General features: G+C 41.3%; 4 protein-coding genes across 4 annotated transcripts; 2 read left to right on the forward strand and 2 right to left on the reverse strand.

The window, feature by feature from the left end:
- Positions 1–69,560: 69,560 nt before the first annotated feature.
- tmem230a (transmembrane protein 230a) lies at positions 69,561–75,961 on the reverse strand. The gene is made up of 4 exons (XM_070924725.1): positions 75,885–75,961; positions 73,098–73,212; positions 72,717–72,839; positions 69,561–70,468 (listed from the first exon to the last, which is right to left on the reverse strand). The coding sequence occupies exons 2-4, from the start codon at positions 73,197–73,199 to the stop codon at positions 70,328–70,330; spliced, it is 366 nt and encodes a 121-aa protein (XP_070780826.1). The 5' UTR covers positions 73,200–73,212; positions 75,885–75,961; the 3' UTR covers positions 69,561–70,327.
- Positions 75,962–84,035: 8,074 nt separating this feature from the next.
- LOC139301667 (uncharacterized) lies at positions 84,036–84,870 on the forward strand. Its single transcript, XM_070925109.1, has 3 exons — positions 84,036–84,266; positions 84,423–84,620; positions 84,664–84,870. Exons 1-3 carry the CDS (start codon positions 84,036–84,038, stop codon positions 84,868–84,870), a joined length of 636 nt encoding a protein of 211 aa, XP_070781210.1.
- A 6,625-nt stretch (positions 84,871–91,495) lies between these two features.
- On the forward strand, positions 91,496–98,291 carry adra1ab (adrenoceptor alpha 1Ab). Its single transcript, XM_070924690.1, has 2 exons — positions 91,496–92,411; positions 97,816–98,291. The coding sequence occupies exons 1-2, from the start codon at positions 91,496–91,498 to the stop codon at positions 98,289–98,291; spliced, it is 1,392 nt and encodes a 463-aa protein (XP_070780791.1).
- Positions 98,292–109,374: 11,083 nt separating this feature from the next.
- Positions 109,375–121,666, reverse strand: dpysl2b (dihydropyrimidinase like 2b). Its single transcript, XM_070925230.1, has 13 exons — positions 121,632–121,666; positions 120,680–120,864; positions 119,213–119,377; positions 118,666–118,727; positions 117,196–117,276; positions 116,865–116,933; positions 115,733–115,853; positions 115,156–115,312; positions 114,884–115,025; positions 114,211–114,381; positions 111,613–111,792; positions 111,224–111,389; positions 109,375–109,466 (listed from the first exon to the last, which is right to left on the reverse strand). Exons 1-13 carry the CDS (start codon positions 121,649–121,651, stop codon positions 109,375–109,377), a joined length of 1,611 nt encoding a protein of 536 aa, XP_070781331.1. The 5' UTR covers positions 121,652–121,666.
- Between the last annotated feature and the right edge of the window lie 230 nt (positions 121,667–121,896).

Genomic DNA, 121,896 nt, shown 5'->3' on the forward strand with positions numbered 1-121,896 from the left:
CTCAAATGTGATGATTTGCTGCATTTGCTTCTAATTATTACAATAATTAAAATGTATTTTCTAATAATTTTCTATTTGTTGGACAAAACAAGCATTGTGAAGGCGTCATTTTCTTAAATTTCACAAACCAAACAATCAATCAAAAAGATTAATCGAGAGAATAATCAGGATATTAATCCATAAGGAAAATAATTACAATACTATGATCTAACAGTCACGAGGGGCCATTTTTCTATGTTGAGTATTTTTACTTGTAATACTCAAGAAGTGCATTTTTCTGATTATACTTAAATAGTTAAATAACCTTTTCAATGCAGGACTTTTACTTGTAATAGAGTATTTTTACAGTGCAATTTTAGTACTTTTACTTAAGTTCAGGATACTCCATTGATATCAGCTCTCAGTTCACCGTGATGATCGCAGTACAGAAGACGTCTAGATGTCCAGGCTAAAAACTGTTCAACAGTTTTAATGGCTATATTTCAATGTGGAAGATATACCAACTACATTTTGAAATATAACCCTTAAATGATGCTGAAAGGGCATTTATACATACCCTAGAAGACTTTTCGAGCAAACTTAGCTCAGTTTTATCCCCAATGTCTTGACATCGTTTCATTATTCAATATCAAGACAATATCAAGCCGTTCTCATCATCTACATTTCATTTGAAACTAACTTTGAAAATGAGATGCAAAATCTTTTACATGTGACGGCCTAAACTGCTTCAGCATGACTTACACATGTCAATAATGAGTCAGTACTACAGTATCTGCAGTACTGCGTAACAGATCATTTACAATTTTATGCAATGAACTGAAAATATTCTTGTTAGGACAAATTCATCATTTTAAAACTGCTATATTATAGACCTTTGTATCCTAAACAATCAGTGTATCTGATGGTATTGGATATGGTTTTGTATTCAAACTGCTTCTGACCCAGAAAGTCTGGAATTACCAGAAAAACTAGTAATCTCTTTTCAGCTTTCACCTGGTGAGTAAACTGTGATCCTCGCTGTGTTGCATCAGTTCAATGAAAGAACCACACTCGAGTACGAAACCTTATCAGAACTGTCTTAGGATGATGTGATCCTCTGTTGAGCTCTGGAAATCCTTTTATCGCTTGCCCCTCCACAGATGGGTCAGTGCTGCTGGAACCGGGAGGAATTCAGTGATTTGAAGGACAGCAAAGCTTCCCAGCTGCTTTCTAATACAGTAAATGAATTAAAGTCTTACTTGCTGACATTCAGTAGGTGCATCCTTGAGCAATTCAGAATTCATTTGCATTACAAACAGATATGTCACACACATACTGTGCAGCTTGAGGGCACGGAAACATCATACAGTGACAGACTGCCCTCACCAGAAAAATTACAGCTGGTTTTTATCCTTAGACCTGCTACAATAGATTTGTTGGCCACTTGGAGGCAGCAGAGAATACAAATTTGACATTACCTTTTCAGTGGATTGGTCCAACTTCTTAGCAACCTGTTACCTATTTACACATCCAGCAGTTTCGGAGAAATGTTAGCATTCGTCCGGCGTCATGTTTCTGGCCACCTGATGAATGTAAGTCCAATATTTACTCTCCTTTTAAGCTCTGTTTTAGTCTCCACCAACTCCTGACGGAAACATCTCGCTCTTCACAGTGGCGTGGCGTGACTTTTCCACTAGGTGGGGCTACTAAATCTTGGCATGCTATCCGCCATACTGTCACGTAAAAAAAAACCTATGCTGAGTTTTGGTGTCATTTACTGGCGCGCTGCTTCTGTCTCTCTGTTGACTGTGTCGGAGTTTCACACACACACACACACACACACACACACACACACACACACACACACACACAGACAGACAATTTACAACCACGAAAAGCAAGCAGGCTGGCAGTTGGTGGTGAGCAGTTAGCCTCCTTTTTTCACTGAAATGTAGCAAAACCTTAAAAATAGACATGGTAGATAAAGAAAACATTTTTGTATCAGTCATATAGGTTGTTTTGGAGGGTATACTGGAAAGACTGATGCTCCTAATTCCTTACCACATACTGAGGTATATAGCATGTAATAAAGACAACAATATCGGTATGAATACTAAATTTTGAATAATCTTTGAGTGTGCTGTTGATGGACATTCGTGTCCCTCAATGCAGAGGACAAAGGACATTTAGGAGGCACTCACATCGGCAAAGAAAAACCTTCAAACAAACTGCAGATAGTGGTGAAACAGTGTCAGGAAGATCTGGGAAAAAAAAAAAAAATCAAGTTGTTTAATCTTTGTAAAACCATTTTGCTTTCTCTGTCTTAAGTTGAATTGGCAGGGGCGTTCCAAGGTCGCGGTTTGATTGACGTCCATTGGCACACGTCTTAGTCCGTGTCCTGTTAGTTAAAACAGAAAAGAACATTGAATTTCTTTTATACTAACTGCAAAACACGGCTATGTGGTATTGAATTGGGACACAGTTTAGCTGCGTTTACGGAGAACAGGCTGTACATCAACATGCATATAATACAACCATTAGGTATGAATTACAGTTCTGTCTGAGGCGTACCCATTCTTAGCCAGAGCCCTTATTAACAAATGGGGGTTAAGTGTCTCGCTCCAGGACACTTTAACAAGATACATAGGCAGATTGATTGTTGTGTGGATCAAACCTGTGACTTGCCAGGAAACAACTCCTCACCACCAATTGTCATGGCTACAAGGCAGATTGATTCTTAAGATAACACTCTTATAACCGCTTGTTTCCAACATAATTAACATTATTGACCCCTGCAGTCGAGCTAATTTGCATTCATGCACTGATTTGTTTTGATGAACACTTTTTCCCAAAGCAGTCTGCTGTGTGGACGATGTGTATATGCTGCATTCTTCACCGCTTACAGATGCGATGCAAGCAGAAAAGTATAGCTACCAGAACATGCTGGATGTCAGCTGTCAGAAATCAGCTTGAAAACATCAAAGTTTGCCTTTCTGCAGTAGATGGACGCACAGCGCAGCACTGTCAAGTCAATATATACAGTACATCTAGTGTGAAAGAAAGTAACACCAGGGACCGAGCCTGGAGAGCAAGATAATCACTTTCCTCAAAAGGAGACAAAATATCATTTACTCTTTTTTTTTTGTTGTTGTTGTGAGCTTCCATCTCCAGGGTATATACAGTATTAGATAGATATACAGTACCAAGGAGGAAGAAAGCATCAGAAACACTAGTTATATAACACATGATTGCACTATCACAGCGGATTGTATTAGAAACTCACTGTGGAAGATTTTGAGTTAAATTTGTTTTATAGTATCAATTCAATCTAATGCAAAGAATCTGTTTATACTAGTTTGGTATTGAATAATCTAAAAATATAATTTCACAACTAAACAGTATACAAAATCCATTTTCATTATATGAAGCAGCAACAAAAAGGACTCGTCGCCTAGTTTTGTAGGACTCCCTCTAAAAGCATTTTCAAATTAAGACAAACCTGGATGTTTTATGGGTAATGCAAAGGCAAATATACCTACTGTTATCTTCCGCTGAAAGCTCTTCTCGCTAAGATTTCCTTGGACTGCGATGTGCTTGGTCTGCATTTTTCTTGATTTAGGCCCAGCTTATCTTAAGCTTATAGAGATGTCAGCAAAACCCCCTTTTAATAGCGCAAGGCTCTTAATTCATTACCAAATGTAAACCTTGCTGCAGAGGAGAGCAGGATGGGCTGGGGGTAAATTAGAGGGTGTATTCTACTCAACTAATTACTCTGTAAATTCAAGCCCCCCTTGGGAAGAGGGAAAAAAATCAAAACACTCAGACGTTTCTGTTCGCATTTATTAAATCTATCTACCCAAAGGGTGTAATTTCCTTTATTTTAAATGCCATTTAATAAATCTTTTTTTTTTTTTTTCAGAACTGAAAGGCACATCTTTTATTTTTGCTAAGTGTCTCTGGTTGACAAGAACTACAAAAGAAAATAAGTTCTAATAATTATCAGCTTGCAGTACCATTGCCAAAACCTTAAACCACGCTGTCATAATCCAACTAAGACAGAAAAGTGTTCAATGTGGTTCGCAAAGACGTGCAGCTTTGTGCATATGCATCCAACCAAACTTCAGCTATCAAAAGACGGTGCCTGCTGACAGGTTTATTACTTAACAATGCTGCTGCGGTCACAAAGGGGAAATATTCAGCTACCTGCCTGCGATAACTGTGATGATTAAACCCTTTGATGCAGAGCTGTCGCCCTGTCAGGCTAAAGGCTGATGTAGGCGAGGACAGAAATCCTGGCTAACTGGTCATTTAACAGCAGACATCAGAGAGCGGGGGATAAGCCAGACCAAGTGCTGCTCCTGTCTGCTTCTCCCATCCACCCTCTTATCTTGTCTGAAGGCATGGATTTCAAGGTCAGCAGGTGACCCCTCAACTGTCGCACTTATACAATCATCTAACAAGGTCACATTTTGTTCTCAGTGTCACAGCTTGTGTAATAGAAGGCTTTTCGGTGGCCCTTAAAGACCTAATGAAATGGAGGCTTTGACTTCCCAAAAAACAGCCAATCTTATGTGGAGTACTCCGCTGAAAATCTTTACTTTTAGTATCAAACACTCACCCCTTGTGGGCTTAAAAATGTCTGTCTCTGAAAAGCTTGTGTCTTGCCTCTTTGCAGAGGATGGCAGCTACAGTCGGCTTGGATTCACAGTCATCCCAATGGATCCCAATGGCATAACCAAAGTCAAAACATATCCGAATGTCAATGCAAATACCTCAAAACCCTCCTGCAGTGTAATCCACTCCTCCACTGTTGGACAGCATGTTCAGCATGTTCCCAAAAAATCCACCGAAATTGTTTTTTTGCTAAAAACTTTGGGAATATTCCTTGGTGATCTCATCCTGCACCAGAAGCCTTTTAGAAGTTTTTCTTCTAAAAAAACAAGTATAATATTATAATAATTCAATTGTGGTGAAAACTGGGATTTGGTAGTGAATGTTGAAAACCGTGACATTTTAGTGTTTTCTAGATATTTGTTGGGACTCAGGATACCCAGCGTGAAACCGGGACAATCCCGGACGACCTGGGACGCCTGGTCACCATAAACATTATGTCAAAGTTTTAACTTGTCCAATACTTATATATATAATACTTGTATATGACAAAGCACTTTGTGTTTGCCGCTAATTAGCAAACCACAAGAACTACTCCCTTGTTGCCAGTCTTCTGTTTTCCTGAAATTCCCACGACAGCTGACGCGCTAAACTGAGATGGTGAACATGGCAGACATCAACATGTTTGTATTCATGTAATTGTGAAAAGTTCATTTTAAGAAGCACAAGGGAACTCTTAATTATTACTGCTATTTCTACAGTGCCATTTGTAGAAAGGAAAGGGTAAATATGAAAGCATGAACGCATGTCTCATCTGTAGGTTAGGCCTTGAACAGGGACCCTACTGCAGTGTATTTTTGGTCTGCTTGTCGTGGGCGGGATGAGGGGTTTGTGTTCACTGTATTGTGCCCTTAAATTTTTATTGCATCCTGGGAAGGTAGAACAACAGAGTATTGCTGTACACTCTATATTGTAATACAGGGCTGTCAAAACAGAAGTAACCACATGCCACATAAATAAGAGTACTAAACAACATGATCATGTTGCAAAATGTATGTATAACATTAAGCGTTTATATATATATATATATATATATATATTTAAATATATATATATATAAACGCTTAATGTTATACATATATATATATATATATTATAAATATATATATATATATATATACATATAGAGTGCTCATATCTTCAGTTTGTGCTGATGTGATGCATGGTCATCGAAGCAGTGAGTGGATTAGAGTATTTGCATTGATGATCCACATGAAACAACACCCAGAGAGAGTTTAGTAATCCAATATGCTGCGGAACTAAAAGGAACCTACGTACGATTAGCATGCACAGCCATTAGTGTAGATCGGGTTGCTCCTCCTTGAATAACAAAGACCTCATGCTTTGCCATGACAGCCCAAGGAATCCATTTAATTGCCTTCCTTGTAGCAATATTTCTCGAGGCATGCAGGAAGTGATAACAAAGAAGAATATTCCGTACATTGCTGACAAAATACCGTTTACATCCCATTTGGTGGCACAGGAGATGTGAAATGAATCTGTGAATCTTTATTTTTTTTTTTAAGAAACAAGAAGGCCCTGTATCAGTTTAAAGTGGCTTTTGTTTTTTGCCTTCACAAGTGTACAGTAGTATGGTTTCTTCTGCACATGACTGTGATAATGTGTGAGTCTCTCACAGACTGAAATCCAACCCTTGAGGACATCTTAATGGCATTTAAATGTTACAGCATGTAGACATACAAATCTTATTTTCTTAAAACAAGTGTCAAGTATCAAAAACTGCCAAGTACTGCTAGCATCACTCATCTGGTTCAGACATAACTTTAAATTTACATCAACTTCAAACTTTGTGTTTTATGCCTGCAAACGTTTGCATGCAAACTTTTCATGTTGACTTCTATTGGAAACAAGTAATTCAATATTCTCACTGCACTGGTGCATTTTTCCACTTACAAAAAAATAAGATGTTTGAGTCAGTTAAAGAAGGAAAGGATTTGATAAGATGGTGATTGTTGCAGTGAAGGTTCAAAAGCAATTTGACGCAGGGAAACCATGGAGGAGCAGAGCTGAGGTGGAGCCACACAGAGAGAACAGGAGGAAACTGTGAGCGCAGCAGAGTGAAAATGGAGGGTTTTTTTGTTGAAGTGCGTCAGTATGACAGCACGTGTTCATATTCAGTGTTTGCCCTGATGCTGCCAATTTTTGGCTTTCTTAATTCTGCTCCTTGCAACTGTTGCACTGGCATGAAACCAAACAGGGATTTGAGTCCTCGTGGCTTTGTCTCTGTATTGTACAGTGTGTGTTCTGTCCTCATGCAGTCGGTACAACTGTACAGATTTCAGAGTCGTAGAGTGCAAAGTTGACAACTTAAAACAAGCAAGACACCATGACTGATGTTGACTTTTAATTACAAGCTGCTTGTGAAGTGTAAATAGATCACGTACAGGAGGAGTAATAAGAGCCTCCATTTGATGCAGTTTTATCACTGATAACACCTTGCATGGTGAGTCATACTGCATGCAGAGCATGTAGCTGCTGTAGAGAAGGGGAAAAGAGAGGCAGAAGAGGGGAGGGGGAGTCAGGAAGGAAGAATAAAGCATTATCTCACTGATGGGAGCCGAGATGCCTTGTCTGGAGTAAATTACCAGTTGCTGTGGGGGGAAGTGGCCTGTGTAGACGGGGCTTGTGATGTGAAATCACTCCAGCGGTTTGTGGCCTGCAGGGAGCCGTGTGGGGACAGAAACAGGGCAGTGAGCGATGAGTGGCAAACAAACAGTTCACTGAGTGACACGCAGCGTATGTGGCATGGACAACCCAGGTTGGAGGTTAAAACAGCAAGAGCAGTGAACTCTCCAGGGTGGCAGGAGAATGAGCGAGGGAGAATGTGTATGTGTCAGACGTGTGTGTGTGTGTGTGTGTGTGTGTGTGTGTGTGTGTGTGTGTGTGTGTGTGTGTGTGTGTGTGTGTGTGTGTGTGTGTGTGTGTGTGTGTGTGTGTGTGTGTGTGTGTACTCCAGAGAGACAGGAAAAGACAGGTGGAGGCAGACAAAGTAGAACATTTTCTATGAAGACCACATCTATAGTGCGTTATGGGGGAATTCATAGTGACTTATAATGCATTCATAATGCTTTCTGATGCACTATATCAACAGTCAAACATTACAGATGTGACTTATAATGAATTATAAGTTCAAGTGTTACAGATGCTCTTTAGTAGATATAAACTAGAAGTTGACTGATCAGGCTTATAATACATTATGACAACCTATACTCACCCATAGTGTGCTATAACAGTGCACGTGGTATTATAAGTTATCATGGTGTGCATCAATAATGCATGCTTCATTATAACATTTCATTGTTGGTGGTAAGTAAAGTATTCATTTTCATGCATTTAAATGAATCTTCATCATTAGTCATTATTATGTAAATTATGCCAAAATGCAGAGAATTACAAGTAAAATGTGTCTGTGCTGTAGGAGTGGAACCTTAAGGTATGAAACCTACGTAATATATATTCAAAGTAATAAAGAGCTTTATTTTCACTATGGGATGAAAGCAATGACTTAGGATGTTAAACAAGCCATCAACAACTGTATGCAGCCACTGTAATAGTTACGCCCATTACAACCCCCCTTCACTCACAAACACACACAGAAGTTTGACTTTAAAAAAATGTATGAAACCACCCTACACCCTAACATTAACAAACAATTAGCAACACCCATGTGACAACATGGTTTTAGAGTTGGGGGGCAATGAGAAGCAGAAAGCCATCTTCTTTCATTTCACTGATCTGTTGCTTGACCTCTGGGGTCATGGCAGCACAGTATCGGTCAATGACGGATGCCAGTTTTTCCCTGCATTCATTCCAGGGCCGCAGGCTTTCAAAGGTTTCAGGTGCAGCAATGTTCAGCTGACCTGCAGATAGTATTTCTATCAGCGCCGAACACCCAGCTTAAAAGGGAGATGCCACCCATTTCAGGAATTCACATTTTATTCCTGTACCCCAGGATGAGAGAATTAACCTTGGAATTTCTAATGTGATATGTTGTATAATACAACTGGGGCTGTTAAGTTCTCACACCCATGTGAGGAATAGTCTTAGAGGCAGGCAATGTCCAGTAACAGGGAAAAGGTCGGGCAGGCAGAAACAGATACAGATCTCAGGTAAACTGTTTAGCAGAACAGAAACATAACTTTAAAATCTGGTAAGGAACAAAGGAAATAGATGATGAATGGTCAGTGGCTGACGAGGGAAAGTGGAGTTGGGTGAGAGAGTGGGCGGGAAAACTCAGGTGAGGGGGATGATGCGATTGCAGGGGAGATGGGAGTGGCGGGATCTGGAATGAGCAGGGAAGACTCTGAGGGCATCCGATGGATGGAGGGAGAATGGCAATGAATGAGTCTGAAGAAGAGGGAATGCAGCTGGAGGAAGGCACTGAGAACCTGAGCCAGAAGTGAAATCTCTCTTGTGTGAGAAGAGAACACACACCCAGTTGATGGGTCACAGCTGTGGCATTGGAGCAAATTTGAGTAGGGTGGGGAGGTTGTAATGGGCGTAACTATTACAGTGGCATCATACAGTTGTCGATGGTCATTGCAAGTCATTGCTTTCATCCCATACTGAAAACTTTTTCTTACTTTCCATCCATCCATCCATTTTCTTCCGCTTATCCGGGGCCAGATCTCGGTGGCAGCAGGCTAAGCAAGGTAGTCCAGTCTCTCCCCACCAACTCTCCCGAGGCGTTCCCAGGCCAGATGAGACACGTAATCTCTCCAGCATGTTCTGGGTTTACCCCGGGTCTCCTACCAGTTGGACATGCCCGGAAAACCTCCAAAGGAAGCGCCCAGGATCCTGATCACATGCCCGAACCACCTCAACTGGCTCTACACCAAGCTCCCTATGAGCATTTCAGCCTCTTGTATCCGCGACCTCATTCTTTCGGTCACTACCCAAAGCTCATCATTATAGGTCAGGGTTGGAATGTAGATCGAGTGGTAAATGGAAAGCTTTGCCCTCCGGCTCAGCTCCTTCTTCACCACGACAGTTCGGTACAACGCCCGCATTACTACCCCTGGTTTATAACTAGTCAAGAGCATCCATAAGACATTTGAACTTGTAATTCAGTATAAGTCACACCTATAATGTTTTATGGATGTTGATATAGTGCATCAGAAAGCATAATGTGTGTTTATTAGTGTAGTCCCCCATAACACACTATAGATGTGGCCTCATTGAGTTATTCTCTTATTCTAAATTACATGTGGTACTTTTTTGATTAGGTGATATAAATAATGTCTATTTTGTTAGACTACTCTGAGTTAACACAAGTTGCAAATAATTATAATTATACATAATTACACATAATCACACACAAAAAAATGATATATTGAAAAGAAACTGTATGGTGTACTTACTGTGTGTGTTCAAAACACCACTGAACTATATTGTCAACCAGAAACTTGCATCGTCTGTCATTCTTCTACAGTAAAAGAAACGAGCTGTGATTAGGCACAGTGGTGCTTTGAGCTAAAAGCTACTGTCAACATGTTAAAATGTTCACAATGACATACGTCGATGTTTAGCTGATGTTCACCATCTTTGTTTATTGCAGATGAGGCTGGGAACGTCAGTTAGAAGTAGTATTGGACAAATGACACTTTTGACCTGATGATGGTGCTAGATGAAAAGTGAAGATATCACCAAAGTCATCTTCTGGGAACCATGAATGTCATGGCAGCCCATTAAATAGTTGTTGAAATATTGCAGTCTGGACCAAAGTTTTGGACCAACCAACTCCTTAGATGCTGCCAGCGTGCCTAAAAATACATACATTTTAAATATTATGCTGGACAACTAATTTTAGGCTGAAAACTACTCTTGATGCCCCTTTAAAAACTATGCCACTAAATCTACGAGCTAAATGGAGCAGTTTGTGAGGCTTTTTGTGATGTTGCTACAAATAAGTTAAAAGCCAAGTGAAATGATCTTGTTCCCCAGCTCAGCCAGCAATTCTGTCTGAAGGTTCCCTAAGGTGAGTAGATAAACGCTGACATTAAATGTGCATTTTGTGTGCACCTTTTAATAGAATGCCTGCCAAACTGCACTCTTTATGGCTCTTTTGTCATTCTGCTCTAAAACACTGAAGAGTGAAGAGCTCAGAGACAGACAACTGGAGTGACCGAAATTGACTCCTGGTCTGAACAATTAGGTAGTCAAGCATTAATTAGGGGTCAAAGATTCATGTTTGCGTTTAAGGGAGTTCACTTTAAAGAGTTCAATCCCCTCCCCCGCCCCCCGGCCCCATGTAATTGTGCAGCCTGTCATTCACATGTCCACTTTGATGCTGGAAAACCTACTGTTTCAAATGACATGTCTAAATGTAACCAATTAGTGGATTCACTTCACCTCATGTGCCATTTCAGGAAAGTTGAAACTTCTTATTTGCAACGAAGTTAAAAGGTGTAAAACTGTAAAACAAATGTTACACAAATTCACTTTTTTCACTTTTTTTTTTTAAGCTATGCAAACCAAAACCCTTACCAGGAGGCTCCTCAAGGCACAGGCTCCCTTGCAGCAGGGGCTCTAAAGCTTTTTCAGGCTTTGCACCAAAATTGAACTTTAGGGTGTAAGAAGAAAATATTAATGGGGCACTTTTGCACATTGCTCTTCCATTAGGTTTTGGGGACTCACAAGAAAAACAACTATGGAAGCAGCAGAAGCCAAGACAACTGACTGACTAGTCCCTTGTACGGGTCAAGCTCCAAAAACACTGAATCCTATTCAGAATTCTGAATTCCCATAATGCAACACTATAGTATTATATATCTGGTAAATGTCTGCATAAAAACGCTGGATTTCTGTTAAACATATGAAGTCTGAAGCCTAATTCGAGATTTTTTTTTCAGACTTTGGAAAACTCCCTCCAAAGCCACAGAAGATGTAATACAACTGTTTTCACAGGCTGACCTTTATTAAAAAAGGAATGTTCCTTTAAAAAAAGCAAGTCATGCGCTTTATAAAGGTGCTGTAGTATTTCTTTCAAAGCCATTATACCAAATAGAATCACGTTGTACAGCCTTTTATTTTTATCTGGTCACTGAATGTACAGCAGTTGTGAAGTGCCAAACTGACTCTGAGCTACTTCTTTTTTCAGACAAGCATAAGAGAAAGAAAAAGAAAAAAAGGCTTCTACAGCAGCTAAGCCCAGAGCTATGTCAGGGCTCTTGTCTCACAAATGATCTTGCTGCTATTGCTGGCTTGAAGGATCACTAAAACCCCCATCTGTGTAAGAATAAGGACATCAGGACAGGCTGCGGCTTGAAATGGATACCTCACTGAAGTCCCCCCCCCCCCCAAGTCTAGAAAGTAGTGTTCAAACTTCTCTTGTGCTCTAACAATGTGCTCGGTTATGTCTGCCCTGTGTCTCACAACGGGGTGGGTGAATCTTGTGGTAAACAGATAGTGAAGAAAAAACATCTCATGAGTCAAGTCAGGCCCGTCGACACCGTGCAGTGAGTGTCATCCTCAAGCTACTAAAACCATGATTTCTTGCCCTGTGAAGGCCTGCGTTTAGTTCACTGAGGTTTTCCAAGATGTGTATGAAGTAAATTAGTCTGGCCAGCCACAGCTTGTCACAGAGAAGGTCATATAAATTCCTATCGTAGCTCTCTGGGAGGGCCCTCACATCCTCCCTCAGTCCTGACAGTGTGTCCATGACCTTCCGCCGAATGACCACTTTAGCACACAGTAGAACAACAGGTGCTCATGCTCTGCCTCCCATCTTCCTGCATCATTCTCAGAAAAGCTGAAAAAAAAGACTCGTGGGGTTTCACTTTTGATTAGATTCTCTACCTCTGTAACAGAACCCACTTGTCTTTGGTTACCTTGCAGTTCATGTGCTGCAAATAGTGAATTTTCCCGGACAGTCCTTCCCAAAAAAAACAAAACAAGCAGCCTGCATGGAGGTATGCTAAATAAATGTTCATTATTTCAAATCCTGCTTTATTTGACAAAAATTACATCAAAGCACCACAACGCCTCTTATAAAGGTACTAAATGGCATTTATCTCAAAGGATTCAAAAACTTCTGCTTCTGGATCTAAATAACACCACTGATATTGTTGAACTACTCTATAGCTTCCAAAAATGCAAAGGGATATCTGGTACAGTCCTCAGCTTGTCCAAGTCATATCTAGAGGCAGGGGCCCTATTGTTGTTATCAGTGATAATGAGTCTGAGTAAATCATCATTATATATGGAGTCCCACAGGGTTCGATTCTTGGGCCCTTGGTATTTATTCTTTATGGCATGGGTAAGGAAAATACTAGTTTGGTTAGTCAATCAGAAGATCATATAACAGGACACCTCAGAGATAGTTCTGGTCAACAGTATAAAAACACCACACTGAGCCAGTGGAAAATGTATATTAAACTGCAACTAATGGTTAGCAATGGTACTTCTGCTTCATGCTACATTAAATTTATTTTGCTCCCTTTGGCCAAATCTTGCAAAACAATAAGCTAAACCATCTAATAATCTAAACCTTGACTCGCAGAGTCAGCTCTTTCCATGACATCAGCGTTACATACCAAAATCTTTTTTGTTTCTTTTTCAAGCCAAAACGTAAGTCCACATTGTATACCATTAGCAATTTAAGCTGCCAGTCCCTTTACAACATTTTGGTGTACTCATTGTGCTCTTATTATAGCCATGCTAGCTAGCTAACCTCTTTCTTTTCATTTGTGATGATGACAAATGACCAGAAACTCAGAGCGGGTAGCCCCATTTGTGACCATTGCACTCCATATGTTATTGTTCCTCACCTAATGATGTACAGAATGCTGTACGTTGGGGCGAAGCAACAGATAACAACGTTGGCCTCAACCTGCACAGTTGTACATTCAAAACTATATGATTTTTTCCTGATAATGCAACATAGTAATCCTTGTGCAGTGTTCGGTAACCATCAGCATTTGTATCTACTAGCTAGTTAATGACTGGGCTCCTCTATTCTTCAAATATTGCACCCACTGGAGAACTGCAGAATTTTTTTGGGGAAAATGGCAATTTTGACAAAATAAGCAAACAAAGATAAAAGATAGAATTTGATTTCTTTGGAAAAATATTTAACTTTAAGTTGGACTTTAAAAACAGACAAGACAAGAATAGTTCTGTTTGGCAGTGTAAAGTTATTCTAGCCTTCATTTCAGGGCTGTAAATACTTACATACTAGTGGCTTTTAGCTGGTCCTTGGATGCGAAGAGGTGGAGAGGGTCGCTTCACAGCTAGTGTTGACAGGAGGAATAATTACAGCATCCAATAACTCTTTCAATGTACATATGGCTCGTGCATATTGTATTATATTATATCTTTTACTAAGATGCTTAAACTTAATTATTCACTCCTTATGTGATCTATTACCGTCATGCAGTAGTAACCTTAATGTATATAGTGAGAATGTTTTCTGTTTGAAGTGTTAAGTCTTTTTCTCATCTTTTATGAAAACAAGTTTTTATCATTATGAAATGCCAACTTGGTTTAGCATCATTATAACATGGCACGTTATGAGAAACTTTAATATGTTATCATAAGGTTACCCCTCATATTACTCCTTATCTTCATCACAACTGACCACAAAAAGCCACCATGGCTGTGTAAGCTGCTGAAAGGCTGCTGAAGTGCCAGTTAACAGTGTGTCATACCTCATGCTGAAAGGCTTGCTGCTCGCTACTTTGTGCGCTGCCTGACACATCTTGGTCCTGGAGATGCTAAGGCGACGTTATGTGGCGGCGAGCGCAATTGACTTCATGACACTACGTGCCAATTAATGTAAATTTAGCAGCCTCGTTATCGTGGCTTACTCATCCACTGCCGACGCGCTGTGCTGCCTTGAACGAATTGTCTCACTTTGTACTCACGCTGTGGGTGTTCTGCAACAAGGTGTCTTTTTAGTTTCTTACATAATGAAACTCTTGTGGCCTAAAATATCTTCACAAATCACATATTGTTGTTTTTCATGACTCGCTTGTGTTTACGAGACGATGAAAAGAAATTCCTCTTCATGTTTTGGTTTTGTCCCTGAATGTTCTTGCGAGTGATGGCCTGTTGGACTCGGGTGTCCTGTGATTGGTGTTATTTAGCCCATCCCCTTTCCCTATTGAATTTTTATAGCCTTTTATTCAACTACATAAAGATGCTTGATGACTGACCGAAGACAATTTCTAGCCTAGTGCTGGTTTCCTGGTTTCCTGGTTTCCTGTTATCTGCTGTTCATAACTATCTAATGATTCTGAAGACGTTTCACAGAGCTTGAGAGATTACAAAGTCATACTGGGATGAAGATGATGATGATGATGATGATGATGATGATGAAGTCTCTATGATGTAATTGAGGATGGTTGCAGATTGTTGAAGGATGAGTGCTTGGTGTTTCAGCAAGGCAACAAGTCTCAACATTGGGCTCAACATTTTACAGCATAAGGCATTATTGCTATAATCTTTTGTGCTAGGGAAGTGTCTAATAACAGCATGTATGCGCTCGCAGACTCAGCTTTCTCTCCATCACGTCATAATTGTGACCGTGATTGCTCAAGGACATTCTTGAAAATAGCCTTGAAGAAGTCTTGTGCTCAATTTCATTAGTGGTTCCTGGTTTAATCCTGCAGCACTACACTATATGAATTATCTGCCAGTGGTGCCAAATGGCTTTTGTCCCTGTTTCAGCCAGCAGAGCCATGCCAGCTATAGTGCAGATGAGGACAACCACGGAAAACTTTGACTGGTGGAGATTTTACAAACTGTTACGAGTCGCAGCAATCTCCATTCAGATTTTCCTCTTTGATGGTGCATTTTATTCCAGAAGAGAGATGATGTAATCTCATTTTAAGATTTAACGGCATACATTAGAAACTGGTCTTTTGCATCTGCCGGACGTCCTCAGCTGTAATGTAATAATGACTGGCGTCTGTTGTCTTTCCTGTCTGACAGATGTTATGGACAAGTGCAAAGTGATGCACCATCTGAAAGACAGACAAAAACGTCAGAGGTGATGGACTAACACGAAGGTCAATAAAGTATTTCTGATTCTGATTCTGATTTTGATCCTGAAGACAGAATGGACAAACTCAGGCGACCGGAGGGACGAGCAGCTAGAAACGACGAAACACATCAGTGAATGCAAAAGACAGCAGATGTCAGTCCTCAATAGACAGCACGTCAAACAGATGTGAGCATCAGTGAAAGGTAACGCAGTGCAGTCATTAACAGCCAGTGAGAAAAGATAATAATAATAATACGCTTTATTTATATATATATTTATATAGCACAAGTTCATAAAGTGCTTCACAGACATAAAAACAGAAAATACACAATGTCAAACACTAAGACGAAGCAAAGGAACGTGTGAATGCAGATGAAAATGAACAATAACATATTGCATAAAGTAAGCAAGCATACAACAACACTATGCTGGCAAGAATTAAACTCAGAAGACCTCAGCACACCAGACTGATTGCATTCACTTTTTATCTAATTTGTTGTTTGGCCAACACAGTCGACACCACTAACCCATCAATTTGACTAATGGAATAATCTATTTACTTGAAACAGTGAACATTCATTGTGTAAAATAGCCTATTGACGGCCGTATTTGGAGGTGAAAACGGACAATTTACATTGTGATCACTGCAGTCTTTACTTCAGGCCTCAGGCTATGCATCAGAAACGTCTCATGGAAATCATAGAAAATGTTAGCTTATAATGTTTTCTCTTCCCCAGACTAGCAATTATAAAGTATGAGGCAACAAACAAGCTGTGCCTTTGTGCGCTGCTGCAGGACATTTTGCTTGTTGTTAGTGTCTTGTACGACAGCTCACGCTGACAGCGCGGCACTCCTATTTTTCTGTCACATTTGCCATCGTTTAGCTTACATCTGGCATTCTTATCTTTGAAGTGTTTTGTCTGTGGGAAGTATAGGTGTGCTGTTGTGCGAAGCCGCTAGCAACCAACAAATGCCATTTCATTACACACAGTGTGGGAATCACAGGCAAAGTCGAGCGACGTGTCAAGGACAATCGCTTCACTCATGGGCCTTGTGCACTGTCGGAGGCGTTTTGAGGGGGATCTGGAAGCGAAATCAACAGGTGTAACATGGAGATTGTGTGGACATGTGATGTTGCGCAGCTGCTCTGAGTGAAATGAACAGCTGCAGGCAGCATCCATCTCATCTGATTGAGGGCAAACTGTCACGGGAGTGACAGGTCACAAGGCATCACAGTAACACTTTAAACTGGGAACAGATTTGAGGATTATTGAAACCTGTGAATACTAAACACCACCCTACACGACAACCTATTTCTACTGTACAGATTTTCTTTTTTATAGGCTTGACAGTCATAGAGGAGCACATATTGACCACTACTCAAGTATTCACCAAAGCGTTGTTAATTTATACTGAAACAACAAAGAAATTGAGTAATGTTTTTGGGGTTTGTTTGTTTTTTAATCCACTAATTGTGACGGTCTCATAGTGCAAAGAGGTTAAAGGGAGGAGGTTGGTGTTGCTAGTTTAACAGCAGAGGGTGGGATGTGAAAATAAGCCATTGTTTGCTAACAAGTTCACCATATAAACTTGAAAGGTGATATATCAGTGTTGTAACTTGTTTCTGCTGCCCCCAAGTGGCCAAAAAATCAGTTATTGCAGATTTGACCATGTTCATCTTAGTTTAGCATATTTGCTCATTGTCACTAACTAAGTACGAGTGTCATTGGTTTAGCAGGTATTTGTTTATATGTACAGGACATATTTGAATTTTGATGATGGCGCTACATGAAAAGTTACGTAATCACCAACATTTTTACAATTCTTCCTGAGGGGGACATGAACGTCTGTACCAAATCTCATGACGATCCATCGTCAAACAATAGCTGTTGAGACATTTCACTCAAAACCAAAAGTGTTTGTCGTTGTCTAGTCGTTGTTGAGATGTGTCTGGCGAACATGGCTAAAAATATGAATCATGCTTTAGCTGCCAGTAGTGGCTATTTTAGTAAACAAATGGAACAAATGAAGTACAATGACAATGGTAACTTTTTCAGATACCTTCACTATAAATGCTCCTTATTATACTGATAAACAAATATAATCTAAGTGGCAACATGTACATGTATTTGCTAATGCAAATCTTAGCGTCAGGGTTGGATAGAGAACTGTGGCAGTACAAAGTGCAGTTATGCGAGTTAGTGGTCAGTGAACTTGTGCTGAGCTGTGGCACGTATAAGTATAATAAGTATTATAAATGATCCTGTCAACACCTGTGATGATGCCGGCCTTAATTCCAGTTGTAAAAATCAATCAAATAATATTTGAAATAATCAGAATGACAGCGGCAAGATCAGAAGGCAAACTGTCATATATTACCAGCCAGTCCCCCCTTGCTGTTCTCTTGCGTTATTGTCAGACAGCTATAATTAAACAGACACATTTGCCATGTTTACCGCCATAATTACAGAAAATTCCCACTCAGTCCCACTGGTAGTGTAGGTATTTATGAGCAATTCAGTTTGTTCTTTGTTTGCTTTTGATTTTTTTTTATTAATGGCTATGGAGGGTGGTCCACGTTATAAGGAACTTATCATTTCAAATTCACGACGCGAAAATTATAGGCTAAATAATCTTTTCATATTGGCCCTTTTCAATTCTTGAACAACAAAGAGGTTTTGTCAGGCACCACAGAAAGCGCAGCACTGCCTGGAGAGGCTCATATGCATCACTGCAATGAAGACAAAAGTCAGTAATCATGGTAAAAGTAGCAATGATGGCTATATTTCACTAATCCACTAAGCTGTTTTAGTTTGAGGAGCCACAGAGTTACCATATAACATTGACGCTAAGTGTTAATATAACAGGTTACAGGTTTGTGTGTGTTTATTAGCTTTAACAGGCTCTGTAGATGTGCGCGTATATTTTTAATATGCCGGTTAAAGATATATGTATAGGCAATGTAGATATACATATATATGTGTGTATATGTATATATATATATGTATGTATGTATATATATATACCAGATAGTGCCCATATAGACAATATGAACATATTAATATATACAACAGACGATGTTGATGGTGATGTACAAAACATAAAAGGACACATGTGAGAAGAAAACAAATAAATAAATAAATAAAAATACCAAACAAACAAAACCCCCAAAACACAACAACAAACAAACAACAAACTTGTTTTTTTCCCCCTTGTTTTCCCTTTTCTCCTTCCATGCTTACATTTACCTTTATTCTTGTACTGTGGCATTTGCTCACCAGCAGCAGAATGGATCTGAGAATTGTTGAGTATTTTTTATTGAACTGTTAAAGTTGGTGTTTTTTGTAGAGCTATTTTTGTTCCATTGATATCTGCCTTGTTAGGAGATCCAACCATTGTGAGATTGTGAGATGTTGTTTTTTTTTTTCCTGCTTTTCCAGTTTAGTGGTATATATATATATATATATATATAACTATCTTAGCGATAGTTAAGGCCACAAGTAGGGGTATTATGATTTGTGTTGAGTACGTCCAGGTCACCCAGTATGCATAGAGAAGGGGATAATGGGATGCTACAGCCAGGGAATACGGATAGTGTGGTTATTTTTTTCCCCAGAAATGTTGTATTGGAGCCAGAGTACGTGGAGGTAATCGTCAGTTGAGTTGAGCGTACAATGAGTGCATATGTCTGATTCTGAAAATCCCATTATGTGCATCTTGTGCTGTGTGATGTGTGTTCTGTGACTGATCTTGTATTGTATTAGCCTTATGTTGGTATTCCTAGACATGCTGAAGAAGTTATTACAGATTTTATTCCAAAGGTCTTGTTTGATTATAAAGCAGCTCCAGGTGTTATATAAAGTATAAAGTAGTATAAAGTATCGAAACATTCAGTCCACGGAGAAATGCACACAGCCCATATTCAGAAACGAGTCGGCAGGACTTCCGTAAGGTTCTGATGTCACAACTATGGAGTCACCACACTCAGCCACGCCCCCTGCATGTCATCTGCTCCAGACACAGCACCACCCACCAAGTACAGGGACGCTCATCCACCCACCCAGTCTGTCTAAATTATTCTATCGATCTGCTCAGGACTACTCTTCAAGTTTTTGGAAGTTGTTCAGTTTGTCTAAAACAGCTTGTTTCAGACAGACGGTGAACTGAGGGGCTGCATGGAGGGCCAGTACAAGATAAATAAGGACTTTTTTGAATTGTGAATCATGCAAAGCTACTCTAGTGGAGTCCCAGAATAAAAATATAGAGCTGAAATGAGCATAATATGGGACCTTTAAAAGCATCTATTTCCTTGTGAGGCTTCTTTGGGAATAGTTTGCAAACAGAAAGGGGAGCCTGCGAACTGAAGGCTGCTCACTCTCACAGTGTAAATGTATTTGTTATGTAGTTAGAAAATAAACTTCGGTGATTCATTTCTATGCTGGTGAGCACCCACATTCTCCCAAAATAGACCCCATTTTTCAAAGGATTCAGATCAACAAAGTTCCATTGATTTTGGATGCATATGTGTATGCAAAACACTCAAAATGAGCAAAGGAATAATTCCACATTACTTTCTCTGGTCGATGTTAGTGAGCACCTTCTATTCCAGTGTCTTGTAAAAGAATGCAATGTAATGAAGAGGAAAAGTCTGAGGCTGGGCAAGATAAAAAGGGTTCAGGTTTATTTATTAATACAAAAGTACATACAGTGCTGCCCTGTTAGGGTTTAATCTATGATTTATGTAGGAAAAATAGATCAGCTTGGAGAGGCAGTGAAAGACCGAGGACCAAAGAGATTTACAAATATATCATGCAAATAAGCTTATTTTCACTGTACATGAATTCTTAAAATGTTGATTTGAGTCGTATTTATTCAACAACTGACTCAAAGTTATCGTTTTACATGACACACAAACCATAAAAAAATCAATCAAAAATGTACATATAAATCTTAAAATGTGACATAAAAAATAAAAGAAAAACTTGAAAACTGTACTCTCTGTTTGGATGAGGAATTATAAAGAACTAAAGTAGCTCCTAATTAGAAAAACCTTTGAAACAGTTTTTGGACATGTGGATGAGCTCTTCTGTGTCTTTTTATGTTGTCATTGTTGTAAACATTATTGCAACCGTGGCTCATTAACCATAAATACAGAAGTGAGAACAGAGCAACATAATTCACTTACAAAAACAGTACACACAAATATATGCTTGATTCTAACAATATAAATCTGTATTTACCCATGTTATTAATAATATGTGAGTAAGTGCATATATTTTCCTTCTTGTAAAATATTAGTCCCCCTTTCCAAGTATGATCCAAGCCCAAAGCTGAACAGTTATTTCAGCTAATGAAAAGAGAGTCAAAAACCTCCAAAATGGCTTCACGAAGTCAACAGGCGCCGTGAGAAATGGCGCTCACTTATCTTTTTTTGCACGAGCGGATTCTCATGGACACACTAAAACCGCACGTTATAATAAGGTCATCAATTCTGGATGAACACGTTCTGTAATCAATGAGAGAATAAGAAACACTTACTGCAAGGTTACTGCCCTTGGGGATGGCAAGAACACAGATGTTTTTCAAAAAGTAAGTCTCTTGGGCAAATGCCTAATTAAAGTGAAACAGAGGTTAAGAAAGATTCTGCTGTGCTATAAAACCAATACAACAGAAGAAAAGTCATTCTTTCCCCCTACGCTATTATTCCACACTCTGCTGGGAGGCATTCAGTGAGGTAATTAACTCTGCTGACATGTTGTGAATTCTCGCCTCTCCAACTGAACGCTGGATGTGCAGATAGACTGATTGAAAAACTCCCATTTAGGTTTCAATCTTTAAATGATCCACGTCCGACCATATTTCTACAGTATTATTGCTGATAATCGCACTAATTTTACACTTGGCAGGAGATAATGGCCGCGGCTTATCCTGAGCAACAAGCACTAATTGCCGTACTCGTTCTCTCTGTCACGCAAAATAAAATACCTGATGTGGTCCACTTGAAGATGGGAAAACACAAAAATAATTATGTCTGCAAGGTTAAATGAAACATGAATGCCTTTATCACAGTGGAACAGGATATGAAAATGTCAACGTACTGCAACTAGAAACTGATCATGGGTTTCCCACGATGTTTTTGTTAGAGATCCTAAATGTCTCGTGAGTTGACTTAGTCGGTTAATCCATCAACTACTTTTTCAATAAAAAGTTAAATCTAGAAAATAAAGGTCCCTTACAATATATTACATTGTTTTTATTCAACTAACAGTCAGTTAAGATGATATAGAACTGAAATAAATCAGCAAAGCCTAACCAGAGTATGTTTGACTTTTCTGCTTGTTAAATAACGTTCTGACACTTAAATCATGTCATGCTGATCATTACAGCACTATTTGACGTGAGTGATGATTAAACGATTAAAAGTTGTAAACTCATCTAACATGTCACACCAAAGTTTCCACTGAAGAGAAAGGTGCAGATTGTCTACTTTTAATTGAGTGCCTGCTTTGGCCTCCAGGTGGAACGACTGAAGAACACTTTCAGTTTCTGTCAGTAATCGTCCTTTGAGGTGGGCATGAGTGAACGACTTAAGATAATGGAAAACATTTACATTCTAAGAGAGTTTGACTCAAGATTTTCACGAAATCAACATTCTGTCATTGTCTCTCTAATGAATTGGTTTTCATTGCGAGTGGCAGAGTCCGCCATTCGAGTTGCCTTCACAAGCATGAAGGTATGATCATACCTCCTCTACAAAAAGCTGCTTTTAACCTGTCATTGTGTCACTTCTTGTATAGAAGGCTAAGAAAAGGAATCACCGTATGGAATAAACGTCTTCAATGAAAAATCCCATCGCAAACAACCGGAGCTAGATGCAGCTATGAAAAAGCCTGAAGCCCAGTGAATACACTGCTGATAAATTCACACCATGCACAGGTGCTGAAAAACCCCCAAAAATATTATGTTGTCAGTGTGAACTGCTGTTTTGTCATTTGAAGGCTACGAGTTTTTCGCCTTTTGAAATAAGCTGTTGAAGTACCCAAGCCCGTTCTGCACTTGAACACACTCATTGCTGCTTTCTTTGTTTGCTGTCAGCATTGTGAAAACTCGACTCCACAGCCACTGACAAAAAACGCACGTTTGTCTGACCCCATAATCACTGACTTCAAAGTGATATATAAAAGTCTAAATAAATGGAACTGCAGAGGATTAAAAAAGATGACTGTGACATTACCCCCCTATCATTCTCGGGGGGGGGATCGGTCGTCTGGTGCTGCAGCACTAATACCATTAGTTTAATTGGGAGCCAGTTCAGATGTAAGACAAGTATTTTATCAGTCAATGAAGTCGGCTGCCCACTCAGTGTCAAAAGTTCAGGATCAAGCTGTATATCTGTACGCCATCGCAGATTGCTTCTCTGGTTTACGTTGTGTAAATGGAGAGTGAGGAGAGAGTTGCTGTTGTTGGTCAGTCAGTCAGTCAGCGCCGCTCAGCGTAGCATAAACGTAATCAGGGCTAACCACCCGTGAGTGGCTACTGTCAGGCTCTCTGTTTCTCTGCTGGAAAGACAAGAATCTAATCTCTGTGATTATGTCAACCCCCCAAAAACCCATTTATTGTGGAGTTCCTATTTTCTAAATCAGTTTCTTGCTGGGAGCAATGGGGTCTTGCATGAACACACTATTTTCTGCCAAAGTTGCAAAAGTTTTGGTTATTTCACTTGAGAGATTTCTGTTTTACCTTTTTTTTTTTTTTTTTTCACTCTGTGCTCTTCTCACTGGTTTGAAATGTGATGACACTTTGTGGGTTGTTTGGTCACTGACAGTCAAATCTAATCAAACCACACCCACACAGTCTGGATGTGTTACTTAGAGTGAAGCTCTTAATGAATAATAATAACTTCTGATTTTTACTTAAAAACCTTTTCTTCTTTTTTAGTCATGAATATTTAATTTAAGTTAAGTTATTGAGAAATATTTAATATTTGGATCTGTGAATTTATCAGTGTTTTAAATTCTCAAAAATGTGTGAAAATCAGATTAAAGAAAAATTAATAATACAAAAATACATGTGATATTTGGATTATTAAAAAACCATTTGCAGCTCAAATCTTCTGATCTTTAACAATTGTTTTTTTTAATCATTTGGTAGGGCTCAGGCTCATAATCAGCATCTTATTAGCATATTAGCTTAGTTCTCTCCATTTTTATCTGGACTTTGTATAAAATGAAGCATTTTTTTCCGAGCTGTCAGTGTTGCAAGGAACCTACTTTACTTCAGCTAACACCCTCTTCCTGCAGCAGAGTAGACAACTTTGTCTGCTACACTTAAAATAAAACTGGGTGTTTTCACAGTGAAAATTGTTAGATGGTACGATGAGCCTTTAAAGCCACCATGTATAGAATCTGAACGCGCCCCCCTAGTGGTAGGGTGGTAGTGGTACTTGCAATCTGAGTGTTTTGAAAAGCGCTATAATCCTGTAATCTAATTGAATTAAATACAGAGAATCCAGACTGGGAAAGTTTTACAGTGCGTTGACATTCACTCACATAATGACTTGAGTTCCTCACTAATTATGGCGGGTTTAGAGCCACTGGGAGCGACATATGGTTTCGCTTTTCAATTTGTATATGACATTTCATTTCATAGGACCTTGATTGGTTCCTAGCTTCAACAGCCACTTCCTGGCATTTGTAAATAATTCCTTCACTGCTTAATGGACATAATAAAAGAGCGCTCGCTTTAAAGCTAATCCCCCTAAGTACACACAATAACTGAAAAAGGTAGCAGTATAACAATCACGTTTATGAGCCCTCGCTGTTGTCCACCAGTCTCTTTGTGAACAGGTGTCCTCGGTGATGTTTTGTTCTGTTGTGCTGTTGATTGAATCCTCCAGAGCACTCAACACATAACATTTTTTCTTTGGCGCTGAATGTCAAAACAATGTGCTGAATTATTTCTTTAAAAGTATTATATCCAGTATACGGGCAAATATTGAGCCATACTTTTCCTCATTTGATGTATTGGAAGCACAATATTTAGATTCAATTTCAAAAACGTAGGCAAAAATAGTAGTGCTGACTACAAATCCCCAGAGCAGCACATGGGGTTTGATCATTTATGGACTTGAGGTACAATATGTGTACACCAGAAAATGAAAATGTTCTACAGAAGTGAAACATTGATTTGCGGTAAATGCAGCCTCTATGAGTGAATTTCAATTATAGGATGGATACCCCACAATGCTCTGGTACACTGTGGAGTTCTGAGTTAATTATTTGGTTGACTAATGTGAAGGCCTTGAGCTAGAGAAGCAAGCAAAACCCAATTTTCCCTTTTCCCTCCGCTGTTCATGAAGAAAAGAGAGCATGAAACATGAGTATGTTACTCTCAGCAGGGCCAGGGCCAGTGGTGCCTGGGAAGTTGCACGTTTGATCCCCCAGAACTAACAGGAGCATTCTTAATCTACGTTGGGATGTAGGGAGTGGCGAAATCAATGGTTTACGTGTGTCACAATACAGGATATATGCCACATATAAAATAATCTAATGGATGTTGGATGCCATGGCCTGTGTTCCACTGTTGTGCCTTAAAACAGACAAGCCTCTTTACACATGTGAGTGCCCAGTCACACCAGAAAGAAGTTCATTTGTGCTCTCGTGCTGGAGGCAGTGGTGGGACGCAACCAAGTACATTTATTCAAGTACACATACTAACTGTAAGTACAATTTCACGATACTTTATACTTGCTCCACTGCATTTTAGAGGGCAGTGTTGTACGTTTTACTTCACTACATCTATCTGATAGCTATGGTTACTAGTTACTTTGCAGATTCCCATGATTGAGATTAAGCCACCCAGCAGTATATAAAGTAGTTAAAATCAGCTTCACTTTTACCAGGTGACACATTAAAATTATAAGTTATTAAGTATTAATGCAGCAACTATAATTCAACTATTTATATGTATTCTGAAATGGGAAATTCTGCATAATGAGTTTTGGTATTTTAAGTACATTTTGCTTCTAATACTTGTGTACTTCTACTTTAGTAACATTTTGAATCCAGGACTGTTGACGGCTGATTTCTACATAGTTGTATAGGTGCATGTGCTTTTACTTGAGTAAAAGAACTTTGTTTTTTTGTTCTAAAATGATTGACCTTGACTATTTAGGTTTCGTTTTCTCTCAAAAGACAAGAGTGAGTTTATTCCAGTGTGTGGATCCTCTCTATTCATGACACTCCACAGGCTACATGAAAGGCTTTTGAAATTAGGGGCAGATTTAGGTTAATATTATGAGATGATAGCAACATGAAAAATAATTATAGCTAATGGTAAAGCTACTGTCTTTTTAAATTAAATTTTTCAAAAATCTTGTATAAATGCAAATAGTTACATAATGGCGTCACACAAGTTAGCGCATTGGTGCCATCTAGCAACATCCGGCGACAGTTCGAGCAAACTACTTTCCAATGAAGACACCATTGTATTTGACACCACGTCGGATACATCGGCTCAGGAACACTTTTTACATGTTGGGAACTTGTAATTACAATAACTCCCATATACTGTAACAAGAATACGGCCTTAAGCATCAGCACAATGTTACTTCCCCTCTGCGAGTGAATCCACTGAACATATGGTTTCCACTGAAATTAATTCATTTGGGTCTGAAACCTTGCTGTTATAAACACTGATGTGACTGAGCACTCAAATAATAACTAATTTTGTTCATTTTTAATTGCAATTTTCTTGGACTACAGCATTTAATGTTTTGTGTTCAGTGCCTGCTGTTGACGTGCCCTTAAACAAGGCATTTAACCTGGTGCCACTCATCAGCACCACTGTTGGCTCAATGTGAATAGCGGTGCGAGTGTATCGCAGGTGTTGCTGGGAGAAAAAAAAGCAGTCATCGTTCAGTGAACTGACCCTGGGTAAATTAAAGTCAACATAAAAACTAAAAGCTAATTTGCCTTAATGTCCATAAAAAGCAAACAAGGACAAACCCTACAAGTTGACTCGACCCCTTTTATGAATTCGAATTACCAAACATAATTAGGGGTCTTGCTTCGCTGAACAACAAGACGGCCTGAAGAAGAAACTAAAGCTTTCATCCAGACTGAGCAGATTTTTGGATTCCAAATATTCACAGTATTTTAAGGGCAAAAGAATGGAGATAATGATCTCTGTTGGGAAATTACACTTTTAGAAACAGTGTTAAACTAAAGCAAAACAGTAACAGTGCAGCAGAATAACCTTTTATACTCATATATATATACTCTATTTATCTTCCTTATTTATTGGCATTTCATAAACACCTCTTTCATTAGACTCAAAGGTGATTGATGATATCTAAAAACTTAATCATCCCCAGCCTAAACCAGTCACTTGATGATGACTGAGATCGTTTTGTCCCTTGTGTGGCCACTGAGTCATCCCTGGATGATGAATGCATACCAAACTACACACGGCGAATGTGGTGAATCCATCAGCGCAATGAAACTGCTTTGATATCAGCAGATTGGCAGACTGTCTCAAAGGAAAATGTCAATGTGAGTGTGGCGGTGAAGGGTCACAAAGCGAAACAAACTTTTGAAGCTCTGCACACGGGTAAGGGTGATTTTGAGTCTCCATTACTTTTACTGAGAGCTATATTGTTGAAAACCATTATTTTTCAAGAGAAGTTTGACAAAGAGGCCGAGCAGAATACCCCGATACAAGCCATTCAGTACTCTGGCCTTTTTTTTGGTTTGAAAAGGGGAACTGACTGGATCAGACAAAAAAAGCTCTCTGTCTGCCACATGCACTGTTCGTCGCCTTGTGATGCGAGTCAATAAGTGAAAAGGACACACTAGGTGAGATGAGCCGAAGGCTGGCGCTGTCAGAACAGCACGGTGTCTGGATCAGGCTCAGCAGAGCAGCTGCTCCGATGCCCCGGGAGCAAATAGAGCTGAGTGCAATTTTTCAGTGCCTTAGTGGAGCACTGCATGCTGGGAAGGCTACAGCACCGAGCAGGCTTCAGTAGATTCAATGAAGGAAGCAGGCCTGTGGGGGTAGAAAGAAACTTGTGAACTTATCCATGAGTTATGTTATGTTATTTCATTAAATGTCTGCACTCTGTTGGTTTCGTCCCCTCCCACAGATATGAAACACTCATAGGTTAAGGATTGGACATTAAATATTGGCTCCTGAGTAAATGCAGGTTAGCTTGTGAGTTAATTCAGACGAGCCAAAGAGTGAAAACTGACCTTTCTCTTAATTCTTTCCTGAAAATACAGTAACAAATGTCACCTGGATCAGATTAGTGTTCCAGTAATGGCCTGCTAAATGTTGCTCTCTACCTCATATGCAGCACTGTCACAGCAAGCCACTGAATTTAAATCTGCAGGTCTATAAAAAGTTCAATTATGTAAAAGAAATTCTTGACAAGGTACGCATGCCTGCTGGTTTGAATGCATTTGAGCCAGCAGGGAACATATGTATATATGCACAATATGCATACTTATCAGCATACAAATCAGTCATCAAAAAGTGTACGTTTAATTCCAAATATGCATCAATTAGCCTGTTTTCACAGCAGCAACTTCTTAATAATTAATAACATGTTCCTCAACCATAACTGCTGGTGTAAGAAAAGTCTCTCTCTGATGTATCGAAAGGTATCAGGGCAGAGATTGCAGTGCTTAATGTCCCTCATTGCTCCAACAAAAACCTTGCAGCTGCTACAAAGACTGTGGAGCTTCAATCGCACGGTAAGAAAGCCACTAAAATCATTCTGACGAGAAATGGACATTTCTTTTAATATTTAGTGACGTTAAAAGAAAAGAAAAAAGTTATGAGCAGCAATTTATCTATTTATTTGTTCCATCAAGGTTACATTCTAAACCATAAAACTCTCAGGTCATCACTAATTTGGAAACAGGCGCTCTGGATTTTCTAACTTTTCCACCTCTGCATCTATTCAAACATCAGTCACACAGAGTGACATTTCTTACACAACTAAAGGGCAGATCTACTTGTTCCACCAGCCTATTAGAAGTAAATCCTTTTTATATAGTCTTATTTCTCATGGTGGGCCCAAAGCAGGCATGAGCGAAGGCAGTGCGAGTAACTAATAGGCTAAAAAACAGCTCCCCTCCTCCCCCACCACATCAGAGTAACAGCTATTGCTCTTCCAATTTCTCCATCTTTAGAGAGACGTTACCCTCTCTCATGTCCTTCCCACAGGTGAAATGGTGAGGCTACTTTGTCTACTGAACTGAAGGTACCATGAGGATGAACAGTGATTAACTTCAGTCGTCGAGCGTCATCATCATTTTATTTTTTCTTCGGCATTGTACTGTATTGATTCCCGAGTCTAAACGGACACATGCTATCTAGTTTTTCACCAGTGATTGTACAAAAAAAAAAAAACGTGAGCTGCATATTATTAAATTGTAAGAAAAAGAAAAGTCCTCACCATCGTGGTCTCCAGGCTGCGAGCAGAAATCAGCAGCATCCCACTCGTAATTCTCATCAACTGAGGCCTTTCTCCTGGAGAGGTCACAAAACACAGTTTAGTTTCTAACACCCCACCAAGACATTTGACTTTATTAAATGTTTGTTCACACAACCCTGATGAAATGTTTACATACAGGACCAAGGCACTGAAGAAATCTCTAGATTTGTCAGTTATTTTATTATGCAATGTGTCAATGTTTGTTCAGCTTTTAAAACACATGAATTGCTTTTTATACTGTTTTGACATTGCTCATACTGTATTTCAAATCGTAGCATGATGGACAAGCAGAATTTGACCACCGTCATTATAGTATATACAAAAATATAGTACTAAAACATCATTTCCCTGGTTCATTATGTCCTAATACCTCTGGCTTGGTGCCATGTGGTGACTGTGCTTGTCCTCTGTGCTCCCCTGGCTCTCCTCTCCAGTCTCAGGTGAGCTGGTGAGGGTTGGGGAAACAGGGTGACACAGGGACAGGCGTCCATTAGCGGGCTCCATGCTGCCTCGGCCGCTGCTGGCATAGCTGCTGTAGCTGCTCCCGGACTCTGGCACTCCGTCGTAGCCTGCTGCCTCCACTTCAAGGGCCTCTTGACCATTGTTGCTGGGCGGTAAGTGTCTAGAAGCTTCCCTCATGGCCTCCAAGGACGCCTCTGCATCTTTCGTGGCCTCCTGGTAGGCGACTGGCCATTTGGCAGCGTTGGGACAGACTGGCTCGTAGTTGCAAGGCACGTTAGGATTTGGTGCAGGCCTCTCTGGACTGCTCCTTGGAGATATAGGGTCCACAGCAGGGGGTGAACGGGAGGCAGCTTGGGTAGCAGAAGGAGATTTGGACAGCTGCCTGGTAGGAGAGCCCTGGGGCTCCCAGAACAGAGAGTCTGGACAACAGGAAGACGCAACAGAGCAGTTCTCTTGGCTGAGAGAGTCTATCCACGCATCAGGGGTCAGGAAGTTGGCCTCTTTCCGCCTCCTTGAGTCAAGGCTCTGACTCCGCTGCTTAGAGTCCCAGATTTTAGAGCCTCGGGTCACGGCCCTCCAGAGTTCAGGTTCTGGAGGTTGCGGAGAAGCCGGGACCCTGATAACGTCGTCCACAGAAACAGGGCTGCGGCAGTTAAAGCTGGCACTCCTACTCGTGTCTTCATACCGGCCCCTGCGAGTCAGCGAGTGCCCTCGTTGCACATGAGAGGCGATTCTGTGGTGCAGCATGGGCTTTGTAGGCCGCATTACACATACCTCCAACTCTGGCTCATCCACACTCATCTCAACGCACACAACTTCATCAGTGGGCTCGGGGAACGCTACCTCCGCTTCTGAAGAGTCTGGCACTGCACAGAGAGCCGAATTAGATCTTTCAGTATATTTATTGCTATGGAAAGACAACGTTGAAAGGCTGCCATGACTAAGATTGTTCTGTCTCCGTGCCTCAGAGCATGAATCATTCGTTTGCATTTCTAAGAGTGTGGATTGTGGTGAATTATCATAGCCCTCTGGTGCTGCCTCTACCCTTTCATGTCTCTGGCGCTTTGAGGAGAGCTGTGGGAGAGTTAATCTGTCTTTGGGAAAAGTGCCTGCCTCCTCCGATTGGAGGGCGGCCTGTTTGGTGAAGGATGGGGCAGGATGATGGTTGCCGGATTGAAATGGCTGAAATGAGGTCTGGGCCGGGATCAGAGTGGGAGGAGAGACAAGAGGACGGGATTCCCAGAACACAGAACACGAAGAGAAAGGGCTCGGTGACAGACCAAAGCTGTCCTTGCTGCCCTGGGGGTATCTGTGCGGCAAGGTGCTGCCCTTATATTCCCACAAAAGCTCATGAACACCAGCCTCGCTCCCCTCCCAGTCTGAATGCTCCCTCCTCATTTCTCTCACTGAACTTCTTTCCAGCGTGTACTTCTGGAGCTCCCTCTCCAGCTCCTCCCTCTCCTGAGCCAGTTTCAGGCAGTGGCTCAGGTTTCCCCTCTCCCGCTCGTGCTCCATTTGGAGAACCAGAGTGCTGGCGGTCATGGATGGCTGACTTAGGCCGGACCGGATGTGTGGGAGCACTGGAAATGTGGGAGTTAGCCCTCTGTTGTGATGAGGCACGGTAGCCAAACTGCTGTTTGAGCACATGCTGCTGAGGTCAGGAAAGCCATCGCAGCTTGCCTTCTGATCCAAAATATAAGGGCCACGATGGGGCAGGCGCTGGGCCGTGCCACAAATGTGGTTTGTGGAATTAGCCTCTGCTGGTTTGCAAGGTGGGAGATCAACAGAGAGCACAAACGGTGGCTCTTTTCTGTCTTCCCTCTCTGAGTGCAGTGACACAGACCTTCGGACTCTAGAGGGTTGATCATACCTTACGCTCTTCTTGCTGTGAACGCTCAGCGTGTCATTGTCATACGGTGTGAAGCGCCCATCTGGACCTCTAGAGATCAACTCAATTTGAGGGGAAATTGGAGAAGAAGTTGTCCTCGTGAGGCGGCCTCTGCTGTACTTGGACAATGGTAGCTTCCGCTGATGATGATTCTCTGTGCTAAAGGAGGAACAGTCTGTCTGCGAGGAGGAGGAGGAGGAGGAGGTGGTGGTGGTGGTGGTGGTAGAGAGGGTGGTGGGATAGAGGACGCTGGCTGGAAGTAGGCTTTTCTTCAACACACTGTCTGGACTGCCGGTGCCTGAAGTCTTTCTGTGAGAGAAAGAGAAAAGAGGGGGAGGGAGGGGTGAAAGAAGAAAATTGTAAGAAAAAAACGGAGGTGTAAGAGGGAGAGAAATAGAGGCCGAGAATATAAGATGAGTGAGAGTGAAAGAGGGGGCGGCAGAGATGTAGACAGGGAGAGACCAAAACAACAGCAGCAGCAGCAGCAGCAATAGATGAGGATGAGCAAGAAAAAGAAGATATGTAACAGAAAATAACCCAAGTGCTGGTATTTTCAGTATATTTGTAACGGAAGCAGGGGGAGAGACCAATGGGAGGCATTATAATGAAATGATAAAGGGGTACTTACATTGATGGGGAGCATTTATAGATGGCAGGAGGGGGCTCTGAAAGGGAGGGAGAGGGGCAAGATGGTATCTGACTCATTAGGATACAACCACACTGACCAAGACGTAAAAACATAATCAACCCTAATAAGAGCCCATTAAAGGGCCCGAGGCACCCAGGCTTGTCCAAAAAGTTAATTACACTTACATTTATCAGCCACTAATGAGAAATTACCCTAATTAGCAAGTAATGTAAATGACATCAATAACTTTTACAACTGAATGGATGAGCGAGGGACAAGAGGAGCGCCAGATCCATGCAGTGGGGGTATGATTTATATAATGGATTGAAAGTGCCTTCAATATTTTATTGAATAAATGATGATATTCATGATGCAGTTCATCAAAGTGAGTGTCTGCTGAGTCTCTAGAGTGAGGGGCGTTTTTTACCGTCCTCCTTTCTGCGGCGCTGGTCCCTCTTGTGGCTGATGACACAGGCGGCCCCCAACAGCAAAGCCAGTGCCAAGCACATGAAGCCGACCCCACCCAGCACGCTGGCCAGTAATGGTTCTGGGACGAACTCCAGGAGCCGGGATGTGGCGGGGTATATCTCCATCCCTGTGACATTATTTCATGAGTAATTTGTGATAAAAACAAATAAAAGCAAGCTAAGTGTGACTTTAGAGTCAGAAAGAAACAGAAAACTAATTTAATTAAAGAACCAGAAAAGAACTGTTGCTTGCTGTAGAAGCGACACACACTTGAGAACAATAAACAAGTTAAACAATGCAAATATAATTATTCCCCTTTTTCCTTATACATTTTTACATATATTTCTATTTTTCTATTTACAAATAGATAGATATATCTATTTTTTTTATAAATAACAAAAGTTTTCACGTGTTAAAAACAAATACATTTTGAAAATACATATTTCAAAATAAAATTTTAGGTAATTTTCTCATTTCTAAAAAATTAAGTATCCATTTTGTATTTATTAAAACATATTTTAGACATTTATATTTCAATTTGTAATTATAATTTGTAAAATTAGAAATTGATAAAAGCGTACAAGGTTTTTATTTATAAATTATTACAAATAGCGTTTTTCTTTTGAAAGAGGAAAAAAAGCTTTGTTCATCGCTCAATACATGTATATTTCATGCCACTTGCAACAGTCTCTTGAATAATACCAGATTGCTATTTGTATGTTTGGCAGGACCAGTTTTAAGTGGATCAAATGTCCAATCCACGTTCCTGCTGATCATTATCAGCAAATCATAAACTTGATTGTTTTGCATTATTGGCTCAGTCACACATCAAATTGCGATTATCAGCAGTGCTATATATACGATCTATTGTGACTGTTCTTGGGGTGATACCGGTGGGGGTTAACAAATCCCTCTGTGTACCATTTCTGATGGAATATTCATGTCACATTCACATAAGAATCACAAAAAGACCAGTGCAAATTCTATAACTAACTCTTTTGAGAAGTTATTAGTGGAGCTATTTCTATCACTCAGGCTTCTAATGGACAGCATTCCCAGAGGCACTGCTCTAATTCTGGTCCGATGCTGGGAACAGAGGGACAGGGGAGGAAATAAAAAGAACAGAATTAGGAAAGCAGATCGAGAGAGGAGGACGCATTGAAACAGAGAGTGGGGAGGGAATGCGAAGGGGGCAAGGTTGCTCTCGAACACCTACCCATGGTGGAGACATTGACTGATGGACTGGGCTCGCTCAGCAACTCCCCACGACGAGATAGCAGCCGTAGCTCGTACACACAGTCCTGAGACCAGCATCCGCACACACACACACACACACACACACACACAGCGGGGAAGGACAGAGGATGAAACCACACTTTGTCAACACGGGACTGTGCCTGCAATGCTAATGAAGTTCATTTGAATTTGTGTAGGCCCATACAGGAGAGAAAAAGAAGGATGAAACGGGCAGGAATAAGAAAAAGGCAGCGCTGCACAGGTTGAAAGACAGACAGAGAAGTGATGGCTGCCATGTAGCGCGCATAATTGAGAGTGTACAAACAGTGAAATCACAGAGGTATAGCCTAGATACAAAAATCTCCAAGGCATTCAACAAGCAGCATGGTCTGATTAGTCTCAGAGGGAGCAGTGCGACCGGTTCGGTACCTTGTGCAGACCCGGCACAACTATCTCGCTGCTGTTGGCGCCGATGCCCTCGTCCAAGTTAAACCACTCCCCAAGCTCGGCACGGGACTGGAGAACAAAGCCTGTGATGGGAGGGTGCTGAGCTTCAGGAAGGGACCACTGCAGAACAACACCTACTGAGCTCTGATTAGCAGACAGCGACGCGGGGGGCTTCAGTTTACTTCTCCTCGGCGGAGGATCTGAAGCAGAGGAGCAAAAAGAGAAAAAGACCTTCTTCAGTCGATCAGCCAGATATGTTCTGGCGGAAAAATGTAATTACAGCGGAGGAAATTACTACTGCCTAACAACACCACGCACATGTTCAAGCTTGATGGTGTGAGCAGGGTTGAGTTCAAATCAGTTGCAATATACAGTTTACCATCCAGTTTGTTAGGTTTGATCAAACCTCAGGCAAACATAGCGGGAGGTCATTTTCTATATTTCAAGTCTAATAGTAATATTAATGTCGTGATTATACTATATATCATATATCAGCACTGCTCCCAGTAGACCACGCACCGGAATGGACAGTCCACTCTCATGCAATATGTCTGATTGTATAACGAATATCCACATCTCGCTCCTTTACCTTTCTTTCTTTCGTTGTGAAAATTGGTACATTCGTAAATTATAGTTGTTTTTTTTTTATAAGTCTTTATTGTTTTTATTTATTATATCTTGATTTTTCTTACTTATGTCTCTTGCTATTGCACTATCCTGTATGCTGCTGTAACAATGCAAATTTCCCCGCAGAGGCATTAATAAAGGGTTCTCTTATCTTATACCATGATATTTTTGTCCACAATAATCACAGCATATCCCTACTGCCACAGTGAAATAACAGGTGAAGCAGCCCACTTACTTTGTGTGACCAAATACTGAACTTTTAAGCTGATAAGCTTGGAATATTGATGATTATTCATAAAAGCTTAATTGGGAGATTCCCGACGACCTATCAGGTAGATTGAGACGTCACTCTGTTCCCAACACAAACCTTTGGGGAAAAGAATCCAAATGTTTTGGGGGGTTTTTTTTTGCCTCTTTGCCTCAGCAGTGGGTTGCATCTTCAAAGATATTTTCTCAGGTGTCTCGGGGGGGGGGTCTACTCTCTGCTGGGAAGGATAAAATGTTTCCGGGGGCAAAAATCAACATTTAACTCACAACATTTCCACAGACTTTCTGCCATCCACTGCCCTGGCCCGCCATGGGCGAGGGCAGACGACTAAACATACCTAAATGCACTGAGCATCCAGCTAAGAGGAGAGGAGCAGCGGCGCATTGTGTGGAAACATTGGATTTGAATGTTGAGTTCGCCCCGGGTGCTTGATAACATTTGATCATTCCCGGGAAGACTGTCGACATCTGTAAGATCACGAGAATACCTTTGAAGATGCAAGCCGCTGCTGGATAACAGGTGAAAGTGTCTACAGCCACGCTAGCTGCTCTGTGAGGCTGTGTTTAGGCACAGAGGTGCTTTGAGGTAAATGCCAACAGCCTTGTATAATGTATGTATATAAATAAGAGAATATGTTGTTTTTATCTTTATTCTGTTCTGGTTTTGGATGTTTGGGTGCGTCTTCTCTGTGTGTAGCGTGATGGGGGCTACAACTTTTATTTCATTGGGCAGCCATGTGTTGTAGAATGACACATTTACCTTGACCTTGGTCTTTAGCAGGTCTAATGTTCCCATTTCACCATCTTAGTATTGCATGTTAGCATGCTAGCCCTTGCTAATTAGCAGTAAATACAAAGTACAGCTGAGGCTGGTGGGAATGTCACAAGCTTTGCAGGTATTTGGTCCTAAACCAAAGTATCAGACAAACTACAATTTAGACCTGATGATGTTTGCTGACCGACAGGCCAACATTAGCATCCCTAGAGCTGCTGGAGTGGCTAAAAACTATGTTTAGGTTTGTGATGTGAAGGCTATGCGGCCAAATGGTGTAATGTACATAGTGTTTAAATCACTGAGGAGGCAGCCTGAACTGCAGTTGTGGAGGTGTTAAAGAGTGGTGTTTCCTTCTCCAACAAATGATCTTTAGCTGAGTACACCAGCTTGTACTCTATCAACCACACAATAGCCAAAGCTTCATTTTTGCCTTTGGGCGAGTTACTCAAGGAAGTTTAATTAGCTGCAGTTATGCAGATATAATCTGCTGCTGCAGCGTCAAAGTGACGGTCAGCACCAGCTAAAAATGAAAAGCCTGCTAGCTGAATGTTTTGTGCGTTGTTCATTGCTAATAAAACAAAACAAAAAAGTGAGGAGGAACACTTGATAAGATATCCACAACGGAGAAGTTGGAAAAGCATCGGGCTTCAAGGAAACTGTGGAATGGTACTGACCTAAGGTCCGGGCGCTGGCAATCTCGCTGAAGGGTCCTGTGCCCATCTTATTGTGAGACAGGATGCTGAACTGGTAGTCGGTGGCAGGAGACAGGCCCGTCACCTGCCACCCAGCACCAGAGGAGGGGGGCACGGGCACGGAGACCCAGCCCTGCTTCCTGTCATTATCAGTCGCTGAGATCTTCTTCACCCTGCAGAGGCGAGAGAGAGACACAGGGAAAAAAAGTGAGAATAAAAGAGCGGCAAGAAATTCTGGGAGTCTGGTTTTATGAAACATGACAGAAAGTAGGTTTCATTAATCATTCATCCTCATCATCAGCTCCGGATTTTGCGGCAGCGACAGCACTGATGTATCCCTGCAATTGCTAGAGCTTGCAACTCCAATTATGGTGATTTTCATTTTCCTACCGGAGCTGAGGTTCTACACGTCTATTTAATACAGAGCAAATGACTTGACCCGAGGCAAAGGAAGGAAAAAAAAGGACAAAACATTCACCTATTCCAAACTGGAGGAACTTGTCGGCCTCAACGTGAGGCCTTTTTTAATAATATCACTCACATATTACATGCCGTGGATAATTGTGAGGTCCTTCTCTTTTAGACACTCCAGTGTAAATTGAATTCAGACGAGATACAGCATGTTATTGAGGTGCATAAAGCAGGCCGTATTTATAAATCAAAATACAAGAGCAGAGATCAATTCTAATCCTAAAGAATGCATGAGATTTGTTTCTCTCTCCGGCAGTAATTAATTTTACGAGCATTTGGTGCTAATATTTGCCCACAGAGCTTTCACAACTGGTGATCATTAAAATAGGTGCTAACACCTATCTGCTATCATTTTCAGCCTCCATGAGAAAACAAAAATTAAGATTGCAGTTGAAATGTCAGTGGGGAAAACATTACATTCACATTACGTCCTGTAAGTTCTCACAGTAGAGAGAGAGAGAGAGAGAGAGAGAGAGAGAGAGAGAGAGAGAGAGAGAGAGAGAGAGAGAGAGAGAGAGAGAGAGAGAGAGAGAGAGAGAGAGAGAGAGAGAGAGAGAGAGAGAGAGAGAGAGAGAGAGAGAGAGAGAGAGAGAGAGAGAGAGAGAGCATTCACTTTGTCTATCCTGCATAATCTGTGGTCATAACATGTCAGGCTGTCAGAGCGAGGCGTACCTCAGACTCGGAGGTTGTTTGTACTGATTGGCTGATGTATTTTTATATTTCTTGATGCGATTGTGTATTTATTTCTATGCTGCTCCTTGCAGCAGCGATGACCCAGTTCCCTCTCAGGGATTAAGATAGCTCATCTGATGTAGCGCTCCCAGGTTACAATGTGATTAAGACGAGCATTAGGAGAAGTTTTCTGTATGTCATCACTCTCAGACATAAAAAAACATGACATAAATATAGTTTTCTTAAAAAAAAAAACTTAAAACTTAATTGAACTAAAATAACCTGCTTTTTAAGACATCATGTCCATACATTATAACTGTAATACAATTACTGTTTTGTGCACTCACGTCTCGGACAGACACATCCTAAACAGTGTGTTTCAGTTTGACAGTCCTTTTATCCTGTCCTTCACTCTCTGTTAAAGCATCCCAGGCATATTTAAAACCCTTAGCTTTCAAGCAAACACAAGGCATTCATCTGTGATTTCTACGCCAATATAAAAGCACTGATTCACAAGAAACAAATGTATTACGCTCTCTCTTTGTCAGTAACCTCCCATTGTAGCTAGCACGGCCACTGCATTATGGAACGATGCTCTGCAGCGGCGCTTTTTATTGTAGCTGCCAAGAAGTGATAACAGATAAATGAATTCCTCATCCCGGAGATCAATAGAGTAATGCCCGCGCTGTCGATGGCTGCCATGGTTACAGCCCAAGAAGAAAGTGGGAGGCTTTACACCCACCAAACTGAAAATGTCTGTGCTGATCCTCCATCAAAGCCTGCCTCCCAGGATATGTTGGCCTGCTTCACCCCTGGAGAGACGGACAGAGAGGTAGCCGCATGGGGACTGGTTCCTGTAATGGAGGGAACGGAGAGGAGTTGATGGAAATCGGCCAGCACTTCAACTACCTGATACCGCAAAAGTTTAGAGGCCATCTCTCGATGCACCGCATTTATCCGTTGGAGGCGGAGTGGAGGCACAGGCATCCGGCCTGTGCTGGGTATAATAAGAGGTTTACGCATGTATAAAGAAAACAATTTGAAAAACAAAATCATTCTTAATGTGGACAGCTCACGTAACAGGAAGACGGACTTTAGTTGTGGCATTCTTTGTGTTTGCACTCACCCAGGACAAAGACTTGTGTGCTGGCTTTCACCGAGGCTACGCGGTTAGTAGCGCTGCACTCCCACGCCCCCTGGTGGTCCTTCGCGAGAGGCTGCAGGAGCAGAGAACCGTTGGGCTCTATGGAGTAAGACGTGCGACGAGCCAAGTCGACCTGCCATGAAAACACAAAGACAAAGAACAAAGCTTGTTGCATTTGTCTAAATATACAGTTTATACGGAAAAATAAAAAACAATCTAATTAGCAACATAATGGACCTCGTCTTGAGCTAAATTTACTCATATTTACTCAGAATTTAACTGAGTAATTACACTTATTATTATCAAGGTAAATCTGACAACATATCGTGATATAGATTTGAGGTCATATTGTTTAGCTCTAATATGCAGTGCAGTCAGAAAGTATTACGACAGTCACGGGTTTTTCTCTCGTTTTTGGGCTCTGTAGTCCGGCAGATTGGATTTGAAATAAAATAATGAATGAGTTTACCTTAACACTAAATTAGAGTCCCAGCGTCTGTGCGTCTGTATTTTGATGCATTTTCTGAATTTGGGAAGTGGGTGTGTCCATTCTAAAGCAGGGGTTTGAAGTGCTGACTTCCAGAGAAACTGCTCACTAAATCTCTACGGAGGAAAAGCACTGATGCACTGATCTCACTGGGTTGAAAGGTTGCACCTCTGAACAAATTCATCATCACATGATGATGTGGGTGGGGTATAATTACTAGAGGAATTTGATCAAAATCCTTCGTATTTGATTGGCTCCTAACAGGTGGGCTTAGCAAATACAGCGCAACATACTGGAGAGGATGAGGTAGAAATAAATAATTAGACCTCAACCACGCTCCTTTGGACATTCAAACTAAGTTTTTGCCAACTGACACACACACCCCTACATGATATTGCCCTGTTAGCTACTACAACCCACTAGCTAATGTTAGCTCATCACCCCAAATCACATTTAATTGGATACATTTATGTATACGTTCCAAAGTGCGGGATAAATATTTTCACATTTTAAAGAAAGAGAAAAGAGAGGGATTTTGGTATAAAAAATACTCATATGGGATTTTTTGACATATATTTGGTATATACCAAGAGATAACTCAACTATTAACAAATAGACACAGGAAATGTATTTCTTAATTCACTGCATCTTTAAGGCTGTTTGTGTGAACATCCATACTGGATGAATACTGTAGAAATGTTATCCCATTTTATACACATTTTACCATAACAACCATAGGACAACAGAGACAAAACATAAGAAAATGCGTAACCATGCAAACACGTCTGGAGTGCACCGTATGATTTAGTATGCAAACATTTCTGTAAGTGTCTTGTCTTGTACATAATGCATGTAAAAGTAAGTTTGTGTTTTACATTAAAGCCACTATGTGCACAATTTGAAGATATCTGACCTTTCCTGCTGTAACATGGCCTAAGTTCAAACATTAAAAAAAGACAGAAATAAAACATTTGCAATGTCATGAATAAAACAGGACTGCTTACTTATTGATTGGCCTGTACTGGGTCATTTACCTTGCTCCAGGTCACTTTAATTGTTGGGTCCTCATTTCCCTGACATGGGATGAGCAGGGTTCTACCAGCTTCCTGTTTGTACTGCTTCTCTGGAGGGACGCTGAATGATGGGGGGTCCTGTGAATTGCCAAAGCAATATAGCTGAATCAAGGAGATTGCAGCAATGCCAACAATGGATTTTAAGACTGGATTACTGCCGCTTTGGACAAGATTATCTTAATAACAAAAGGATTAGCCACACAATTAACTCCCCAATAGTGGAGCCATTGTAGTGAGTCTGAGTTGACTTCCATTAATGCCAGGGGGCTCACACGTCGGAGTGAAAAGGTCAATAGAATGTCGTTTCGGTTAAGTTTTTAATTCGCTGTGGCAGATGCAGTTGCGGCTAATTAAAATACATGTGTGTAGATAGACAGTTGAGCAGAACTAGAAGGACAGATTCAGTGGCAGTGTCTGAGCTTCGTGAGCATGATTGACCAACAATTTAATGTTCATGGTGCAAGGCGTGTAGTCTGCCGTACATTAAGTATTTAAAAGGACTCTCTCTACGCTGAGTGAACCCAGGGGGCCTGGGAGGGCACACTAACCTGTAGAAGTACGTTCGTTGGCCCAGATGACCCCATGCTGCCGTAGCTGTTGTACGGGGTACACGTGTACACGCCGGCTGCATCGTCGTTGACCGTGGCCATGAACAAAGAGCCCTCTGGTGTCAAGGTCCATCCTGGATACTGGGAGAAATGCACAATGCTCACACCACTATGACAGCTGGAAAGAAAAAGGAACCAGCACCATGCAGTCTTGAATGAGACCTAGCAAGCAGTTAGAAGTGTGAGCTTAAAGAGCTAAAAAGGCACGAAATCTGTAACCACTCCAAAGGCTCCTATGAGCTCCCCAACTGTGTTTGAAGGATTTGCAGAAATATTTTATTTTGATATCTGCCTGCCACGGTCCTGTAGTGGTTAAGTACTTAAGTCCCCACTGGGCAGATTAACCCAAACTCTAGGATTGTGTATTATTTATTAATGTTGTCACAGCTGATATCTAAAAAAAACATGTAAAAGATGGAGCGATCTTCTGTTCTTCTAATTCAATGCTTTTAATTAAACTTTACACCCTTTTTTGGATATTCCCCTGATCATTTCATAGATGAATCCAAATACATGGAACCGAAATACTCTGAAGAGCTTTCAAAATCACCTTTTGAAGCATTTGCATTAAAAGCAGTTAAATTTCCAAGTCATTTTTTTCCATTAAGCCACAGCGGAAGGCTCGTGTTGCGCTTTGACTGCACAAAAGGTTCCCACTCAGTTTAATGAAGTCAAAACTGCTATTATCATCCCCAGAATGAGGCTGTTAGAAAGTATTACTGTGGGTATGAGAGCTTGTGACATCCAGGGCAGAACTGGAATAATTGGAAGAATAACAGCCTGACTCCATCGCCTGCGTCCTGCACTACAGGAATCTATCACATTTCCTGCGGTGCGACTCATCCACCGGCGTGTCCATCGCTCAGACCAAAGTGTTGAGGGGGGGGGGTGGGGTCAACTTGGTATGTGAAGGGGGAGGAGGAGGAGAAGGAAGTGGGTGGATCTTTTGCATGCAAATTAAAGAGAATGGTTTTGAAACCTGCCACCCTGGGCTCTTATTTTGAAAGGGGGAAAAAACGTGAAAATATGGTTTTCCGATCTGAAAGAAGGTGAGAAAATGTTGTGGTAAACTACAGTGAGGTCACACCCCCTGCCCTTCAGCTATGGAGGTCCCCACGTCCATCCCTCAGATGCAGTGGACGAGGGAAAAAAAGAAAAAAACGAGAGGGGGGGCAGCAAGGAGTTCCTTGGGGATTGCTTCAAAAGCTTTTAAGATTGAACACATCACTCCTTGACCATTAAGATGTACAGTATGTGATTTAATGACTTTTCAATTGAAAAACTGAAAGGATTTTTCCATCAGTGGACACAGGAAATGTCCCATTAAAATGCCTGGGAAAAAAAAGAAAAAAGAAAGTCACGGCCACCTCAGTGTTTAAACTGTAAGAGTGAGAAAACTGTCGCTCTTCTGTTCGGTAGGCAAGTTGAGTGGGCTGGCAGTTAGAAAAGCTGTTGCATGATGGGCTGCTGATGGCCAACACTTCACACATGCCTGACATTTCTCTGCTAAAAGAAAATGAATGGATTCAGAAATGTTGTTTGTAGTTTCAGGAATCAATGAATAGAGTTGTTTTGCAAAGCAAGGGACAGAAATTTGAAGTATGGGCACGCAGTGAAGGTTGCCACCTGGACATGATTATTTTTATTACCAAGGACAGGTCAAGTGGTTCTCCATCTTTCGTCCAATCCACACGGAGCAGGGGAGGCTGAGCTGCCGCTGGACAGGTGACCACGCCATCCATACCTGCGGGAAGGTACGTTTGCTGGGGCATCTGAAGAGCCTGGGCTGGGTCTGAGCAGTGGAAAGAAGGTACAGTCCTTTACTTTAGAGACACTTTACTGTTTTAATTTTCTGTGAGCCTGTGTTTTTACTACAATTGCTGCTCCATGTATTGACATCTGACTGAATGTGTCTGAAAGGTTTAACAGGTCTACAAACAATGATTTATTCCAGGAGCATTTACAAGCAAACACATCACAAAATGTGCATTTCCTTAACAATCCATGATAATAGACCCACCACAGAGATTCCTGCTGCTGTCACCCCCAAATGGATTAACGTGTCATTTAATACACTGATTGCCAATAAACTATAACTAAATCTCAATTATTATTGTTTTCTGGTGGTGTTAAAGGTTAAACAGATAAACAGGCTTATATTTTGAATTATGATTCATTGACAAACACAAAATGATTGTTTTTCCTATGTGTGTGTGTATATATATATGTCAAAGTTAATTCAATATGTAAGGTCAGTAAACAACATGCATATAGTATTGGCACTATAATCTCTCTTTAAAGTGGGCTCACCAATGATATTTCTTGAAGAAACAGGAAAAATATTGGATTTTCAAGGGAAGCTGTGGTTCAGTTATATACATCAGACGTGGCAACTTTCTCATTACAGTTTGTTACCGTGACTACAGCTGAAACCAATGCATTAGATAAAAGAGTTAAAGACTGCATCTACAACGTCTGGCCACTACGTCCAATATCTTTCTTTAATTTACAAAGTCAAGCTCTAAGGAAAAATGAAAAAGCTCTGAATATCGTTGAAGACGATTCTCTCCCAGCACCTTTGAGGAGATGCCTTCTGGAAAGAGGTAAAGCTATGGCACTTTAACGTACCTGCTGTTATTTGCTTATGGTCCTCTCCGCATTTATCTGTAGCATGTTTGTTGTAATGACAATAACATTAACTCAAGTAAAAGAGCAACTGAACATCAGCTGAAAACCTGGTCTTACATCTGACCTCCAGTTGTTTAACTTTTCACTTTGCTGCGGTGACGTAGAAGTGTACTTAAGGGTGTGTCAGCCCACTGTGACATCACTGATGGGTGTGGTTACAGGTGCAACAGAGCACCTCTTGGACCATACCCAACCAACCGTACAGTGTCATGTGTAATAATCAAGAGTTAACAGTAGTTAACAATAACAAATGAGCATTTATATGAATCTGTTTATATTTTGTTATGTAATTAGATAATACAGTACATTACAAAATATGTTTCAGTGCTAATAAGCCAAGACACATTTTAAAAGTCCCTCTGATTGTAGAGTTAATTGTTGAACCATAATGTGTTGAAACTGTACGCAGACACGTACGCATCACTGTGAGGTTGGCAGAGGCGGTGGGTGGGGTCAGCAGGCCATTGGTCGGCATGCAGGTGTAGTTCCCAGAATCCTCTGGGATGAGACCGGTGATGAGTAGAGTTCCATCTACCATGATCTTCACCCGTGACTTCAGAGACCTTGACAAAAAAAAAAAAAAACACAAAGGAATTCTTCAATACATGAAGAACCAAACAGCCACCTCAGAATAACAGCGAGAGGTAATGCAGCGCTTCCATTCAAACAGGTCTCAGAGCATCAACAGTGTAGGAGGGGTTTTTTTGTTTTTTTTCCTGTGAGTTATTCACCACTGTGTGCAGATGGAGGTTAAGGAAATTTCATTTCATTTCAGTTAGAGTGGGAAGAGGAGTGCCCACTCATTTTACACATTCTTACATTTACAGAGAAGCCAGAGAGGGAACCTGAGGACAATAGCAGGCTGCAGCACCTTACAAATAGGTTACATATGCATGCTGGCGATATGTCACACTCACTGTCACACATTTGTGATAATTACCATACAGGTCAAATGACTCATGTACTGTAACCGACCCAGATATTTCTCATCACTACTCTGTTTTTCTCTCTGTGCAGTGATATCAACGTCAGCCTGTGTTACTGAGTGCTGCCTTTATTTAAGCTTTACTCACCAATATTTTTTATATTAACAATGAATCAAATAACTAATATGAAAGGGGCCGCATGCAGTGACAAACCCACAAAGAACTATCACCAATTCTGCAGCTCTACAGAGCTTTTTAGGCTCTTTTAGCACACTGGTTTGGTTTTATGGCACATTTACTGTATTGTTCAGTTTTTCCAGCAGCAGCAGCAAACAAGGTCCGATAAACTCACTGTACACTACCTGCCCGCCACCACATAGCACACAAAAGGAGGTGACAACAGTGGAGCATTTAGCAGCTAAAGAGCCAAACATGTTTCTCATGACTTGGTGGAGACCAAACGAGAGCTCAAAAGGAGAGTACTCATCCATCAGTTGGACACAAACATAACTCTAAAGGAGCGTCTGCTGGATGTATAAGTAGGCAACTGTGGGCTAACACATTTAGGCCGCTACTGCAATAATGCATACCCTCCAATTCTTCACTCCTCCTGTGATGATCTAGTTTTCAAAATAAATGCTACATGTGCCTCCTTCAAACAAAGACCAAAACCCACCATGGAATTGAGGAGATCTTCAGCCAAACAAAAAACTGAAAAACTAAACTGAAAGTCCGTTTTGACATCCTCAAAGAGCCCCTCACTATTTTTAACGAAGCGACTACAAAAGAGCTTATTTCTCAAAATTAGTAACAGATAATCAGAATAATCCTCGTGTGCTCCACTCAGCTGTTAACAGCATTATATTTCAGCTCTCTGAAACTTTTCTCCTCACCAGAATCAGGTTGAGTATTAACCTGAGTGTAACGATAATGATATGTGTGATGGAGAAATGCTCAGGAGGAGAAGTAATGCAAATTAAGCCCTCCACCTGCTCGACTGACCCTATCCCGGCCAACGTTTTTTAAGAGAGTGTTCAATTGTCTGGTGGATGATGTGCTGGCAATCACGAACCACTTCTCCGCTCATTTGGATGGTCTCCCTGCCACTGAACACTGCTATTGTGAAACCTGCAGAAAAGCACATTCAGTGCCACACAGTTTCAGGCCAGTTTCATGTTGGCTTTTAAAGTAACATGACTGACTCCCCCCTGCTGTTCAACTTCCTTTAACAGCTAGTCGCTAACGTTGTCTGCCGCTTGGTGTTGAGAGTGAACCATACAGTAAACAACCACTAAAACAGGCTTAAAAGCTCCACAGGGCAGCAGGGGTGGTGAGGACTCTCTCTGGGTTTGTGTAACCCCTTTCACATTAGATAGATCAAATAGTCATTTGATTAATTGTTATAAAACATATTGATTCGTGGCGCTTTAATGACCACTCCCTTAATAGCAACAGCAACAAAAGGTACCCTGTGGTGTTTGGGATGTACATGTGGATGCACGTGTTATACACATTCTAGGTGCTGGTTTCACCCTATTCCACTGATTAACAGTTGGTGGCAGTCATGAGCCAACAAGCACAGCGAAGAAGCCGGCTACCTAGCGATCACAAATGTAAACAATGCACGATTTAAAAAAAAAAAAAGCTTTTGTTAGACCTCAAGGATACACACAATGACTTTTGGTAAGAAACACTGACTGCAAACATTATTTTATTTGTTTTATTTATGTTTTTATTCATGATTTGGGGGTGGGGGGTTGCATTAATGTAGTGACCTACCGACTTTTTTCCAGCACCTTTACAACCTTACTATATATATTGATATTATGGTCACAATATAAAATGACATCTACGGTACCATGATGGTGAATGTTATCCATATCGCCCACCCCAACTTGTGCTGCACCCCAAGCTCTATTCTGGCATCCGTGTCATTGAGCCTTCACATGTTACCATGGGGACAACAAATGCTTCCATAGCCATGTATTTGTAGTATTTCATGACAGGTACATAACTGTGCACTTCTATATGATATGGTGTTGAAATTATACCAACTTGAGCACTGAGGTGCAAAACATTGCAGCAAAAATCCAAAAAAAAGAGAAGTTGGGCTCAAACTTAAAATCCCTGGCACAAAATGTCAAGCCCCAAGCTAGTAACCTTGGTGTGTTTTCTTTCTTCTTTTTTTTGATACTGATTTGAATTTCACATCAGCAGTAGCGAAAAATCCACCTTTTATCATCTCAGGAATATTGCCGATGTACAGCTCTCTCTCTCTCTCTCTCTCCTGGGCAGATACTGGAGGAATAAAGCATTCTTTCATCACTGGCAGGCTTGATTACTGCAAAGCTCTTTTTTTTTTTCTGGTCTACCAAAGACACCTCTCAGTTTTAATTTCTCCAACGTGGCCCTTAGATGTGTGCTGGCATGTAAAAACATTCGGTGTAGTCAAAGTTAACTCTAAGTGAAAAGAAAAAGTTATATTATAAATCACTCAATGTTCATTTCTGTTAATACGGTTTTGCTACATACTGTGGCAACCAAAGCAGGAATCACCACAGACTCTGTCTTTGTGAATAACAAAAACATACGGAGTGGTGTGTTTTTCTCCAAGGAGCCATCTTTGGCATTGCTGTAGCATTATTATATATATATATATATATATATACAGTTGCTATTTTAGTGTGAGCTAAAGTTAGTTAGCAAACTCACCGCCGTGAAAAAAACGCATGAAGGGACTTCCAAAATGCAGAATCCGTGGGAAGAGTTTCATAAGCTGACTCTTTCATACCTGACGGGTTCTAAGTGCGTAATAAATGATTGAGTAAAATAAAACATATAAAATTGATGGTTCTTGACTCAAATTACTGTAAATTTCATGAGTGCATTTTGTGTTCTCATGTGGTCCCCCATCCAATGTAGGGCAGGCTCTCCAAATTGACCCTCACTTGCCAAAACCTTGAGAGGTTTTTATTCAGAAAATAGCAACACATGTGACGTGGGACGATGTGGCGTCTCGCCATTCTCTTGCGGTCACAGGGTGGTTTACAGCCTGTCCCAGGATGGTGTTGCTTTTCCTTCCACCTTACTCTCCATTCCTCAACCCCACAGAGGAAACCTTTTCCTCACAGAGGTGGAAAATGTATGTCCACCAGCCACGGGATCAGATGTCCCTCCTGGGAGACAATGAATGCAGGATGTCTGGACATATCTGCAGAGGGTTGCCAGGGATGGATCAGCCATGCATAAAGATTCTTTCCCAGGTGTATTGCAAGAGAGGTGGGATGTGGATGAGAACCTGTGTCCAAATGCACAACACAGGGCACTGTAGCACTGCTGTATTGCATTACTGGAATTACTTAAGTTTCATTACTCTCTGCAAAAAAGGTTAAAAGAGTTTCATAAGCTGCCTTTTTCAAACCTGACAGGTTGTAAGTGCGTAATAAATGATTGAGTAAAATATAACATATAATATTTATGGTTTTAGACTCTACTCTGATCCCTGTTTAGTTTCCTCAAATGAAATCCTGAAATTCCATGAGCGCATTTTGTGTTCTCGTCTGGTCCTCCATCCAATGATGTAGGGCAGGCCCTCCAAATTCACCCTCACTCACCAAAGCCTTGAGAGGTTTTTATTCAGGATATAGCAGCACGAGTGAAAGACCTGAAGCGAAGCAGGAACTGCACCCGTTTTTTGGGGGGGTTTTTTCACTCCACTTAGTCCATGTCATTTTTAAAGACAATTCAACATTTTTCATCAAATAATGCAGTGGACCGGCACATGAGTACATGTCAGACAGGCTTTTAAGAAATGTCCCTTGTAGATTTGTCTGGTTTTCATGTACTGTAGCTCCACGGGCCAGAGCCAAGTACCCGCGAGGAGGCAGATTTTAGTTTCTCTTGATGAAGAAGCAGATTTGAGCATCTATAGACATCAAGAAGAATTTAGCTTCTATTGATCTCACCTGTGGTGCAGTCTGCCAGAGGACTTTAGGGGAAAGTGGTTTTCATTTTCAAACAAAATGTTAAGATCCTTTTTTGACCTTTGTGTTCACATAGTTAATCTGACTGATCTTACTGATTGTCTTTTGTTTATTTCACATTTCCACCACTGTGTTGTATCTCTTTTTGTCTTCTCTTCCCTGAAGAAACGCAAAGTTAGATTTGAATGAGATGTAACAACCATTCCTGTGCTCCTAGAACGTTAAGAATGATAAAATAAAAAAAACCATAAAAAGGCAACATTTTACTCCACCTGCTGCTCACTCGTGCTACATAAAACATCAAAAGGGTAAAAATGAGCCGCTCGGGAACAAAGAGTGTGAAATGATTGCACTCACTCTATGTGATGGACGTTTTCTCCACTTTTCTGCCACACGTAGGTCATGTTGGGGGGATCGGCCACTGCCTGGCACCGGAGAAGTGCATTCTGGGACATGTTGAGAGAGGTGCTTTTGGGAGGGACGAGAATGACAGGCGGACCTAGTGGGAGGGAGGTTACAAAATATATTATATTCACAAAAAAGGACTTCAGTTAATAATTTACAGAATTACAGAAAATAGTTTAAAAATGTCCATCACAATTCCATCACGGCTGGGTGCAGTGTATAATACTGCAGTCTTTCTCATTTGCTTAAGCCCATTTTTCCGAAACACTGTTGCCGTTCCCAAAACATTGGAGCGATCACCACAGCGTTTTATATGGGGAGCGCAGTACATTGTTATTCCTGCAAAATGGTGGTTGCTCACTCAAAACTCAAAACTCGTGTCAAAAGTAGCGCATCACTGCCTTCAAAATGGCATGTCCCTTTATCATTGCTTAAGTCAAGACGGTCACATGTCTGAGCGGCTGCGACGGCCCGGCAGAAGACATTGTAAAATTCAGTTCATGTCATTTCTCATTCAGACAACACAATGATAAAGTCCAATATCTTATACACCCAAATGAATAAACTCAGGTTATACACCAGCTTCAACAATCTGTCACGGTTCATCACTGTCAGTGTTCACCTTTCTTGCTAATGTGGCTCATGACATTTAACCAGCGTGAAGAAAATGGGAAGAAGATCTTGTTGAGAGCTATACCGCTGAAAAATGGGGAAATGATGTCGAAAGACTCACAATCCATTCATACAAACACAAGACACAGATTAGTCCAGCTTAATGTTACACTCTACATATTACTGTCCTTTTAAATTGCATCAACTCCACCCTTCAATGTCTCCTAAGACATCCACGATGCAATATAGAGTTTTGTTGTTGATAAATGTGCTTGAGAGTAATATACACCAAGGAGAAGTCAATGCATCACTGGTATTAAACAACAAGAAACACATACAGTGTTGAGAGAAGTGGGTTTGGAAAAATTGCTCGCGGTTTGTTGAGAATCGTGATTTTCACGTGACGATTGTGCCGAAGCAACTGAGAGAAGCCGTCAGTATCCCAGAGAGCGAGTGCTGTCAAATATACAAATGTAATTTCCCTGGAAACTAATCAAATACAGCTACTGTGATGCTACAATGTCACATTTATCACCCTCCCTCTACCGCGCTGACCTGCAACACGTGGGAGGCCACATGTCTCATGTATAAATAACCACATCTCTGCAGAAGCCATCGCTGATCAGGTCTATAACCCTAAATGCTCGATGGATATATGCATGACTGACAGTTTAGCGGTTACTTAAGGCTTTTAGTCTGACTTCATCCAGATCAGCCATTAGTCTGTACTGTAATCCATCCATGTGGCAACGCTGTGGGGAAAAAAAAACAAAAACAAACGCAGCCAAAAAAGCTCAGATAATGTGAGTTCGACTGAACAGTATTAGGCTCACGAAGAGCATTATTCAAAATGTGACCACTGCAACTGTGAGATTCCAAAATGAAGTGAAACCTCAAGGAGACGTTATGCCAAAACAAAATATTTCCCCAATGCACCACGCTCCAGACGCGTCCCGGTTCTCCGGAGAAAATCTGCAGTAGGAGTAGGAGTAGGAGTAGAGGAAGAAGTCAGAAATAAATTCCACCATGTATTATGCAGTGCTGTGTCGGTGTAATCCAATGATACACAGTAGCATATTTGCATATTCTACATGTATGTGTCCTTAAACTGGACTGTACATTTGTGAATCTGTAGCCTGGAAACTTCAGTGAATGTGTCAAGGGTGTGTTAGAACCTGGAAATATTAAAATATTTGCTCATTTCACTCAGCTACAGCAGCCCGACGAGATCAGAAAATAGTCCCGTCTCTGAAATGCAGCCTTTAAATTGAGCAAAACGCAAAGCTCTATAAGGGTAAAGCAACGCCCAAAAATCCCGGATGATATCCTGTCTCCTATCATGACATCAATATTATAAACACGGGGACAAAATGAGAGTCGAATTCAGTTTGCGTTTCTGTTACCACTCTGTCATATGATGCAAGAGGGAGAAACAGAAATGTAAATTGCTGTGGCTCCCAGCCAGTCAGGCACGCAGACATCACAGAGACTGAAGGAACTGGCAGGCAAACAGACAGACAGACAGACAGACAGACAGACAGACAGACAGACAGACAGACAGGCCGTCAGGCAACAACTGACCTTTGATCTTCACGCTCGTCACGCGAATCACGTCTCCCTCAGAGTTGGAGGCGTGGCATGTGTACTGTCCTGCTGACTGCATGCTCACTGCTCTCAGAGATAAGGCTCCTTCCTGGTAAATACGATATGACAAACAAACAGAGGTGGAAGGATGCAAATAGTACACATAGATACATACATACACAGACAGACAGGAAGATACCATCGACAGAGGGATAGGATGTGGAATGTAACTACTGTTTTTTGTTTTTGGCTTGTGACCTCTTATAAAAAGCAGCGTGTAGATGGGGTTTCTTGTTGTTAGCTGTTACCGTAGCAGTTCCGTTGATTTCAACTCTAAACTTTTCAGAAGGCATCATTTAAACAACTGTTCAATTATTCAATGTTTCACACAAAGAGAAAAGAAGAGTCCAAAAGTGAATACAGATTTGTCTAACAGAACTTGCAGAACAAGTACTGTTACTTTTGGTACTTCAAGTACAGTTTGCTGTTAATACCTTTGGACTTTTTTATTTCAGGACTTTTACTTGTAATGGAGTATTTCCACTGTGTTGTACATGTATTAGTAGCTGTAAAACATAGTAAAATCTATCTAGACAAATAGACACGTAGCTCGCTAGATACATAGATCTATTGGACTGTTGGCAGATAGATAAACAGAGAGAGGCTACTCCACAAAATGTATTTCATGCTTTAATGGTTTTTGATAGGTAGACAGATATAGTACAAACAGAAGATACAGTAGCTAGGTCCATATATTAATTTAAGCACACAATAATGCATACACATATGTGAATACACATACCTGATAATTTATTCTTTGAATCGCACTGTCATCTTTTAGCCAGGTGATGGTTGGAGTAGGGTTTCCATTAGCAACACAGGGAAGGGAGAGGAGACTTCCAACCAGAGCCTCCACCACAGGAGGCGGGGCTTCTGTGAATGTAGGTGGAGCTATGGAACAAAAGATTAAGATGATTTTATATATACATATACATATATATACACCTATATTCTTTGAATAGATTCACCCCATTTAGGTCTTCATCAATTTATATACAGCATGACAGCTGCTCGACCGTGTTTGTTAAACAGCAGCAGCCTGTGTGCAGTTTACTGGAATAAAGGAAAATGATTATTTCACACAAAGTGAAAACGTCAGTGACGCTGCCTTTTAGATCTGCTAACGTGAACGTTTTTCTGCCACTTTAAGCCTCAGATCAGAGAACAGATAGACAGCCTTTTCTTTCAACGGCTGCAAACACTCCAAACACAAACAAACCACTTGCAACTTCAACAGTTTGTGACAGTACTTTCTCGCCACTCATACCCTAATTCTACCTTTGTATAATAAATAGTTAATAAGTAGACCACTGAGCTTTTTTAGCTCTGCATTTCCTGTGAAGGCCACGGACAAGCTGAAATGTTGAGGCAAACAATAGGATGTGAGGAGCGTACCTGCAGGGCACATCAGGGAGGTTACATCCAAGGCCTCAAGTGCACAGTCATGATCTATTATACTTCTCATCTCTAACCTGACACTCACACAGACCAACTCGCTGAAACTGTCTAGCCTCACTTTGATCTGCAGCGTGCACTGATGCTTTGTTCTGTATGTTTGTGCGTGGAGTCATAGCGAAGGTTTTCCCACATACAGATATACTTCAAAGCACAGAAAAATAATGATGCATTTTTCATATTTAGATTTATTATTTAGACCTATCAATAAGTATGATGATAACTTAGTCAGAGATGGTTCGTTCCAAAGCCTGTGTGAAGAAAGTCAAAAGTTATCCAAATTACCTGATCTGTCGGGAAAAGTTTGAAAAAAGAAGCTTTTGAAAAAGTTGTTTTAACGTTTAAGTTTAAAGGTGTGCTATACATACAGCACCTGTCATGGAATGATGTGCTTTAAAGAATGAATTCAAGAAAAGATGTGTGCAAGATTTTTTGTTAAAAGTACACGTTTAATTAAACTGCTTAATAAGGCTAGAAAAAACCACAGAACAGCCACATGTATTGAGAACCCACAGATTACATTATTTGACCGAGTAATGGACAGTTGCTGAAATCATGCAAGTGACGAACCGAAATGTATGATCTACAAAACATGCTTCTAAAGAGCAGAGAGTGGCTCCTCCAGTGACAGCTGGATTTCAAAATAAAAGGACTGACATGTCTGTTGCTGCATTTCTGGATAATAAAGAAAGTGGAAAATTATACACAATAGCTGTAGTATCCTTATCGTTTATCTAAGACTTCAAATTTCAGTTCCAGTTTAAAGCGCCCAATTCACAATAATACAAGTTTATTTAATTGAAAGGTGCGGCCATTTTCTACAAGCCCTTTTTTGTTAACAGAAGAGAAACTTATCTAGAAAATATCTAATCAAAGAATAAGTGAACAAGATTATGAATCTGACCAACTGTTGGTACCAACTGCTTTTTCTCTGCTGTATGTTGTGGAATTTACTCTGAAGAGTAAAAGTTCTCCATTCTGACTTCCTGTGTTTCGACTGACACACCAGGCGAGGGTCATCTTATATAACTGGACCAAATGTTATTTATTGCTCAAATCGGTTTCAATCGCTTTGTTTGTTTACATCTGGATCACAGATTTTGCCTCATAAAGCCACATATAATCTACTTTCAGATATACAGGCATGAAGCCAAAAAATAAATCAAACACACACACACACACTACTCCATAAACCTCACCGGTTACAGAAAGCAGAGTCCAGGTGCCGTTTTGCAGCTCATCCATGGGTTCATCCAGTAAGAGGATTCGACACTCGTACAAGCCCTGGTCATCCAGCTGCAGGCCCTCCAGCCTCAGGGTGGTGATTCGAACAAGAGACACCCGGCCTGCGGACACAGAGTACAGTTAGAAAGGGTGAGAGGGCAGGCGTTAGAGGCATGAGACAGGCTAACTGCACGTGATGCTGATTTCACTTGTCATCTCCCAGGTCTGAGCGGTGTGCAACTGCTGGAGTGTGAAGCTTTGTTGTGCTTGAAAAGAACATTGTCCTCAAACGTTGCCTGAAACACCGCACACGCAAACACAACAACAACAACAGCAGCTAACGCGCGCACACACAAACTTGTGAAATGTGATCTCCTGGTTGCCAGGTGACGGCTCCCTCGAGCCGGAGCCGCAGCTTGCCACATCAACCCCTTAACTTTTCCAGTCTGCAGCCCACATCTTTCTGCGTCCATCTAGTTTTCACACTTTATCAGGCAGACAATTGTCCAGTGACCTAACAGCACGGCCGACGAGAAGCTGTCAATGAAAGCATTAAGTATGATACACAGTTGTCTCTCTGCGCCATCTCAGAAACAACAACATGTTAACTGAAATCGCACAGCAGCGCGGAAGCCAGTGCTATGATGGCAATTATTAACAGAGGCTCTGATTTCTGGTGATTGTGGCAGGAAGGGAGCGTCCCCACAGTCAGAATGAACCAGGAAGTTGGGAGTTAGGTATGTTGGCAGCGATAACACACCTTATTTACTTTTCCAAGCTGCCAAAGGGGACTAAATCCACAGGGGAAAAGAGGGGAGGGAGGGTTAAAGCAGAGCAAAATACACATCAGCATACACTCGGGGGGGATTAGTGCATTTCAAAATCCTACCCTTTGACCCCTGGCAGCTTTTTTCTCTCCCTCATGTTTACTGGCTCAGTGTGATATAGGTCACTATAACACCTTAGAGGAAAGGTTGTGCTGAGGCAGGGATGTCGTGGGACCGTGCCTGGGAGTCGTCAGATAAAAAAAAAAAAAAAGAAGAAGAAGGGAAGGGTGGAGGTGAAGCGGGAGCGTGACCCGACGCCACAGCTACTGCCTTCTGGAAAATGCATGATTGCAAGAGATTTGAATGCGAGGTAAATTGGGTGTGAGGCCGCGTGAGAGGGAGAGCGGAGAGAGAAGAAAGAGCCAGACAAGAGACGTTTAGAGTCAACACACAGTCTACGCTCTCTTGTGTTTGTGCTGGGCCTGTCAGAGTGCGAAAAAACAAAGCCTGTGCATGCATTCAACACAAGCCTTGGTGAGCTTTCGGAGTGCAAACAAATCAAGAGAGCGTAGTTAAATTAAGTAAATGTAACACTGACTTGTTGGTGCAAATAAAACAACATTTCCCTTTTGTTCTGTCAATCCAAAGTCACACATCACCACCAAAGAAAACTGAAGGAAACAGTTATGTATGGGCTGCGGGCAATTCATAATTCTTTGCCGTAAGAACCCCAAATAAAAAAGACTTTTAACAGTATCAGTTTATTTTGAAAATAAAAGAATGGGGAATTGCATTGCAATTATTGATTGTAATATGTATTGCAGAAAATGCTGCAGCACTGCTAACTGTATTACTAACTAGTGTTGTATTTTATTTTATTTACCAATGTATTATTTATTTTCTTAGTTAAAATTAGGAGAAATCTTAATGCTACAACATACAGTGTTACTTTAGACAATAGTGTGCTTCCAACTTTGTGGCATCAGATTGAAGTGGACCCTTTCCTGTTTCAACATGGCCCATAAAAACATGGCTTTCCCTGTTTGGTGTGAAGGAACTTGGCTGTCCTGCACAGAGCCCTGACCCCAGACCCCAACCGCATCCAACACCTTTGGGATGCAGTGGAACACCGACTGTGAGCCAGGCCCGATCACCCAACATCAGTGTTGTGTTGTCAGGTTTCAGAATCTGGTGGGAAGCCTGAAACCAGAGGAGTGGAGGCTGTTACAGCAGCAGGTTAATGCCTGTGGTTTTGGAATGAGGTTGTTAACAGTAACATATGGGTGTAAAAGTTCTGTATAGTGACTTTGTATTTTGTAATAAAACTGCTCTGAGGACCCAAGCAAGAATAGTTGTTATTGAGAGTTTAAGGCGATCCAAATAAATACAAAAAGAACTTCCCTGTGCTTCTCCAACATTCAGTCATTAGGCATCTTCACAGATGTGCTGCCAGAAGCTCTGCTGAAACTGAGACTAAAATAATTCCACAGATCATGACACGGCTAACCAAATAAGAGGGCTGCAACAGGGACTGAAAATGACACTGGCAACAGGTAGAAGCCCCACCCCCACCAACAACACTCCTCCACCTCCTCCTCCTCATGTTCTCTGGCCTATCAGCTCAATTCATGCACACAATCACTCACACACACACACACACACACACACACACACATTTGCCAACTGATGCCCCCCCCCCAAAGGCTTCGCCCTTCAATACACTCTCAGGTGACGGCGAAACACAACACCATTCAGAGCCGTGACGAAATGCAACTCTTTACAAATGAAAGGGTTCAGTGTGAATTGAAATGTCTGCTGGTTTTACGGCAGAACAGATGATTAACTGCGGCCGTCATTTACTCCCTCTTAAGACAGAAAAATAATCTGCATTCAACTGAAATACTAATTGAAAAAAACATGTGTCATTTGAGATCTGAAGTGAGATCGTTCGCAAAATCATTAAAAAACACATCTTAAAACTCGATTGGCCTTTTAATAATTTCAGCAAAACTGTTATGGCAAGTCATTTTGTTTTATACTCTGTACAGATTTGATTGTTATGTTATTGCTGTTATATTTATTCCCCATATTTTGTTTCTCTATTATCGGGTTTCAGTAAAGCACTGAGAACTGTGCAGTGGATCGTGCTCTAAACTACAAAAAAAGAACACAATCACCTTTTCTTGTGAGATGATTACAGGTTTGAGAGGCTTTGTGAAGCTCACCAAGAAGCAGGCCCTTTACTGACAAAAGGGACACTTTAAAAAAAGGCCATGGAGAGTGTTTTTCATTCAGAGTGAAAGATGCACCAGAGATATTGATTTTCTTTCTTCCAAAATGGATATGTAACATTTTGGAAATTAAGGTTTTTAAATGGTAAAAAAAAAAAAAAAAAAAAACCTTTCGGGGAATCATCAGGAAAGTGTCTTGTTTGGTTCGACAGGGGCGCTGTATGAAAAATTATTTAAATTCAATACCATTTTGCGTGACACGGACACTTATGTCCCTGAGAATGTGACATTCACGGGCAGGGCGCCCACATCGTCTCCCAGAGATGTCGTCAGCTCTTGGCTGGCCGTGCTGATGCTTTCAGGGTTTTCAGTCAGAGAAAGGAGCAGATAAGGTTTCCCTCCTCGCTGCTCTATTAAGCTCTGCCGTGTGATCGTTTGAAATTTGAATTGAAAGCTTCCTCGCTACCTGCGGCAGAACTACTCGCCACTGTAACGATACAAGGAGTAATCCCAGGGCAAACTCCCATGTTTGCCCATGTGGGAAAGGAAGCATATTAGCCACGTTAGCTGTGTGTAATGTGTTACGCCTGCACACAGCCTGCTCCTGCTGATTGTGATGGGATTTACATGGGAAGAGCTTGCGAACAGTGTATTTATACAGCTGTATTTTCACAGAGTCAGCAGCTGTATAGGTGCTGAGGGACTTTCTGGCACTAATCCTTTGATCTTTCCTGCTCTATTACAACAAATACATTAAAGCCCTTTTAGCTCTTAACACTCTCGGGGGAGCAATCTGAAGGAAATCTAATGTATCTCAAACTTTGCTAAGCCATACACGCGGTCAAACACGGAGGCTATTGATGGAGGAAGGGATGCGCAAACAGAAAAGGTTCCATTTCTATCCTTTTTAAAAAGGTGGCAAAGAGGGATGGCGGAAGAAAATTGAGCCTCAGCAGAGTGAATCACTTGGGTGGCCACAAGAATCATTAGACCAAACCAACGGTCGGACAAACTGTTGAGACACCAGAGAACATTAATGGCCTGAGGAGGTGAAATCCACACCGGTTGCTCCACCTAAAGCACTAGCTTCCCATGCTGCACCTGTTACTCCCACACCAGCCAGTACCTGTGAGAAAGCCTGAACTCAGCATCGGATTGGACAAAGCATCTTTTTCAAACCTTTTGTATCCGCAACTAACAGCAGCTTTCCGTTTGTCACCGGAGAGGCATGTGATTAGCATACCTGTCCGTTTAGAAGAAGGGGCTTTTCTGTGGAGGATGCTTTATGGTGAAGTGTACAAGAAGTGTAATTCAATGGGCCAAAGGGTAGGCAAACTTTAGGGTTTTTACTACCAGTATATTGGCCTGCTTCTGGAACTAACATCCAGCGTAATGAAGTGCGACATCAGTGTGCGTTGAAGGATCGTCTTCACAGTCAGCGACAAAAGGCTACTGTCTTTTATGAGCCCGGGCTGGAATTAAAGTCTGCCCCACACCCACTTACGATAATTCATCAGCCAAGGTTCACCCTGACTTTATTGCTATGTAAATGTCTGCATCGTATTTCCTGCACAGGTTGGGGCGAGGGAGTGGCATCAAATGAGAAAGGCCTTGGCTCAGCTGGTGGCAGGTTCTGATCCTTTGACAAACACACACACCTAAACGCAATGATTACCGCTCTTTGCTGGACGTCAACTAGATTGTACTAATATACAAGGCTGGCTATATTTTTCTTATTGTCAACAAATCCCAAAGCCAACAATGAACTGATCCTACTAACAAGTATGTCCCGTTTAGCCAAAGCCTGATATGTCTTACTCCTCTGCGCCACTCAACAAATTCAGCATTTACTCATGTTCATGAAACGTTTGCCAAAAACTACAGTGCCCAGCTGTTTTAGGAAATGAAGCTATATATTTGGGAGCCATTTTCAAATATTTACATTTTCAGTAGCTTGAGGCTGAGGCAGGATAGGGAAGTAGGAAAGTATTGAGAGACGGATTAGTGCATTGTTAGTTTTGGTCTTTTGGTCTCATCGTTAAAGAAATATCAGTTGCCTATATGGATAAACATCTTGCATTAATACAATTATTGGGGCAGCAACTAATAATCATTTTTTTTTATTTTAATTATTTTAATTCAAACAAATGTTTTCCAGAAATGGGGGTTCCCCATTTGCTAATAAAGATCATGTGATATGATCAAAATCTCCAGAACGGCTACAAAATGGACATTATGGTGACATTATATGTTCATATTTATGTAACTTTTCATAGCACATGCAGTTCTACAGTTCTACATACTCCTTGTGTCCCATAGGCTGTGGAACAGTGGGCAGTAAAAGGTAAACTGATTAATTGCTTGGTTTAAATATTCCCAGTGAGCAATATGCTGTCCATTAATTGCTTATTTTGTCTGACCAACAGTTTAAGAAAAAAACAAGAATTTAAGATGAACTTCTGTGGGTTTGAATAATGTTTAGCTGCACATCAAGAGTTTGTAATGACATAAGTACGGTTTAAGAGGTTAATTCTGTAATTGTTTCATTGCTATATGAATTGCTGAATGCTGATTTCTACTTTCTACTTTCTACTTTCTACCGGTACTCAAGTTGCTGAAAATAAATGGTATTTAGCGGTCTGCTATCTGCTCCCACCTGAATGTTAAACAGCAAGAATTCATTTCACTCTTTGAAGTGGTATCATGCTCGGGCAGTTTCTTTCTAAAACTGAAAACCCTACAGGACGCTCCTGCAGAAATTCAAATAGCCTTTGGAAAGGTCGATAAGTTGAATTTCTCTTCAGGCGGCTCTATGGAAAACAAAATGACTGACAAAAGGAAGATCTGAGCCACGGAGACATGCTTTCCTTTTGTCCCCACCAGTCCCATTGTTTGTGACTTTAAAGGATAACAGGAGCTACACACAGGTATTCTTGGTCCATTGAGGGGTTTTTTTCCCCCACAGACTCTCTTTGTTCTCGGAGCTGTGGGCAGAAAGTGCACAATGGATGATGATGCAATGCGAGAGTTTCATCTCCTTTAAAAGTATCTCCCACTGAGGCTGGTTTGAAAGGCCATGAAGGTGTGGTACCGAATATACTCTGAGACCCAGATACTGGTTACATTCTTTCAGAGGAAGAAACTGGGACTGAAGCATGTCATGACCATCGTTAATCTACTTACTTACTATCTGACAAAATGAAATTTTGACCTGGTGATGGAGCCAGTATAGGAGTCAGGCATTTTACTTCAAATGTCAAGAGAGTCAGCAGATCACCAAAATCAGTAGGATTCACTCTCAGGCGACCATGAATGTCTGTACGAGATTTCATGGTAAGCCAATTGTTTTTGAGATATTTCAGTCTGGACCAAAGTGGTCGACCGACCGCCCGACATTTCCATCAATAGAGCCCTGCCGCTAATATGGCTTAGGGCCAGTAGCTCCATAGTGTACTCTGTAGTCTATATTTAATTCAGAAGTATAAATCTAACATTATTTAATTATATATAATTATTTAACATGTGAACACTTACAGGTAGACCACGACCAACACCCATAGCAATATCTGATGTATCTCTACTTAAAATCTCACTCTCCTTCATCATCAACATCACAGAACACGAGCAGCAACCTCAGTACATAAATTAATACGTGACCAATTCATAGTCACAGTACAAAAAATACAAAAGATTTATTATAATTAAATATCGTCAAGCCATAGAAAACAAAGCCAATGGCAGACAAGCATAGCAATCACAGTGAACAGTCGATATACATGTAACCTTCTTCAGCTGGATTACGTATTGTGTTCATTTCCATAGATGCTCACCCTCATATTGTGGATGGACGCGAGGGGCGTAGGATCCAAATTTGATCAGGACGGGGATGTCGAGTCCCTGTCGAACCCATTCCACCACATGCAGGGACGCTGAGGAGACAGCAGCTGGGTCTGACGGAGGAAAACTACACTCCAGCTCCACCACACCGCCAACCTTTCCACGCACCTCCGGCCTCGCACCTTCAGTGGTCACTGTTGGGTCTGTCAGGAGCAAAATGTCACATTACTTGAAGTTAGTTCACTATTATATGTGACAAAATTAAATTAATGATTCACATGGACAATGGTGTGAACATATCATGGAAAAGATTAGCTGAAAGGACAGTGGGATGCAAAATGATAGATACTTACAAAATAGGCAAAAAGCGGCCACCACAGTGAAAGTCTGCAAATATGATCTCGTTGACCCCATATCTGTCACTCACACAACCTGCATCATGTTCAATCTGTTGGCAAAAGAGACACAATTGTCACACAATCACATCACTTCCTTGGCTGCGCGCAAGAAGACAGCCATCTGTGACAGATTTCCAAACTAAAAAGGCTACAGCAGAGCTGCCGCTTCTGTCATAATTTTACAGACAGGGGGAGAGGAGCGCTCAGATTTTTATACAGCTTTCCAATAACTGGAATTCATCCCATATCATTACACAAATGGGCAGAGCTGCCTCTGCTGCCAGAAAACTCCCTGGCCCTATATCCTTTTCTGAAAGTAAATGTCATAAATGTCACATAAATCTTTTGAGAGTCACGTGCGGAGCGACATCTAAGTGTTTTATTTAGAGCACATCAATGAAGACATTTGGCTGGAGCAGCCAGGAGACTCAGCACTCAAGGACAGAGATAAGCCGGGCTGATGGGAGCGTAGGCTACAGCAAAGCATCAAGGAGTCTCACTTAATGTCAAGATTCAGTTCCGTCAAAACAACATTTTATCAAATGTGTGAACCAGAGTGAGGAAATCAACATGATAGGTCAGATTTAAGATACACACACACTAACAGGGATCCATCATTTTTACCGTCAAACACCTCCTATGCTAGAAGCTTCCAGCTACTGTATGAAATCACTCTCTAAATTAGTAAAAGCCACACATGCAGGCCATTTACAGTGCACCACAGCTGATGCTGGTTAAGGTCAGATTTGACAGGAGTAGTATTCTAATAGCCGCACACCAGTTAGCCCACATCTATTAACTACATCTCATTAAGCCATGGTAATTACAGTGCACCCATGTAAAGAGCATGTGGCAGTGGATTCTTTACTCAAAACAAGACTAGGTAACTTTTGCTGAACAGCCACCGCTGCAGCTACAAATGACAATTATTGGATGATGCTAAACGCAAAACCAAACTGTTGTGCATTTAGTTAAAATGCTAAGCTATTGTAACAGTAGCATAAATGGACAAATAATCATAAAGTCTGCAAACGGAGACAGTGATGTCCGTTACACAGCTAAATTGACCTTAAATTTGCTAACATTAGCCACCATAAGCTTCTGGTCAAATACCTGTGCAGCAGTGGATTGAACTGAGTTATATTGCTTTTGAATTGTGCTATTGCTTCTCTTACAAATGTTACATAGTCTCACTGTAAGTAAAAGCAGCAATATACTGCAATGTAAAAATACCCTATTACAGGTAAAAGTGTTCTATATAATTTCACATATTTTTTGGAAGATGATCATGTTTTTTTATGTAAAATCTTTTTTGAAAAGTAACTTCCAACTTTAATAAATATAATAAAGTAGAACATTTCCCTCTGAAATGCAGTGAACTGGAAGTGTAAAGGAGCATGAAAAGCCAAAGTTTTCCTTTCCACCACTGTCTGCTGGAAGGTAACTCAGTATGCTGGTGAAATAAAAGTATACTTCACATTGCCAGTTGTTTAATTCTGTCGTGTGGATGGACACTTTGGTTCCTCAACGCAACAGAAGAGACGCAGGACAGAAGTGAAAAATTGTTGGCCGAGGTGCACCAGCTCCAGTGACAACTCATAAAACAAAAACCAAAAGAAAGAAAAGGACTACCGGTGAAGACGTCTCTCATTGAAATTGGAAGTTACAGTTTGATTGACAGCACGTGGCTTGCATCATTTCTGGCTGTTGCAACCTGCCACAAAGTGCAATGTCAACGTTTAGCACATAGAGGACAATGCAATACAACTTTATTGTCAACCATCGTGGAAATCTGTCCTTGACTATACTTTAGCAGTATAAAACATTACAACATTAAGATATGACACAGTGCAGGCAACAACAACATCACATGTCCGGCCAAAGAAGTACTACTAAACAGTGCTTTATACTTCTCTATACTGTTAAGTGTTGGTTTGACATTTGGACACAGTGAGGACTCTTAACATGAATTTACATTACATTATATTTATTTAGCAGAAGCTTTTATCCAGAGCGATAAGTGCAACCAGGAGGATACAAGCCACAAATTCGTGTAAGTACATCAACAAGCACAGAATTTAGTAATCCTGCATGAAACGGCTAAAAAATGGAACTGCGGGTCATACATTGTTATAGTTTCTATCTACGGTTACATGTACGTGTTTAAAACCTTCTATATACACAGGATAAAAAAGGTCCACTATAAATGATAAGGTTGACTTTAATAGATATGTATGGTCAAATGAATGATGTCCCTTGTCATCTTCAGTGATCTCTATATTTCCTGAGTATGAACAGTGAACACACCCTCGTCCCAGCAGCAGCAGCAGCAGTACAGGCCATATCTGCTCTCCCTAACCACAAGGCTTTTTATGGGCTTTCATTTCATGGCTAGGACAAAGTCTGAACCAGTGAAAAACAATTACGCAGGCTGTCAACAACCGCAGTGCCTGTTCCAACACACTCCCGGGCATCAGCAAACAGCAGCGCAGCATACACAGGTTTTTCCCCACAAAATCAAAGTGAAAGTCAAGAGAAATCCTCAATCTGCGGCGCGTCTGCTGATCGGCGTCTATTGGAACATCAGCAGGCTCTTCTCCCCGTGCCCTTCACCCGGCCCGGCTTCATGCAAAGCAGTGCGACAGAGAGTTCATTCTGAACTTATTACATTTGAATTTAGGCGTTGAGTGTTTGCTGAGACAGAGCCAGGGGTAAAAACTTCACCATTAGGAGGCTGTTGCTTCTCTTCTTCACACAGTGGGCGAGGATGAAAGACTAGCGCACACGCACAAATTATGGCCGCCTGTTGCCGTGACTAAGCAGCGGCGACTCTTCCCTGTTCGGCACATAACGAACAGATGCTCAGCACCTTCTCCTCATTCTCCATCGACTGCCTCTTGTTAACTAAGAATGGAGATGATAAGGATTGAATACCCTGTAATGACGTTCATCAGAAAGATAACAAGACACTTCTTGCTCTGGCACAGGCAAGCTACAGATGAATGAAAAATGTAGTTTCTAGGCTTATTGCTCTGACAAGATAACACGTATTTGTGTGTGTGTGTGTGTGTGTGTGTGTGTGTGTGTGTGTGTGTGTGTGGCGAAATAGCAAGGCAATAAAGTGGAACAACAGTGCTTAAAAAAAAAATCTGTTGAGGAAAGAAAGAGGGAAGGGAACGCGTGGCAAGCACAAGAAGAAGAAAGATGAGGTCAAAAAGAGTCTTGTTAAGCTGCAGTCATTAAATCTGAGCAAACAAAAAAAAACTAACAGAGCTGCCAAACAAAGCGGCCGGCACAGGTGACACGCTCAGCCATGGTAACGCAGATGGTCTCCAGACATTTCCCACAGACTTACTCTTCCTTCCTCTGACATGGAGGACATGCATAAACATAGGCACAGTGACAGCACAGCACTCTGGAAAATGTTGGAAAGCTATAATAAATGAGCCAGTAGCTCACAAAAGAAAGCGGCCTGTCTCACGCAGATTTATCAGCTGACAGAAATAGAAATGTCGGTGACAGGCGTGCTGTTGAAATTCTGTGTTGTTGCCGTTTTAATCTACACAAGGAGAGAAATGGGGACCGGCTGATTAATCGCGGCCGAGGCAAAGTAACAGATTTATCTGCAGTTCTGCCGCCTCTTGCCCCGCCACACTTGAAACCAAAAGATAAAAAAAGGTGGCTCCTACACATTTGTTTTTGGTTCAAATTCCATTTCCTTCACATGAGCGTCCATGTTTGTTTGTGTCTACGCTCAAAAACATGTCCTTTATAATGTCACAGGCATTGATTCAGACAGCTACGGGTGCTGCATCCTTTAGGGAATGTGAAATACAGGATATCGGTTCTTTGGGTAAGGATGGTTTCAAGGCGGTTTATATCTGCCAGCAAGCTAAATTGGACATTAACCTCCAACCATAGTGAGGTTCATAATTTGGTCTATAAAATATCAGAAAATTATGAAAAATGGCCATCACGATGACTTCAAATAGCTGTTTTTTGTCCGACCAACACTCCCATAACCAAACATATTGAGTCTACAATCAAATAAGAAGCAAATCTTGATGATTGAATGATTAAATCATCAAAAACAATTGCTGACTAATCACTCAATTGACTAATCATTTCAGCTCAACTAGTTTGCAGTCAAGAGTTTATTAGGCTGTTATCTCACAGTGTATGGGGGGCCTTCAGTCACAAAAAATGAGGATTTGAGACTTGGGACCCGACTGCTGTGAGACTAGATTCACTTTGGACTCCCTAAAGACTCGAAATCAACACTATCAAGTCAAAAGTTAGAAGGTTTGACATCAAAACAATAAAACAATAAAAAGTAAGTAAAGCAACTTTATGATCATTTCAAATTGCAACACACACAGTTTCTCTTTGCCAATCTCATGTTCTCTCACTGATCTTGATATTTTTCTGTGGGTTTTTTTTTTGGGAGCTCTAATAGCTGCAGTGCTTTGAAAAGCCACGTCAGAGAGCACTGATTGTCCTCTGACTCCTCAAGCAGCTGATATAAAACGCTGCTTATTGGCATTCAACCTGCTCTAACCCACCACTGCAGCAGTAATTGCTGTTGTGATTTAGTTACTTCAGTGCTTGAGCTCTTCTCCACAAGGTGATTACATTATTTTGTCTGGCCTCCTGAAAGTGTACGTTTTACTTTTTTTCATAGTTGGCACATGGCTTAGAAAAGTCCCATTTTCAAATTCTAACACAAGCTTCCCATCACAATAGGGACCCTCGGCGTGGCTCGGTTTGATGTGCACTTAAGAGAAAATAGGACAGATTGAGAACGGGGAGAGAGGAAAGGAAAAAAAATTTAAAAAAAAGAGGTTTGCACTGTGTGGGTATTGCATCTCTGCACCCAGAGTACAAACATTAGGTACCTTTTCTATGAATCAGAAAGCAGGCAGGCAAATCCAGATGAAAGTCTTTTTGTTGATTTACTCCATGAAATATTATTTCAGTCAAATACAGAAAAGCATAGAAGCTGAGTGACCATTATAACCCTTTCACTAGATTTAATGCTGCAAATTTACAGAAAAAATAATTTTATTCAAAAAATGATATTTATTACTTTCCATTAAACTATTCCTGTGCAATTATTTGTCATTTTGGAGCCAAATGTTTTGCATGTAGCCATCTGTTTTTTTGTTTTTTGTTTTTGATGTTGGCAACAGCAGAGTTTTCACATCTCAATCTGATAATCCGAGGTATCATCTGCTGTCTGTCTGCTGGTCTTCACTGCCAATCGCACCTTTCCTTTCCCTGAAGCTCCTGCAATGTGATGGTCTGCTGTCAAACTGATTCAGAGCGTAGCTGTTGATGAAAATGAAGCGCTTCCACCACACCAGTTTAAATGTTTTAGGTCTTGGAGAGGATTTAAAATCATAGGAGGTGTATGTTTGGTAACATCCAGTGTTTAAAACTTAAAAGAGCAGTGGTTTGGTAAAGCAGAACCTCATTTAATTATTTACCTTAAAAGACCCTGAAAACCTGTTGACTCAATCAGCTTCTTATGAAGTGGGTGGGGCTCCGCAGGAAAAGGGTGATGTCACACACATGCGCACCAATCAGCATTTAGCTACGTTCGAATCAGAACCTGATGACAGTCGGTCACTTAAAGATGTTTGGGGTTTTTTGTTAGTTACATTTCTTTTTTGCTTACTTATTCATGACTATCATTGTTGTAAAGAAATTCTTAAACTTTTGAAGCTTTCAGGGGCTTTAAGAGGACAGCGCCAGTTGATTTCACATTACTGCTAGGTTTAATCATGTATTTCAAGCATTCTGACGTTGGTTTCCATCCCTGTCATTACAGTGTTGCAGAGACTTTCAGGACCTGGATAATTCATCACAGTGATCATAATGTCCCCTTTGATTTTTGTCAAAGTTACATTATTGTCGAGCGGTGGCTCAGCGAAGGATTTCAAAGTGAGCCTCCCCTCACAAACTTTATTCTAAAATCAACATTAGAGCAGGCTTATGAGCCAAGCGTCATGCACCAGGATGAAGCATGCAAAAACACTGGCATGGGCTCAGTGGTGTTTTGTAGATAATAATTTGCATCTACTTCAGTCTGCCTTAAGTATGTTAAGTGTTTACTGCATCCATACAATCCAGGTGGTGTCAAGTGGCAAGTCCTTGTCCTTCCCACAAAAAAAAAAAGTACTTAAAATTGAATTCCACTCAGCTCCCTCTGATGATGTAAACTTCATGGAAAATATGATTTTATGGGAAACTGCGCCCATCTTGCACCTCAACAGATTCAATCAAACCAGAAATAGACTGTGAGATGATTAAACGGGCCTAGTCTGGGGAAGTTATGAGAATACTTCTCCCATCATCTGTGAAATAAAGACAGACTCTGGCCTCAACACAAAGTCAACAGCACAAAAAGATGATATTTCATATTCTGCCTCCTTCTGGCTCTACATGCTGCACCACTGTAAGGTAAGTTGCAGACGTGTCCATGTAAGAAATAATATCCATCTCCTCGTAAAATGCACTGAATGGGATCAGCTCAGGCTCAAAGTGCATTCATCCGTCGCTCAAACAATACTTTATGGTTTTAATGACACGACACGAAAGTGTAGTTTGTAATCTTGCATTTTTAAAGCCCCGAACATGACTCGGATCGGTGGGAAGAGACGCACCATTATGTTTGGCAGCTTTGTGAGGCAAACTTTCCAGACACCCGCTCTCCTCGCCCTCTTCTACCATACTTTCAAAGACTTCAAAACTCTTGTTTTCAAAAAAAAAAAAAAAAAAAAAAAAGGTTAGTCGCACGACTATAATTAAAACACCAAATGCCAGAGGAAGAACAAAAACACCACGGAGCCACACAGACGTCGTATGAATGATTAACGCGGACCTCGCTGGCTTTGGAGGGCTTCAGCTGGTCGTGACAAGTGACTGCTGCTGAGTTCACGCTCCACAAACTTTCTGCCAGTTTCACATTTCACATTATCATGAAAAAAGCCCCCCCCCCCAATAGAAACTTCATTACTGACGTTTAAATGCATGACACATTTCAGAGGATTGAGGGGAGAATTTCGCACTCCGCAGCGCGGGCGCAGAGCATTAATTTCTCATCCTCTCCGAAGCTGCTGGAAGTCTGAGACACTTTCAGAATCATTAACTCCGGCTTCTGCTTCCTTTTAAAAAAATGTATCCTACCTGTAGCTCGGTCTGCTGGCGGCCGCTGTGATGGGCTACTTCCTTTTAAAAACACATCCTTGGGCTGCTCCACTTTTAGTCCAACAGGTGCCTCAGTGTGGTCCGTGTGGACAGCAGGTCGGCTGTCCGGCCCTTGTTCCTTTAACCGCCTGAAATATGAGCCAGTTCCACTCCGAAGCCCGCCGGCAACAGGTGTTCACTTCACGTACAGGTGACGGCGAAGCGTCGACGCACTTTGCTGCTCCCTAGCTGAGAGTCCAACCCTCCAACTTCCAGCCCACCTACCACCCACCCACCTCTCCTCTGGCTCCTGCTGTTCTCTCGTGTTCAAAAGACTGAAGTTTCCACCACAGTCCCTTAAAGGCCTTTATTGTTTAAGAAGAGTTAGTTTGTTTGTGCAGAGGATGAAAAGGTTTTCTTTTTAGCCCTTAATCCCCCTGATGGCACCCAGGTTAGTGGGAACCACAAGAGGGTGTCCTTCGCCTGATGTTGGTGGCCAAACCAGCACCACAAAGTTACACTTGTTGAAGCTACGAGTCAAAATCAAATTCATTACCCACAGAAGACGACTTCTGTTGTGGCTAATGACGTGGAAAAGGGGATTCTAATCATATTCATGGATGTCACCCATCCTCAAAGTGTTCAGGGATGAAGTAAACTACCTCTTGTGCAACTTGCATGCTGTCACTTCACTGCCTGTGCTAAGAGTCTGTTTATTTCTGAAAATGTCTTGAATAAAAGTGAACTGTCACACAAAATGATACAGAATTGATTCTTTCTGTGTGATTTCTTTGCTTATCTTGCTTTAATTTCTGGTCTATATTCATGTTGGGGTTTTTTTAAATGTAGACAAATAATATTACAAGGCAATGACAGAAGTTCTGGATCTATTTATTTATCTGTACTTTTACATGTTTCTATTCATTTATGTGTGTGTGTGTGTGTGTGTGTGTGTGTTTCCTCCTGCCATATGTTTTCTTTATGTAAAGTGTAAGCACCATGAATAAAATGTCTTTGTTATATTATGTAATTCATAATTAATCTCCATAGTCCGCCATCACAATCACGTCTCGAATGACACAGTAACAAAACTTCAGATTCTAGATCAGATTTACACTTTTATTTCTTTTCTTTCTTGTTGTTTTTAAATCGAGCAAATGTACGTAAAAAATACACCTTTCTTTGATATTCAAAACCAAATGAATAAGCACAAACAGCAATACTTCACACAGAAAGTAATACATTTCATTCAAAAAATATACTATACTTCACACGAAGTAATCAATCTTTGGATAGTACTGCAAATATAATCCTTCAGGAGAAATATAGACCTCAGAGCTTTTCATGATATACAGACTACTGTCATAATGAAATACTCGTTGAAGATATGAAACAGCTCTAAAACTGCAAAGAAAACTAAAATTCTCAGTCATCCAAGTCGAGGGCCTTCAAGCAGTAGTAAGTTAAAGGCATCTGTGTAGTAAAATGTTTCACCACTGATCCTAGGTTTGTTATCATTTCTTAAATGAGGGGTCAGCAACATGTTGCTGTACTGTTGCAGGAAAGCAGCTGCTCTGACATCCTCTACTCATTAAGTCTTTGGTTCACAAAGTTGAATACATAAAACCTTTTGTGTGGAGGATAATACAACACAGAGCAGCAGGTAAACAACACAGAATTAAAAAAAATAAAAAATAAAATCAGCTAAACAAAACCTGCGAACAAACACAAGTCTCCATGGCAGAACAGTGATAACGTTTCGCCTTCTTTGCTACATACATTCAGAAACTCAAAGTAAACAGCAGGCAACAGTCTCAGGATACACAGCCTGGCATAAAGGAGGGGACTCTCCGCCAATCAGCAGCTGTCGCTCAGTCGCCAAAATCTGGGATGTCGTCGTAGGAGTAACCCCGGTAACCCTTTGCGGCGTAGTAGGCGATTCTCAAATGGTAAAATCCAGGAAGGAAAACGAGCAGCCCTATGATGATGACAGGAATGGTGCGGTCTGGATGCTGTAAACATAACAAAGGAAAGCAGAAAATATATTTGGGGGTCAGAATCTGTGACCACAAGTAGACATTTCTTTGAATTAAAGGGTTAACAAGCCAAAAAGCTTACTTTTGCCCAAACATCATATACTCGACTACTGTACTTGTTAATGAGTAGCTGGAAGAAGCACCACAGAGAGCTTAATGTACTCATCAGGCTTTAACATGCTTATCTCCACGTCGCCTTACAGCTAGACAATAACACCCTCTGAATGAAAAGGGTGTGTGGGAGGCACACACACACATGATGACTTCATCTGTTGGTGAGATCTGGTTTCATGTAAATCATCAGTCATGTCATGCACAGATCAGCTAACCACCAGGAGGCACAGGAAGTGAAGTGTTTAATTTCACCACCAGATGGCAGTCTTGTGCAGTTACTGTAGCCCTCTCAATTTTTTTTGGAAGATGTACTGCTGCATGGGCCATGGCAATGCATATCACCATATTTTAAACATTATGTCTGTCTGTATCATATCTGTTCAGACGTATGTGAGGTGGGTTTTTTCTTAAAGAGTCAATCCACCTAAATTACAAAAAAACACATACGGAGAAGTCACAAAACAACATAAACCCAAATAAGTGTTGTTGTAGCTGTTGTAGTAGACAAAATTAATAATTAATTAATACCTGAATTGTTACTGGCATTATTAATAAGTAGTTAAGTAAAGGGATGGGATAACTTGTTTCAATATGGAATGGGCTTCATTTTCCTTTTATTTGCTCCTGTAATAATTGACATTTTTCACATAGCTCCATTTCCCCAGAAACACTGTTGTGCAATAAACAAACACATTCGCTACAGCTGAAACCAAAAAACTATTAAACTACATTCTTTCAGCCCAAAACTCCTACAACTTCTTGCACTAGGACCTGCCTGCATCCCATTTTTCCATGATCCATTGCTTGAACCTTGTGTAATTTGTGGTATTAGATATGCTGTTTTAACTTGCGTGGGCTAATTGGAAAATAGACTGCTCAAACACTCTGATGCTGCCTTCCTGTCAGTTCAAATTTTCTGCAAACACAATCTGCAGACTGGAAAACAACATTAACATTAACCTCCTACTGATAATTACAAATATAATATGCGCAGGCCCTGTTATCTCCCACATGGAGTCATGAATTAAGAAAGCTAAAACCTCAGCAGGAGCTCCACCAAAGTTGGCATTCCAAGGTACAAAATATCAAAATCATTAGTTATATTCAAGCACGCACACAAAAACCCACCAAGGCCAGGAAGAGCGAGAGCGCAGCGGGAAACTGGCAGTAAGGCAATAAAATGTCAGGACAACTGTTCAATTACAGCTATTTAAAGACAAGATTAACTGCAGCGCGAGTGTTTTAATTACTGCTTGAGTTGAAATTTTGGAGGCCGTGTTGGCTCTCAAAATGAGTGTCAAAAGTAAGGCTGGGAGTCACACTGCCATACTTTTTTGGGACTGACTGAAATGTGTACCTACTGTAGCACAGAGTGTCGAAAACTGTACTAGAAGCTGGTATTGAATACCTGGTCAGATTAACTGTCTTGTTTGCTTATTCTTTGATTAGATAGTTCCTGATTTAAATCGAAAGGTTGTAGATTTTAGGATATGTAATTTAGGCAGTTGTTGTGTGGCTAATAATGTTTATGCAACATTTAAGATTTGATCATTTATTACATTTTTATGTCTCAGATGTAGGTATCGAACACAGTTTCGGTACTGAAACTCAGGTACTGTATCTGCACTAGTATTGAAAACTACTTTTTAACATCAGGATGCATCCAAAATGAAGACTTGATGACAGCCTTCAGGAGGTGTTTAGAGACACTTTTTGGACATATAAAAAGCAAATATATCAATACAAAAGTTCTCTAGTTCACATATAGGAGTAAGATAAAGATATAGAGATATAGAGATATCTTCCGAACAGGAATTACACTCAGAACAGGCAGGAGGCAGGCAGCTCAGGCAGAGACATTTCAATCACAAATGGATTTTCAAAAGACTTGTGTACTGGGAAGAAGACTGACTGGGTATTTACTGTCAGTTTTAAGGAACCCAAATATTATGGGAGAATGTGACACGCTTGACAATAAGCTTTTTTGCAATAGAACAAGAAAGTTTTTCAATTTATATGCTGGGGACACATTTCAACCACAGTCCAGCTATACTCGCTCCAGACAAAACCTGGACCAGAGACCTGTAACTTGCCATTTGAACCAACTCACCTCGACCTTTATTGTTCCTGACAGAAGAAGAGCCCCGAAGATTATCAGCAAGGAGCCTATCAAAAACAGGAATATTGCCAGTGCAATCGCCTTGTACGGGACCTTTGGCGGGCTTTTCTTGAACTGTAAAGTGTTCACAAATACAAGCCAATAAGCAGACACAAAACAGAAAGAAAAGGTTTATCAGACTTGTTCTTTTGCAGGCAGCAACACACATCTCTGGTATAATCACAGAGGGCTTTGGCACATTTCCAAGTCATTAATTGAGATTTACCTAAAATGAATTGCCTGTGGTAGTAAAAGGTTTACTAATTAGCAGGCTCCTGAACAATCGATAAAGCAGACAGCAGAGTCACCAAAGAAGAAGAACAAGCCTCTCACCTGTAAGTCTATGTAGCCGTCGTCATCAGCAGCCAGCCGCGAATACTTGACCTTGTTGTTGGATGTACCAGCACCCGACATGTTGCTTCTTGTTGCCTTCATTATGGCACAGGAGCTGTTTGGAAAGAGAGACATAGAGAGGTAGTCATCCATAATATTGCCTCAGTAATCTTCAAAGATCCACAGATTTCTTGCCCAATTTCATTTCTCAACTGTACTCCTTATCAATATATTGTTTTCTCCTCATTTATCTATAACATATGGCCCAATACATCCATGAATCAAGTTAGGTTATAGCTACCATGGTATAAATGGTAAGTCAAAAATCTCTCATGTCTGACTATATATATATATATATATATATATATATATATATCAGTTTTTAAAAAGCTCCAGTGAAAATCTGAGGCAGGCCGAGAGGTTAGTGAGCAGAAGATGCTCATGTCCCTCTTTTCCTTCCCGCAATGTCACCTCTTCTTGAGAATGTAAACTCTGAGCCGACATTTTTAGTCGGCATCTGACATAACTTCCCAGTAAACATTAATTTTCACTGTTTAAACAAGGGCAAGGTCACCGCCTGCCTCTGTTTGAAGTGTCTTAGTAAAGTGAGGTGTCGGAGTGGTTTGGGGAAGTTTTGATCCATCTGTTTCTCTACAAAACTTTTAGGTTATAGCATCCTCTAAGCAGGGAAATAAATAATTTGTCTATTATGTTTCTGTTGAGAGAAATTAGTTCTTATCTAGCACTCCATTTTCAGCCATGAGGGATACTGCTTTTCATACTAACTACTATTTCTTCTATCTATTACGCACAGGCGTTAATAAAGTTAATTTACTCATACATTTCTATCACTGCTTCATCTGATATGGCATCCACCCAAACAGAGAAAGAAACAAGTAAAATGCCACAACGCTGATCTGCCCCACAGGGACTCAGGAGAAGTGTGACTATACTGCACATGTGATCTGATCTTCCTCAAGTTTTGTTTATGTTGGAGATTTTGGCTCTATGCATCCATACACTTGAGCCCTCCCCCCACGGGAGACTAAACCCAAGAATAAAAACTGTTGTTCCTGCTTGAACAAAGTATGGAGGAGCTTTCAGAAACAGTCCATTATTTTGCTGGCAGCTGTCACATCAACTCGCCACAGAGCCTCTGTGACGAGCAAAGCTCCAGGTTACAGTTTTTGTGAAGTTACAGCACTTACTGCGGCAAGGGAATACTGTGGATTTAGCAAAAAATGGAGGAAAGTGTTTATGAGACCATTTCTGGATGTCCCTATATCAACTGAGAAAAACATATGCAGCTTCGCATATAAGCTGAAACTACAAATATGTGGGAGAATTTATTAGTATCCGCCTCGATTGGTTTCAGAGGGAGAGACAGAACCTTCTTGCAGCATATTTCCTTTGTCTTCTGCTTCTAACGTATTAAAATAAAGCCACTGTGAGCGGGTGGGGTGAGAAATTACAGAAAAAACCCTCATTAAGTGTCGTAGTGAGTTGTTGGTCCAGAACAGCTTCGGTGCCCCTATGAACAGCAGTCTTCCAAAAGCTATTCCATAATTTGTTATTGCTGTCTAACACATTGCTCCAAAATCTCCCATAGGTGTTTAATTGGCTTGAGATCTGGTGACATCATTGTCAACCTCATCAAACCATTCAGTGAGCCCTTGTGCTCTGTATGGAAGCATCTGCACTGAATGTTTTTCCACTCACTTATTCAGGTTTCTCCTTTTCTTTATAAAAAATAAATAAATAAATTGCTTTGTATATGAACATACATGTCATATATATTTTGCTATACTTTATTATGGTTCCCTTCAGGACTGCCACTAAAGACACTGAGGACATGTCGTCTGTAAAGTTTCTGGGAATTTGAGGGTTCTGACAACCCGGGGAGGAGTTTACATTCTACAATTGCACACACATTATATACTTTATAGACTAATGTCTCTAAATTTAACAGTTTTTAAATAATGATTATATAATACAGAGATCTAGTATTTCCACACCAGAACTACACCCTGGCAGTGAGTGGTAGGATTTGAAACCACATGTTTCGACCATAAGGAAGAGAAATACAATCTATAAAACAAAACCTTAGGGGGTGGGGTGGTGCTGGGGGACTTTGGATTTATGAGCAGTAGGCCTATATCTAAACTAAACCCTGGTTTCATGCATGATTCATATATTTTGTATATGGCAGTTGTTATACTTAGATATGGTACTTAAAGAATTTAGCTCACCACTGTATTTTTGTGAATGGCATGTTATAGTGTATTAGTATAATGTGCCGATATTATTCTAATATTCTAAAATCTAGTAGCGTAGGCCCACTGTATGATACTTTTAAAAACTTTCCTGCCGCTGTACCATGTCTTACTGCGTCGTCCAATAAAACATTACAAAGAAAAGAAAGTAAACGATAGTGGTATAATAGTGTTAATATGAATTCACAATCCTCCACTTAACGGTATCTAGCTAGGACAAATCCCCGTTTCATATGGCTAATTACTGACGAGAATAAATTAGCTTCAGTGCATTAATAACACTTTGTGGCTGAAGCTTTTGTCAGGCAAACAAGTAAAAATGAAGATGTTCACTGCTGAGCGAACCTGAAGTTAGCCTGCTTTGGTTGTTTATGTCTAATTAATAAACACTCGTGCCTAATTAGCTGGAGCATTAGCTTTTTAGAAATTACGCTATCAAAAGCTAACTAACGTCACCTGACAGGCACGAACATATTAATTCCAAACTCGTTTCTTCTCCTTGTTGCTCTCTTACCTTCACTTGAGCTATAAAAAAAAAACCCGTAAATGTTGTTATCTTGCGCAGACTGCTCCTCCACGGCGCCACATCTACATTGTTTTCATGGATGGAAAGCTACGTCAACTTCCTTATTGTTCAAGCAGTGCGCATGCGCACATCGATCTTATCGATCTTTGCTGTTTGCCCCTGTCCTGGCTGGTTAGAGGAAGTTTACAGCTTGATCAGTGGTGTGATGGAAGAGGTACTCCTACAGTGTAGAAGTATCCATTAACAAGTGAAGTCCTGAGAAGTTTTATCAGCTAAATGTACCTAAGTATCAATATGTATGCATTACCCTGTGAGCAATAATTAAATTTTGTAGCAGGTCAAGGTGGGGCTGATTTAAATTAATGTGAAACTGTCGGGTTGTTTAATCGATAACAATTCTTCATATACTATAAGATGATCACAGATTTAGTATGTAAAGTCTTAATCTGTAAAGTATATGATAACACTCACTTCAAAAAAAAGTGGCTATAATGGAATCAAATATATAAAAATATATATTTCCCACTGAACTAGCGACAGATTAACTTGATAAAACAGGTAAAGAGCCTCAAAACTGGGTTAGGGTTAGGGTTCTACCAACAAATTATGATTAGCTGCCTATCTGCAATACTCAACAACACCATGACATCAATACAATAAACTTTCAATTGTGGGATATGTCCTCCATCTTTGAATGTTGTCCATTGTCCGAAAGTGTTTTCTTCTCTGTCCTTACCTTGCCCACACTCCTCTCCAGTCGTTCACTGCTACTTTTCCTGAGTGCGTTTCTAAAAGCAGTCATGGTGTCTTTACGTCCTTCAGTGAATTATAAAATACTGACAGAGCTGAACATTTTCAGCATTTTATTTTCTTTGTTATGACCCTAATCATAACCTGTGTTACATGGTGTACTACTTTGCTTTGCGCTTTTCTCTTTAAGATTCATGTAAGCCCGTAAATATAATCAGACTATTCAAAGAAAGGTAACTGAAGATTAGGCAGCTCAAAATTCCAGGCATGCAGTCCTCAAAAAAAACACATCCTCCATGGGTTTATTAAGTTTATTCTTGGTAAATGTTCAATTACACTCCTCTTTATGTGTAGCTTCATACTTTTACTGTGAACTCTGTATTTTATCTCTCATACTGCAGTCTGTAATCACATTCCAGTCTACTGGAAGCTTTGGTGAAGAGGAAAGTAAATGGCACTATACTTTCAGTAAGAGATCCTTCAGTTTGAGCTTTCTACAATGTGGATTGCCTGTCATGACACGTCAGTCACATAATTAATGTTAAACTGATATGGATTTTTGAAGGCTGAGAGTTGCTAAGAGCTGTGATTCTCTAAATGAATAAATACATCCATTTAGTATTTCCACCAGATTTATTTTCTTTGTATGGTGACATCTCAGTCTGTGCAATGAAAGGACAACTCTGTCTTCAAACCCACGCTAACTCTTTTGTATTTTTAAGCTCTGTGGTGGAAGAAAGATGTACTGCAGCCTTTCAGAAACTGTTTAGAAGTTGGTCTGCTTGAAACCTGCATCATCTTATAGTAAACTACTTCCTGTCCTGATATGTGAATGTACTGTGCGCCAGCATAGAGGTAGTTCGTCACTTTTACCATATCATCTGGTGTTTGAGCTTTAAGGCCCCATTGTCGGCATCACATTCCCATAAAGCAACAACCTCCTCTTGAAATTGGTTTCTTGTTACCGTGTCAACCACTTGTTCCAACTGAGAGTCAATCAGCTTCGTTAGATACAGACATTTAGATTTAGAAAGCGCTATGAACATGAATCAATCTGATTTGGAGAAATGTAGAATATGTTCTGGTCAAATCGTAGCAAGAGGAAAAATATTACTAATGACTGCTTCACTGCTAAACTAATCTTAACAGCCCTTGCAGACTATCAGCAGCATTAGCCACCCTCCTCCAGGCGTCTTTTCTTCTATCAGCGGGAGTCAGAATCAGATAGGAAAAGGAAGAGAGTTCACACAGTTCGGGAAATCTTGATACAATAATAAATCATTTATCTTTCAAAGACAAGCCATGAAGCTGCATGCACAACTCACAGACATAAGAGCTCCAGGTACAGCATCTTAGCTCAAGCCATTGGTTGTGTACTTATGTTAATATATAAGAATATTTAAGTAATAATTTATCTCTGAGGCTGTACTTTGGCACAGCGATATCACAGACTTGATGTTCAGCAGGTAATGTTTATCGTTACCATGCTAATATTTGCTAATTAGCACAAAACACAAAGTATTTGAGGCTGATGGGAATGTCATTAGTTCTGTAGCCATGAACCAAAGTATTGAGCAAATTAAAATTTTGACCTGATGATGGTGTCACATGAAAAGTTCAGGATCACCAAATTGAATACAATCCATCCTGAGTTGGAAATGAATGTGTACCAGATTTTGTGACAATCCATTCAGTAGCTGTCAAGACTTTTCACTCGAAACCAATAATATCAACCTCATGGTGGCGCTAGAGAAAAAGTCAGGGGATCACCAAAGTCATTAGGATTCATCTTCTGGGAACCATGAATGTCTATACAACATTTTGTGCCAATCCATCCAATAAACGCTGGGATATTTCAGTGGATACATGAAAACTTTGACCTGCTGGTGGCGCTAGAGGAGAAGTCAGGGCGCTTCATCCTCTGGGCACAATGAATAGTTCATGGCAAACCATCCAATAGTTGGACAAACAAAAATGTTGACCTGCTGGTGGCGCTAGAGGATCATCAAAGTTATTAGGCTTCATCCTCTGGGGGCCAGAAATGTCTGTACAGAATTTCATGGCATCGAAGTTGTTGAGATATTTCTGTCTGGACCAAAGAGGTCCATAGAGCCATGCTAGAGATACCATTACTAATCATATCTGCATTTTAAATAATGGCATATTGCATGTCACAATCTTCTTTATGAAAATTCAAATTCAAAACACGTAGCACAGCACAGATCCTGAATTCAGTACAATTTGGAACCGTGTGAACTTCCTTTATTCACATAATGAAAATCCGAATAACTCCTTCACATCCACACCGTTTTGGGAAGGCACAGTAATAAGAGTGAAAAGCATATAACTGGAGGGAACAAACACTTTGAGTCTGGAGTTGACTTTCTATTGATGGCAGGAAACCAGGGACCTTCGCTGAGAACTTACTGTGTTCAAATATGAACTCTATACTCTCATAAATAAGACAACACAGTTAAGACTGCACTGCTTAAGTCGTTGTGAGAAATCCAGACAGAACTGGGCAAGTAAGAAAAACGACTGGAAAAAGCCTTATATCATAACCAACTAACAGCATGAAACACACTCCAAATGACATAACAGCAAACATTTCTTTCTTTCTATATTAAATCAAAAAGCACATCACCAGACCCATCCACAACTGAGAAATGTATGAACAGTATTAACGTCAGGGAGCAAACTATTCAAGCAACTCCTCACCACTCAGCAGAAAACTTTAGGTAAACACTTTTCTTAGATCTGTTCCCGGACTTATACCAACACCTCTGTCAAGTATATATATATATATATATATATATATATATATATACACACACACACACATATATATACAATAGCCAGCCAAACACGTTTAATAAAATAGATACAATCAAATGAACAAAATGTCTTGAGGTACACAGGCATAGTGATACTTTAATAACACAAAAACCTGTTTCGGTCTCTGGTCATTAGAAAGCTGAAAACGAATGCCAGAATTGATGCCAAGGTTCGCCTCCTGTTACCATGGAAAATATTACATACAATATATTACTTACAATATGGCCTGTGCCACCCTATTCTTTATATTCACAAGATGTTCACTCCTGCTGCGGCTCCAGCAGTCATAAAGAAAAACCTCCCGAGATGTACACGGTGCCTCGACTGCTGTGGCAGAGCTGGCAGAACATCCAGTTCACCTCAAGAGGCCCATAATGCACCTGCTGTTGTGTTGTGCGGTTTTGTTCTGCTCATTTTTCTTAAACTGTAAAGGTATTTTGTCTTGTTCCCATGAAATTAGTTTTTTATGATGGTACCGTGTCATTTGAAAACATTTCCTCCATTTTGATGCCTTTCATATGATTGCTGTTTTATATTTGAGACTTTCAAAATGATGTTTGATTCACACAATCTACTTTTTTTCATTTTTCCTCCTCTTCCAAGGCTTTCAGGTGTTCATGTAGACATGCGTATACATGAGCATTTCTGCAGACACTTACATTTCTGATGTGCATGTGTGTACACATGTTGATTCTGGTTGGTGCATTTATGATGCATGTCTGTGTATGTTGGTTTGTGTCCTGGCATGTACATGTACCGTATACGATTGGAGGATACACAGAAATAATCCACTGTTTTCTGTCAAAAATGAGAAACCAGTCGAATTGCTAAACGTAAAGCTAAACCTCTAATACATCCTTTGATTTGAAAATCTAAGACCTATGTTCAGATTGAAAGAACCAGTTACCTGTTTGCCTATTCAAATAAATGTAGCAACCAATACATTTTTGTAGCAATCAGCAAGACATTCCTCTAGTTAGCTTAGCCAGGTCCCTGCCATTAATTGCATGCCGTGGGCTGTCTTTCCATTTCATTTCTATTTGAGATTTTTCTTCTTCTTGCCCCAACTGTTGATATATCCATCCTTGTTTGCTGTCAACCCCGGAGGCTTTATAAGTTAATGAAACAAAAGGGCTCATTTTAAATTCCATTTGCCCATCTCTAAGTGCTTTCCGTGATTAATTGGTCCCACCATATCTTTCTTTTCCCAAACAAGTCCCCTGGTATCACAGGCATCCACCAGCATATCTGCAGAGGCCTGCCCTGCAGAGGAAATCAAATTAGCATTGACATCATTTCTTTGAAATGCCTTGCTGTGTCTACGGAGGGAGGGAAAACAGTGTGTCATACATTTGATGGATGTAAGTGCACCGTCAGTGTCTCTTTTAAAATGAACTGTGGTCTAAGAAAGCCGCACAGAGCTGTGTGTCACTTTCCTTGCTCAGCTATCAGAGCTCAGGCTTCTGTGTGACAGCAGGTCAGGACATTAAGCAGGTTGCTGAGCATGCTGGGAAAATGATAAAGCATGCCTGTTAGACCCATGGTAACAGGTGTAGGAGTTATTTTCTGCTGCCCAATACCAGAGACATTAAAGCTGCATTAATTGGGCTTTGGCCACTAGGGGCCAGAAGAATTTTAAAACAAGCTGACAGACAAACAGTATAGCAATATGTCAGCAAACATTTACACCTATTTACACATCCAGCAGACACAGAGCAACATTAGCATTTATTTGGAGTTGTGTCCAGAATAACTCAGTAGATGTTTAGCTCTGCTTTGGTCTCCACCAACTCCTGGAGAAAGATATCTGGCTCTTCAGCTGCTAAATGTTCCACTCTCTTCACCAGCTGGTTGCTAAATATCTGTTTGCCGAAACCAAAACAGGGAGCTAAAAGAGGCTAAAAAGCAAAGTTGGGTGATAATTCTGTGGGTTTGGCATGAGTGACCCCTTTCACATTACTCCAGTCATTTCATTCAGTGCTGATATACAAATATTGATTTAACGCAGTTTTAACAAAAAACCCTTGGACGCTGTTTCGTCTCCTTCTCCTAGGAGCACACATCACACGTCCTCTCGCAGGTGTTTGGCAATAAGGCAGAATGCAATTAGCATGTAATTCAGCAAACTTTTTGGATTGTTTTATGAGTTGAGTGTGGCAAACAAATATCCATCCACTGCAGAAAGTATAGTGCAACTGCAGTATCGCTCCCCCCTTTTCACAGCACTGTGCACTGAGCTTTTCAAGACTGACTCATAGGAAAAAACGAAAACAACAAAAGTCCCAGAGCAGTTAACCAAGAGCTCCATATGTGCTTGTCATCAGCACATCAGAAGTTGCAGCCAGGATACCAGTTTTATGTTTATGCACACAAGCTGAATCCTCACACAGTAACAAGTAGTAGTTTATTTTTAGACCAAATGAACACAGATGTGATATTTTTGTAATATTTCAGACATTACAGATACAGATTTAAAAATTGTATAATGTTGTGGACAGGAGCATGCCCGAGGACTTTGCTATGTGCCATGACAGAAGAAAGGCTGAAAAACATTGTACTGGACAGTGATACGTGGTATCTTTGCGAATGCAAAAAGGCACTGAGAAGGCAACAAATCTGCATATTGTGGAGGAGTAAAATAGCATCTTCATGTGCCTGCTGGAGCTTGAAAACAGTCAATAACACAGGACAATCAGACAGAACAAAGGAATAAGATTTGGACTACATGACTGAGACATTAAGGGGCATCAACTACTGATTGGAGATGCAGGAGATCTTCATTAGAATTAAAGAGATACAACGGCTATAAAATCGTTTTAAAAGACTTTTGGGCGATGAGGTTTATTTTCCACGGGAAATACGATAATAGCTATTTTCTTAAATGTCAATAAAACGAGTGTAAACGTACTCTAGATTCTGTGTATTATGGTAAAACTGACATCAGACGCCTTCTCCCAACTTGATGTCTAATTTACCTTTAATTTTCCCAACCAGCAAAGTTGCCATTATTGCTTAGCTGAGTATATTAAAAGTTTAAGGAGCTCCGTATATAAATCCTGAATGTTATGTCTCTTTTTCTCATTAAAGAAATCATCCAGGATGCTGGTGTTCAGCCAGCCTCGCTCCACCATGCGAGCAGCAAACTGGATGAACAATTAGGCACACTAATCTCACGAGGGCAAGCCTTTACCTCCCTATGAATAATTTAGCATTTAACCAACTGAAGCCGATAACAGCCAAATGTATTTCCCCTCTGCCAAGCGGAGGCTGGAGCCACGTGTGTTTGCATTTGCCTGGAAATGAAAGGAGAGAGCAGGATTTCCCCCAAAATGTAATCAGTTTAATGTCTGAAGTCAGCCAATGTGCGAAAACATCAGTTATGAGAGGATGCCCTGAGCGCTTCACTGCAGTAACGGCTCTCTGAGACGCCTGTCTGCCCAAGGCAAGGAACATGACCTTTGAAATGAAAGTTTACTCTCTGTTTTTTGAGAAAGGTAACACAGGTTCAACGATAAAAACTGCAGACAGAAGCTGAACACCTCAAACAGAAACACTCCTGCCCATAGGATAAATGACTGACCAGAAAGTCTGATCTTTTTAGATCAGTTTCAGGGCAGCAAAGTCATAACCTTCAGTTATTACATAAGCTCCCGAGTGAGCTTCCTTTTGCAAGCAGCAAAACGTTGGCAAGCTGGCTCACCTTCAATAATCGCACAGATCAAGGACAGGGAGAGTGGGAAATAGCAAGAAGAGGAAGAAACACTTTTCTTATTGAAGACTAAAGTGCAGTTTGAGTGTTTGAGTCATTCTCTCAACTGTCAAAACAAATTGTCAAGCTGTCATTTTCGGGGAGGAACACGAGGTTTTTCAACACAACTCCTCACAGTCTACATCTATAGAACTCTGCATGACCTATGAAAAAGAGCGGACGGGTTCAGAAAGAGGATTTAAGACAAACGCTTCTTCCCAAAGACACTGCCTCTGGCCTCTCAGCGTCTTCAGACAGGTTTGTTTTTTATGTTTAGTGGCACTTGTTTTGTCATCAATCACAATTTCTTAGACAGATACAGCAGATATTCCTGCTTTAAAGCTTTGTCAAAGTGTCCGGGAGGGAAGCCTTGTTAAGAGCGTTTGTTGGTTCATTTGAACTTTCCATTACCAACTTTGAGAATGCACAACCAGCCGGGTGCAGAACAATGCACATCCATCAAACTTCAACAAGCCACAAAAGTCTTCTCCAGAAGGCCAGGATTTATGGCTACAGCTATTTCAGCCACCCTGCCTTTATCAGGGCATTACATGAGATCGCTTTCAGTTTCTTTATACACCATTCATTAGTCATTAGTCATCAGAATTCAGCACAGCGTTCATTCTTGTGTATCCATCCCATTTCCGCCTCAGACGACAGATCATACAGGCCACCTTTGAGGGGAACTATTGTCACCACAATTCATGAATTGTATGGCAGTGAAAGGGCAACGAAAGCTCCATTTATTGACTGGACATCAGTGAACAACCACAAATGCCTCGGTGTAACAGCACACCGAATGATAAATGGCGACTGCTCTTGCTTTAGGTGTGGTGAAAACAGAGGAGAGGCATTTTGCTGAAGCTCTCCGTGACGGTGCTTTAGCCAAGTGCTGTAAAATAGTCGGGCATTTCAAACACAGCCCCGCAAACGCAGCAGATGTGAAAGTTCAGCAAGCTTCTCATTGGCAAGAAGAGGAGTCACTCGTCCAGGATGTACCCATGTGTAAAATTCCACTCAACAAAGACCCTCGAAAGGCAATGCTGGCACAGCAGAAGCACAACTTAGACATTCTAACCTCAGCTGAATATGACTGGCTGGCAAAGCTGGAAACACTACTGAAGCCATCATTTCAGGCCTGTCCCCTAAATGTGCGTTATCTGAATGAAACGTGTACTCTCTCTCATCTGGAGGTCTCAGATGTTGATCCTACCTATAAAGTGCGCATCGAGGATGCATTCTCAGAGGACCTCAGCAGATGGAGGGAGAACACAAGCCTGTCATGGCTAAAGGTAGCAACAGCTCTAGATCCCAGATTCAAGGACCTCGGGTGCCTGCCCAGAGCAGAGAGGGAAGCGCAAATGGGACCAGAGCCACAAAAGAAGAAGATGGCCCTCCTGCTGATGGGGTCAGAGTCACTGGCACTGTCCATAGACAAATCTATGTTCACTACAATGGTGGTCGGCACATACAGGTGCCCATGGTAAGCTGGCCCATATTGCACAAAGGTACTTGGCTACACCTGCCTCAGCAGGGCCATGTGAGTTTTCTTTGGCAGGCCACGTTTCAGCTCTGTCATCTGAAAATGTCAACAAGCCAGTCTGCCTGAGCAACTGGTTAAAAGAAAAGTCAACTTCATGAACCGGTTGACAGGTGTTTCCCCTTATATTAATGAGGGTAGACAAAATATTTACAAATATACAACTATATAATACAACTATAGTTTTCAAAATACTTTTGTTTTGTCTGCCTCACCTGGCAAACCGACCTCTCTGTTGTTAATTTGATCAAAGACAATGCAAAATATTTTATGCCATTTCCTTTTTATAAACAATGTAAATTCCACAGATCCTAAACAACAAAACACTTTTTTATACTCAGACAGGAAGAAGAAGGAGGCCAATCTAAGGACAATATAAAGACAGCCCCAAATGATCACTGAAAGTTGCAATATAAACTCATAGACTAGAAAGATCCATACGCTAGATCAATACACCCGGCGGCAGCAGACTTATGAGACAACTCTGTCGTTTGAAGATGAATGCATCACCCTGGCATTCGAGACAGATCTGGGGGAAAAAAAAAACACAAAGTGAGCACTGCTGCCAGGGCCCTCAGCGGCATCTGAGACACCTGTGGTCAGGTCGCGGAGCTGTCGCATGCAGAAGCCATAAATAACTCAACCTGAAACAATAAACTCAGAGAAGAAATGAATGGCCTATTTGTCATTCTTGGCGTGTTAGTGATGTACTGGACCCCTCCCAACCCTCTGCCTCAGTTCATTTGGTGTCCCTCTGCAAAGTGAAGACAGGCACCACTGGGAGCCACTCCCTTCAGCCCTTGGAGCAGCACATATCCTTCATCTTCTGACTGACTAAAAGTCCTGCAAACAGTGTGCTTCCAACTTTGTGGCAACAGTTTGGGGACAGCTGGGTGGTTCAGGTTCAGGTGTCCACGTACTTTTAGTTTACTGATAATACCACAATTCTTACACCCTTATCACCGGCCAGCCACCAGGAGAAAGTAGTCTATTTGTCGGGGACTATTTTCAGCTGCGGATTGATACACATTTGGTGATCTAGTGAGTATTTACAGTGGCAGGACGGTGTGTGTATGTCATCAACTCAAAGTAAACTAGTGTGTGTGTTCATGGTAATGAAGGAAGATGGCACCCAGTGCAACAGTACGGCTCACTGTTGTCTTTTCAATATATCATGAACAACAATGGAGCTCTATGGCACAGAGGAAGAGTATACTGTATATCAGGCTTTGGCTGCACAGACACTGTTAGTAGTATCAAGTTTTGCTGGCAATACAAAAAATGTAAATTTCTTATCCTGTGATACACAATATAGTACACGCAATGTGAGTAGTTACTAAGCAACAGAGAGCGGAACGAATCAGGAAGGACCTGATAATTAATGAATCATTAATGAGTAGTTCCTGAATTACTCTGAATTGAGGACTGTATAGTAGATAATGATGAGTTTTAGACAACAGAAAAGTGATATTATATTAATGAATCATTAGGTAATGATTAGTTCCTAAGTACTACCACTTTCTTCATAAGCCATTCCTGATTAGCTCTGAACTAGTTAATTACTTCATAATTAGTTAATCTGTTTATCAAGTAAAGTGGTAGTTACAAAGTAGTCCTTCATGATTACCTGACCATCACTTTATGGAAGTTTTGATTGGACTTTAATAGTTTAATAATTTAATAATTGTATTGTAAAGTGTTACCTGACTCCCCTCCATGTTACTTGTAATAAACATCTAAACACACACATCAAGGTCGCTTTAGTTATTGATGATTATTAATGTGCCCTGTCAGTTGGCTCGTGCAGGGTCACACGCACACACACACACACACACACACTACATGAATGAGCGGGGGGCGCGTGAACACCCGCTAATTAAAAGGTAGGAGCCGGCGCGGGCAGGGGGCGGGGCCTCGGAGGATCAGGTCGGGTGGTCCGCTGTGACTTCCTTCCTCACCAGAGGAGGCACGAGGAGGACGGCGGGACGGAGGGGAGCTCCGCGTGCCGTCTGCGGCGGACACAGTAGCGCGTGACTGCTTTCAGCGAAAATGAAATGTTTCCCTTTATTTAAAAAAAACAAAACAAAACAAAAAAAACCACTCGGTGCAGTGAGATGTCTGAAGAAGGTAAGACTCTTCTGGTTTTTTCCCCCTTTCCTCATCATCCCACAGCTCGAGCTGCTTCACACAGGCTGAGTGACTTCTTGATTTCCATAATTGATCATTATGACCGTTTTTGATTATTTTTAATCAGGTGGAGAACGTGGTGAGTGGTTTTGTTTTTTTGTTTTTTAAATAGGCCACTGATGAGCACCCTGTGAAAATTGCTTTTTCATCAATTTGGTTGTGCTTATTCATGCAGCCTAATGTTCAGTGTTTGTTTATTCCTGTATATTTGTAAAAGTATTGAAACATGATAAGAGTAAAGAGCAACGCTTCATATCTATAATGAACAAAAACAACAGGCTGTTTCCCTTTGCAGCCTCATTTAGATTTATATTCAGGGCATTTCCCCTCAACAGGTAGGCCACCTTAATCTGAAGACTCAGACTGGGAATGCAAATATGAATATTTTATGAATATAGAGAAAAGGATGAAGACTGCAAAGGCTCATAGTTTGAAGCTTTGGACAATTAAGCGTCGTCATCCTCTGGGATACATCTACCATCTGGGAATAAACACTTTATTTAATATCACAAATCACAAATTTGCCTCAAGGGGCTTTAACAGTCTGTACAGCATTCGACACCCTCTATCCTTAGACCTTCTGAGAAGAAGTAAAAAAGCACAAAACAAAACCCTTAGCTGTCCTCTCTGAAGGGCAGTGTGTAGCTTGTGTTCAAGGTTGATAAAACATAATGATTAATGTCAGGGAGGTTTTGAATTATGAACTTCAGGCAATGACTGTTTCCCTCCGGAGAGCACAGCTTTTTAGAAATGGACCTCAAATGTGCAGTAATTCATCACGATAGTGCACTGCTCCAGAGACCTGACAGAAAGTGTTATATTACACGGTTTGTAAAAAAAAAAAAAAAAAAAAAAAAATGAACTCTTCAGTGGTCTGCAATGCCGGCAGCACAGACCATGTTGAGGAGATTCATGTGTGTGACCAGAGGCAAAGTCCAGTTGTGGTGTCGTGGGGGGAAACAACAACCTTTTCTGGTTCCAGCTCCTCAAATGTGAGGGTTTGCCGCTATTCTTTGTTTTATACCATCATCATCATAAATACATTTTTTTAGCAAGATGTCTACTTCCATATGAACATGGGCTGTAGGAACTTTTGGTTGCCTTTTTTCACTATTCTCCAATCCGCTATTCAAACGATTAATTGATCCATTTCCCAAGTAACCAATAGATGAATCAAGACAGGAAAGAATTGTTAGACGCAGCCCGTGTGCACATGAGACAGTAGTAAATCAGATGTGTGTCAGATGAGCAGTTCAGACAGAGTGCTCGAGCTTAAATCTTTTCTTGCTTTACAACCTACATGATAAGTGAATGTGTGGGAATTTGTGTAACACAATGCAGACAAGTTTCCATATGTTACAGAGCGATAGAAAGAATGGTGAGAAACGGGACCTCCTGATCTGCTGCACAGACGAAATGATGTCAGGAAGGCTCGTGTTAACATCGCGCACACTACCCTTCTGATAATAATGTTGTCCTATGCCTATGAACTTCTCCTGTTTTGATTGAATATGCCCACAGTCAGGCTACATTAAGCCGTTTAATATGCCTGCTAATATTCCGTCTCCTAAAACAAAATCCTAATTATGATTCCAATCATAGATTCAATTGGCTGACTTTCAATCCTGTAATGGCCACTCAGACGTTAGGAGGCTAACGGGAAGGTTTTCTTCAAGGGCAAAGCGCCATCTTTCCATGAGATCCACTAATGCCATGAGATGAGCAGTACACCTTTTGGATTTCAGATGTAAATTGGAGTGTAATCATGTTCGCTGATAGCTTTTAATCAAATGTTGTCTGCAGAGAGCAGGAGATGTATGCAGCCTCACTGTTTGGGGTGAGCTGCTGGTCAGCTAAAAGAAAACCTTAGGGATGCAACTACTGATGATTATCATTATCTATTATTTTATTTTCAACTCAATTGAGTAAACATGTATTTAAAGCCCATCACACGTTCTCAGAGGTTTTGCAAAATGATGAATATATAACGCCAAAAACCTCACAGGATGCGGCTGAAAAAGGGTGGGAGGGAAGTCAATAAAGGAGCAGGCCGAAAAGGTCATTTAACACATCTTACACCGCTTCATCATTTTGTCACAGCGCTGCTATCACCCTGCCCCCTTTCCATGCTAATACTTGCATGAATGAAACATGAAGCGGAGCAACATAGCAGAGGAGTGTTTACTTTGGAGAGTGAGCTGTGTTTTCAGCCTCAGGCGCCAACACAGCACATGCGGATAAAATGCAATGTTTCAACCAAGCAGCTGCAGGACGTGCTGCTCTGTTTATTTAACTTCAGGAAAGACTTTTGTCATTACATACAGATTGCGCTGCCTTGAGACATACAGCACAGTGCTGCAGAACTTACAGGGGAGACGATGAGACGTTTTTGCCCCCCACACACACACACACACACACACACACACTTTCAGGTGTTATGGCAATGATGTGGTAACGTTTAAGCCAGGTATTACAGTCATAGACCTGCATCCGATCTACAATTACAGATTAACAATTGTGTTGCTTGTACATCTACAAAGACCTGACTAATGGCTTGGACAAAGTTAGTTAAATGGCTTTCTCTAGAGAGGTGCACACAAAATAAGCCTAGAGGGGACTAAACCTCGCTCTGCTGCGGTGCTGCGTTTGTGTATGTTAGTAGGCATAGTGGATATAAAGACTACTTTAGTAGGCCATGCATTTTGATCATCTGTATCTGGGAATGTATTTCTAACCATATTGTAACTGTATAAAAACAACAGGCCCCTTCACTTCAAAACTCATTCTGGCGCCGCTGCTTAGGAATACTGCCTGACGGCTTGCATTTCACTGTATTATGTTGCTTTACCTACACTTTACCCAGTAGCAGTAGTCCTGAAACACAGGTCGGCTGAGGAGATAAACTTTCTCGATGCGGCTAAATCTCTTTGCGCAGCCACTTCACCGCACTGAGAAATCCCATTACAACCGAAGATGTATTCCAAATATCACTGCGGTTGGCTATTCTTCTGAAACAATCCGACATATCCATTCACCGCCTGTTTCATTTCAATTCCCCTCCCCTCCGGCTACTGATCCCAGCATCAAGTGTTTATTTGGGTGAATTTCGTTCCGCCTCGTGGTGGGCTGTGCAGTGAGCGAAAGCCTTTGATCCTGCACGAACATGTGACAAGCGTGACTCTGCTCTCTGAAGGCTTTATCGCGGCAGCTTTTTCATTCTTTTTTTCTTTTTTTTTCTTCTCGCCGCCGTTTATCTCACTCAGTGACATCCCGGATCTCCAACACGTACACAGAGAGTGGTACTGAGTAGGACTATCAGCGGCCGAAGTCCTCGCCACGGTAATATAGTGCCCTCCTCAAGGTTCAATTCCTGGCCTGTCATCTGGCGGCTGAGTTAGAGCCCAGCTTGCAGACGCAAGACCATCAAGGAAGCCGTCACAGGCTCCGGATAAATGTCTGCTCTTAAAAAAAAAAAAAAGAATTATCTCTGCTTTCATTTATCTTTGTATTCCCTGCATGGCTGGCTGGTTCTCTCATAATGCCACAGATGGTTTTCTTTTTGCCCCAAGGATTATTATTGCTGCTGTGGTGTCCTTGTCTTTACCCCTGTTGTTTTTGATTATATCTTGTTTTGGGGGTTTTTTTTCTTTTCTATTACAATCCTCACCACCCCTACTGCTCAGGAGCTCTATTGCCTCCTCACAGTCTCTATAAAAAATAATTTCCTTCAATCGATCTGCCCAGTTGGATAAAAGTTTGGCAACAAATTGGATATTTTATGGTTGTCAGTTATGTGCTTGCAGAAGCAAAAAGACAAGTGGGCTGTGATGTTTTTTGGATGAAAAGGAAATTGTGAATGCCACTTAGTTCACTCAAGCATAACCCCTCTTTTCTCTAATGCAGCTGTAATGAAGGGAGAATAATTTGCAAACAGACTGTGAGCTCTGAAAAGAGACTATTGAGTGATATTTTTACCCTTTAATCATGACTGGGTGCTGTGGGATGATTTGTCTTTTAGCAATTTACCTTTAATGTGTTCTATTTTATACGTTTTGATTTGTTCCTACGCTGCGGTAGAAAGAACAGCACTTAAGAGGTCTGGCCTGTTTGGGGAATTTATAAAAGCCTTTGATTATGAATGTGTTGTTAAATATACTTTCTCTTTTTGTTTCAACAGGTTTCCTGCGATAAAGCCTTTCAGCATGGTTGAACATGATATCCCAAATCTATCAGACCGCCACTTAAAAACATGAATATTTGTCATTTCGATTAAGCTGCTCTGGACTAAGTATGACAAACTGTGGCAGTGTTTCTCTTACTAAATATGACATTCTGCCAAGGAACCCTGGCCAAGGCCACGTGATCGGTGGAGCGTTGGCAAGAGCTGCCGCATCTACAAATGAACTGGACGAGCAGTTTATGCAGCAGGAAAAGCTTTAATATTCTGCATCAGGAGGAGGGCTGAAGCTGCAGTAATTGAGGAACAGATGTGGCATGAGTGTGGCATCTGCAAGAGCTCAATACGCCCAACAAATTGCAATGGTTCCTGCTGAGAACTCAAGTGTTTTCTCCACAGCAGATCGCTGCCCCAACTGCAGCTCCTCCGCCTACCCAGAGGTGGATATAGCCAAGGTGGTGGTTTTGGGGATGGTGCTGGTGGTGTTTGTAGTGTTCGGGGTCCTTGGCAACATCCTGGTCATCCTGTCAGTGTTGTTCCACAACCACTGGCGCTCTGTGACGCACTACTTCATCGCCAACCTGGCAGCGGCGGACCTGCTGCTCAGCTCCGCCGTCCTGCCCTTCTCCGCCACCTCGGAAGCTCTCGGCAGGTGGGTGTTTGGTCGGTCCTTCTGCAGCGTCTGGGCCGCCCTGGATGTCCTCTGCTGCACCGCCTCCATCCTCAGCCTGTGTGTGATCTCTATCGACCGCTACCTGGCTGTCAGCTACCCTCTGCGTTACCCGGCCATAGCTACGGGGAGGCGAGGCCTGACCGCAGTGGCTGCTCTTTGGGGACTCTCTGCAGCTATATCTGTGGGCCCCCTGTTTGGCTGGAAGGAGCCCGAACCAGAAGATGAGACAGTGTGCCGAATTACTGAGGAGCCCGGCTACGCTTTGTTCTCAGCACTAGGGTCTTTCTATATTCCTCTGGCCATCATCCTGGCCATGTACTGCCGAGTGTACACTGTGGCAAAGAGAGAGACAAAAACCCTCAGGAAGGGCAGTAAGGGAGATGGGGTTGAGACAGAGGGGGTGATGCTGAGGATACACAGAGGGAATGCTGCTCCGACGGGGGAGCAGGAGGATGAAGGGAGGACCACGATGCGTAAACGCACCACTTTTTCCCTGCCGAGGCTTCTGAGGTTCTCAAGAGAAGAGAAGGCAGCCAAGACTCTTGGCATTGTTGTCGGGTGCTTCATTCTGTGCTGGCTCCCTTTTTTCCTGGTTTTACCCATCGGTAGGTACCGAACTTCTTCTGCTTTTAACTTGACATAACCCCAGCTGGTGCCCATTGATGTCAAGTCAGGGTAAGTAAGGGTCTGTTTCTCTGACAGATAAACCCCTGGCGATGTTTCAGAAAACCCAGAATGTCGTTTAACACCACTTACTGCAGTTTTGAATGTATTACCCGATGTATTATCCTCAAAGACTCCTCTGTCCCTCTGGATAAGAAATATTCTGTCTGCAGGACAATAAAAACTTGTTTCCTGAACTGCATCAAGCAAGTGCCCTTAATCTGCATTATTTCTAATGGCCAGCAGGGGGCAACTCCACTGGTTGCAAAAAGAAGTTTGATTATATAGAAGTCTATGAGAAAATGACCCCACTTCTCACTTGATTTATTACCTCAGTAAACATTTTCCTGATGAGTTTATGGTCTCAATCACTCTTCTTCAATACAGTATGTTGTTCATTTTGTAAATTACAGTCCCATTTAGAATAAAATAGACATTAAAGCAGTGTATGCTTTTGGGCGGGGCTACCTTGTGATTGACAAGTTGTCAATCAGGATAGCGGCGTTTGGTTGCACTAAAAGACACTCTAGGAGTCGGCTGTTCATCAAGAAGTACAGTTAGAAGGTAACGCTTGTTAGCAGCGACTTCACGCAGCAGTGCAGTCAGGTTGTCGGTATAGGTGGTCGTGCATATTGTCTTCGGGTTCTCAGATCCCCAGTTCTACGTTCCTGTCCAAATATGGTCACTTCTGGTTCCAAAAAAACAAGATGGTGACGGTCAAAATGCCAAACTCGAGACTTCAAAGCGGTAGTCCACAAACCAATGGCTGACAAGTTGTGAAGACAACGTTGACATTATAAGTCCAATATTCACTCTCCTTTATTTTACTGTTGTAGCTGCTCAAGGTGGACCTAGTTTTTGTTTTACTTTTACTTTATTTTGGAGTTTTCAGGTAAAAAACAAGGGTTGGTATGGGCCGAACAGGGTTTTTCCAATTACACCGACAGTAGATTACATCCCCTAGAGCATATAGTCCACATTTTCATTTCTTCAGATCGTAGTTTTAAGGAAAAGGTCAATTTCTCCATACAGTGGGTTTTGTTGACAATTGCAATCCAGTTGTCCTTTGATGGTGGATTTGCCTGCAGCCACTTTCGTGTGATGGCTTTCTTGTTCGCAACCAAAAGTACTTAAAGCTATTCATCCTGGGCCATAAATTTGTCTGGGATTATGCTGAGGTATGATGTGACAAAAGAGCAATCAACTTCTATTCCAAAAAAATGTCCTTATTACCATGGCAATCTCCAGCCTCCAACATTCATCCTGTCCCTGAGAGCCCCAGAAAATATAGCATTATGTTCTCACCAGGATCTTGTGTAGTCCCAGCCTGACCTTACCAAATATTACAATCATCCTCAGATATCTCCAGGCCTGACTCCTTCCAGACATCTGAAACATGACAAGGATATACAACTATACACTGATTTTAGACAAGAGACGCAACCACACTTTGATTTCATATAAAAAGGTCACAAAACAAAAAGGTTGGGAAATACTGGTTTAATCGTGTTGGATTTGATAAACTCATCCATATTGTTTTATATAAAATCTTAATATGAAAAGTAACTAGTAGCAACAGTTGTCAGATAAATGGAGTAATAAGCGCAATATTTCCCTCTGAAATGTAGTGGCTAATGTAGCTAATACAACATCTTGATTTGGTTAATGCGTCATACTAATTCTTCAAGTAGTTATGTCACAGCTTAAGAATATTTTTATACGGTGCAGTGGCTATAATATCTATTCATCTAGATGGACATAAGAGTCTTTTAGGATTCTGGAAATACTTTCAAAACAGCAGTAAGTGTTTTTGACAGGTTTCCACGGATTTATCTTTCAGAAAAACACTTGTTTACAATGATTGCAATGATAATGAGACAGCGAGAGGCACAAAATGGGGCGAAACCGGAGGGGAAATGACAAAAAGGGAACCTTAAAATGATTGATCTGCTGTACAACGTTTGAGGGAATGATGTATTCTCTGAATCTAAAATGGGATTTTAATGATTCAGAAATTAATTGATGTCATAATGAGGGCATTAATTATTTCTTTGATACTTTTTCTTAGAGAGGCCTGCGTTATTCTGAAAACGTTTATTATTCTGCAGTTGTAGTCAAACATCACTGTAGATACGAGCTTCAGTTAATATCAGGAGCTCAAGAAAAGGTAAAGGTCCACTAAGCCACATATTCTCAACTTTATCTTGAATGAATTATACCTACATTTTGTCAAGAAGGTGCCAACAGTGGTGTTATCATAGATGTAAGAGAGGACAGAAAGCAACCATTGTGAAGCCCAATCTAAAATCTTAATTGCTTCTGAAATAACTCTTATGGCTTGACTGAGATAAGCGATTATCAGTGTGAAACGGTGTATATTTAAGGGTTATAGTCTGTCAGCAGTTACCTCCCAGGTCACAGATGGTGAGATTGTTTAAATGTGTGTACGGTTTCACAAACTGTAATCTTATTGACCAAGGAAACAATATATTATACAGGATGGAGGAGACGTGGATGAAACACATCTGGACAAATAATATGTGCTATCTTTTTCTCTTTCATTTGCCAGTGTATACATTCATAACCGGTAATATTAAAGGCTCAATGTGTAATTCAAATGTAAAGAAAAGGGTCGCTGTACAAAAAACAAGGAGCTGTTGCCTGTCTTAAATTGATTAACAGGCATTTTAATACAGGGATTAACACTACACAATAACTCAAATTAAGTTATTACAGTTTGACAAAACAATACCAACTCAAGGTACACAGCTTTTTCCAGTGCTTTGAGCTGCCTTCATCAGCGGATGGAGCTTGCTCAATTGTCATGGAGACAGATCTGTTTAAATGCAAGCTTAGCACTCGTGATTTCATCCATATGAATTATAGGACTTTTGTGTTTAAAGCTCCAGTAAAAGATAGAGGACCTTGAATGGGGAATTTTTTGTCAGATTACTATTAACAGGGTCAGGAGTAGACTTTCAGGGTTATGTTATCATTTTTCTAATGCTGTGAAAAGTTTCTTTACATTCGTGCTGAAACATTTAGCCAATAGCCAATTTCACAGAAGACATTTTGACATGTCACAGTAGGAAAAGCACAGGTGTAATAAAATGAATGATGGCTGAATTCCATTTACCTACTTCAGTTTCAGGGTCCTGGTATTGTGCGTGATGGCTCGCAGTCACATAGTAATATAATAGTCACACTATTAACCATCATCAATGGGCTTTTCCTACTATGACATGTCAAAATGTCAGCTGTGAAAAAGGCCTATTTATCAATTATATTTTTGGCAGAAAGCCTCTAAAATGTGACCGTTTTCTGCTTTGCACTGTTATGTCATTGTAAATTTAATATTTTGGGGTTTCCATGCAGCCCTAATTTACATTTGTAATATTGGTAAACACAAGAGTAAAACAGGTCTACAGCCTTGCTGCTCTGTGAGGCTGCACTTGGGCACAGTGGTGCGTTGAGCTAAATGCTAATGTCAGCATGCTAACATTCTCAGAATGGCAATGCTAACATGCTAATGTTTAGCAGGTAATTATACCATGTTCACCATCATACTTTAGCATGCTAGTATGCTAACATTTGCTAATTAGCACTAAACACAAAGAGCAGCTGAGACTGATGGGAATGTATTTTTGGTCATAAACCAAAGAATTTGAAAAATTGCAGTTTTGACCCGACGATAGCTCTAGATGTGAAAGGATCACCAAACTTATTACAACTTGCTTTTTACTTTTTTCATTTTATGGCTATCCATTTAATAGTTGTAGAGACATTTCACTCAGAAGCTCAAGGGATCAAAGTCATTAGGATTCATCATCTCGGAACCAGGAATGTCTGTACAGCTTTTTTGTGCCTATCCATCCAGTTGCTGGTGGTTGTACAGGGAAGGTCAGAGGATCACCAAAGTAATTAGAATTTCATCCTCTGGACACCATGAATATCTGTAACAAATTTCATAGCTATCCAAAAATGTCAACCTCACGGTGGCGCTAGAGAAAAAAAGATAGGGGATCACAAAAATCAGTAGGATTCATCCTCAGGGGATCATGAATGTCTGTGCAAGACATTCTCCATCCATGGAAATCCATTCAATAGCTGTTGAGATATGTCAGTCTGGACCAAAGTGGTGAACTGACCAACTGTCCGTCCGACCAACAGACCAACGTTGCCATCCATAGAGTCATGCTGCTACCATGGCTGAATGTATAGACTGAGGCTGTGTTCAAAATTGCATACTCGTATATCGCTAACATTTCAGCAGTTGGAACGTGTGTAATAGTGTGTTAGTATGTGATTTCAATCTAACAGCTACCCTTCCTGTGGTTTAGCACTGTAGCTACACCTATTGTAATGCAAAAGCTGCTGAGGCCTGAATTATGTTTATAATGTTGCTTGATGATATGTTTTGCTCTATGAACATAACATCAGGCAGGGCCTTCCACGCTGTGCCTCGACTCTACTGCTCGAGTTTCTCAGAGGGGACATCAAGAAATTCAATTACAAGCAACCAAATAGACCAAATAAAACACCACATTGGAGCAGAATGGGCTTCTTGTGTGAGATGAAATGGAATGAACCAAACTATTGCTCCCTCCTATGAAAGCTATTATAGATAACAAGCATGAGGCTTAATGGACTGTAATGCTAGGAGGCATCCTCAGTCACCCTGTAGCCTCCCATGGCAGCCAGTCATCGTAGAATAGTTATGCATTTCAATTGAGACAGACCTTCACGGCTCACCGTGCAGTGCTCATTCAAGCTCTGAGGCAATGATAGTCTGAGATTCAAGGATTTGCACAACTACTGAATTTTTTATTTCGTATTTTTCCTGAGCAATTCAGATGGAAAGCCTGTGTTGTGCTGAAGCGCCTCCTTTCACTGCAGCACAGTACAATGTTTACCAAGCTCAACACCTGCAGTGGCAGTGAAATATACTGAAATAATCTGGAACAACAAAGTGTGGAAAATAGCAAGAATATATTGTTTGAATTTATCAAATTAAAGTGATGGAAATGTACATTACGGTTAGTTGGCATGCACATTATAAAAGAGGCACCAGGAGTTTATCCACCCTTGTTTTTCCCCCCCCGGCCTGTATTTGAAGCCAGGCTTTACTTGAGAAAATGCGGCGTTAGGCTTATACTATAATAGTGGCATAAAATGAACTGAAAAAGACGATTAAATCTTTAATCACCATGATTTGTATTATTAATTTAGAGGATTGTTCAGCCGTCATGGAGGTATTGTCTCCCTAAGTGCTTTCTAGTTCAAGTGGTGTATTAGTGTCTGTTTCCATTCATATTTTGATTTGTCTGTTTTGTACGTGTTCTCCAGGATCCATCTTCCCTTCCTGTAAGCCTTCTGAAACCATCTTTAAGATAACCTTCTGGCTGGGTTACCTCAACAGCTGCATTAACCCCATTATCTACCCCTGCTTCAGCCAGGAGTTCAAGAAAGCCTTCCACAATGTTCTCCGTGGTCGCTGCCTGAGAACCGGGGCGCTGGCTGCTAAACCGCAAGGACACATCACCGTCCATTCCTCCAGTCCAGCCCCCACGTCTAATACCTCTGTTCTCTCCGCCCAAAACCGTGTCACTGTTAGCTCATGGTGCTGCTACAGGGCACTGTCGACCTCCTCGTCACCTGTCGGTGGTCCAGATCAAGGTCAAAGTGCACAAATCCAGAGTAAGAGTCTGTTGAAGGCGTGGTGTTTCTCAGCAAGTCGAACACCGATACCACAGAATCCCTCCAGTCATGGATCAACTAAGGTCTTACAGCTTTCTCTTGGCGTTACAGGAGAGGCTGTTTGATTGGCATCTTGAGGCAAGTTTGAGCATCCAAGCTTCAGTTTTGCCTCTGGGAAAAATGTACGTACAACTTTTCCCGTGTATATTTATACTCCTCAGAGGCATCGGAGGCCAGTCGATAGTGATTTGCCTCCAGAGTAGGCAGAAGATGACTGTTGCCTTAAGGCTTCATGCCAGAGTAAATGCCTGGAGTGTCAAATAAAATATGATTTGGGAAAGTGAATGAATAATATTTTGTCTGCATTCAACAGCTGAGTGTCGTTATTGAACAGAGCACTTCATGTCAAAACAGTCAAGAGGAGCTGCTCAGTGGCCAGCAAGTAGAAGACTGGAGTTTGAATGCACAGCAAGAGACTTGAAAAAGATACAAACTTTTTTGGTTAAAAAGTGCAAGGCAAAGACTCTTGCAGGGAGGGGACACTGTTAGTAGATATAACCAACAGTGATTGGCAAGGAATAAAAGATAATAGCATCTTATTGAAATGACATTGTAAAATAACTCCTGCACATTGCACAAAAGCCCTCAAGGGCAAGATACTCATAGATCCCGACATAATTAACATTCACCGGCTGCTCTCAGAGAGTGGAAGCCGGTGTAGGAGTGTGTATATTATATGTACGACTGGTTTTAAAAAAAGGGACTAGACACTCGCAGGCTTTGATTCAGATAACTGTCACAAAGACAAAAAAAAAGTTGGGAGTTGTTGGGGAAGGAGAAGTATAAGTTGATATTTGGGTGTGGGGAAAAATAACACTTTACAATACAGTACAGTCTCAAGCAAAAGCCCTTCATTCTACCCCCGTGAAGCTTTCAGTGTTTTTGTTGAGGCTGTATCAAATGTGTGCAATCAACTTTTAATATTTGACATTATAGCTTGTGGCATTGTTAAATAAATGAAAAGGTGTCAGATGTTTTCCTCTCAGTCTTGGTGAAGGACTATTCGGGACTACTGGTTTTCTGCCAGTACAGTTCTCCAGAGCTGCGTTTTCCCCCATGCAAGCACTGGAAATGTATTATTTTCTGGTTGTTTGAAAATGATGCATGAGCAATTTAAGCAGTGCCTGTCTGACGTCTTTGTTCTTCTGTGCCTTTCATCTGCATGTTGTCTTTAAACCTGCAATACGCTAATCGTTTGTCTTCCTGCCATTTGGTGCTGGGGCGGGTAGTGTAGAGTCCGTTTATCAGTGCCGTAAAGCCAAAACAATGAGTTAAAAAGAGGCCAAAAACCTCCACAGCGTTGCAGACTTGGTGGGTTCATCACTACAAGTGACCACTTTTACATTATACATACCTATTTCAATCATTGTTGATTTAAAAAAAAAAAGTGTATTAATGGAGCTTTAAATGTTACCTTTTTAGTATTCAAGGCTGGAAATTAATTTCCATTCGTTGCCTCATGACATTACAGGCTTGTTGGTATTCAGCTCACAGAGTCCCAGCATGATCACCTTTGTGATGTACAAGGGTGGTGAAAATAAAAGATGTGACATTATGAAAAGGTAATTAGCTTAGAATAAACCAAATCACCGCTGTAATAGAAGCTACAAAAATATATTACTGTAACCTTTGGGTGTAAGATTATCATGACTTAATGCCAACACAGGAGTAGTATATATACATATATATGTATATATACATATATATGTATATATATATATGTATATATACATATATATACACATATATATATATATATATATATACACATATACACACACAAAATGACATTTTACACTTGGACTTCCATCACATTTTCATATATTCATTCATTCATTTAAATCTTCATAATATTAGTTCATTTTCATCTCCAATGACTGTTTGAATGTCAAATCAACATACACAATCCCTCCTGTTTTGCCAAAACTCACAGCTTTACACGGCAGACGCCGCCGTCTTTTGCCTTCCAAAGAGAGAAGAAAAACATACCCTGAAAACTAATGACTCATAACACAATATCAGTGCTAGAGGAACAGCAGAAGAGGGAGAATCATCAAACCACTGCTTGCTTTCTGTGTGTGTGCACATCCAAGCCCAAGTGAGTTTGTGTCAATTCGTGTGTGTGTGTGTGTGTGCGTGTACACTTGTGTGTGTGTGTGCACACCTGTGTGTGTGTGTGTGTGTATGTGTGTGTGGCAGCCGAGTGCTGGTGTGTCTGCTTCCATCAGTTCAGATATTATTTATGGAAATACGTGCATCCGATTCCTATTAAGCATGCAGCTTTCATTTTCCAAAAGCAGCGCAGGATTCAGACAGTGTTGCGGCAGCTGTCACATGAAGGCAAACACTGCTGTGATAAATGGATCCAGGCTCCCATTACTGGAAAGACAAGCATGCGCTGTTTAACCTAATCAGTTGACTTAGCAAAGTGAGGTTTCATTTCAACGTGGCGATAATGATTAATAAGTGCGTTGAGCAGCGAGCAGAGCAGATGACAAGAATTGTAACTGCATCAGGAAGTCAAAGAGGCCTAGTTATTTGCGAGGAGGAATATATCAAATAGGAAACGTCTTCTGAGAATCTCCTTGAGTTGGTTTCTGAGCATGATTTTGACATTTTATTGATGCTCTCAGATGCATTGTCATTACATTGATAGCTTAAAACAGCAAGTGGGAAAGCTATGGAAAGAAGTTTTGTAACGATGGATTCACTGCCCAAGTACTTAATGGAACTCTCTCATGCGCAAAATGCTCTCTTGTGTGACATATTGCAGGTGTCTGCACTGATGTTTGTGCGAATGTGCGAAATGGAGTCGCCTACTTGCAAATGCAACTCCTGGCATTAGTGTTGCTGTTAAAGTTGCCAAAATTGCCCACTGTGTTGTTTACTTGAATTATTTTCTGTCTCATTGAACGTTAAGATGATATGTTTGGAACACAAGAGGTGACAAATTATTGTCTGCCAGCGGAAATTAAAATTGGACAAGGTTGTTATATTTTATGGTGCCTGAGTTATTTGTTACAAGTGCTTATAAAATTTGGGGGGAAAGGCCAAATGGCTTTGCAAATGTTCTTCCTATAGAGCAGATTTAAATATCTGGGCCACTCAGTGGGATGGATTGGACAGCAGCAGCACAGAAAATTGTAATGTGAGAAAAATGAATAACGCCGCAGTTTCATTTGTTGTGCCATAAGCAATGTAATGTCCCTCCATCTTAGGCAACTCTATTCTATAGGCATATTAAAATTAATATCTAAAGCAGCATTTATCAATATGATTTAATGACTCAAACAACTGGATGTCAAAGGGGACACTCGCAGTAATGGACATAATGAGCATATTTACTTTATGGTTCAGTGTGCGCTCTCATCAAGCATAGCATTACAGATAAACCCGCTAGCTGATGAAAAAGTGGAACATTTAACAGCTAGAAAGCGGGTATTCATTCAGGAGTAGACAAAAACAACTAAAAGGAGAGTGAATATTGGACTTGCATTCATCAGGTGGACACGACTCCAAGCAAATGCTAACGTTCCTGCTCATCTGTCGAGACAACACGGGGTTTCAAAAAAAGCTCAACAGCAGCACCAGACCAACAAACAGCTCGGTTGCCAAAATGGCAGAACACTGGTTCTGGGTGTTGATGTGCAGCTCCACTGATCAAATGAAGTTCAGGTGTGGGTGATCCAGGCTCTCAGAGAGGGGCGTGGCAGACCTGAAACACCTGAGGCCAGAGGAAAGTCAGTGGACGTAACACTGTGGCAACAGGATCCATTTAGCTACTAAACATGAACATGAGGGCAGAGTTATGACCACATTTTCCTTTTTAAGGTGTGACAGGTTTGGGAACGAAATGATGTTCCCACGTCATTTAGTTCCCAAAAAGCTCTTAAGAAAAGGGAAGACTCCTGTGGCATGCCGCCCATAATTCACGCAAGGTATCACGGGGCTAGGAATACCGTGGATAGGCCATTTATTCTGATGAGACCTTTTCTCAGAACTACATGTACAGACTTAATATGTGTCTTTATCATTGTTATTGGTATATTGTGTTTGGTGACCTGACATTATTCCCAGCTCCAAACTCCAAACTCAGCCAGAATAACTAAAACACCTGTGTGGGTGTGCAGGTCCTTGAAGATCTTAAAAAAGAACAAAACCTGCAGCAGAGCCAGAACCAAACAGCGACTGAACAGGAATACGAACAGGTTTTCTGTTACAATGAAATAATGTCACTGTATTGCAGAAGCTCAAGAAAATCAAGCTGTTGCTTTCTCCCATTTCTGTTTTACTTCTGAGCAAATCAAAGCACATAATAAAAGAAGAATAATACAAGAAATTACATTACACTGTATAAATGATTCACCTTATCACTGCTGGCATTTGGAATTATTAAAGCTCATTGTGTGTGTGTGTGTGTGTGTGTGTGTGTGTGTGTGTGTGTGTGTGTGTGTGTGTGTGCGTGGACTTAAATAATAACTGATTTGAATGTTGACAGCCGTGAATGAAAATTAATTAGAAAAGACTAATACCATGTAAGATGCATCTAATACTCATGTCACCGACTTGTATTAATAGCGGTCAGCTGTCATCTGGCACACTGAGTTCTCTTTCCTGGTTCATTCAACTTGCTCTTGACATCATCAAGACACCTAAAATTGAAAAAAAAACACTTGTGGAGGTAAAAACGACGCTGCGATCTGTAGTATGCAGCCACAGTTTGTCTTCAGGCAGCAAACAAGCACACGCCATGTTGGGACTCATTTTAAAAAGCCAGACTGAGCTTGAAAAGGTCAGTACACTTGTCCGGTCAGTGGTCCCGTCTTGTCTTAAAGTACGCACAGAATCAGGACAGCTTAAGTGTTCCACTTAAATAAACACTGAGCGAACCGTCAGGTAGGTCTGTGTGTGAAGTTCACGTCAACATTGTGCGAAAATAATTAGCACTACATGTGGACCTTTTCATTCCTCATAAAATCAGAGGAGAAAAAGAAGAAAATGCTCCCGAACTAAAGTAACACAACAATGGTGGGAGGCTTGGATTGAATTGTGCAAACCTTTCTCAGGTTATCAGGTCTGTAAGTATTTAAAAGCTTAACCTTGATTTCTATCTATTAATTTACTTAAATAATTAATTTTGTAAACACTGTAAAGCAGTTTGTTTGATCCACGGTGTCCTGCAAAGTCAAAAAGCAGTAATTTACTTCACAGTTTTAAATTTATCTATTGTCCTGACAAAAGGAGTTTGGGCACTTTCAGAACATAAGTAAATGTAATCCTTACTGTCCTACAGTCACGCCAGTGGAGATAAAAGCAGTGTATTTAGCCCTGTCACAGGGCTGACAGACCTGTCCTGTCTCACTGAGCAGGGACTACCTCCACCTCTCGCCCCAAATCTGTGCTGAGACCGGCTCCAGCCTCCCATGACCCCACACAGGATAAATGGGTGTAGAAAATGGATGGATGGAAGCCATTAGACGATAGACACACTGAGTGAGGAATAAAAACGTTGATTGCAACTTGTGAATACTTGACATGAAGCCACCACTGGAGGGCTCTGCATGGCATTACTGTACACCAGAAGGACCACCACAGTGATTTTACTGTAGCTTCTGTGTAACACAAACACACGTTCAGATACTACAAATCTACCAGTGGGCTGAGAGCACACCTGATAAACATCATGGTGCACAGTATATTTGATTGATCTGACAACACAGGCGAACTGGAGTTTGGCTTTTAAACACTTTCCTTTTAAAATGCAAGGTAGGATTAAAGCCAGAGAGAAAATCCTTGCCGAATGAGTAAATACAAATTATACTTTTCATTTAAATCTCAGTCAGTGCATATTTTATCATCTTTTCTCACATTTTTTCATGTGGCTCTGAGGAAAGCACATAAGAGTGCCTCTGAAGTCAAAGAGCGTTTTATGCTGGAAATAGTTTAAATTCATTACAGTGCTGGGTTTGTGTACTGTAATGCTCTTGGGAACAGGCCTGGCAGGTTGATAGTTGGTTACCACTTACTATTCGACATTTCAATTCGGCTCATTTTGTATAAATCCAACATGAATATTACTGAAATTGATTTATGTATTCAATCATTTCATCAGTTAACGCACCGACGTGAGTGATTTACAATCAGCAGAAGATGTGACACAAACCATCGAAATACTGAAATCATTCTTTATTCACAAGCTGGGGGAAAAAGGAAATCCCAGAAGACAGTGGCAGAGGAATCAAGGAGTGGCGAGTGAACAAGATGACAGCACTGCCACCTAGTGTAGAAATATTTAATGCCCAGCAGTGATTTAGCACATGCAGTATGGAGTAACAAAGAAGTTCATGTGAAGTTACCACCCTGCTGAAGTGTTTCGGGTAAAATGGCCATTTTTTTGTGACCTTGTTATCTCGTCGAGCTGGAGACTATCCAAGCATCACGGTTCATCAGAGGGCTAACACACGGAAAGGCAAAACACATTCACACCTACATTCAATTTATCTAACCTTCATGTCTTAAGACTGTCAAAGGAAACCCACTTGAACACTGGGAGAACATACAGACTGCACACAAAAAGCCTCAGTCAGTCTTGTTGGGTTCAAGACGTCTACCGTGCTGCCAAACCCATTAGAGGCGGAAATGAACCATCACAACGTTCAAATTAAAGATTCATAGTTACTGAGCGACGTAGTTCATTCATTTTTTTCTAATCTACGTGATCGCATCGCCTTCACTGCATTGCTTCTCATGGTCATCAGCTCTGTAGTAAGTTGTCTGTTGCCAGGTTTTAGAAGAAGGCAGGGTTTGAACATACTTCATAGCAACTATTTTTGTCATTTTTCATGTGTTCAACAAAGTGCAGCATCATCCCTTCAAAGACAGGCTTTCCGAAAGCGAGCACTGTCATTGGCATTTGTATAATTCACTGTGTGAAGACTACTAGAGTTTCTGCTAGTTTCTACCCTCACTAGAGTTTGCCTTTGCATGTGGTCGGACAACACGTTAACCTGGTTTGTTTGAGGCACACTAAGGCCTTAAACGTATGTAAGCACTGTTCATGTGGTTAGATTTGCGACGACCTGTCTGCTACAGAGTTATCCTATTATGATTGTTTCGTGCGACTTTCATGGTCTTTCACCAGGAACTGGAGCCCCGGTGCAAAAGCCCATTAAAACCCATACAAGATTTGTCTGTACATGCATTGAACACCTCTAAACTCTACACTACATTACAGTTCCATCAACAAGAGGTCCAAACCAAGTAACATGTAACTGGGACCAAAACCAAAACCTTGGCCAAATGTCATTCCAGTCATTTTGTCTTTGTATTTATCTGTTTAAGTATTTAAAAAGTGCCATTTTGTTTTGTAGTTCACCACAAATCCTCTTGCAAGTGCAGTTGTCATGTTTTTCTGTTTTGTCTGTGTGCTTGTATCCTTTTCTGTCTTTATATTTCATGACTTACAGACAGCTCCTAACATAAAACATAAAAGTGAGAAACAAAAGAAACAGAGATTTTATTTCCTTTTTTTTCTCATTTTTTTATTCTTTGAAGTCCTTGTTGTTGGTTTTTTTTTTTACATCACCATCCATGGGATTTGACACTTTCCATAGTGAGCAAGCATCCCAGAAAACCCCACAGCCACCAAGACAAATACCATCACACAGTTTCACTTTCACAAAGGGAGGGGTGGTGGGGGGGGGGGGTAGGTTAACAGAGGGGGACGAGAGGTTTCAGGGGCAAGAGGGTGTTCAACAGCATCAACAACCTCCGAACGGAAGGAAGCTCCTCTCAGTCTGCAGCACGTTGCGTACATACATATCACTCATATATCATTAGCATAATATGGCATAGAAAAAGCATCCAAGCTGACAGAGCATTAAAGGTGTATAAGTGTGTGTTTTAGTATGTGTGTAAATTGGGGAGGCATGGGACACGGCGAGGACACCAGCATTGACAGCTGGTTTTTAATATCCAAGTAGGTTCTTCAGGCATTGGTGCTGCATTGGTGTGTGTGTGTGTGAGTGTGTGTTTCTGCTATAGTCTGTAGTGTGCTTTCAACTCTTTCTTTCTTTTTAAGCAGCAGAGGATTCAGGATTCCACGCAACTCAGCACAGGATTATGTAGAAATGGTGCAACACTGTCACAGAATAATTATAAAAACGTGTGTGTGTGTGTGTAAGCCGGCGCAAAGCTGTACTAATAGCACCAGGTCAGGACAGGTTGCTAATGGCAACCTCCAATCTGACAAGCGTTACCATGACAAACAAAAAGCAGAGCCCTGCGAGAGTGGAGGGGTCTGTCTCCACGGCAACAGCCAGAAACAATGAAAGAGCCAGGGAGGGAGGGAGGGGGGGTTGAGAATGAAAGAGAGGGGAAAATGAAAGGAAGAGAAAGGCAAACTGAAGGGAAGGAGTGACACAAAAACACAAGAAGCATACTATTACTCTCATGAGAGCTACGCTTGCTGCCAAATTGTATTAGAGTGTGAGGGCTTTACCCCCCCGTCTCTTCACCCATATACCCTCCCGCCTAAATTAATAGTGTTGCAGTAGTAAGTAATATAATGCAGATTGTATCTGGAAGAAGAGAGGGAAGCTCAAACAAGCTCCAAGTATCAATACAATGTTAATAAAGTTATGGAAAAGAGGCAACGGTAGCCCACCGTGAATGAAGGAAACACTAGTCAGACAGACGGGGAAAAAATCCCCCACTCCTGACTTACTGAAAACCTTGTTGTGTGATGTGTAAGTTGCTGTGGAGATCGAGTTTCCATTTCCCATTCCTGTCTTGTCTCATCTTTGACTGCTCCAGGGACATGCATTTGCTACATTCCCCCGGCTTTGGATTCTTTAAACACGTATACCATTCGTAATGCTGACAGACTTTGCCTTCTATAGGCTTCCAGTTAGATCAGAGGGGGCGCGCCTGGAAAAATTGGGGTTGAAAGCACAAACACAGAGGTGGTGTACGTTTGTATATCTACATTATGTATGAAGGTATGTATATGTGTGAGTGAGTCAGGGGCCAGTTACTTAAACTTAACTCTAATTTTAAGACAGACTTCAAATGACAAACTTGTGACACAGACTGATGTGTCCACTAGCCAACTAAAGCTATGTCTCATGTGTTGCTATAGCAACAAGTCGGTCTTAACCAGAAACAAGTCTGCATTAGTACTTATGCAGGAGATGGTCTTCATCAGACTAGTCTAAAGCATGGTCTACATTTATGTAACTGGACCCTGGCTGCGTCCATATCAGGGTGTCAGGGTGAGCTTGTTGCTCCGTGTGGAGTCACGGGGAAGAAAAAGGCTGCAGGGAGATGGCGACTGGTGGCCAAGACCTCGTTGACATAAGGACTAACACGGGGGGGGAGGGGGGAAGGAACATGAACATATGAGCGCTCAGCACGGCCCGGAGCGACGCCGCGTCCACAACAGTGAGGAGCGCTGTACAGGAGCCTGCTGTGCATGTCCCATCCCTCACACATCAACACTGCACACTAGTCAGAAGTACATTAGCTCATGTCTACTTTCAAGCGTAAATTAATAGTGCTCAGCCCTTAGGCACCTAGTTACAGAATGACACTAAAAAGCAGTTTGACAACAAGTTAAAAACTCTAAAACATTAGAACATTTCAAGATATCGAGCATTTTTCGTCTTTACAGGGGCTCTACCAGCAGAATAGGCCCTATGTAAGCGCAAAATCTGGCACCTTTGAATCGGTTAATCCTGTCTATTTTACATCTTTTTTTTATCTTACATCCTTCACTTACCTCAATAAGAATAACAAAAACAAGAAAAATCAAACTATCAGTACAACTTCTGTGGGTTCAGGCACGTAAAGAGTCGAAAAGGAAAGAGGGATTCCGATGAGTATAAAACAGTCACATTTTGGAGGAGGAGAAACATTCTGTATGTAAATGCACTGGTTGGTGATGGGACGGTGATCGGGTGCTTCAACAGCTGTCAATCAAACATTTGGACCTTTATGATTCACAGGAATGCAAACAAGCTGGAAATGATGTAGCTGCGTGGCGAATGGCACCTTCCCCGCACGTCTAAAAGCTCTCTAAAAAAGGACGGCGTTAAGAGACAATAAGGCAAGGAAAGGCCGAGTTTGAAGTGACAGCGGGTACGACTTTCTCTTTCCTCCCTACATCTTTCCTTCAATTCTCCCACTTTACGATGGTCTGGCGCTCAGGGATGAGGCCTAAAGCTCTATTTACTACCTGCCAAAGCTCCTTCTGCTCCACAAGACTCACAAGCTGTAAGGCAGCTGCCAAATACGGAGTATGGTTTTTTACTTATGTACCTTAGCAAAGCCACAGGTGGGAAAACACACGAGATGAGAGCCGGTGCTGTGAGAGTCCACAACCCTAATAAAAAGATTGCTGTGGTTGTTCAATTCTTCATATCTTAAGGCCGTCCTCATGGCGAATAATCAATTGGATATCGATCGTAGCAATGTGTGACAGATGGCAGATACACTGGAGAGTGAAGCGATTGAAATGCAACATAATACAAATCGCAGATAGTCGACAGCTTGAAGGAAGTATTAGATTCTGTAAGACTGGTCAATTTCAAGCAACCTACTGTTTGGCCTATTTAGCAAAAGCAAGAAAAGCAGATAACAACACTGGTTTTGTACCCATGCTCCATTTAAACTGCTCCCAAAGTGAAACGAAAGAATGGACATACAATGGACATCCCGCGTGAAAATGATCCTCTTTTCTTAACTGTATTAATTCAGTTTGGTCTCACTTGACCTTTCTATTAAAACAACAGTAAAACAAACATCGAAAGGATACATGGCAGGGAGAAAATACGGTATAAAAAAAAAAATAATAATAATGCAGTCAAAAGTGCTCAAATAAGGTGTGTTTTCATTTTTTCTCTTTTGTCATCATATGAGGCAGACCTTTTTTTTGTTTTTGTTTCTAACTGTGTCCTCTAGGATCAGGTTTTGGGGAGGAGGAGAGTGGGTGCGTGAAAAGCAGCGAAGGAGGAGGTGAAAGATCGAGGCTGACTGATGATGGCCCGGTCAGGTGCTGCGGAAGCCTTTCGGCTCCTGGTGGTTTCTCGACCCCTCAGCGCCTGTTGGCCTCAGATCTCCATTTCCTCCCCAGCGACCGAGAGCGGAGCTCTAACCCAGGCTGGTGATGTTGGCCCTGCCACCGGGTGGCGCCACGATGCGCTGGGTGTTCCGGCGAGGAATATTGTCGTCAATCTGAGCACCTGTGTGACCACAAAGTTGGTTATTCAAGGTTGCATTTATACAAACATACAAAGTAAACTGATATTCCAGCTCTGGTGGTCACTTTATTATTTTTCCAACTGACTCATTGGCCCATGTCATACAACAAAGTGACAGAGAAAAAGGATTTTGCGTATTGTTGAAATTAAAGGCAGTACCAGACGCTAGTTAGCTTGCTTGTGACACAAACTAGCTAGCTTGCCAACAAACAAACAAAAAAACACATTTCAGAGCACGCGGTTGAAAAAATCTACTTGATAACAGTGTATCATGACCTCACCACACAACTTTTGGACTGCAAAACTGAAAGGTAGTGTATGAAATGCATCATTCCTTCCCCACCCCGAGTGGGGTACTACTAGTTGCCTCCGTCGGTAATGGTTATGGTTAGGGTGGGGTTAGGGTGGGGTTAGCCAATCAGAGACTGAGTAGGGGCAGGACTTGACGCAAATGCAGTGGTAAAAAATATGAATGAAACATATATGACACATATGAAACAGCGTTAGCTTAAACAACAGCTTCCTCCATTGTGGACTCCACTTTAAAAGGTCAACTCTATTGAAAGCATGGATGTAAAAGCTGGATACTGCAGAGACCTCTAAAGGGACCACAACTACCTGCAAGGCAAGGGCCATGTGAACGACGAAAGCTAAGACTTTTTAAGATTCTTTCAAGGTCAAGTTACTTTCCAATTTCATTATTACCGTTGTATTACAAATGCCATTTTCAATCAATTCCTACTGAAATTGTAGTGTTTTTAAAAAATAAAAGCTCATAAAACAACATTGTCCAACCTACAGCCATTGTGGTTATAACATTTTAACAACAGATTAGCTCGCTAGCAGCAGTGCTAGCTCAGCTAACCCAGCTGGTGAAGTGACCCTCCTAGATACTGCATGGAGAGTCAGTCGTGCTGCCAATTTGTCCCAGTGGCCAACTGCGGTCCTGCAACAACATCATGCACTGTGGCCCAAAAAACATTTTCCACACAGCAGTTTTACAGACGTTTCTTTTGTAAGGGGCAGTCTGACAGGAAACTCTTTGTATTATGAATTCTTTCCCAGATCCTTGAAAAACATTTTTTTGTGTGTTGGGCCAAATTTCAATGTAAAGTCTGTGACCCAACAGGGAAAGAGACACCAACGCACAAGTGCAGTGGCCTGCAAGTGGTCAACAATGTGAATCCACATGTCAAAGTTCACCTAAATTGAACTCTGCATGGATTTCACATCACTATGCCGTGAGATAACCTATTTGTTTGCGGTGACACTGTTCAAAATGGATTGAATTTGGTGCAAAATGCTGCTGTGGCCGGGCCCTTTGACAAATTCCATGAATGCTGCTCTTTACGTGTCTGCATGCAGTTTAAAGATGTGCTGAGCGTAGCTTAGTTCAATTTAAGGATGTTTATGGCATCAAGAAGCAGCACTACTCACTACTTACTGATTCATTTTACTTAGAACTACTGTTTACAAAAGTAGGTGCGTGCAAAATGGAGGTCTGCCATTTCCTCGTTCCTTTCCAACTTTAACGAATACATAAATTACAGCCTGTAGTTCATCAGCCATATACAGTATCTATACATGTGTAAAAGTGTATTTCTCTATTTTTGAGAGGCCCTGCTACTTGATTTAATGAATTTCCACCACAAAATGGAACCATCCCCCTTCATGTGTCGTCAGAATCAAGTCATAAAAGAGTAGTAACAAAGAAACTATGAACTAATGTTCGCACTGACCAGATAGGCTGAATCCAGACTGGTGCAGGTTGCGGACAGGCTGGTTGGGCTGCTTGGCAGGTGAGGTCTTGGCAGAGGAGGCAGGAGTCATGGTTTTCGGGGTGACTGAGACCTCGCAGACCGGACCGTCATACAGTCCTCTGGGTACACCCCTGAGCTCAGCCAGCTGCATTTTAAAAGGAAACAGACAGTCATGGCAGTGAAATCTGTGAATGTGTAACAAGCTGCATCGCCCCTCCAGCTTTCCACAAAACAATCATCAATCATTATAAAAATTGCTGGGTGTGTGGAGTGACCTTTATGTCTGTCCATTGCTCCAACAACAACAACAGGTTTGTACTAGTGGCTTGTATAATGCATGGTGCACACAGATACTAGCATTATTGTACCCTGCTGCGAGCTTTTATCCTCTTGTAGACGTAGTCGGGGAAAGGTTTTCGGGCCACAAAGCGTCCCGAGCCCTCAGTGGTGTGGAGGTTCCCTTCCTCCAACACGATCTTGCCCTGGCTGATCACCACCAGAGGCCCGCCGCGCACCTCTGTGCCCTCAAAGATGTTGTACTCCACAGCCTGTAGAGGAGAGCGACGACATAAAATGAAAGGAAAAGGAAGGTTAAGTATGAACGTCTGTCAATAACGTCTCACGTCCAACATCTACAGATCCATACAAAACACACACACATTACAAAAAAAGAAAAACATATTTTGAAAGAGGATTAATTAATCATCATGACTCCTTCTTTTTGGGGGTGCCGGCATCTCATGAAGTGATTGGTGTATCTCACTATCAGTTTACATCTTACAAGCAAAGTGAGCGGTCATAACCCCTCATTATGTGTTGCTACGGAGGACCAAGTAACGTGCACAATCCTAGTTTTGGTTATGTCCCATTCTAATGTACCTAAAGGGGGAAGAGGCAGTACACTAGACTCCACTACATAGTTGCCTGTGTCCTTTACTGGTTATGATGCTTTGGTAACCTATTCACATTCTAGGTTCTACTTTATCAATTTTCACATGTTTTTATATAATATAATATTTTATATATATATAATATTATACATGTTTTTAAGTTTGCATTTTTTGATTTGAGGTAGTTTGAAGTTCTTGTTCTGACAGCCGACAGCTCCTGTGATGTTTCATTACAGCTGCTTGTGTCTCACACCACCAATGCCGATATATTTAATCATGACAGAAATACCTTCAAAGCACAGACACAGTGATTCATTTTCCCCAGCTCATTTTTCCAGATCATAATGATGATGTAACCACCCTGTAGCACATGCTGTATCTGGGATGTGGCCAGAGTGATGAAGTCGATGGACTTCCAGTTTGTGTTCACACGTGATGCCACCATGTCAAAATTGCCAGAATGTTTATGGATTAAAAGCGTTCCCTCTGGCCTTCTAATGCTAATAAAGAAAAAGAAGCTAATCGCAGGGGAGCCAGCTGATGTGGCACAAAGGCTTCAGTTCTCAGGCCAGAAGAAGAAGAAGAAGAAGAAGAAGAGGTCATGAGTGGTTTGGGTTTTTGTGTGTGTGTGTGTGTGTGTGTGTGTGTGTGTGTGTGTGTGTGTGTGTGGACAGGGAGGGTGGGGAGGCTGGAAGCTGGATAACTGCTCTCTCCTAGAAGCTACTGGAGCTAAGGCTGAGGTCATGGCAATCTGGTGGACTCTGAGAGCCTGAAATGAGATCACCAGTAGGCTAGGCTATGCTGTGACACACACACACACACACACACACACACACACACACACACACACACACACACACACACACACACACACACACACACACACACACACATTCATGCATACACACTCGAAATGAGCAGTTTCTCCCATGAACACGAGTCCATCATTTTCTGACCAAGCGGAATAAAAAGAAACCAGAGAACATGACGGGCTGAAGCAAACAGATTCCAAGAACATACACTGCAATAGTCTCTCTGTCTCTCTTTTACACACACACACACACACACACACACACACACACACACAGTGATCTGCGTGCTAACAATCATAAACGGTGTGTTCAAATTCTCTGGCAGATTCTTCTGGATGACATCACTCCCTTGACACTGTGTGAGGCCCACACCCTGTTCAACGGTCAGACGGCCATTCTACAAAAAGTGCACCAATAAACCAACTGCATTCTTATTAATCATTATCACATAGTAGTAGAATATTTTGTGTTTTTGTGTGAAGCGAAGATGCATTTCACGTGGAGTCACTCGCACTTTTAATTTGTAGTAATGTTACCTGCGTATGTAGCTTCCATGTTTTGTTCACAAACTTGTTGTACCTTGTTGTCTGGGGCGGTTATTCATGTTTTGGGTCCCTTAGTTTCAACAGGAAAGGAAATCTCAATGTTGCTGTGATTCCAACGTTTTAACATGACAACGCCCCTGTGCACAAAACCAGGTCCATAAAGACATTTTGGTTTGTAATAAAGTCCTAAGTATTATTTATCTATTATTTAAGAGAAACACACGTACCAGTTCAGTATGATTTTGACCCATTTAAATAAACCAACTAAAATCAAGTTGCATTTTCTTTCGCTGATTTTTGTTCAGCAACCATCCTATTTCTAACCTCTCTCACGACACAGCCAGTTGTTTCTAGAAAAAAAACACTGAAGCAGGTTGGTTTCTAATTATTAAATGGTTTCGCTTGTTTAAATAAAATAACGTTTTAGAGACAGATATAATTTTTCGCTGTATCGTCTCAACTGTTTACTTTTGATTGTTACAAAACACTTTGATGCATTTCTGCATGAAGTTATTATTTTCTTTCTTAGAGCTATCACCGTCTGCATAGCATAGTAGCTTTTAACAGAATCTTAAAGCCACTATTTGTAGAATAGGAAAATGTCTGACTTTGGCGCCCCCCAGTGGTAATATCAAGAGGACACTGTGGCAGACCACAATCACAAAGACATTTCACACACAGCAGCTTTAACATTTACATGTTAAGAGTGAAGTTCATACCGAGTTGTGGCTCTTGGCGGAGATAATTTTGGTGACGTCCGGGTCCCACAGCACCAGGTCGGCGTCTGAACCCACGGCGATACGACCCTTGCGGGGGTACAGGTTGAAGATCTTGGCAGCGTTGGTGCTGGTCACTGCGACGAACTGGTTTTCGTCCATCTTCCCCGTCACCTGAAATGAATCAGAGCTGAGTGTAAAAGCAGTACGGGGGTCACTGTCCTACTTTCGTTTGGTCTCGCTTGTCCTCATCTTCTCTGTGCCCCGTCGATTCTGACTTTGTACAAAGTGACAACTGGATTTAGATCTATGGGAAAGACATCAGTAAATAAGGTCAGGAATTGTGGCCGACAGCGCACGTTTGATGGCCGTGACGCTCGTGCATTAGTGAGATATGTAAGGAAAAAACTGAAGAGCAACTCTTCCTCAGGTGACTGAGAATGTCAACGCAGGACAGGATCAGACTGTCAGCAAGAATAGTCCATCGACAATTACACAGAGAGGGAAGTTATAGTAGGGTTACAGTGCATAAACCCCTCATTACAAAGAGTTCAATGGTGCAGAAACCATAGGCACTAGTCTACAGAAATGTAGATAGAGAATGTTATCCACATTGCCCACGCCTGATTCACTCCATGCTTCCTTTTGAAAAATGAAAGTACAAATATATACGTACCACACACTTGTCCCAGATGATAGACATCCTCTCCTCTGTGCCATTGACGCCTTCAGGAATCAAACTGAAGTCATCTTTGCCCACGGCACGCTGGGCAGTGTTGAAGGGACAGTGTGCGCTTCCTGTCACCTGCAGGTCACCACTATACAGAAAGGTCAAGGCGCAGAAAGAAGGAAGAAGGGTTCATTGGTCGTAACACAAAGTCCCGTTTGGCATTAGGATCTGTTTTTCACTGTACGTCCAGTTTGAATGTTTGCTGATCAACCTCTTACCAGGAGAGCAGGGAGTTGAGATAGTCTGGTGTGGTTGGGTCGGGGCTCAGGGGAGGGGAGGTGACGTAGGCAGCTGCCTTGGCCCAGTTCTTGCTCCAGTAGTGGGAACCATCTGTTCCCAGGCTGGCAGTGATTGGCTCTCCGTAAACCACAGTGCCTGAAAGTCAAATCCCACAGTTACACCAGACACTACGCTCCTGGAGTGTGTTTCATGCATGTCAAGTGGACTGTTGCAGTGTTTCCAGTGCAGTGCATGTACATGCACTATCTTCTGTTTGTACTTGTTTGCGTGTGTTTTACTGTCTCTGTTTCCTGTCAGACCTACTGTGCGAATACACTTGGAACGGGAACTGAGAATTTAAAGTAAATTTAAGTCAGCAGATACTTTATAGTCCAAAACCTAAATACAATTGTGAAAATGCAAAAAATGAAGCACATATGTCAGTGTTTTGTTTTGACTCACCATCTCAGTGCTTTGTAGTTTTAGAAAAGAGACATTAAAATGATGACTATCGTTGCAGGAAATGTTGATTTTATTAGCGCAAGATCAGAGGAATATTCTGTCTCAGAGCCTCACCCTTCTTCCTGGCCTGAGCGATGACGTCAGCAGCACTCTTGCTCATCACCTTGGTGACATAGAGGGGGCAGTTGGTCTGATTGGCCACAGTCACAGAGCGGTTCACAGCCTCCGCCTCCACCTGGAGAAGAGAGAAGATTTCCTATGAGTGACCAAGGGGGGAAAATTGAAAGCGGAGGAATGAGATTTCTTTCTCCTTCCAGACTCACGGAGTGACAGAGCCAGTTCAGCCGATTCCAGTCTTTGATACCGCACTCATGTGAAGCTACCTCACAGAGCTATCACAATCTTCTCCTCTCACTCAGCAAGAAAGAGAGGAAGCGTATTTCCCCAAAATGCCAAACCATTCCTTTATGTGTGTTGGTGCTTTATTTTCCATAAAATCTGTTTTCCATCCATGGCAACAAAAATAACGTAGAACACTTAGAGAGAATCTTGGCCTCTTATTTTGAAAAATGAGATGGCAGGATTGTGATTTTTCAATGACAAACACTAACAAAATGTTCCGAGAAGAGAAAACACTGGATTCTTCATATTGTCGGTCATTTCTTTTGGATCATACTGCCTCCTTTTTTTCTTTTCTGGGTGTCCTTCAGCTTATTGTCTATTGAGGTTTTTAATGACGTTTCTATAAATCACTAAAAATAACAATCAAGAATTGATAAACCAGGGCAGGCAACTTCCAGTGAGAAATCATGACCCCAATATATGAAAATGGAAATACATATCTATATGTGTGTTTCTGACTGAAGATTTTGCCCTTGCTTAATAAGAGGAAAAAGGAAAGCAATAAACACAGCTGCCACATTCCATTCTCTTCTTTTTTGTCACATCTGGATGTAACAGCATAAAGGATGTGCTCTTATCTGTGAAGGCTCTGGGGCTCCCAATGAGAATATTCACATCTAACATATGAAGGGGAGCCCGAAGAGGATGTTTAAGTATTTGCCAAGGCAGTGGGACACCCATGGCTTCACTGTAAAACTGTCAAACAGCGTAACACTAACAGCTGTGAAGCCTGGAGACCTCTGCAAACAGAACTCTGATTCCTCACTTCCCGAAGTCAGACCAGCTTTTCACCCAAAATCCAGACGGATCAGTCAGTGTCCACAGTGCTGAATCTCTGTCTTACCTCCTCAGGATGGCTCAGCACGTGTCCCTCAGGCCCAGTGATCCCCTGCTCCAGGATCCTGCGCTGCTCCTAAATACACACATGCATGCACAGACACACACAGATGAACACACACACACACACACACACAAACAAACCACCGTGGAAATGCGAGATGTTGAGTCATGTGCAGGTGCACGCATGTTCCACGTGACCAGCCTTGACCCTGAGAGTGTTGGAGACGAGCGGCGCCTTGAGACACTCGAGGCTTCATTTTAAGGCCAACATCCAGCAGAAAATCATGCGTCTATTCATGTCCACATCCCGACTCTAATGGAGTGAAACGTCGTACCTCAGCTACAATGTCTCCGTTCTCAGCGTGCACCTGGGCGATGGCTCCCAGATCGCGGATCACGCTGAACACCTCGTACACCTGCAGCAAAGAGGAAGACACAGCTGTGATCTCTGAAGCACAAACTCTGCTCTTTACTGTATGTCAGTGCTGTACGCCTCGTGACGGACAAAAGCCACAACACAGATTTGTCTGTGTGATGTTATGTATCAGTGGGACCTTGGCTATTTTATGAGATTTTTTTTCTTTAAAAGAGTATATACAGAATATCGTAGAGACTATGTCTTCCTTTGGTGCTACAGCTGTTTTGTACCCTTTTAATACTGAGAACTCTTTTAATAGTGAGAGTTTCAACAGATGTCTTTGTCAAGCATTTAGTCAAAGGATTCACAAAGACATCATGTGTTTTTCAGCCATGCCAGGGATGGTAGTGTTGGTCTGTCTGTCGGCCTGTCGGTTGGTTGCCATGACATTTTGCTAGTCCAAGACCCAATTCAATTTGTGATGATATAAAACAAAAGAAGCTGGAACCAGAGAAGGTTTGGCATTTTGCAGTCATAATCAGGCCTACTATATTTACATTAATACTCTACATATTATCACTTTACATGCACTGTAGCAGTGTTGAATGAGTCATCACCTTCCCGGCTGCCAAAAACGTGCAACAATAAAGAGCCATCAAAGTTTGACATGGGAAGAGAGAAATGATAAACCCTGGCCGCCCTGGGCCGCCAGCATTCCTCACACAGGTGCAAAGACCAACACGGATCGGTTTCAAGACAGCTTTCGAGTGTAATTAAATCATTTTAACCGTGAGTCAGAAAGAGACTTGGACGGGAGACGTGGCTTTCATTATCCATTCACTCTCCTAAGAGAAACATGCAGATGATGTCTCGCCAAGACAAACAGACTCACACCGTGACTCACACTGTGACTCTCACCGTAGGATGAGGAGGAGCCGACTTCTATGATATGATAATGTCTTATTGTGGACTACCAATCTCTCTGTCTGCCTGTTCAACCTTCGACTTAATGGCACTGTTGCCAGAAACAAGAGCTACAAACATAATGTGGTGAACATCTTTGCAGACAAAAAAAAAATATACTGTATGTATTCAACCACAGTTGCTGCTCTGGCTGAGCTCTCAGTCTGTTATGATTTAGTTGTTATTTCGGCTAATCACGTTACACTTGATGACCATTAGGCTATCTGCAAACTGTGTAGATTTGATTTGGATCCATGTGCAGCAGTAAGTTTCGCATTAGAGGATAATTCCACTTTAATTAGATTTAATGTAGGCTGACAGGATGCATCTCTATTATCAGTAGGACACAGTGTCACAATATGCCAAACTCCCTCCAAGGAGAATCTAAGATATCATATTTGATTTTGACGTTTAATAACCTTTAATGACCTTGGCCATCTCTAAAAATGCAATATTGTTACAAGGAGTAGAGAAGAAGCCGCACCTGAGCGTCAGTAAGCTGGAAAATATCCTTATATGCCAGGTAGACCAGGAAAGAGTTGACACCTAAAAAACACAAGACGTCAAACTGTAAAAACCACGAGGGAAAGAGAGAAAATATATTCAAAATATCATAGAGCACTCTGATTGTGAAAGTGTGAGTCACTTCAACTTATCTGATGAAATAAATAATGAGCCTGTACTGAACTGTAAAATCCATCCAGATGGTTACAGGAGGTTGAGGGTGCGGTCAAATGATGATTTAAAAATGTTTTGTTCAGTTTTAAAGCTGCACATAACGCCTTGTCGACACGATCCCAAAGTGGGGCTGCGGCAGTGAAGCGCTCAGTCCACTGACAGAGATCTGACACATTTCTAAAAAGAATAAAACGTGTAGTATTTGGGTAATTGGTACTGTGGGGTGTAGTGAACACTGCAGCTTCTAGAGGGCGCTCTCTCATCCCAATGTGATTCTTTGACTTGCTGAACATAAACGTGTTGTTAAATTCAGCAGCTTTAAATATTGCCGTGGCAATATGGCGTGGTCTCACCGTGGTCCTTCACGAGCGCCTCCATCTCCTCCTGGATGCCCCTGTGCCACTCGGTGATGTCCACGTGCAGCGAGTAGTCGCAGCAGGACTTGCTGTCGGCCCATTCGCGCCACTGCTCGAAGGACGAGATGAGGCTGAGGCCAGGCTCAGGAACCACATGGTCAACTGCGCACACACACACACACACACACACACACACACACACACACACACACACACACACACACACCGTTAAGCACAAACATGCTGACTGAGACAGGACAGAAACATTAGGGCTGCCAATAACAACTATTTTCATTCAATTCATTTGTTGACAACTCTTTCATATGAATATTTATTGTCAGAAAACAGTTGAAAATGACCATGTTCAGACTGGCAGCCTACGTCTGATTTCTGGCATCAGAGTGGATTCAAATGCATTTTATTGACTCTGCACCACGTAGAACCTGAGGTTTAATCTTGATTTTTGCAAAGCAGATTTTAAACACGTTCATCTGTGCTATTCTAAAGATTACTCTGTCCGATCTCTCTCTCTCTCCATCACTTTCCATGTTTTGGTGCAATCACATCTGTCCACTTGTGATGTGCACTCGTCTGACATTCCAGTCACCTGGCTGCCACACATCATCGTCCCAGTTAAAGACCTGTCTGACCCTGCAGCAGTCAGCAGTTTTTGCCCGAGGTGACGATAACGCCACACGAGTCGCCTGGGAGTGTTTGCTCTACTGTGAGGGAGAGGCGAGTTCAGCTGCCGAGTCAGCAGAGGGAGGGCCAGTGTTATCTTTTCACATTACATTACCTGTTTTACCTTCACAGCCTTGACGCTCTTTTACATCACATAAAAATGACATTAAGCAGTTTTACCAAACCTATTTAGGTTTAGCGTCAACAATTTTAAGTCTTAACTTAATTATTTAACGAGTAACACTCAAAGATTGAGACCCAAGCAGAGAGAAGAAAAACAAAAACATTAAAGAATATGAATTAAAAGTAGCAAAAGAGAGGAAAACACCATGAACAGATCACCAGTTTGTTTGTTAGTAGATGCGTAGTTGTGCTCTGACACTGATGTTCCTGTCTAGTTGACCTGAGCGGCATGAGAACAAGTCAGCTGCACTCAGCAGAGAATGAGATTTATATTATATGAACAAACACATCCATACAGGGTGTGTAAGATAACTGGAGTGTGTGTGTGTGTGTGTGTGTGTCCAAATTGACTTCCTGGCTCAGTCTGAACAGCACTCAGCACCTCATGGTCCTCACAGCAGATGGACGGCTGTATATTGTGACTCGGGCATGGGCGGGCCTGGCAACCCTTCCTGCTCTCACAGAGATGTTTTCAATTAAAGCCAATCAGCAAATGAAGAATCACTGCGGTCAGCTTAGACTCGCTGGCAGAAGAAGGAAACTGAACGACGAGTCTTCCGTCACAAACAGTGGTCGCAGTCTTTCTGCTGGACGACTTACTGATCATGGTGGTGCCACCGGCCAGGGCGGCCTTGGTTCCCTGGTAGAAGTCGTCGGCGGACGTCATGCCTCGATCGGGCATCTGGAAACGCGTGTGCACGTCGATGCCGCCGGGCATCAACATGCGGCCGTGGGCGTCGATGGTTTTCACCCCGCCGGGCACGATGAGATTTTCCCCAATTTGTCTGAAGAAATCAACGTAATAAATTTAACACAGGCTACATAAAATACAACATTATCACCCAGACATCACAATACTGTAGCAATAATAACAATAATATAATACAATGTCATCCAATTAGATAGAAAAACAACAACAAACTAATTGAGCAGTGTTAAATTAAATGCCAAACAAGACATAGATATGAGTTTTTATATTACGCAACACTGAGCTATACAGTTGTACTTCTGGCTCAGGCAAATTTTATATCTTTGATTTTATATACGTGGTAGATTTTGTTCATTTAAGTTAGTGACGTTGTAGCGAGGAGCTGCAAACGTGTAGCAGACTGCTTGAAAATAATTTCATGAACAAATGTAACAAGATTACAGTGGGGTTGCGTATGAAGGGTAGGTGTAACAACCTGTAGCTTCACTCTGTAGATAATCTTCTCTGTTGTGTGATTGGTTTGTTTTCTCACAGTGCTGGAAGTTATTTACCTACTTTGTTGACAAGTTTACTCTTGACCTCTGAAACAGCAGGCGACAAAACAGTCCATTTATTGAGCCAACATGGACGAGAAGTCCTTAAAGTACTAAACATCTACATTTCCGTGACAACTGGGCCAACTCCATCTGCCGAGGAAGATTGTGTGAAAGCTCCAGAACAGCTACTAAAAAGACCTTGAAGTGAGATGTTTGTATTGTAATAACTTGAGAGAAAAGTCAGACACATGGATCGATTCTAACTTTGTCAACGTGAGCAGCCTGAAGAACAACCAGTGGAACTCACTTGATGACTCCATCCTCCATATAGATGTCAGCACAGAAGGACTGGTCATCGTTCACAATCTTCCCTCCTTTGATCAGGAGACGGTCACTCTGGAAAACAATAAAGATGATTAGTCGCTGCGCATTTAACCACAGTTAAGCACGTCGAATATTTCATCGGGACAAGCTCAAGTTTAACTGTGGGAACCAGGTCTGGGGTTTTATGGACGCCTATAAAAACACGCTTATGAGGGCGAGTATCCGATTTGGCTGAAGTGCATTTGATG

This window comes from Enoplosus armatus, chromosome 18 (genome assembly GCF_043641665.1).
Source record: "Enoplosus armatus isolate fEnoArm2 chromosome 18, fEnoArm2.hap1, whole genome shotgun sequence".
In the NCBI taxonomy this organism is placed as follows: Eukaryota; Metazoa; Chordata; class Actinopteri; order Centrarchiformes; family Enoplosidae; genus Enoplosus; species Enoplosus armatus.

Excerpts from the sequence above, each read along its gene's own strand:
- dpysl2b (XM_070925230.1), bottom strand. The coding sequence starts at position 121,651 with ATGGAGGATGGAGTCATCAA. Across the intron at positions 116,934-117,195 it reads ACGGAGACATTGTAGCTGAG|GAGCAGCGCAGGATCCTGGA; the intron begins GTACGACGTTTC and ends GTGTGTATTTAG. Across the intron at positions 115,313-115,732 it reads CGCTCAGGCCAGGAAGAAGG|GCACTGTGGTTTACGGAGAG; the intron begins GTGAGGCTCTGA and ends TTTGACTTTCAG.
- adra1ab (XM_070924690.1), top strand. The coding sequence starts at position 91,496 with ATGGTTCCTGCTGAGAACTCAAGTGTTTTCTCCACAGCAGATCGCTGC. Across the intron at positions 92,412-97,815 it reads TTTCCTGGTTTTACCCATCG|GATCCATCTTCCCTTCCTGT; the intron begins GTAGGTACCGAA and ends CGTGTTCTCCAG.
- LOC139301667 (XM_070925109.1), top strand. The coding sequence starts at position 84,036 with ATGGCGACTGCTCTTGCTTTAGGTGTGGTGAAAACAGAGGAGAGGCAT. Across the intron at positions 84,267-84,422 it reads TCAACAAAGACCCTCGAAAG|GTCTCAGATGTTGATCCTAC; the intron begins GCAATGCTGGCA and ends TCTCATCTGGAG. Across the intron at positions 84,621-84,663 it reads AGCCACAAAAGAAGAAGATG|ACAAATCTATGTTCACTACA; the intron begins GCCCTCCTGCTG and ends CACTGTCCATAG.
- tmem230a (XM_070924725.1), bottom strand. The coding sequence starts at position 73,199 with ATGAAGGCAACAAGAAGCAACATGTCGGGTGCTGGTACATCCAACAAC. Across the intron at positions 72,840-73,097 it reads ACGGCTACATAGACTTACAG|TTCAAGAAAAGCCCGCCAAA; the intron begins GTGAGAGGCTTG and ends AACACTTTACAG. Across the intron at positions 70,469-72,716 it reads CAGGAACAATAAAGGTCGAG|CATCCAGACCGCACCATTCC; the intron begins GTGAGTTGGTTC and ends TTATGTTTACAG.